A 129,039-nucleotide genomic window follows, 5' to 3' on the forward strand; every position below is an offset into this window, starting at 1 on the left:
GTTTATTCTCAGAAATTTGTACTCGATGCGGCTTTCGCCGTGGGTTCAAACCGCTCATACCTGATTATATTTCACGTATTAACCCGGGGAGCTCATCCTTTTTTACGCTTCACCTTTAAAATATCAAAAAAAAATTATAGAGGTTACACAATAACTAATTTTGTAATTAGCCTTTCTCGTTTAAACCAAGAAAAACAGCCTGTATTGGATTCTTCAGTACTCTTAACCCTTTTAAAACTCTCTGAACGTGTCGGTTTGAAAGAGCTTACGAATGTTTAGAATTCGTGGATATGTTACTGTTATTTTGACCACGACTGAACGATTCTAGAAATCAGCTCAAATATACATGTTAGTTGGCCTGAGGAACTCAGCAGGTCAGGCAGCATCTGTAGAAGAGAATGAAGAGTCAACGTCTCGGGCCGAGGTTCTTCATTAGGACTTTAAAAAAATTAACAGTAATTTTTGAATGAACCTCCCCTGCGAGTCGGTAACCGACCCACGCTGTGTGTTTGATCCTTGTCATCTTTATCTGTAAGGCTTCACTAACATTGGGGATAAACGCCGGGTGCTGTGTAAATCTTCAGTCATCTTTATAGGAAGCTGATTTACCGAATGTGGATTCAGATATAAATGCATTAAAAATCCGAAAGGGTAAGATAGGCCCGTTGTAGTAAATTCCTAATAATTTTGTTTTTTTTTGTCATGAACACCTTAAGCTTCCTTTCAATTTGGAAAATTTATAACGTATACATCTTCGCAAAACAAAGCCAGCCAGCTCAAATAAATCCCACGTCTGATTTTAAAAGAAACTGTGAATTTTAAAAAATTAACAATTGTGATTAGAATCATTGTCCGTTTCGTAGCTCCCAGTTTGTGAACTTCATAGTCATTTGATCTGTGTGTATCCATTTCTCGTAAGAGGGGCTAAAACATTCTCGGACCCCTTGGCAAACTGTTTTTGGATCGAATAAGCAGAGCTATGGGAAACACACACAGTGTGTTGGTAACAGTGTTTAGCAAGGGAGACCTTCACGATTTCTGATCACTTTTAGTACTGTAATATCAAATTGTGAATTAGTTCCAGCGAGTATGAGGAACAATCGTTGCGGATTTAGAATTATACCAAACTGGATACAACTTATGTGGTCGGTATTATTTATTGGTTATATATTTTTGTGTTTATACAGACTGCCATCTTTTGCACATTGATTGTTTGTCAGTCTTTGTGGGTAGTTTTTCATTGATTCTGTTGTATTTCTTTGATCTATTGTGAATGCCCGCAAGAAAATGAATCACAGGGTGACATTTGGTGACATAACACAACTTTGAAAATAAATTTACTTTGAACATTGAACAGATACATATTAGACACCGTAGAAGGAATTGAGAGACACGAGAAGTGTATCTTTTAATTGGTTACGGATTTAACACCCGGGTCTGCTGTAAAACACACCGCGTCTCCCAGGTTGCTACACACTTCATTAGTTCAGTTAATAGTTTTTCCCTTTTCGTTTTTGGTCACATCTTGGATAACAAATAGCTAACGTTTAAGATGTGACTGAGAACCTTTGAAAGATTGACCGGGTCACCCGAATGACCAGGGGCGATCGCCTGCTGAAATTCTCCAGCGGTCAACATCACCATCATGACTGTCCCTCCCTGGATACAGATATGCAGCTCCGTCTGTCTCAAGGCAAAATAGCCCAGGACACGCTAGGCTAGGTCCAGTAGAAGCCGCAGCTAACAAACGGTGTTTTGTTGTGGTTCCGATTCAATGTATCCTTTGCAGGTGATGCCAGAAAGAGATAAGGGGCCGCCAATCGTTCTACTTTGTCTAGACTTATACTAAACAAGTGAAACTCTACAGGCCGGGAAGTCACGAATACAGGCTCTGCCCCCCTTCTCTCTCTCTCCCTCTTACTCCCCCTCTCTCACACTCACTTTCTCTCTCTCCCTCTATCGCTCTCTCCCAACTCACTCTCTTTCCCTCGCTCCTCTCTCTCTCTCTCTCTCTCTCTCCCCCACCCCACACCCACCCCTCCCTTCCTCTCTCCAGCAACACACACAAAATGCTGGAAGAACTCCGCAGGCCAGGCAGCATCTATGGAAAAGAGGCCCGACGCAGACTGGGAGACCGCTTTGCTGAACACCTACGCTCTGTCCGCCAGAGAAAGCAGGATCTCCCAGTGGCCACACATTTTAATTCCACATCCCATTCCCATTCTGACATGTCCATCCACGGCCTCCTCTACTGTAAAGATGAAGCCACACTCAGGTTGGAGGAACAACACCTTATATTCCGTCTGGGTAGCCTCCAACCTGATGGTATGAACATCGACTTCTCTAACTTCCGCTAAGGCCCCACCTCCCCCTCGTACCCCATCTGTTACTTATTTTTATACACACATTCTTTCTCTCACTCTCCTTTTTCTCCCTCTGTCCCTCTGAATATACCCCTTGCCCATCCTCTGGGTCACCCCCCCCTTGTCTTTCTTCCCGGACCTCCTGTCCCATGATCCTCTTGTATCCCTTTTGCCTATCACCTGTCCAGCTCTCGGTTCTATCCCTCCCGCTCCTGTCTTCTCCTATCATTTTGGATCTCCCCCTCCCGCTCCCACTTTCAAATCCCTTACTAGCTCTTCTTTCAGTTAGTCCTGACGAAGGGTCTCGGCCTGAAACGTCGACTGCACCTCTTCCTACAGATGCTGCCTGGCCTGCTGCGTTCACCAGCAACTTTGATGTGTGTTGCTTTTATGGAAAAGAGTCGATGTTTCGGGCCGAGACGCTTCATCAGGACCGTCTCTCTCTCTCTCTCTCTCTCTCTCTCCCGCTTTCGCACATATTATCTCTCTCACTCACTCACTCACACACTCTTTCTTTCTCTCTCTCCCTCTCTCCGTCTCTCGCATTCATTCTCTTTCTCTGTCCACACACAACACACATATAAAGTACACGCCACAGACACCACACATGCACAATACAGCACATGTTGATACAGACAAAAGTAGACGATAAACACATATTGAAGCGAACACATAAATACAAACACACTTCACGACCGCGTGTTTATGCAGCGTACAGATTAAAACCCACACCGTTGAATACTGACGTCTAAGAACATTCTAGATGGGATCGGAAATAGGCTTCTCGGCTCTTCTACTCCTCTCCCAATTAGTCAGTCTACACTTTCTCCACATCGCTAGATTCTCTCTCTCTACTTCCACCCCAACCCAAGTTATCAACCGCAACCTTGAACAGAGTGAGTATCCACGGCCCTTCGGGAGAACATCCAGAAAAAAAGAGTTGGGCCATTTGAAGAAATACCCCTCATTCTGGACCGAATTTGTCGCCTGTAGATCCTAGCTGAGCGCGCAATCTCTCTCTCTCTCTCTCTCTCTCTCTCACACACACACACACACGGTACCGGAAATTCTACGGGAAGGTACATGTCAGTATTCTGAGACGGGGGTTGGTTTGCACATAGATACAAGGAGGAAATCGAAGCACTGAGGGACCCAAAGGATTCCCTGCTAACACTAACAATACCCCGATTCACCTATGTATAAAATGCAATTAATGTCTTTTTTTATCGTAATATCCACAGTTAGTATCCTTCATCCATCGGGCTCCTGAACCACTGTGCGTAACTTCACTCACCTCAACATTGAACTGAGTCCACACCCTACGGACTCGCTTTCACGAACTCCACAACTGAAGTTGTTGGTATTATTTATTTATTTATTATTGCTGGTTTTGTTTTTTGTATTTCCAGTGTCTTCTTTTGCATACTGGTTGATGATGTCTTTGTAGTTTTTTCATAGATTTGCTGTATTTCTGTATATCTACCAGATACACCTGTATATCTACCAAATTTACCAGAATGCTGCCTGGTTTAGAGAGTATGCATTATGATCAGAGATTAAGGGAGCTAGGGCTTTACTCTTTGGAGAGAAGGAGGATGAGAGGAGACATGATAGAGGTATACAAGATAATAAGAGGAATAGATCGAGTGGACAGCCAGCGCCTCTTCCCCAGGGCACCACTGCTCAATACAAGAGGACATGGCTTTAAGATAAGGGGTGGGAAGTTCAAGGGGTATTTTAGAGGAAGGTTTTTTACTCAGAGAGTGGTTGGTACGTGGAATGCACTGCCTGAGTCAGTGGTGGAGGCAGATACACTAGTGAAGTTTAAGAGACTACTAGACAGGTATATGGAGAAATTTAAGGTGGGGGCTTATATGGGAGGCAGGGTTTGAGGGTCGGCACAACATTGTGGGCCGAAGGGCCTGTACTGTGCTGTACTATTCTATGTTCTATGTTCTACTATGAATGTCTGCAAGAAAATGGATTTTAAGGTAATATATAGGGGCATATATGTACTTTGGTAATAAATTTATTTTGAATGTTGAACTTCGAAAGTCTTCAATGTACGCGTGTAATGTGAAGTTCCCTAGGACGCACTAAGGCTACGGGCTGGAGGCTGCGATTGAGTTGGGCACGGTTCATCCTGCCTTCTCCGGGGTCGGGCCAGTTTAGCGGCTTTGCTGCAGAAGGATCCGCAACATGCACGCTGCTACGTTTCCGTCATTCCCTCCCCGCTGGAAGAGCCACTGCCCCTCAGCTCCGGAGACCTGGTGCGATCGGATCCCGACCTCTGTGCCCATGTGGAGTTTTCACGTCTCCATCTGAACCTGCGGGTTTCCTCGCACGTCCCAAAGAACGCGGGTTACTGGCTGTAAATTGTCTTTAGTGCGCAGGTGAGCGGTAGAATCGGGCGAACAAAATGGGATCGGTGTAATTGGGTGATTGGCGGTTGGTGTGTACTCTAAGTGCCGGTTGACTGGTTTCCGTGGGATATGCCCCTATAACCCTCAAAAATTAATCACTATATAAACAATTTTGAGAACGATCCACACTTTCCAACGAAGCGCGAGCGCGGGCTATTTATTCCCACTGTCGCTGGTCAAGATTAATAGCCTGATATTCACCATTGTATCTGCTGTCACATGATAATTGAAAATCTAACATTATTCAAACCGGATAGAATTCATTCAGCTACTTATTGTCACTTGCTGCCCGAGTGTGTTGGATCTTTGAGGCGGCTACAACTTGAATCATTTCCCTTTTTACATTAGCTTGTGACGACACCGACAAAAAAAATGGAATTATTTTGGACAGTAAAAGATTACATTGAAGTTGATAAACGAGTCTTCATTGTTCAGCTAAATTAAGAATTCAGCAAACATTCAGATATCATTGGCTCGCTGCATTGGCTACTAATCTTACCCTAAGATCCACTCAGCGCCGCTGGGAACGGGTGGGAACGAAACTAGGGGCAATCAGGTTACATTGCAAATGTTACCGATACTCGAAGCACCAACCCGCCCGGTTTCAAAACAAATCTGTTCATTTTTAAACCTCTTGGTCACTAAAAAAAATCTGTCATCTCTCACTCTTGGCCTGAGCAATGGATTAAGCGAATAAAGTAGGTTCAATCTTAAAACAGCAGTTCGCAGCGTGACACCATATTGTAACTCCAGGGGAATTCATTGCAGAAAATAAAGCTTATTCTCTAAAAAGAATAGTTTAAATGCGGAGGCTGTGAAGGATCCTGGGACAAGTTGTGTTAGGACAAAGTTGCGACGGAGGCAACACTTGGACAGATCTCCGCACTCACTGTAGTTCCCTCTTCCAGCAGAGCGTGAAGGCTGTTTGAACACTTGCTTTTCAGTTCTTATCCTAATATAGGACAAACAGCATGCTGGCAAAATCTACCTGGCCGTATTCCATAATAATGGTGTGTGTGTGTGTGTGTGTGTGTGTGTGTGTCTGTCTGATTGCAACTTTTATAACCCAATTCATTGCAATAACTGTGACGGATCTTGGCAAAACCTCCACTCAAACACTGACCGGGGAGCAGGTGCCGGCCTCACTGCAGGCTCGAGTAGACGGGCTCCTCTCCTTTCGTTTGGGAGACATTAGCATTAAATTCTAAATTCCACTATCGAGGATGAATTAACCCGGTAACTCCATTTCTTAAAAAAAATTCTTTCCGATCGGGAATGAAAAACTATCCAACTTTATACTGAAAAGCAAAATGGAAACTTTAAATATTTTAGTGATAACCCCAAAGTCAAGGCATTTAAGGCTTAATTAGGTTTGGTGTCGCGAAGGTACTTTGATTATGTCCAGCGCAGTTACAGGTCGTTCCGGAAACTAATTAATATATTTAATTCTTATCAACAATTCTTTATGTAATTTATAACATTCGTTACAAGTAATAAAGAAAGCGATGTAACGCTATTGAATTAGAAGTTGCAGGGCATGGCGAGGCTGAAGTTACTGTTCATTAAGTTACCCCACACTCTGAAAGCGGAGCTTAATTAACTGAACCGGAAAACAATGTGGCAAAACTGCTATGATCAGTTTTGGATTTAGTTTGCAGTTTCTACATTAAAGACTTAATTGCCCACTTACTAACGAGCAATTCTGTTTGTCCACGATCCGTGCTGAAAGTGAAATCAAATCCGACATTATTTGTGATGGGAACGGAGCTAAAGGCCGCTCAGTGGGAAACATGTCTGTTTCCAATGAACGTGAGATCTGGATAAAGTGGATACCCGATCCCAGTCACTTTTGGAGCTGAAAGGGAATTCCAAATATCCCATTCCAGATCATTTCCACCCACGGTAACTTTCTGACCTAACTAAGAGGAACCTTCTTTGGGCAGGTATTTACCGGAATCTTTGCTGCATACTTATCCACAACCCGCGCTCACTCACTCACGCATACGCGAAAATATTACACCTATATATAGTAATTTTAACTCAAAGTCAGCACACATCTGTTCAATCCAATCTGTCAATAAATACATAGCCTGCAAGTGAACTGATATGATTGATATTCCCCACTAGAGTGTTAAGCAGCCTGTGTTATGGCTCCGCGTGTGTGGTACGCGGGTCCTTTTATAATCCCCATTCATTAATCTTAGTATATTAATTACCATGTACTGATACTGTCCGGTGGGCGCATAGGTCGCTCCTAGCCCGCAGTATCACATTGACCCGGGTGAGCTGTCACTCACAAACACTCCCATGTGATTTACAGCCCCACCTCCAATGGAACAGCAATACTTTTACCGGGAAATCACCGTCTCAGCCCCGTTTGCAAATCGTCTGTCATTTCCAGCCTTCCCTGAGGAAACACTTTGCATGTTAAGCTCTCCTGCGCAAAGCGCCTCAGAACTTAGCGCTCGCTATTAAATACGCCAATCACGTTATGCTGGCGTTTTGGGGGGCGTCTGTTTAATCGTCTGACTTCATTCGTTAATGAACGAAGGATTACATGGAAGTGAAGGCCAAATGGTCCGCGTTTAGCTCCTAATCCCCGAGCTGTGTTGCTGAGACGGCGAACTTGCTCGGAATCCTCAAAGTGAAAGAAAAGCAGAGGGCGATGCGGGAGGAAAGGGTTAGATTGATCTTGGAGTAAGTTAAAGGGCCAGCACCACCACCGCGGGCCGAAGGGCCTGCACTGCGCTGTACTCTTCTATGTTCGTTGTTCTGTCACAATTTCTATTAACTCATTTGCTACATCAGCCTGAACTTGTCTTTGGAAAAAACAAACTGCTGGTGGTATATAATTAAAATGCTGCTAATCAGATTTCTTAGAAGAACCCTTTTCCTTACTTATAGCAATACCTTACAATCTAGTAGACCCCCTATTCTCACGGGGATAGTTTCTCCTCGCCAAATTTCTTGCAAACAATATGATTTCTCTGTCGTTATTTTACACTAATTCTTTCAGCAATATTACAGGACCCCTTCTCATTTTACCGGGCGCCCTGGTCAGACGGTAACAATCGCTCCACGTCAGAATCAGAATCGGGTTTAATTGCACTGGCACATGTCCTGAAATTTGTTGTTTGGCGGCAGCGGTACATTGCAATACACAAAAAGAATTACAGCTTGACCTTGTAGTTTAACCAGGCAAGTTCCACAGCTTCGCCGCAGACACTCCGAAATAGCACCTTGCCCACTGCAGAGTCCGGGACTCCGCTGCGCTGTTAACAAGGGACGTCAATTCCACAGACCCGTACATTGCACAGTTGACACTTGACTTCTTTATTAACATCAAATATTTAATCCCAGTTTCAAATGCGGTTCTTACAATAAATAGCAATAACTTACTCCGTTCCATTAAGGGGTTGGGTCGGTTTATCCTCCGTTGGTTTCGGTACATACACTATATACTTTACAACTCGTGGACGGGGTGAGGGGAGAACTTCGGTAATTAAACGATTTTCCAGTCATGCTGATTTAACCGAGGTGTTGGTGGACGGGAGGAGGACTGCTTGTGTTTCTGTTTAGGGAGAGTGGAACCGGTGGGTGAGGAGGGAGGGGAAGGTGGGTTGGCGGGACGGACCCTCATTTCTGAGACAGTGATACAGCCCGTAGCCACAACACCGGATGAGATGCAACATGTTCAAGCCGGAATCAGGACGATTGTTGTCCAACAGTCTTGTGCATTAAAAAAAATCTTTTTCCCTTCTAGTCCGTTGGATCGTTTGAACACTGGCGTCCACCTCTTTCTCCGCCTCTCTGGTTTTCTGAAGCTCTAAAATATTTACAACTGGTTATTTCAACGAGGAGTTCCGTAGTGGAGTTTTTAAAAAATCCATGTGCATTTCGGGTTTTTTTTTGGCAGTCTCTGCGAGTCTCCTGGAGAGGTACGTGTATAAAACCGGCAGCGAGGAGAGCCGATTTGGTAGCTGGCAGCTACGCTCTGATCATGCGGGGCTTTGGGAGCATGCGGCGGCCGAATCTAGGGGATCCTCAGCTCCCAGCTCACGTCTCCACGGGGCTGGGGACCATGCTGTTCGGGGTGTCCGGCAACTGCGAGGACAGAGAGGTCACATCACTTCCAGAGGAGTTCGGCAACGAACCCGATTCCGAAAAGGTTACCTGCGGGGACAGCAAAGGCACATTCACACAGCGGTCTGCTGCCTGGTGTAACACGTGGCTTGTACATTATTAAACATGCAATTAAAATCCCGATTGTTCACAGGTACTTTAACAAAGGAAATAGGGAATATTTAAATGACTGTTAACTGACCATTTCCCTTTGTTTTATTAGAGTCATTATATAGTTAACGCGCTTCAAGTCGGATTGTAAAAACTACCACCGCATCTGGAGCTGAACTGCTTTCAGTCCGATAACAAACTCTGGTACCATAACTGCGCGCTTCCAAAATAAAGTTTCAAATCCAATTAAAAGCAACGAATACTCACAGATAGCTAGGAAATTGCTGGAATTAGATAACGGCGCACGAACTGAACTGCTGGAAGTACTTTTTGTTTTAAAGTTAATTTTAATTGCCCATATATAAAATATAAAGATAGCCGCAACTGGGAAAGGACAGAGAGATAACGGTACGGAATCCTGGCCTTGTTTTTCGTTAAGTTACCAAGTGAATGTCGCAAGGTATTTTAAGGTGACATATGTGCAGTGTTTATTTTAATAATAAATATACTTTGAACTTTGAAGCCTATGGCAGCTTTCACCTGAGGATTTCGCCTTTTTAAGGTGGAGGCTCTCACCTGCGTTTCCCACACCGGGATTCATTACCTCCCCAGTACCACCGATGGGTATTTACATTTTCTGTCTTCTGTCTCCCCCATTTGGTAAACTACTGTCTCAAGTATCCAGGAACAGATGAAAAACTTGCCTTGCATACGCAGTCATACAATCCATTAGAACGGTGCTCTGAGGTGGCTCAAGGTAAAACAGTAGAGTGCAGAATAAAATGTTAAGAGTCACTTAGAGTGCAGTGGGATGTCAGTGAAGGGGAGGGTCTGCGACAAAGACATCGGGTCATGCACTCCATCATAACTGGTAGGAGAAAGGTCAGTCTAAACTCACCCAACTCTAACTAACTTCTTCCATCATTTAATATGATTGAAACTGGATTATAACCGGTCCATATTCTACATGCTATTTACTACCCTTTCTATGAGTATCCCTAAATATCTAGATCTCCCAATGGAGCAAACTCGATGGGCTGAATGGCCTAATTCCGCTCCTATGTCTTATGGTCCCATGGAAACATTCAATAGTCTGACTAGTTCCTCGCACCTAAATGTCTAAAACAAATCCAGCCCCTCTCCACAAAACATTAGGCAGGTACGGTAGCCTAGTGGTTAGCATACTGGTTTATAGTACCAGCGACCCAGGTTCAACTCCCACCTCTATCTGTAAGGAGTTTGTACTTTCTCCCTGTGACCATGTGGGCTCCATCTTCCCCCCACAGTCTAAGGATGTATCGATTAGCAGGATAATTGGTCATTATATCTTGCTCTGTGATGAGGCTAGGGTTAAATCGAGAGATGTTGGGCGGTTAACCAAATGGGCCGGAAGGGCCTACTGTGTCTCAATAAATAAAAAAATAGATAAATAGAAACATCTGGAACCTAAGTATGAGAGATTCTGCAGATGCTGGAAATCTAGAGTAACACTCACAAAGTGCTAGAGGAACTCAGCCAGTCAGTGAAATAAACAGCCAATGTTTCTGGCCAAGACCTTTCAACAGGACTCAACCTAAATAACCAGAAGACACTCAAAAGTCTAACCATACCAAAGAAAATGTAACTCAACCTCGCACATTCCGAACAGGGATGGTGTTCTGCCTCTAGAGGCATTAGTCATTCTGGACAAATATCGCTTCCTCTTTATAAGCTTCATTTTACATCATTTCGTGTGCAGGTTAATTAATTTAGATTTCAACTTGAAGCATACACGATAGAAGGACATCCATCTCTATCCACTGTTCATTTGCCCTTGAAACAGCAGTATCTGTGAGTTGTAAGCTTTCTCAATATTGGTAAACAGTTAGTAAAGTACTTCGAAGGAAGTATTATGTTTATTGTTCATAGCTGTCAACCTATCATTGTGCCCCAGTTTCACTCTAGTCCACGGCATAGCTATAGCAGGTCGTATAAGTGTATTACCTTGATTGATGGCGATCGTGAGGATGATCGATAATATTAATGTACTCTGGCACACAACGATTCTGTATTGAATATAACCTGTGTTTGCTTAACTTTGTACAGTTTCACAAAGTTTTCTTATTAAAAACCCTGAAGAAAGCTCCCACTCGGGTGATTTTTGAGAAGGTGTTTAACTCGCTGCCTAACTTTGTACACAACACACTGTGAGAGCGGACGAGATAGAGGTCATGAATTCTATGTCCAGTCAGATGGAGAGATCAGTGAAGAAAAGTTTGGATTATTTGGGAAACAGATAAATGTGAGAGATTCAAGGTTCAAATTTACTTATTACATGTACATTGAAACACAGAGTGAAATGCGTCGTTGGTGTTAACAACCAACACAGTGGAGGGTGTGCTGGGGGCAGCCTGCATGTGTCACCACACACTCCAGTGCCAACGTGTGCAGCAACACTTGCGGGCTGTGATAGAAAAATAGGCACCTTATTTATTTTAATATAACAGCAATAATTAAAAATCCGATGGAATGAGATTCTGCCCTTCCAAATGTTAAATTTCAGGACCAAAGAGGTTGTTGGAGCACCTAATCGTGGCATTAGTTGGGCAGCTGAATGATAAAGCACTTAATTTCTTGTCTGATTAGCTCACCTCTATTGGGCAAGTGCCAGACCACCACACTGTCCCCAATATATATATATACACAGTGGCCACTTTATTGGGTACACCTTTACACCAGCTCATTAATGCAAATGGCATGTCAGCCAATCATGTGGCAGCAGCTCAATGCACAAATGCAAGCAAACATGGTAACGACGTTAAGTTATTGTTCAGACCAAACATCAGAATGGGGAACAAACATGATCTAAGTGACAATGACTGCAGAATAATTGTCGGTGCCAGATGGGGTAGTTTGAGTATCTCAGAAACTTCTGGGATTTTCACACACAACTATCTCTAGAGTTCTCAGAGAATGGTGCAAGAAACAACAAAAAAAAAACACCCAATGAAAGGCAGCTCTGTGGGTGAAAATGCCTTGTTCATGAGAGAGGTCAGAGGAGAATGGCCAGACTGGTTCAAGTTGACAAGAAGGCGAGAGAAAGTCAAATAGCCACGACATTGAACCTTTAAGTGGGTGGTCTACAGCAGAAGCCACACCAGGCTCCACTCCTGCACCAAACCGAGTGTATGTTTCAGACGTGACTGTCAGCAGATTGCTGTTATACAGTATGCCCCTGCTGTACAGAGGGCAACATTCTCACCACACTGCACGCAATGTATTTTCTGTAAAGTATGCACTTGACAAAATTTGTCATTTCTTTCACATTTTTTGTTTGTTTAGCATTTTTTTCGTTACGTAAATTCTGTATAAACAAATTTTTATTCCTTTTTCAATTTAGGTATTAGTTTGCAAATTCCATAGGAACAAATTTCTACTACCAATCTTTACTGTGTGCAGTTTTTCACTGATGCTATTGTATTTCTTAGTTCTACTGTGAATGTCCACAAGAAAATGAATTTTGGGGTAGTAGATGGTGACCGACTGTATATGTACTTCAATAATAAATTCACTTTGAACTTTGAAATTACCCAGCACCTGAAATTACATGGGTACTTCGCACTGATTTTAAGAAGCTGTTCATCCTTCAAAATGTGCACTTGTCTGCCCTGGTGTCTGCGCTGGAAATGGCACTCTGCTTTTCATTTAACGATTAAAGATGAGCTTTGTTTGTCGCACATACATCAAAACATACGTACAGTGAAATGTGTCGTTTTCTTCAAATGCAATCAGTGAGCATTGCACTGTGCAGCCAGCAAATGTTGCCATGGCTCCACACCAACAATACGTGCCCGCAAGTCACTAACCCGAACCTGTCCATCTTCGAAATATGGGAGGAAGCTGAAACACGGGGAAAAAAGCTACTGGGTCATGGGGGGGGGGGGACCATACAATCTCCCTACAGACAGTGGCAGGAATCAAACTCCACTCTTACAGCTGGCATTGCAGTGGCATTATGCCAACCACTTCACTACCATGCCGCCATTTAATGTGGGTTTCATTGTTTATATAATATCCAGCATCTTATCCAGGCTGACACTTCATTGTAGTGCCGCACTGGCATATTTTCAAATGGCATGTTAAGCTGAGGCCCACTTCATGAGCCCAAAGACCAGGTGTAGAGTACAGGGCTTCTCCCCATGTCTTAGCTAATGCCCACACAACCTAAAATCAGGCTGGCTTTCTTAAAGTAACAATGCCAGACTCAATTCCTAGACTTCAGGAGGGCCCAAGGATGTGAGGCAGACTGCATAAATGCAAGTCTATTAACTTCTACATGTTCAAAACTATATAGGATCACCTTTATTTAGCGTATACATTTACATCTTTTAGGAATTTGCTGTGGTGCATTGGTCAGGGGACAAGATGCAATAAAATCAGCAACATTCAGTAATTATAAACGATAAAGAGTTATATAAAAATAAAGTTAGAGGTTAAAGTACAGATATGGAATAAAATGAGCATAAATACTAGCAGGTATCTACAATGTAAACAACATAATAAAATATGGTTTAAAGTGTTTACAGTGCAGTGACAGGGTAATAGATAAGAGGGGATGGGACAGCTAAATCAAATGGTTGATCAGATGATCTGTTTGGGGGAAGAAACTTTTAAGATGGTGTGAAAGTTTCAATTTAATTGCCCTGAAGTGCTTTATAGAAGGGAGCAGGGTGGGCAGTGTGCACGATGATTTTCCCTGCCCGCTTCTTTGTCCTGGACACATACACATCATACAGTGAGGTAGACTACATTTGACAAAGTATTGTGCGGGGATAAAGGCCGAACATGCATGCTATATACACACATACACTGCACGTACTATGTATAGTGTATGCAGATATATATCGCAAGTTACACTATTATACATATATTTAGCAGTATATCCTAATATGGTGGCACGGTAGTGTAGCAGTTATCATAGTACTTTACAGCACCAGCAACCACAGATTGGGATTCATTTTCTGCCACTTTTTGTAAGGAGTTCGTACGTCCTCTCCATGATCGTGCGTTTCCCCCAGGTGCTCCGGTTTCCTCCCACATTTTCCAAAGACACACCGGTTAGGGTTAGTAAGTTGTGGGCACACAAAGCAGGTGCTTGGGAACATGGCAACACTTGTGGGCTGCCCCCAGTATATCACAAACATTGACACTAATGACTCATTTCACTGCACGTTTCGATGTACATGTGACAAATAAATCTTTACTTAGTTAATCTAAAGTGATCTTATTGAGACAAACAAAATTCCTACAGGGTTCAATGTGGTAGATGCAGGAACTTCTTGGTCAGGTTATCTAGGACCAAGGATAACAAGTGGGAAGCTAAACCTTATCTTTAATCTGTATACAAATATATCATGTATACAGAAACATACTGCAGTTTTATTGCACCTGGACATTTGCTGAATGTAAATGTAAAATAAGGTAGACTGATTGGTTGCCAGCCTTCAACCACTGGTTGAGATAGATATCCAGTTATTAAACGCTGGTCAGACTGTTTTATGTACTTTATACCTGGTGATGACTAAATTTGCTAATTCTTTGGCTTTAAAGAATTCAATGGCTTTCAGGTCTGGTGACCAAGTTAAATACAAGGGATCCAGGTACGATTTCCAAAAGGCCATCTCACCTGTGAAGTGGCAATCAGGAGCTAACTTGAATCACTGAAGGATACTCGACAGCTTTGGCAGAACTTCAATGCTATCACTCCTACTAAGTGGAACTAGGTGACATAGGTGACCACAAGCTTCGCTCCCAGATGAACTCCATTACTTTTATGCTCGCTTGAACCATCAAAACCTTCACAAACTCACAGCCCCTGATGACCCCGTGATTTCAGTCTCTGAGGCTGACGCCAGAGCATCCTTCAAGATGGTGAACCCACAGAAAACATTCGGCCCAGACAGAGCACCTGGCCGAATACCTAAAGACCTATGCCGATCAACTGTTTGGAGTGTTCACCAATGCCTTTAACCCCTCACTTCGCAGTCTGAGGTACGACACTTGCCTGAAACAGGCATAAATTATACTGGTGCCTGAGAAGAATATGTAACCTGCCTCCACTGTTGTCTACATCCACTGTGACGAACACCTTTGAGAGGCTGTTGATGGAAAGTATCAACTCCTACCTGAGAAGCGAATTGGATACATTCCAATTTGCCTACCATCACAACAGGTCAACAGCAGATGACATTTCATTGCCTCTTCACTCAATTCTGGAATTGGACAGTAAAGATGCCTATATCAGGATGCTCTTCATTGACTACAGCAATACCATCATCCCCTCAAAATTAATCAATAAGCTTCAAATCCTACGCCTCAATACCTCCTTCAGCAACTGGATTTGCGGTTTCCTCACTTGCAGACCCCAGTTAGTTCAGATTGGCAACAACATCTTTTCCACAATCTCCCTCAGTTCAAGGGCACCACAAAGCTGTGAGCTTAGGTCCCCTGCTTGACTCACTTTATAGTTATGACTGTGAAGCTAAGCACAGCTCCAATGCCATACTTAAGTTTGCCAAGGACACCACTGTTGTTGGCTGAATCAAAGGTGTTTATGAATCGGCAGAGAGGAGAGAGGAGCCACAACAACAATCTCTCACTCAACATCAGCAAGAGCGAAGAGCTGATTATTAACGTCAGGAGGAGGAAACCAGAGGTCCATGAGCTAATCCCCATCGGTGGACCAGAGATGGAGAGAGTCAGCAACGTTAAATTCCTCAGTGTTGTCACTTTATAGGATCTGTCCTTGGTCCAGCACGCAAGTGCCTTTACGAAGAAAACACAGCATGGCCTCGACTTTCTTAGAAGTTTGCAAAGATTTGACATGTAATCTAAAACTCTGACAAAATTATAGAGATGTGTGGTGGTGAGTATATTGACTGGTTGTATCACAGCCTGGTATGAAAGCACTAATGTTGTTGTATGGGAAATCCTACAGTCAGTAGTGAATACTGCCAGTCCATCGCAGGTAGAACCCTCGCCACCACTGAACACATCTACACGGAGCCATGTCACAGGAAAACAGCATTCATCATCAAAGACCCCCACCACCCAGGCCACACCCTCTTGATTCTGCCATGGTGTATGAGTGAGGGGAAGAATCTGGGGAGATTTGACAGGAACTATGGAGGACTCATTAATAGGTAAAGCTCTCCCCACCACTGAGCACATCTACAAGGAGTGCCGTCGCAGGAAAGCAGCATCCATCATCAAGGACCCCCAACATCCAGCTCATGCTCTCTTCTTGCTGCTGCCATCAGGAGGAAGGGACAGAAGCCTTGGGTCTCACACCACCAATTTCACGAACAGTTTTTACCCCTCAACCATCAGGCTCCTGAACCAAAGGGAATAACTTCACTCAGCTTCACTCGCCCCATCACCGAAATGTTCCCACTGAACTGGACTCACTTTCAAGAACTCTTCATCTCCTGTTCTCAATATTTATTGCTGATCTATTTATTTATTTATTATTTCCTTTTTTCCTTCCCTCAACTTATGCAGTTTGTTTTTGCACATTTGGTTGTTTGTCCACCCTGTAGGGTGTGGTCTTTCAATTATTCTATTGCGTTTCTTGTACTTACTGTGATTGCCCGTTAAGAAAATGAATCTCAGGGTTGTACATGGTGACATATATGTACTTCAATAATAGATCTACTTAGAACATTTTACTTTTAACGGAGTCTCCAAAGTGTCCATATCCTATTATAAGAACAGAAGTACAGGTGCTGAATTAGGTCATTTGGCCCAACTATGTTGCTGCACCATTTCCTTTATGTGGTTAATTTATAGTTCTATAGCCCTGCCTATACAGTAAAAACATTAACCATCTTGGTGGTTTACTCCAGTCTAAAATCATTGTCACCAATCTCTTCTGTCATCAGCTGAAATTTCGCCACTTTGTATAATCAATGTTGAAGGCATTCTGGTCCCTTTAGGTAACATCCTTGGGTGGAGAAAATGGGCAGCCAGGTGTTTTTTTTTAGATTATTTGTCACATGTACACTGAGACATCAAAACATACAATGAAACGTGTCGTTTGCGTCAATGTCCAGCACAGTCTAAGAATGTGCTGGGGGCAGTCCACAAGTGTTGCCACGCTTCCACCATCAACACAGCTCACTAACTCTAATCTGCTCATCTTTGGAACGTGGGAGGAAAGCAGAGCAGCTGGAGGAAACCTATGGTGTCACAGGGCGAACGTAGAAACTCCTTAGTGATAGCAGCAGGAATTGAACCTCAACAGCTGGTGCTACGTGCTACCATGACACCTGCCACATTTGAGACACCACCCTTGTGTCCTTGATGACAAGGCCATCTTTTATCCGGAGAAACATAACAACACTTGCTTTGCTTCACTAATGCTGAGATGATTGATATCTTTTGCTTTGGATCGATCTAGAATTGGAAGCTTTTCCTTCCATGAGATGCCAAGAGTATGCTGCAGACAAAGGTTACTAAACCTCCTTTCTTGGCATCTGTACGGAGTCCACGTTTCACTGCCATGAAGCAATATGCCGGCTTTTCTCTTTGGAAGGATGTGGAAGCTTCAGAGTGGGTACAAAGGAAATTTACCAGGATGTTGCCTGGATTTGAAAGCATATTTTATGAGGTTTTTTTCCGTCTTTGGAGCGAAGGAGGGTGAGAGGTAACTTGATAGAGGTGTACAAGATGATAAGAGGCATAGATCGTGTGGACAGCCAGAGACTTCTCCCAGGGTGGAAATGGCTAATGCAAGAGGCATAATTTTAAGGTGATTGGAGGAAAGTGTGGGGGTGGTGGTGGTGGTGGGGGGGGCGGGTTGTCAGAGGTTAGGTTTTTTTACACAGAGAATGATGGCAATGTGGAATGCACTGCCAGGGGTGGTGGTGAAGGCAGATACATTAGGGATATTTAAGAGACCCTTAGGTAGGCATATGAATGACAGAAGATGGAGGCCATGTTGGAGGGAAGGGTTAGATTGATTTTGGAATAGGTTAGAACATTGGACAACACTGTGGGCCAAATATACTGAACTTTATTGTACTGTTCTATGTTATTACAGATCAGCATCGAGCCCTAATGGGATTTGCTGTCCTTCCATGCCTCGTCTGCTAATCAGGAAGAACTCGAGGCTGCTTTTCCAATGCGGACATTGGGTTGTTTTCGTGACAAAGGTGCTTGTCTCCCAAGTTTACAAGATTTGGTGTCGGCTTTCAATGGAGTGTTCAGTCTGACTGTGGGAGAATACATTAACCATAGCTTCCTTGACCCAGAGGGCAAAAGGGAACACACTGCAGTGTTGGAAACTGCCATCCATAAGTCCCAGAGGTTGATCTGCTAGAAATATGCTTTCAATGGGATGGGCTGCACTTTCCTCTGGGATGTCAGTCCTGATCTTATATGAAGATCCACTCCGATTATAGATAGAAATACTCTCCACATACATAACACTAGAGACTCTGCAGATGCTGTGAAATCCAGCGTAATACAACAGAATGCTGGAGGAACTCAGCAGGTCAGGCAGCATCTATGAAGAGCAATAAAGAGTCAACATTTATTTCCAGTCTTGATAAACGGTTTCAGTCTGAAATGTTGATGCTGCCTGATCTGATGAGTTCCTCCAGCATTTTGTGTGGGCATTACTCTACACACATACTTATGATTCAGACATTTTACAGACATACAGAAAGCATGAATATAATTATGTGGATCAGAATTTCTCTATATAAATTGTCTAAAAATAACAATTATAAACTGTGCACATTATATATCTGTGATGTATTATGTATAGTTATTGACTACACACTATAGACAAATCTCACAGTTGCATTCTGCACACGTACTTTGACAACAGAGTGAACCTTTGAAGTTTTTGACAATGGATTGTTACATGTTGTATAGAAATACTGAGGAACACACACAAAGTGCTGAGGGAACACAGCAGGTCAGGCAGCACTTATGGAGAGGAATAAAGAGTCATTTTTTGGGGGGCTGAGACCCCTGATCGGCACATAGAAATCCTATACATGTTTGTGAAAGTTTCAAGATTTAAGACTCAAACTTATTTGTCACGTGTACATTGAAAGATACGGTGAAATGAAAAAAAAGTGTTCCTTTTAATTTAAATCCTGTACCTCCTGCCATTCATTTATCTAAACAATTTGCTCAGTGGGGTAACTGGAGCATCACTTGTAATTATTGACTGCTGGAATAGAAAGACCACAATGCATGGAATGTGACTAAGTACATTGACTGTTATTTCTAAAAGATATCTGAGCTGCTATCCAGGTGGGGAAGGAACTGTTCAGCCGTAGATGTTAACTGGTTAGAATGGAGTGTGTGGTTAGCATGCACTGATGCTCTGTGATGCTGGGTAGTTGGTATTTCATCCTGGCTTCTCCAAACCCCACCAAACTCTGATGTGCAAATGAGGCAGTGTTTGGATCTAGCAAGTACTAGGTATGAACCTTTGACCCTGGGTGCAAAAGGCTTGGTTCGTCTGTTGCTGATACCTCTGTTCTGCTTCATTAAGGCAGGACACACTGAGAAGTGTGTAATAATAGTACAGTAATGTAAGTATGCAATAAGTTACATGTACTGAATTTGAATTTATTTCAATCTTACATCCGTCCCACAACGTGAGGGAGTACGGTATGTATATATGCGACCATGACCTGATTACATCAGTTGGAGCCAATGTTGAAGATCAGGGCTGTAGACATGTGTCTGGCAATAACACGGAGGTGGGGAAATGAGAACTGGTCAAGAGGTTCATTTGTTGTTCAGCCCAAATATCAGAACGGGGAAGAAGTGATCCAAGTGACTTTGACCATGAAATGACTTTGGTGCCAAACGTGGTAATTTGAGTATCTCAGAAACTGCAGATCTCCTGGGATTTTCATGCACAACAGTCTCTGGAATTTACAGAGCATTGTGCGAAAAACAAGAACATCCAGTGAGCAGCAGTTCTGTGGGTGAAAATGACTTGTTAATGAGGGAGGTCAGAGGAGAAAGGCTAGATTGCTTCAAGCTGGCAGGAGGGCGACAGTAACTCAAACAACCACGTGTTACAACAATGGTGTGCAGATCATCTCTGAACACACAACACAACGATCCTTCAAGTGGATGGGCTATGACAGCAGAAGACCTCAAACATACAGAAGTACACTAGTGGTCACTTAATTAGGTACAAGAGGTCTCTAATATCTGTACATAACGTCCACAACATGATTAGATGAGTTGAAACCAATGTTGAAGATCAAGGCTGTACACTTGTGTCTGCTGCCAACTTGGTGGCGGTGAACCAAGAGTCGTAGTTCAGCAACTATCGATGTCCACCATACTTCCCCGTCTAACCTGCACTAGAATGTCATACCTTCACAAACATCACATACTGAGAGGGCAGAGTTGCACCCCAATAATGCCTCCATCAACTAGACTGAGCAACTAAGAGATTTATTCATACTCTCTGGAGTAAAACAGAACTGGAAGATGTCTATATAGAAATATTGCTCCCTGAAACGTCGACTGTACTCTCTTCCATGGGTGCTGCCTGGCCTGCTGAGTTCCTCCAGCATTGTGTGTGTGTGTGTGTGTGTGTGTGTGTGTTGCTTGGATTTCCAGCATCTGCAGATCTTCACTTGTCTGTGATCCTCAACAAGACTGGTGTGTTCATTTGCAAATGGCTGTCAAGTGGTTCCCATTTTACGGCGCTACAATTTACCCGGTTACAGTTGGCGGTGGTGATGCACTATAAAAGACCCACAAAGCTAACCCACAGAAAACAAGTTGCCCTGTCTTTTATTTGACAGTCATAGAAATAAGGGATTCTCAGAATCCTATATCTGACAGCACATCTAAAAATATTTGACTCAAGCTTTCCAAATGCAATGCCACAGACAAGGTCATAATTCATACCCTGCAGATATTGTATCACAATACCATGTTATGAATTCTTAACACATAATACATACATAGTGTTTCCAAGTATCCTGGTTATAGTTGGTTTGCTTTAAGGGTTAACCTATGAGCATTTGATGGTCTAGCCTGTAGTTTAGAAGAATGGGTGGGGGGGGTCTGATTCAAACCTACCAAATATTGAAAGACCTAGATAGAGAGAACTTAAAGTGGATGTTTTTGTAGTGAAGAGTCTAGCACCAGAAGCTACAGCCCCAGAGCAGAAGGATGTCCCTTTAGATCAGAGATGAGGAGGAATTTCATTAGCCAGAGGGTGTTGAATCTGTGGAATTAATTGCCACAGACGGCTGTGGAAGCCTAAGGTTACGGAAAGAACACAAGGGAATGGGTTTGAGAGTGATAATAAATCAGCCGTGATCGAATGGCAGAGCAGACTCGATGGGCCAAATGGCCTAATTCTGCCTAATCAGACCTAACAAGCGCCTCCCCCGCCCCTCGTCGCGACCCCAACGCACACTCACCAGTTGCTGGAAGGCGGGCTGATCGAGGTCACTCTGAAGTGCAAACTCACTCAGTGCTTTCCAGGGCGGCTGGTACGACTGCACCTCCACAGCGCTGCCGTGCATGGAGCCGTCGTGCCGGATGGGGCTGGCTGCTACCATCGGTGTCCCAGTCAAGCCCTGCAGGCTCTGTGGAGGACAAGGGCAAGTGTGACGTTCGTGTCACTCAGACCCTCCCAGTTCCAGCGGAAAACAGGAAGTCTCGAGAAAGAATCGCCACACGCAGGACAAACCTCTCTCGCTTAGATAATAAACGTCAAACTCGTCATCTTCCTCCTGAGTGGGTTATTTTCATTGCATATTTGTGAATTAAACCCCTTCAGCTGAATACACCTTATAAATCAGATGTTTTGAAAAACACAGGCTTTTAAACAGCCCTTTTCGCAAGACACGCGTTCTTTTTTTTATATCTTGTGAAATAAAACTGTATGATATAAACATCCAACGATTTAGTGTGATACACAGAATTCGTTGAACAGGTGTCGGGAATTCGATTTACCCCTACCGCTGTAAGATGTTGGAAAAGGAAGAGGGGTCACTGACAGTGTAGATAGAGTCAGACATATAGTAACCGACATACTGTATAAACCCAGAGAAACTTACAGGCGCACACTTAATATTGAGCGAAACTGGAAAATATATCTCACAGTCACGATAATTGTTGCCCAAATTGATAGGGAAACGAAGTCGATAAACGATGTTACATAGCCCAGCGTGTTTAAATGAGAATAACAAACGCGGCCTCTTCCCCCCTCTGTGTGGCGCCGGTCTAAATAAACTGTTTATTTTCAATAAAGCCACTTCTCCTGCACCAAACGCAGGCCGCTCCCTTTAATGGATTCTAAGCAAGACAGAGCGAGGAGAGAGGACGCCATTCTCCCGGGTTCCCTCAGAAAGCCCAGTCACAATTTTACAATACTGTACCGTGTCATTCGCGGAGCTTTTGAGCCCCTGAGGTACAGTATTTTCAGTTTTTGGCCTTAGCTCCGGGTAAAGCGGGTTCCTGCCTAAATAAGACGTTTTATAAATCGTTACTTCATTTACCCCCATGGGTAGAATTCTTCATTTAAATCCCGCCACGGCAACGCAGCATATTTACCGCAAAAATCTAACGAATTCAGTATTGTTTCAGAAGCTTCCCCGCCCCCCGTTCTAGTTTTAACTAGAACGACATATTGTTTATGCCTTTCCACTAACAACTAAAAGTGAGTAACATCTCCTAAATACCGCATACATTTCTCCGATGCTAACCGCACACACCGGTTTAAGGGCGTTAGATTACTATAAACAACCCGCCAACGGTAAAGAAATCTGCGAGATACTCACATAAGTTACATTTCTTTTTTTCAAACCATTCTGCAGTTCTCCCTCCCCTCCCCCCAAGGCACCATTGCTCTTGACATTATGTGACATCTGCGTCTACACTTAGTCCAAAGTAATGGACATATCATTGACTTTCTAGTTGGGCCCGGCGCGTCTCCCTCCAGATTTATCCTTCCAAGCAAAAAAATTATCTTTCAATAAACAAGTGACCTTCCGTTGTGGTAGTGGAACTCACTATCTTTATTAGATTATGAAATGTAAAATTTTATTTAAATATCCCAGTTAATCCAGCTTCCGTTTAGCATTTACCCTCCAATCATTTCAGATTTGTTACGTTTTCCTAGGGATATTTCCATTAATTTAAAATATTTCTATTAAAGTTTTCTAAAACGCTAGACACAGCGGTTCGATTGAATGTTTGTACCGGATTTAATTTAAAGGCATTCTTTTTTTTAATCACAAGTTTAACTTCCTGCTCCCGAAACTCTACCCTTAATTCAGGGTGCTAACCTCCTTGTAACCAAATAAATATGAATCCTAAAATGCGCAAGTTATTTTCGTAACTGTCTGAACACATAACCCTTCAATAAGTTTAATTTATCTAAATGTTTATGGATCAAAATTGTTTAATGTAAATTCCAGTACACAAGTGTAAAGGAGAACGAAATAATTGTAACTCCAGATCCGATGCAGCACAAAGAAACACACTAAGATAACGAACACAGTAACATAAAAACACAATAAATATACATAGGATAGTTTATATGCATAGATTGACTGTATGTCCATAAAGTGGCGCTAGGTACAGGAGTGTCTGTACATAAGGAGATTTAAGTACATTAAAATATAATTCGCTCGCTCAACAGTGGCGTCTGTTACTCACAGTTTTGTCACTGTGTTGCTGTTGTTGAATTTGTTTCATGAGAAGCGTTTTCTTTTTATCCTTGCAGCGTTTGTTTTGAAACCAGACCCGAATGACCCTGGGGCTCAGGCCAGTCATCTCCACCAGCTGCTCTTTCATCAGGGCGTCCGGCCTGGGGTTCGCGGCGTAGCAGGTCCGTAACGTGTGCAGTTGTTTCTCATTCAGCACCGTCCGTACCCGGGTCGTCTTCTCCTGCTGTTTGTGAACGTGGGACCTCAGGGGTGGCTGACGGACCGAAATGGGTTCTGCTGCAAAGCAACAGTGCAACCATGACACACACAGACAGTCGAATCAAACCCCAAATGCAAAACACCCGGTCTTTTTCCAGATAGAACCCACTCTTGTATGGTCAATATGAAGCTAAGTTGGACATCCTTCTCTACACAAGCGCGCACACACACACACGCACAATATTGTCCGATAATTTGCCTCACATATTTGTAGAAAACTCACAATTCTGTTAACAACACAACTAGCTTCAGAAATAATTCCCTCAAATACGGAGGCTCCTTCCACAATTTACTTCACACCAACACTCATTCGCACGCCGCTTTGCACACCAGGCCTTATTAATATAAATACAAAGGATAGCTATGTGTGCACATTCTCAACAATCAAGTACACTAAATATATTTGACCATATACAACAAATTTCACGACATGTCAGCGACAATAAACCTGATTCTGATTCTACCTAGATACTAAATTACTGAAAAGTATTCGTACAGTGGCAATTATCTTCCAACTGTGTAAACACAAGCTAACATTCTACAATTATGTGGAATCTTAGAGAATTCGGCATAATTTAAATCTTTGTATATTTAAGGAATCCAAACTTGTTTGTAAACCCACATGGGCACCAGCCTTTTCTAAACCCTGGCGGTTATTTGCAAAACGCTGGGATGGAGTATCCAGTGTGCGAATTTTAGTAAATTTCCCATCTGGATTTTAACTTTTTTTTTGCTTGAACTTGCAGGCAAACAATCGATGTTGCCTAAAATAATTTAATGAAGCCGGTGTATATTTTTGTTGAACGCACATTGTGTCTCGCAATTAGGAATATTTATTCCTGTTTTTGATTCTGCAATTACTAGTTTAATGCCAATTTCCCTATTGCTGCTATTGTAAGGATTCCTTACAATGTGGCTGTTTTAATCGCGTGAAAGATAAGTTACAAATATTAGACTGAAAGATTATTATCTCTGTTTCAACTGTTTAGGCTCTAATGCTAGATATCAAATATCTTAAATTATATAGAACGCCATCGTCCAATTAAGATTAACAGCGAGTACAAAACTGAGCAGATTAAATGACGATGTGTGGATTTATTTGTGGTAAGGCTTTGTCCACGGCTTTTCAAACACTTTCCCAGTGTTCTATATCCCTCTTTGCTAATTGAAAAATGTGCTTATTAGATTTATGCCGGAGGTCATGCAATCTGTCTGCGGCTGACTTTTCTTTTACCTGCCATCTGGAGGGACCTGTTAGTCGGCTCCGGGCTAAGGGGGTCTCCCCCGGCCGAGGCTCTCTCCACCACGTCGTGATCGGCCCGGCAGAACAACTCGTCGTCTCTGAGGGCGAACTCGTCGCCAGGGATAAGCTGGCGGCTGCACGCCACGCAGCGGAAACACTCGATGTGATAGACCCGGTTTCGGGCTCTCATCACCAAATCGTTCTTACTGAAAGTCAAACTGCACTTGGCACATTTGGTCCCAAACAACCTACGGGGGTGAGGGGGGTGGGGGTGAGGAGGAAAATACGACATTTTAAGTTGCGACGGAAAACATTTTAATTCCATTATTTCGATGTTGTAAGTAAATCATTTCACATTCTAACCGGTGGCTGTTAATTACAAGGATAATCTTCATTTTCCAATATGTATTGGACATAAACAAAATGTATTGACCTAGTCTGCGAAACTGCATTGGCTTAATTCGTTGGCATTAATATAGACTGCGTATGCTGCAGATTGGAAGGTTCTGCGGAATTCTGAGCACATCTTCCTATCTATTCCAACTGTTGCAATGTCATCCTGAGATTTTTTTCGTTTACGTTTATTTTTTTATGGACATGCTTTCTCCCATTTTCTTTTTTTTTTCAAAGTCGTCTTTGCCTCACCGAATGTAATCCCTCTTGCAGTAAGTCTTGCCGTCTTTCACGAAGCAAGTGCAACTTTCATCCAGGTACTGCCGGCACTCTGCGCACTTCAGGCACGCGGCGTGCCACTCGAGGTCCGGGGAAACGCGGAGGATGTACTGGTCGTGGATCTGACTTCCACAGCCCACGCACAGGGCTATTCCATGCTTCCCTGACAGTACAAAACATTGACTGAAAATTAACTTGGCAATAATTTTGCACTTATCTCAGTCTGGAGCCGCATCTAAATAATTAGAGACTAGAGATTATAACTGCACCAGAACGCGCTACCTTGCTTATATTTTGAGTGCAAAAATAAACCACTGAATATAAGCAGCCCAAATTGAAAATAATTATTGCTTTATTTGTTTCAAGCAATTTACTTACTTTTGCAATGATCCCCCATAGCACCAAGGAAAGGTGTGCTGAAAATAATATCCACCATGCAGAACGGGAATAAAAGACCGATTCCAACAACCATAAGTGTTAAAACTGCGGTGAAAGATCAGCAGCAAACTGTCGGGACGCCTGATAACAAATATTTGGGGTTAACTGCAGTCCCGCACGTTGTGATTCCCCTCCCCCTTCTCCCACGCCCCCTTCTCACTCCACGACGTACCGCCATGACGCCACGACGCAAGGAGCCACCGCAGAACGTGAGAGCCCTAGATATTGACATCACCAAGAGGGTCGGACCGAACGGTGCCCGCCGATTGGCTAGACATGCGTGTGTGTCAGAAAAAAGTATCATTTCGCCTCTAGCAAAATTGACTAGAGCTTGTAACCGTTTTGCAACCAGGCGGATCCCGCACACCACAAGCGCCATTCCATGAGAATTTTATAATCAGCGTTTACTAAAATATCGTGCAGGTATTCCGATGCTTGCAAAGAAGAGATCGTGTATTGTTATTATGTATATAAAAACTGTTATGTTAAAATCAGCAAAAATACTTGTATCTTAAAGACATTGTAAATCAAGGCTGTAAAACTAAGTGTTTATTTGCGGCTGTTTGCAGCGTTTCGTGTTAGGCGATTTGGGGGAATATCGAATCTCAGTGATTATAATTTCATTGTTTCCCTGAAGAAAAAAAGCGAATGCACGTGAGTCACTTCGAATGGAAAATTCATACTCAAATCCCTGAGAATACTGACTTTAATTTCAGGACAATGTTTAAACTTACTTTGTCATTTACGCATTAGCGCAGAATAATTATTTTGAAATAATTTAATATAATAGCGTGATTTGTGCGAGAAAGTGAGGAGTGCCTTCAATTATGTGCTTAACTGTAGACAAATATGCAAACTTGTCAAACTGGAAAATGTACAAAAAATGAGAGGCAAAGATCGAAGGATTTAAGGTTCAAAGATTTAATATAATTCACAAAAGAATTGGGGGAAGCATGCGGGAGATAAATAAGAGAGGCATATTATTATCTAGTATGCGTTATCTTCAAGGGTACTGGAACTGGAACATAGCAATGCCTTGGAATTGGGACACTATAAAAGGAGGGAATTTGGGAAACTTAAGCCGATTGCTTAACTTTTTCAACGTCCCATCGAAGGCACGGCGGGCCGAATTGTCCCTTGTTTTGTATCATTCTAATATTTAATAGTTTATTTTCCGATTTACAAAAATGCATTGTTGGTCAAAATAAATCAGGTCAAGGATTAGAGTTATTCGCGTTTTTGTAAGTGTTACTTATCATTGAATAGCCAGCAGTTAAGCACATTAAAATAAGAAATCTAATTTTAAGACTCACCTAATAAAACAAGATTTTTATTTTTTTAAAGAAGCGGTGCATTTGTGGGGGTAAAAATGGCGTCGAGCGACAGAGTTTGAAAAAAGGGTTCTTTCCATCCCCGCCCTGGAATCCCACGAAAAATTATTGCTGTAATAGTAGCTCATGTAAAGGCGGGGGAATCTAATAACATAAAAATCGTTTTTTTTAACTAATAGGGTGATGACTAAGCATTGAATCAAATCATATAATTCGTTGTTCTTTTCCCGGAATATCGAATAAGTTGGCGCATTTTATTAGCTCATAGGCCTCTATTATTGTCTTAATGCCTGAATATGCTGAACAAAAAAGAAATCTAAATTAATCTAAAACAAAGCTGTAAACTTTCGATTGTTGTATGTAACAAATCAGGAGACTCGCACTGCATATTTATAGTTCGAATACTTTGGTTGCAAGGAGAAACTCGTCAAAATAAACATATTGACGAGGAAATATAACATATTTTGTGTTCTGAAGATTAGCCATTAGTTTGCTTGCTATTCTTTAACTGTTACAATTCCAAATAATTGTTATTTTACTAAGTCAGAAGGAGAAATAATGTTCGATCTTAATTCGGACGATGTTCTATTAAATCTGTTGCTCTTGCGATGCCAATAAAATATTTACTGCTTTTGAAACGGCAGAAAGCTGTGCGCAGTGAGCGCGATTAACGATACTCGCAATTTGAATTCGTCTGCCAAAATAAAAGCGGTTTGGATTTTTAATGCAACAAATAATCTTAATGCCGCAGTTTCTGCATGGTGTTCTGTTTTATGGACGTGGAAATGGGAATTAACAAAAAACAACAGTTTAATTGTCGTTCGTAAGTTATAGAAAAGCAAGACTAAATCAAGTTTACATTAGTAGTTTGGTTATAATTAAAATACGACACAAATTAATATGTCCTCTACCTTGCTAAAGGACCCAAACATTCTAACCATTTAAAATACAACATAATTAGTTTATTTAAAAGGTTTATACCGGTGAAACGTTCTGGACGGTGCCCAAGAGAAGATCTTAAACCGAACTCGAGCGCCGCCTAGTGAACCAAAACAGCAAGCAATTCTCACTCCAAGAAACGATTTCATAATTGACAAATTTAAAGTATAGTACAGTATTTTCTAATTCTTTTAATTTCTCACTGCCTTTGTACCTTATAGAGAGCAACAAAAAATTACAGTTCGGACTTGCCCGTCACAATTTATTTCCTACTTAGTTTAAATGTATTTGACCAATTAGGCTAATTTGCCGGAGTTTTCCGAATGTGTGGAAAATGAGAGTGGAGGTGTGGGAGTTTGCCCCGTCGGTTGTAGGATCCTTTTGAATGCTGTCTTCAGGGATCACACGACTTTAAAGGGGAGACGTGGGCGTTGTTATGTAAGCTGATACACACATTCGATAGTATCATTTCCCAACTAGAAGTTCTGGAACAGCAACTAAATTTTAAATGGCCCTGTATAGACCAAGTCCCGCTTGAAAGTCTACAAAATATATCCTTGTGTTAAAAAGTTTGCTTGACTCTATGCGAAAAGAAACGATATTGGCTCTTTCTTCTACAGAGTTTTCACAATTGCTTCTGAATTTCACTTTATTCATCAGCGGTAAATTATAGGATGGAGATGCCCTGGTGGCTGTGAGCGACGATATGGTCAATAAACCATTGATATTCATGGCGACCAAAACACATCTTCAACTTCCGCCCTGAAATAAAATTGAATTTAATAAACGAACAAATAAAGAGGCTGACCGGTGGGAGAGTATCTGTCGGTGATAGTAAGTGAAGTTAACCCCGCATAAGGAGGAGTATTATCGGGAAAGGTGAGGATCTGGCAGCGTTTATGGAACTGAGGTCTACAACGATTAGGCCGTGCTTAGATGCTGTCTGAAGAGAGAAGCGGTGTAATGGACCTGCTCAAACATTTTCAGAAACTATAAGTAGACTTGACAAACAGCAGAAATTTCTTCAGAAATTAGCGTCAAATCTCAACAGTGACATACAAACGATGAGGGTTGAGATTCGAGACGCTGAAATTCATCCGTTAGTGGGAAAGTCTGCTGTTGCTCGGTGCCTTACTGTCACTAAAGCATCTTAGTTACTTCGAACTTGTCGCAGTTCAATAGAAGATGTAGAAAGGCATTTCGCCTGTGTAGAGAATTAATTAACACTGACGAACATACGCCCTTCGGGGTGAATATACACCCAAAGCAAAAATACTGCAGATATAAGAAGTCTGAAATAAATTCAGACGTCTCTGGAAATGCCCACCAGATTGGACAGTATGTGTGATTGAAACCGAGCCAACAGATCAAGTCCATTAACTTTTCACAATTCTGATAAAGTCCTCGAAGTAATGCGTTTCTCTGTAAAATACACAATATGAGGGCAAAGAGTCTTCCAGAATATCCTGCCAGAACCAATATTTGTTTTGTGGAACTATCCCCATCTATACAAGTACTTTTCACCCTCCTCCCGGATGCCCCGATATCTGGTAAATCAGCAGTATAACTCCGATTTGCCGATGGTGTGCGTACAGTAGCTGCAATATTTTTTCTTAATCGTTTTTGTTTGCCATCTCTAGACGTTCCTGAAATCAAAAAGAAACGCGTGATCGGAACTCTCCCTTGATTTAACCGAATATGGAACAGAATTAGTCACATAGATGATAGGTACACCAACAATTTGGCCTGTTTTCTCTGAGGCGTTGGAGGTCGAGGGAAGTTTGCAACTTTGTGACATTTCAAATACTAGAGGGCACGCATTTAAGGTGAGAGGGAGAGAGATGGGGCAAGAATTTTTACACAGAAAGTGAGAGGTGCCTGGAACGGGCTTTCAGGGGCGGAGATAGAAACAGATTCGAGAGTGGTGTTTCGGAGGCTTTTAGACACCTGAATATACAGAGAATGGAACAATGTGAATCACGTACATACAGAATAGATTTAGTTTAATTCGGCATTGCATTCGGCACAGACATCGGGGACTGCGGACACCGCTCCTTGCTGTACTGATCTATGTTCGAGCAGAGTTCGCTGGAATATGGTGCTTTCGATACCATCCTACGTACTCTACCATCTAACCTAAAGGCCAGTGACCCATCCGATGAGTCGGGGAAAATAGACACCTTCATTAAAAAAAAGTTTTTTTTCCTTGAAAGACCAGAATGGATCCAGAAAACTTAACTGCACCTGAGTGGTTGAACAGTTCGGTTTATTAACTATTCTTAATTAATCAATCTTTCATACTCAATAATTTTCTCCCTGGGTAGGAAAATGGACCAGTAATACAGAAAATCTTTATTAATTAAACATCGAATTTAAATACTTGTGGGAACCAGCTTTTGTCCGATCTAACCAACCTTACCCCAATAAAACAGTATTCCCCGTAGCAGTGTACCAATAGAAATAAACTGGGGGTGGGGGACGGGAAATGGTTGAAATAATACACTCAATATATTCTGAATTTGTTTAAAACATTGATCCCATCGCGTATGGAGCGTTGTTTACGGTGGCGACACAAGGTGCCGGAATCTGGAGCAACACACAATTTGCTGGAGGAACTGGCGCAGGGTTTCGACCCGTAAAGGCCGACTATTCCTTTCCCCGCTGCAGATGCTGTTCGACCCGCTAAGCTCCTCCAGCAGATTGTATGTGGTTGAACAACCGAGTTTTCCACTATAGAGACGGGAAAGCGCGAGAGAGCGCGTAGAGAAATTGGAACCGTCCTTGGCGATGATTACATGGAAATGCTGGAGACACTGATGTCGTCTGGGGACTGAAGGCTGGTGGCAGTTTGGCTCAAAATCCTCGCGGGATCCAGACAAAGAGGGTAAAGCGAAAGGGGCTCTTGGCGTTCGAGCGAAGAACCAATGAACACAGCCTTCCAGTATTTGGCAAAAGAACCACAGGTGTCATGAGAGTAAAAACAATAACGAATAGCATGACCTGAATTCAGTGTCCGAAAAGTCAGGAGCGGTTTTAATCGTGCATTTCAGAAGGAAGTCGGTAAGCACCTGAGCGAAATTGAAACAGGGTTTCGGGTCAGAAACAATGGGACTAACTTGGCTGCGAAAAGAGAGATCATATCCCAACCCATTTCAAAGCTCAAAGTTCAAAGTAAATTTATTATCAAAGTACATATATGACACCATATTTCACCCCGAGATTCGGTTTTTTGCGGGCATTCACAATTAATAAAAGGAAACACAACAGAATCAATGAAAAACCCCACACAACAAGACGGATAACTTATGTGTAAAACAGAAACTGCAAATACAAATTATAAAAGAACAAACAGAATAATAAATATGTAAGCAATAGATATCGAGAACAATGAAGTGTCATTGAAAATGAGGCCACGGGTTGTGGGAACAGTTCAGTGATGGCGTGTATAAAATGAGTGAAGTTATCCCCCCGGTTCAGGAGCCTGATGGTTAAGGATAATAGTTTCAGAACCCGGTGATGTGGGTCCTGAGGTTCCTCGTCCTCCTTCATGTTCCTGCGTATTCCCCGTCTGTAGTAAAACACTTCCACGATTCTATACAACGCCTTTATAGGACTGTTTACATTCTGCACAGATAAAAGTACTTTTTACTTGGCACTGCATTACAGGACACTTTACATTTTTCGTCTTATGATAAATGACGGTCCGAATACGCAAGTAAATACCTCGGGACTGTTTCTCTATTAGACCGGTTTATTTGGTGTGCATGAATATTAGATGCGGTTCGGGAGTATGATTAATTATTCAAGCGGTCTTCCGTCAGTTGATGGCTGGGGTTTCATTGCGCTGTGTCCATTCCATAATCCAGAAATGAGGGTGAACAACCTGCTTCCAGTTTACAAAATAATGCGGAGATTTATACAACAGACTAACAAGAGTGAGGCGTATCTTCATTATTATAAAATCAGCCTTTCGGTGAAAGTAAATTAGACGTTCGTGCTTGCGGATTCGCTCAAGTTTTTATGTGAATTTGTATCAGGTTCCATAGTTTCAGGTTTCACATTTGGAATTTATTTTGGAGCTGAGTTCAGCTGGGGTCCACAGAAGTTGGAAGAATTCTCCGTGCTGGGAATAAAGATGAGAAGCGCAGTCACTTCCAGGCTTTATTTTCTCCAGTGCTTGCACACCAACTCACACTGACATGTGTTTAGTGGCTCGCCTCACACACTCAAGCACACGTATGCACAAATGTATTTATTTAGACGTTTGTTACATACGTACACACACGTATACATCTCTCTCTCTCTCTCTCTCTCTCTCTCTCTCTCTCACACACACACACACACACACACACACACACACACACACACAGACGCAAACACGGTGCTCCGATTTCTACACACAAAATCGCGTAACTCTAATTCACAATGGCACGACCAATAAAATGCAGGCGAATTCAGGATGATTATTAGAGCCCGCGTGGACAGGCATGCAACGGGCATTAAACACCCCGAAATTTATTTGGGGGTAAAACCGATAGTTTAGGAGCTGAAATCGAGATGTATTTTTGTCACAAAGCCAACCCATTTCACATTTTACCGCGCCGCACCTGGTTTACAGTGAACTTCACACACGACACCTAAATTACTCTATTACATGCTAGTCTGGAAAACTATGTTTGTTGGGTAAGATTTGAAGGAGGAGATTCCATTAGGTTGCTTTTGATGTGAAACCGATAATTTCCAGTTAATATTTTAGCCGCATCAATGTCTCCTCGGAAACTATCTAACGCTCAACCAGCTGAAATCGGTAATCTGCCGAGCCTGCAGTAATTTCGAGGCGGTATGAAGCCCCGTCACATTAGTACATTGCCCGCAAGAGTAAAAGAGCTACCTAGAAACATCACTGACAAACAGAGGAAGGATTTGAACGTGGGGCAATTCTTATTTTTATTGATCGATTTTTATTCTGGCTCCCTCCGCGTATTCTCCCGCACTGATTTGTACACCAATTCTGCAGATTATTCCATCAAACGCACTCTTCTCTGAACCTGGTAACGATTTTTACTCTCTCTCTCTCTCTTTACCCAGGGGAACTCTTGTGTTTAAAGGTGCCTGTCTGTAATTTACGACACTATTTAAGCCTTATCGCCAATAGTCTAGAGACCTGTAATCGAAAGCGACTCTTAAAAGCAGGGAATATTCGTTCCTTGTGTCTGAAAGCGACCGACTTTAGAGTTCATTTTTTTTATTATCAGCGATTAAGCACAAGAAAGGAGCAAATGAACCGTTGCAGACACATCGTATTACCTATCTCATCGCCGCGTTCAAATTGCATTTGGAATTACTCCAATATTTTGGTTACGTTTATCCTAGTTGGTAAATATTAAGATGTTAACAGTGACTACACGTCAGCGGCGCCTGGCTGGGCGTGAAACATCTTGGAGTGTCCTGGGGTGCAGAAAAATGTTTAATAACATCATTAACAAAAGGGTTTCTGCAGGTGCTGGAAATCCAGAGCAACACATACCAAGTGCTGGATGATCTCCGCAGGTCAGGTTATGGAAGGGAATAAAGAGTCGTCATTTCGGGCCAAGACTAGTCCTTTTGAAGGGTCTCGGCCCGAAAAGTCTACTCCTTATTCCTCTCCATAGATACTGCCTGACCCACTGAGTTCCTGCAACATTTTGTGTGCGTTACCCTTTAATAAAATAAGTTTGCCTTGTTTATTTTAACCGGAGGGTAGAAGCTTGCTTTTTAACATAAAGGTTTTTTTGACCAGTGATAGATAGGCCAAATCAGAGGTGTAACCGTAAATTGCTGTGAATACTCAGTCAGTAGGGCAACATCTATGGCGAGAGAAGCGAAGTTTCATCTGGAGCCACAAGATGTTGGGATATAGATCACTGCTGGATGACATCAGCAGGTCAGGCAGCATCTGTGGAGGGAAACCTTAATCCGGAATACACTTGACCCGAAACGTCCATTTCCTTCCAAAGATGCTGCCTGAACCGCCGAGTCCCTTCAGCGGTTCCTCTTTTGCATCGGCAGGCCTGGGAAAGGTTAGAGAACATCATGCGTCAAAGAAGGGGGCAGTGCAAAAGTCAAGGTTCGTGTAAAGGGCAGGCGGGGGGGGCAGTGTCAATGAGGATTGTGGTGCGAGTCAAAAAGAGACGGGAAAAGGGCTAAGGGGGACAAAAAAAAACCTAATCAAACGCAGAAAATGCCCCAAAATGATAAATCACCAAGACTGTATTTGTGCAGCGAGAGACAGACTAGGCGTCAGGAATAGAGGTGAGATTGGAAGAGGTGCTGGACGCCGATGCAATATTTGAAATGATTAAACTCGGAGCAGATTGCGGATGTCCGCTTCTTTGGTTCTTAAGCGTCTCTTAACTAACTGAAACATGTTAGTATTTATTCTCCGAGGTCCATGTGATTCTCCGAGTCAGCAGCCCTTGAGGGGGTGCACAAGGAATAAGGTGCAAGAATGCTAGATTTTCTACTTGTCTTTGAATGAGAAACTGTTTCAAAGTTCAAAGTAAATTTATTATCAAAGCACGTCTCTGTCACCATATATGAGATTCATTTTCTTGCGGGCATTCTCAGTTGATACAAAGGAACACGACAGAGTCCATGAAAAACTGGCCGCACCGACGGACGAACAACCAACCTGCAAAAGAAGGCAAATTCTGCAACTGCTGTACACAAATAAACAATAATAATCATAAGTGATAATATAATATTGAGAACGAGTCGTAAAGTTCTTGAAAATGATTTCCCGACATCAGCCCGGCTTCTTATAATTCATTGCCTGTACTCGAGTCCAGGATATCCTGAAAGTGATATATGGAGGATGTAAGTCTTTATTCAATAGTAGCATGTGACAATGAGAGTGGATCATTGGGATGGCGACACACCGGGGAGCGAACTCCCCTATTTATTGTTTTGGCGCTCCGCTGTTTTACACTCAACACCACCCAGAAAATGCAGCGAAATCGCTACCAGCATCAGCCTAGTGGGCATGGGGCGGGTGCCATTCTAAGTTCAAAGTTGAAAATAAATTTATTATCAATGTATGTATACGTTGCCATATACTACCTTGAGAGCCATAAACCACGAGAGATTCTGCGGATGCTGGAAATCTAGAGTAACACACACAAAATGTTGGACGAACTCAGCAGGTCGGGCAGAATCTACGTTTCGCCGACTATTTGCTCTTATGCCTAGATGCTGCCTGACCTGCTGAGTTCCTCCAGTAGTTAATGTGTGATACTGTGCCTAGATTTATTTTCCTGCAGACATTTACAGGAAAATAAAGAAATACAATAGAATTTACGAAAAACTATATGTAAGCAAAGACTAACAAACACTAATGTGCAAAAGAATATAAATTGTGGGGGGGGGAAGGTGCATTCAGTAATCTGTTGTAATACAGGAAACGTGACAGTCAGTTGGGGCACAGCAAGCTCCCACAAACACCAATGGGACAGCGAGCAGACAACCTGCTTTAGCGACTTTGGTACATTGATCCTTCTGGCACCGGGAGAAATTATTCAAAAGAGCGACTCGGGTTCTTTCATATTGACCTGAGACAGACCGGGTCTCTGAAAGCCAGCGCCGCTAGCTGCTCAGCCCTTCCATTTTGCCGTGAAGTGTTGACCTGGACTTGTTATTTTTTTCCTCGTGTGTGTGTGAAGGGGGACGAATGGAGTCATAGAAACCGACAACAGGGAAACAGGCGCCATTGCCCAATTCGTCCACGTGACCAAAAATACCTACCCCGCTAGTCTCGCTTGCCTGCATGTGGCCCGTATCCCCCTCTACCTTCACTTTCCATGTACCTTGACCCCAATTTACTGACGGTGAGACGGCAGAATCTCCCATTGACAAGGTGCTCTGTATGATCATGGGAGCAGGTGAATAAGGGTCATAAGGATTAAGGACAACCCTCCCCCACCTAAATGCCACTCCGACCCTCCACCCTAATATTGGGGTTGAGAGGAATAATAAATTAGCCATGATGGAATGATGGAGCGGACTCGATGGGCCGAATGGCCTAATTCTGTTCCTATGTCTTAAGATCTTATGGTCTGCATTTTATTCCATTTTCTGTATACGTTGAAGCAAGTCACTTGACGAGTCGCCCCTTTGCTATCCCGGCAAAAGGTCTCTCTCTATGTAAAAGTTCCCCCCCACCCCCGCCATTTACGCCTGTACCAGAGCTCATGAGAAAATTCTCCGTCTCTCATACCGCAACATATTTGCGTTCCACACGTGATTCTTGAACTGTGTTGATTCTAAAGAAGACGAATTATGAAGATGTGGAAGTGGCGGACGCGGGCTCAATTTCAACATTTAAGAGAAGTCTGTATAAGTACATGGACGGGAGACATATGGTGGGTTATTGGTCAGGTGCAGGTCGGTGGAACATGGCAGAATAATAGTTCGGTACGAACTAGATGGGCTGAAGGACCTGCTTCTGTACTGTAGTGCTCGATGGCTCTATAAGACGCAAATCTAAAACCAAATTGGTTTATTAGTGTCACATGTGCAGTGAAGGCTTTGTTTTGCACGCCAGCCGTACAGATCATTTCATCACAGGAGTACATCGAGGGAAAAACAATACAGAATGCAGAGTGAAGTGTTAAAGCTGCAGAGAAAGTGCAGGGCAGGTAGAGAGTAAGGTACAGAGCAATGACAAGGTAGATTGTGAGGTTAAGAATCCATGTTTATAGTACATCGTGTTATAATAGCAGGGTAGGAGCTGTCCTCGAGCCTGGCGGTATGTGCTTTTCATAAAATCCGTGCAAAACCCCGATCAGTGGAAAGGCTGAAGATGAGATTGACCATTATTTGCATACTGTGTCTGAAGAACGGAGCAATGGTTCTGTGATGAATAAATGCAAGCATAAAGTGGGATGAGGTTGAAGTCTGGAGCAGTGCAGTTGGATGTTTCAGGGGACAATATTATTGTTTACGCTGAAAAACATCACTACCCACGGAAGAGAAAGGAGATGAATTTACACCACGTTACTCTACCCAGTGAATGACCTTTGAAATCTTACTCGGCCCATCCAGTCCACTTCACCATTCCATCATGGCTGACTTATTATCCCTCTCAACCCCATTCTCCTGTCTGCTCCCCGTAACCTTTGTCGCCTTTACTAATCGAAAACTTATCAATCTCCACTTCAAATATACCCAATAACTTGATCTCCACAGCCGTTTGTGGCGATGAATTCCACAGATTCGCCACCCTCAGGCTAAACAAATTCTTCCTCATCTCTGTTCTAAACCAATGTCCTTGTACTCTGAGGCTGCGCTCTCTGTCCTCAGCCACTCCCCGCACCCCCACTCGCAATATAGGAAGCAACCTCTCTATCCACTATCTAGCTCTTTCAATATTCAGTAGGTCTCAATGAGATCCCCCTACTTCATTCTTCCAAGTTACAGCGAGTACAGGCCCAGGGCACCGCATACGTTAACCCTTTCATTCCCAGGATCATTTTTGTGCACCCCCTCTGGACCCTCTCCAATGCCAGCACATGCTTTCTTAGATAAGGGGCCCCAAAATGCTCTCCATACCCCCGAGTGCAGTCTGAACAATGCCTTATAAAGCCTCAGGACTTCACAGGAGGCAAGCTCCCATAAACAGTAGTCTCGTACTAAGCAGATACTCTACCCTAGTGACATTGGTAGGGAGACACTTAAGACACTGAGGACTCCCCAGTTCAATTTTGGTGCTTAGACACGGAATATTTTACATTCACTGGAGAGAGCAGTCACCTTGGGTCTCTGTTTAACATCTCACGGGGGAAATCACACTTCCTCCGACAGTGCAGTGCAGGATCCCCACTGTGTAGCACTGGAGCGTCAGTCGAGACTCTGAACCTGTTACAGACACACGAATGTTATTTACATTGACCCAGCCCGCACTGCCACAAGTTCTTCACCTAACCAGCCTTACCTTTAATTTTAATCTTAACCTTAATTTTAGCCCCTTGGTTCTCAAAACAGCTGTGATGTTTATATCCTCTTTCTAACTACCACCTTTTCTGCAGTATTCCATAATGAACAGTAGTCTAATCGTGTAACCTTTGCTAATAATTTTCCTTGTGATGGTCTTTATTGCACTTTCCCTCGGGTTCGGCTCTAATTACTTAACCATTTTCATTATTAAAAGAAGGCGAAGGAGACTTGACAAGGTAGCAAGACTTTTAAGATATTTCAACTTTTCATCGGTCGATTTCAAGCTAAACCATATAACCATATAACAATTACAACACGGAAACAGGCCTTCTCGGCTGTTCTAGTCCGTGCCGAACTCTTAATCTCACCAAGTCCCACCGACCTGCACTAAAAAAACGAGTCCCTAATCGTCATCAAGAAACTCACCTTGAAACTGACAAAAAATTTCAGGACACCGTATATATACAAAACGTTACTAGAACTGCTTGCTATTAAAAGTGCCTGAAAAAGATATTTCATATGGGAACAATTGTTCCCAGAAAGCATTTTTCAGATGTCTTTGCGTTTTATTGTAACTCCAAATGATTCCGGGAATCCCGAGCCAAGCGAGAGAAAGAGAGAGAGAAAAATATATTCCAGCCCCTTAAGTCATGCCTTGTGGTATACCATCAGTAATATATAAAAAAGATAGTCTTTGACATTGATATCTATACTTTTTTAAAGCGTATGTGTTAATGATGGTTATAACAGACGCCTGTTGTACTGTAATACTATGGTTAGTCTGTAACTTAACTCCACCTCCACCCATATATCGATTATGGATCCGGTTATCAAAACTAAGCAATTAAATATATAGGATCTTAATCAGAGGTCTTCAAATAACTTTTTTGACGTTATGCGCGCAAAGGAAATAAACGCAGCCCCTACAGCTCATGGGAAATATTGAGCTAAATCCTAATCCTAACGTGGTGATTCACACATTCTTGGGACAAATAGGACTTCTGAACTATAGTGTTATTTAAGATTCAAGATTCAAGATTGTTTGATGTCATTTCCAGTGCACAAATGTAAAGGAGAATGAAACAACTGTTACTCCGGATCTGATGCAGTGCCAAAAATGAAAAAAACACAATACGTTAAAGACCACAACAATAAAAAAAACACAATAAATTTAAATACATAAGTTAGTCTATATACACAGATTGATTGTGTGTCCATAAAATGACGCCAGGCACAGGGGTGTCTGTACAGCAGGTGACTCTGACAGGAAATGATAAAGTAGCGGTAGTGAGGGGTGTGGCGGGGTGGACGTGTTGATCAGCCTTACTGCTTGGGGAAAGTAACTGTTTTTGAGTCTGTTGTTCCTGGTGTGGATGTTAAGAAGCCTCCTCTCTGATGGGAGAGAGCAGTGTGGGTGTTTCCAAAGTAATACAATGCCAGTGCAATATTTTGTATAAAATGCCATAGAGCAATCAAAAGGCTATACAGTGTAATCCATAACTGAAGATTCTTCAGACTATGGTATTATTGTGTTCTCTGTCGAAATACTGGTTGGCAGGACTAATAGTATTGCAGATTCCTTGGGATTAGTGCATTCTGCTATGGATATCCATGATCTGCAGTCAGTAGCCACTTTATTAGGTACAATTGTACAACTGCTTGTTAATGCAAATATCTAATCAGAAATTATGTGGCAGCAACTCAATGCATAAAAAATGCAGACATGATCAAGGAGTTCAGTTGTTGTTCAGGCCAAACACCAAAGTGGGGAAGAAATATGATCTAAGTGACTTTGACCGTGGAATGATTGTTGATGCCAGGCAGGGTGGTTTGAGTATCTCAGGAACTGCTGATCTCCTGGGATCCATTCCAGTGAGTAGCAGTTCTCTGGATGAAAGCACTTTGATAGAGCTCTTAAAGATAGCGGAGTGAAGGGATATGGGGAGAAGACAGGAAAAGGGTGCTGATTATGGATGATCAGCCATGATCACAGTGAATGGTGGTGCTGGCTCGAAGGGCTGAATGGCCTACTCCTGCACCTATTGTCTATTGTCTATTGTCTAGTGAGAAAGTTCAGGGGATATTGGCCAGACTGGTTCAAACTGACAGGAGGGTGACAGTAACTCAAATAAACAGGTGTTACAACAGTGGTGCATAGAAGAGCATCTCTGAATACACATTTCAGCAGAAGACCGTAAGCATATACTCAGTGGCCACTTTATTAGGTACAAGAATTACCTCATGAAGTGGCTGCAGAGTGTAGGTACTTGTGTGCATGCATGCAGAACTGTCAAGGTCAGGATCATGAGATTTATGCTCAGAAAGAAAGAGATGCTAAGGGCATTTAAACATATGGAGCTGGGTTTGTTCAAATGTGTCAACATCAGGGAAATGTTAGGGGTGACATTTACGAGCGGCCATAGGGACACAATTTGCAAATCATTGAAACATATGGAGCTTTGTTTGTTTTTATGGGTGCAAGACATCAAACGAAATCACATTTGTGAGACCAAAATGATTGATTGCTTCTGCTGACATTTGGTGAGCTTGATTTTACTTTTGAGAGTGAGATGGACAAGGACAGGCCAAGTTTTGGAACCAAGATGAGTGAGGCTTTGTTTTTTGTTTTATAATAAGTATTTTATTCGAAAGCTCCAGGTGAAGGGCCACAGTGCAGAACAGAGCAAAAGCTGAACATAGCTGGCGCAGATGGGATAAATCAAGAAACTTCAACTAGAATTGGCACAAGAAAGAACTTTCAACGTCCTTTGGACTTTGAACTATGTATAATATATGTCTTATTGCTTTCTATGATTGCATCCTCCTCATCTTCATATATATAAGGACCTGTACATTTTGCCCCAATTATATATAAAATAACTGGAGGAAAAGACAGGTGTGCAGGTGTGTCAGCCTCCAAGAGGACCACAACCTTGTTGTTGGGTTTGGAGGTTTGTGTGCCTCAATGATCCAGAGAGCTACGTTGGCTGGAGTTAACATAGCCTTGTGCTTTGGCTCTTGATATGGTCACCCAGGCCAAACAGGTCAAAGGGAAGAGGCCAGACTAAGATTAGCCCACCAGTCCTCCAGGTTTGGGGGTAGAGCTCAGGGCTAATAACCCTGACTGGTAAAACCAAGTGGTTACAGAAACAGCAATGAAGAATCCTTCTACATCTGGGTCTCCTCCTGGGACATGCATGGCTGACAGTAGTGAAAACTGAAAGGAAGCTACTGACATGATGAAGGAAGCCCTGAACACTGCCAGAGACGGAGGACTTTCATTGCTGTCATAGGTGTAATGGGCAGTAAGTAAGGAAGCAGGTTTGTCATAGTTTAGATAAAATATCATATATTTCATAATTAGATTAGATTATGAGGACACGCAGTCCTCTTTTATTGTCATTTAGTAATGCATGCATTAAGAAATGATACAATATTCCTCCAGTATATAACAGAAACACAGGACAGACCAAGACTGAAAAACTTACAAAAACCACATAATTATAACATATAGTTACAACAGTGCAACAATACCATAACTTGATGAAGAACAGGCCATGGCACAGTAAAAAAGTTCAGAGTCTCTGGAAAGTCCCACATCTCACGCAGACGGGAGAAGGAAGAAAACTCTCCCTGCCATGCCCGACCACAGTCTGACTCTGAGTCGTCCGAAAACTTCGAGCCTCCGACCAGCTGTCCAACACCGAGTACCGAGTACCATCTCTACCAAACACTTTGACCTCAACCTCGGTCGCCAGCTGCAGGCAAAGCCGGGGATTTTGGGGCCTTCTCTCTGGAGATTCTTGATAGCACAGTAGCAGCGGCAGTAAACCGGGCATTTCAGAAATTTCTCCAGATGTTCCTCTGCTTCTCATGTCTGTCTCCATCAAATCAGAATTGTGCACGGCGTCCTACTTACAAATACGATATCATTTCACCGGAGAGCTGCGCGCGCCGTGTCACGCTGCCATCTTCTCCTCCCGCCTACCGCCTAATGAGGGAAGGAATTCAGGTGCTTTGAACAGGGTATTTTTGAATGACTGCTAGAGATTCTGCAGATGTTGGAAATTCAGAGTAACACATACAAAATGCTCGAGCAACTCATCAAGTCAGGCAGCATCTATGGAGTTGACTTTTTGGTCTGAGACCCTGAAATTTGTTCTGCAAGTATTGTCCTGACTTAAATCTCTCCTCTATCAGCTGCTAAGGCCTTAACACCCTGCCTTCCTAAATCTCTTTTCCTTCCTTTTCAACAACCTCTGCTTGAATAAAACCACAGGAGATTTTGCAGATGCTGGAAATCCAGACTAACTTAGACAAAATAGTGGAAGAACTCAGCAGATCAACAAGCATCTAGGGAGAAGAATAAACTGTTGACTTTTGGGCTGAGACCTGAGTTCCTGATGAAGAGTCTCAGCCTATTTATTCTCCACAGATTCTGTCTGACTTGCTGAGTTCCTCCAGTATTTTATTGTTGAATAATTTGCCCAAAGTTTCTGAAAATGTAAATTAAAAGTATCTTCCCTCTGCTCCTTATGATCTGAGGTGCACATCTAATTGGGGATTGAAGCAAGTCAAGTTGCTGTCTGTTATATTGAACTGATTGGAATTAGGCCATTTAGCCCATTGAGTCTGCTCTGCCATTCTATTGGGACTGATTTATTATCCCTCTAAACCCCATTCTCCTGCTTTCTCCCTGTAACCTTCGAAATCCTTACCAATCAAGAACCTATCAACCTCTGCTTTAAGTATACCTAATGACTTGGCCTCCACAGCCAACTGTGGCAATGAATTCCACAGATTCACCTCCCCCATTCTACGATCCATCTTGCACGCTGACGCATAAGTTGAGTTCCCACGTTCTATCTCTGGCAAAGGCAGAGGGAGAAAATAAACAGTTTTGAGCAACTCATTCACAATTTGAGAATTTAATTTCTTACATTTGACAATGAATAATCCAAAAGAATCAAAGGCTACATTAAAAATAACCAATTATAATCATGTCCAACCTTCTATCCCTCTTCACTTAAGGCGAATGTGACAAGTGTATGCTTTTGAGGGTATCTTACACATTTTGTTTTAAAGATTTAAAAAATTGTATTTTATTTAGAGATCCAGCACGGTAACAGGCTCTTCAAGGCTGATATGCCCACTCTGCCCAATTACACACATGAGACCCAATCCACGAATCTGTACACCTTTAGGATGTAGGAGGAAACTGGAGCACTCCTGGAGGAAACCCACGTGATCATGGGGCAAAAGCACAAACTCCTTTCAGAGGGTGCCTGGAATTGAACCCCGGGGGATGGCACTAACAACTATGCTGCCGTGCTGCCCTATCCCTTAGTCAAAGTTGAAAACAGTTCTTTGGGAAAGTAAAGGTGGAAAAGTTTGGGCTGTGGGGTTACAACATTTGATATGTAGGTTATAATCAGAGCATGGAAAAGAGAAAACGATGGCTCTGGAACTTCAATTATTATCCAATACTCCTGGATCTATTGGCAAGCCACTTATGTAGAAAAATTTGTTACGAACAATCATGGTCATGAGACCATGACAACCTATGTCATATGACACAGCACATAATCATGGTGACTTCTGAATCCTCAATCTTCTCTAGCCTTCTAATTCATATGTATCATTGATACACACTTTATAATTTACATGTATTTTTAAATAAATTGCCTCCAAATTTTTTGGATGATAAATCTGAGTCTTGTTCCTGTGTTAGTCCAGATCGTGCTGTTATGATAATCATTAATATACCCAGGCTACTTTACAAAATCAAGCCCATGTGTAAAAGCAGAAATAGTTTGCAAATAAATTATATAAATTAAAACTTCCAGTATCATAAGAGGTTAAAATAATTAACACTTTCCAGTGTATTATGCACCCTGCAGGGTAGGTATGCATGACAGATAGGAATGACACATGCAGGTCAGACACTTGTTAAGAATGCAGGGTGAATCTTTAGGGCAGGCATCCATTTATATAGCAACTTTCATATTCCTTTCAGGATTTCACAAAGCACTTCAGTAGTACTATTCAACATAGGAATTGCACTGGTATATTTGCACAAACCTAATGAGTGAGCATCAGGATTATTCTCCGAGCTAGTTCCATCATCTTTTTTTACATTCACCCCACAACAGAAGTGGGCTCAGAGTAAAGCTTCTTCTGAAACCTGCACCTTTGACAGTGCAGTATTTCCGCAGTTCTGTAACAGTACTTTCACCCTGGATTTCTTTATGTTCAGATCCCTGGAATGAGATATCAACACACAATTTTCTAAGGCAAACGTGTGAGCTCCTCAATCATGACTGACAAAGAAAACATATGTCGTGTAGGGGAGGAGTGCAAGAAATGATTGTGAACTTGTTCACAAAAGTTTATGAGAGTACAGGGCTTGCTCTCGTCAACCTGCCCCAAATGTATGTGTCTGTCTTTCAACAATAGAGGTTCATGACATGGAGAGGATTTTTCCATGAGCGGGAGAGTCTAGGACCAGAGGGCACAGCCTCAGAATACAAGGATGTCCCTTAAGAATAGAGACGAGGAGTAATGAGAAGGTGGTGAATATGTCGATTCATTGCTGTGGAGGCCAAGTCATTGGGTATATTGAAAGTGGAGGTTGATGGTAAGGTCGTCAAAGGTTACAGGGAGAAGACAGGGGAATGGGGTTGACAGGGATAATAAATCAGCCATGATGGAATGGCAGAGTAGATGCGATGGGCTGAATGGCCTAATGGTCTTATGAAAAGACTCCGAAAAGTGTGAACTACCTCCATTACCTTGGGGGCCACCTCTCAATGAAGGCAGACGTTGTAATGAAATTTATCATTTCAGTCAGTGTGAGCACAGTCTTTGACTGAATGAGGAAAACTGTTTGAAGAGTAAGGCCTCAAACCTGCCAGAGTATTCACAGTTTATTGGGCAGCAGTAATCCCTGCTTTCTGAATATTTCTGAGTCGTGGACTATCTTACAAAACGCACCTCAAAATACTGGAGAGGTACCACCAATGCCATCTCTGCAGGATGAATCATTGTCCTCACTTGGGCCGACACTCACAGCACGAAGGCCGTAATCACACTATGTCAGCTCTGGTGGGCAGACTACGTCCCTCACATACCTGCCACGAGATCCCAAGTTCAGAATCAGAATCCAAATCTGAATCTGAATTCAAATCAGAATCAGAATCAGCTTTATTATAACCGTCTTATGTGACATGAAATTTGCTTTATTTTTTGTGACAGCAGTTCAGTGCAAAGACATACATTTACTACAAAAATTACAAAATTAATAATAGTGCAGAAATGAAGGAATAATGAGGCAGTTTTCACAAGTTCATGAACCATTCAGAAACCTGTTGGGAGAGGAGAAGAAGGTGTTCTTGAATTGATGAGTGAGTGTCCTCAGGATCCTGTAGCTCCTCCCTGATGGTAATAATGAGAGGAGGACATGTCTGGGGTGGTGAGGGTCCTTAATGATGGATGTCGCCTTTGTGAGGCACCATCTCTTGAATTTGCCCTCGATGGTGGGGAGGACTGTGCTTGTAATTGAGCTCTCTGAGCCTACAACCCTTGGCAGCCTCTTGCAATCCTGTGATCTGGAGATAGACACTATACTCAACTCCACCTGAGAAAGAGATTACTATGTGAACTGAGGAAATCATTCAAGGATATTCTCCAATGATTCTTTAACATTCTCATGATCTCTTGTGAATTTGTGTCCTATGATTGGTTAAAATGGAGAAATGGCATTTGAGATAGCATTTGGAACTTTGAACACGACTGTCAGGTGTCTATAGAGGCCCAGTGTGAATAGTGGAGTGAATATTTCTAAAACTGCCCTCTGCTATCTCATCAAGCACTTCCTGTCCCACCAGCGCACTGCCTATCAGTCCCACGTGGGCCTCAGCAACCACCAGAGGATCCATAGGTTTAGAATGGAAATAATCATTTTGACCTTGAGAGACAGTTCCAGAATTAAAAATGAAATGGGGTGCAGGCCAGGTGTAATTGAAACAGAAGTTCATGGAGTGTTGAACAGGAAGATGTGTATGTAGTTGAGAGCAAGAGAGGTACATATTCAAAGGAGCTCAAGATTGGTGGTCACAGAGTGTTATGCATAACAGGTGTGTACATAAAGGACAGCAAACAGATGTTCATAGGATATTCTGCAGGTAAGAGAGAGCAAGAGAGGTGTGCATGTAATGCTTTACAAGAGAGGCCTGTCTGCAATGGAGACCAAGTGAAATGTATATACCAGGGAGCGTAGGAGTCTTTTTTCATAGGGTGCTGCAAGGTCAGTTGGTCATTGTAAGTTGACAGTGACAGAATCTGGAGGAGTTGGTGGAAATGTGTGTAGGAGGTGATTTAAAAAAAACTAGTTCCAATGGGTGTCGATGGTCAGCACGGACTCGACGGGCCAAACGGCCAGGATTACAGCTGTTGCTGACTCGGAACCCGGAAGGAGGAGAGGGCGGGACTCGGTTGCGCCAATCGGAGCGGTCTCGCCTAGCCGGGCAAGGTCTCGCGTGATCTGGGTCAGGGCCGCTGCCGCCGCGAGGGAAGATGCTCCGAGTATTTGCGCCGCGTCGAGGCCTAGCGTGGGCGGGGGTGAGTGCGGCTCCGGGGTCGGCTGGTCACCGCGGGCCCTGCCTCCCGGGGTCCGCTGCAGTGTAGAACACCGAGGTTCCGGTGCGCCGTCGGGCTCCGTTTAATGCGAATCCAAGCGCTGTAAACTCTCTGGCTGGGCTGGAGGTCATGGTGTTAACGATGGGGTAACCCTCGATTCTGGGAGGCTGGCAGCTGGATTTCACCCCTAGGGCCCGCCGTGGTTGCAGCAGCAAAATGAGACCTGCATTGATATAGGGCTTTTTAGACACCCCACAGACCTCTGCAGCTAATTAAATATTTCAGAATCTAGTAGAAGGAAATATAATCACCTGACAGCTGCAGAACTCTTGCAGAGGTCAGTTCTAACTACTCCTGCTGGAGTCTGCACTGAAATACATGGCAAAACTTGAATTTCTGTTGAGACAAAGCAGCATCAAGTGCTGAAAATGGAGGGAGGGGGAGGTGTAAGGGTGCAGAGGTGAGAGAGAATTAGGCTTATTATCACTGACATGTGAAATTTGTATTTTGGCAGCAGTACAGTGCAAGACATAATTACTATAGGTTTACATTAAAATATAAATAGTGCAGGAATGGCATAGTGAAGTAGTGTTCCTGGACCATTCAGAAGTCTGATGACAGAGGGAAGAAGCTGTTCCTAAGCACAAAACATATGATTACATGATCCAGCACATACAGTCAGAAAGTAATATTGGCACAAGTGCTTGGATGGCATGGCCTGAAGATTGACAGGCTGACATAAAGTGCAAGGTGCATGCTTGTCTAAGACTGTATAATGTTCCTGACACTGTTAAAACAAACAGTTGTATAAATATGTAAAACAGCAGCAATAAAAACTGAAAAGCAACTAGCACAGGCTGTGAGTTGGGCGGGGCTTCTGTTTCTCATGACATTTCAGGAAATCATCAGCTGGTCATGTAGCAATAGTGTGAGGAACAGGATATTTTTGACTGATAATCATCCAGCCATTTGCTTTCTTAGAACACTAGTGGAGGCAGGAAGTGCAAAGGGTAATTTTCACACAGCAAGATATTAAGAAAACAATTTTGTTCTAGTGATTTAGTATTTGAAAAAAATATCCCAAATTTGCTTTGCACCAAAATGCTCAGAGTTAGTAAAAGGTGTGTGAATTTCTTATACGACCACATTGCAGGTACTTCTCTTCCCAGTTGGGTTGGAGAGATTGAATTATACTGGAGATGGCTAACATTTTTTGTTTTGCTGGTGAACTAGACCATTATATTAGGAATGCTTTTATCCTTTGTTCGGTGCAAGTTGTTTGGGCGTAAGGTTCCATGCTGAATTTTGGCACCCTATTTGACAGATAATCTTGCATTTTAATTTCTCTGTTTAAAAGTCATGGAGTTAGAGCTGGTATACCTAACCCAAGCTATTGACAGCTGAATTGTTGGACATATCCCTCCAAACATTTGGACAAATAGGTTGTGGGAATTAAGGGATGGGGAAAGGATGCTGCAGTGCCATGATTTCGTTAAGTGTTAGACATTAAAAAGTAGTGCGATCACTCGAGTTGAGTATGAATTTCTCTATGATGTTGTCTGTAGATGTGTCCTCAAGTGGCTGCAGAGGCTGATCCAAGATCCATATGTTCTGGTGTGGGCGAGAGTAGGTGGTGGCTGTAGTTAGTGGTTGGGTCTTTTGGTTGTTCAGTCTTTCCTTTCACAGCTGCCACTTGTTCTCTGCGGCACAGTGGAGGTAGATATTAAGAACATAAGACACGAGCTGAATTTGGCCGTTTGGCCATTGAGTCTCCTCTGTCATTCCATCGTGGCTGATTTATTATTCCCCTCGACTCCATTCTCCTGCCTTCTCACCGTAACCTGTGACACCCTAACGAATCAAAAACCTATCAACCTTCACTTAAAATATACCCAATGACTTGGCATCCACAGCCCACTGTGGCAGTGAATTCCACAGGTTCACCACTCTCTGGCTGAAGAAATTCCTCCTCATCTCTAAAGTGAGTCCTTATGAAACTGTGTCCTCTGGTCTTAGGCTTCCCCACCATAGGAAGCATCCTCTCCACGTCCACTATATCAGAGCCTTTCATGACTGCATGATATACATCATGATATTGATACCAAACCAAATTTGCCTGGATCTTTGGATGTTACTCAAAAGTGGTAAACACTGAAATTCTGATGTACATACTGCATGGAATTTGTATTAAGATAATGATCCCATTTTTTAAAAAGTAATTTTACTCTTTCCTGGCTATTCTGCTCATTCTAAATTAAGATCAAATCAAAATGGAAAAGTTGCCATATTGTCAAGGTCAAAAGGACTGAAAAAACCAAGGTTTAAGACAAGGTTGGATAGATTTTTGCATAGTTGGGGAATTAAGGGTTATGGGGAAAAGGCAGGTAGGTGGAGATGAGTCCATGGCCAGATCAGCCATGATCTTATTGAATGGTGGAGCAGGCTCGATGGGCCGGATGGCCGACTCCTGCTCCTATTTTTAATGTTCTTATGTAGAAGAGAAACAAATGGTGCCATTGTAAACACATGAGATTTGGCAGATGCTGGAAATCCAGTGTAACACAAAATGCTGGGGGCATCTATGGAGAGGAGTAAAGAGTAGATGTTTTGGGCTGAATTTCTTCAGCATTTTGTGTGCTGTGCAATTGTAAACCAGTTGAACTGAATAAAATTAGTGGCATGTAAGAAAATTTTCCACTTTTATACTTTTTCATTTTTATGGGCATTGTTGAAACTATGAGGTAACCCTCATCCCTCCCCCCTCCCCCTCCACCTCTCCCCCTCTCCTCCTCTCCTCTCCCCCTCTCCTCCTCTCCTCTCCCCCTCCCCTTCCCCCTCCCCCTTCCCCCTCCCCCTTCCCCCTCCCCCTTCCCCCTCCCCCTCTCCCCCTCCCCCCTCCTCCCCCTCCCCCCTCCTCCCCCTCCCCCTCCTCCCCCTCCCCCTCTCCCCTCCCCCCCTCCCCCTCTCCCCCTCCCCCCTCCCCCTCCCCCCTCCCCCTCCTCCCCCCTCCCCCTCCCCCTCTCCCCCTCCCCCTCCCCTCCTCCCCCTCTCCCCCTCCCCCCTCCTCCCCCTCCCCTCTCCCCCCTCCTCCCCCTCCCCTCTCCCCCTCCCCCTCTCCCCCCTCTCCCCCCTCTCCCCCCTCTACCCCTCCCCCTCCCACTCCCCTCCCCCTCCACCTCTACCCCTCCCCTCCCCTTCCCCCCCCTCCTCCTCTCCCCTCCCCTTCCCCCCTCCCTCCTCCTCTCCCCTCCCCTTCTCCCCTCCCATCCTCCTCCCCCTCCCCCCTCCTCCTCCCCCTCCCCCTCCCCCTCCCCCTCCCCTCCCCCTCCCCCTCCCCTCCCCCTCCCCCTCCCCCTCCCCCTCCCCCTCCCCCTCCCCCTCCCCTCCCCCTCCCCTCCCCCCTCCTCCCCTCCCCCTCCCCTCCCCCTCCCCCTCCCCTCCCCCCTCCCCTCCCCCTCCCCCTCCCCCTCCCCTCCCCCTCCCCCTCCCCCTCCCCTCCCCCTCCCCCTCCCCCCTCCCCTCCCCTCCCCCTCCCCTCCCCTCCCCCTCCCCTCCCCCTCCCCTCCCCCTCCCCCTCCCCCCCCTCCCCTCCCCCTCCCCTCCCCCCTCCTCCCCTCCCCCTCCCCTCCCCCTCCCCTCCCCTCCCCCTCCCCTCCTCCCCTCCCCTCCTCCCCTCCTCTCCTCCCCTCCTCCCCTCCCCTCCCCTCCTCCCCTCCCCTCCTCCCCTCCCCTCCTCCCCTCCTCCCCTCCTCCCCTCCCCTCCTCCCCTCCCCCCTCCCCTCCTCCCCTCCCCTCCCCTCCCCCTCCCCCCTCCCCTCCCCCCTCCCCCCTCCCCTCCCCCCTCCCCTCCCCCCTCCCCCCTCCCCTCCTCCCCTCCCCTCCCCCCTCCCCTCCCCTCCTCCCCTCCCCCCTCCCCTCCCCTCCTCCCCTCCCCTCCCCTCCTCCCCTCCCCCTCCCCTCCTCCCCTCCCCTCCTCCCCTCCCCTCCTCCCCTCCTCCCCTCCCCCCTCCCCTCCCCTCCCCCCCCCTCCCCCCTCCCCTCCCCCCTCCCCTCCTCCCCTCCCCTCCCCCCTCCCCTCCCCTCTCCCCTCCCCTCCCCCTCCTCCCCTCCCCCCCTCCCCTCCTCCCCTCCCCCCTCCCCTCCTCCCCTCCTCCCCTCCTCCCCTCCCCTCCCCCTCCTCCCCTCCCCCCCTCCCCTCCCCCTCCTCCCCTCCCCCTCCTCCCCTCCCCTCCCCCTCCCCCTCCTCCCCTCCCCTCCCCCTCCCCCTCCCCATCCCCATCCCTCCTCCCCACTCCCTCTCTCCCTCCTGCCCTTTGGCCTGAAATGTCGACTATCTAATCATTTCCATAGATGCTGCCTCTCTGCTGACTTCCTCCATTATTTCGTGAGTGTTGCTTTGGATTGCCACCATCTGCGGCCTTCCTCATGTTTTCAAATGTGATGTTGCAGGGTGGACTTGAGTCCCCATCACCAAGTGCAAAACTATTTAAAAAATGCATTGATTGCTGAAACTACTTCATACAGATAGGGAATTCTGCTTCTGGTTACACTTTCTCCCACCTAATTGGAGTAATTAACTGCAGGCCCCTTTATGACTACAGTAGTAATTCTGCAATTATTAATCATTTATTCTGAATGTCCTTGTCCATAAACATTGCTGGGAATTGATGTTGACAATGACATAAAATATTGTCTCAACAACATCTGAAACTTAAGGTTGACAATGAGAACTAATGTTTACTCAAGTACTGGCCTTGAATATATTTGTATTTTGCATGGGATTTCACACTGAAGTCTTTTGAAATAGATGGGAAAAGATTCCCTGGCTTCACTTTAAAATGAACGGAAGAAGGTTTCCCACTATGCTGAACAATATTTTTGGATTACAATAAATGTTTTTGCATTTTTGTATCGAAAATGCACTAAAATCTTAAAGCCTCATCAATGTGAAACTACAGTTTGGGCCATGAACTTCATTGTATGGTGTTCAACTCCATTTGCAGTTCCCAGAGAGTTATACAGTAAATGAATGAGTCCTTCAGCCTGCATCATCAAACATTCATGGTAGTTAGTCCCTTCCTTATTCTTCCCACACTCCCATCAGCTCTCCCCAGGTTCTACTTCTCCATAAATACTAGAGGAACTTACAGTGCCCAGTTACCCATATCTCTGCGATCCAGGGAAGCACCAGAAAGAAAGCAATGGCCACTGTGAGCATTTGTGAATTGTACACAGACACCAGAGATCAGGATTGAGTCTGGGTTGCTGGAACTGTGAGATATTACCTCTACTTGGTACATCACTGACTTGCCCAGATAATACGGCCATAGAGTTATAAGATATTCGAGCAGAATTAGGCCATTTGGACCATTGATTTTTTTTTCCACCTTTGAATTTATTTTCTCTCTCAACCCTATTCTTCTGGCTTCTTTGTCAGTGAGATGTGTTGTTTTGCATCAATGACCAACACGGTCCAAGATGTGCTGGGGAAAGGCCGCTAGTGTGAGCATGCTTCTGGCACCAACATAGCATGCCCACAACTTACCCTAACTCGTACATCTTATAGAATGCGTGCAGGATTATGGAAACTGTACCTATGAAAAAGGGCCAGCATGGTTCTGTAATGGTGAGTGTAACACTACTACGGTGCCAGCTGTAAGATTGGGATTCAATTCCTGCTACTTTCTGTACCTTCTCCCTGTGACTATTGTGTGCAGTTTTGGTCTCCAAATTTGAGGAAGGACATTCTTGCTATTGAGGGAGTGCAGCATAGGTTCACAAGGTTAATTCCCGGGATGGCAGAACTGTCATATGTTGAAAGATTGGAGCGACTGGGCTTGTATACTCTGTTCTGATTGAAACATATGAGATTATTAAGGGATGGGACACGCTGGAGGCAGGAAGCATGTTCCCGCTGATGGGTGAGTCGAGAACCAGAGGCCACAGTTTAAGAATTAGGGGTAGGCCATTTAGAATGGAGTTGAGGAAAAACTTTTTCACCTAGAGAGTGGTGGATATGTGGAATGCTCTGCCCCAGAAGGCAGTGGAGGCCAAGTCTCTGGATGTTTTCAAGAAAGAGATGGATAGAGCTCTTAAAGATAGCAGAATCAAAGGTTGTGGGGATAAGGCAGGAACTGGATACTGATTGTGGATGATCAACCATGATCACGGTGAATGGCGGTGCTGGCTCGAAGGGCCAAATGGCCTACTCCTGCACCTATTGTCTATCGTCTATTATTGACTATGCAGGTTTCCTCTGGGTGCTCTGGTTTCTTCCCACATTCCAAAGACGTACGAGTTAGGGTTGGTAAGATTTGCTGTGTTAGTGCAGGAAACATGGAACACTACTGGACTGCCCCCCAGCACATCTCGGACTGTGTTAGTTTGTTGACACAAAGTAATTCATTTCACTGCATTGTGGTGTACATGTGACAAATACATTTAATCCTTATCTTTTACATGGGTGATAATTGTTGGCTTTGCCAGCAACATGTACATTATATGAAAGAAAGAAAAATGTTCCCCACTGCCACGTGTTTAACTTTTTGTAGAATTTTTTTATTTACTAGAAACAGAACTGACAATAGTTGTAATAAATTATTTTCTTTCTTTGCAGGTCCGCCATCTGCAGCGATTTCAGAGCACCCTTGTACTAGCAGAGCACAATAATGAGAAGCTGACCCCAATTACCCTCAATGCCATTACAGCTGCTAAGCAGCTGGGTGGAGATGTAACCTGCTTGGTTGCTGGAACAGACTGTAGCAAGGTAAGAAGTGTTTGCCATAGCTTATAATGTCTAAAGATATTTCTGGTTCAAAACCATTGTGATGTTGTACATTCATGTCTGTAGTGCTTTATTGACTTCTACACAAATAGGACTTGTGTTACACAGATAATAAAACATTTGGTACCAGAATGAAAATTGGTGCTGAATCAAATGTCTCAGGGAAAAGTGCATGTTGAAAGGCATGGTTGTAAAAAGGTCATTTGAAAAAATTGAGCGAATTTTGTCACTTCAGTGCTGCTGTTGATATAATCCAGAGGTTTCTTTGTGTGTTTCGCTTGCCTTTCCTGCATTATTTCTCTGAGATTGTGTTCAAAGCTAATATTTGTTTAACTCTTACAGGTGGTTCAAGAGGTCAGCAAAGTGCAGGGGGTAAAGAAGATTTTAGTGGCACAGAATGATGTATTCAAAGGTTTGCTACCAGGTGGGGAAGTTCGAAATACTTAACTGTGTCACAGGCGGAAAGCATTTGGTGCATCAGGTCCATGCTACCTCTTGGCAAAGCAATTTTATAATTTCATTCCCCTTCTTGTGGATTTCCCTGTAACCAGGCAACATACTCTCCTTCAAGTGCCAATCATATCCCTGTTCAAAGTAGATTTAATATCGATATATATGTCACCATTACTACCCTGTAATTCATTTTCTTGCAGTTCACAATAGAAAAAAGAAATACAATAGGATCAATGAAAAATTGCACTCAAAGAATGACAAACAACCAATGTACAAAAGAAGGCAAACTGTTTAGATGCAAAGAAAAAGTAAATAAATAATACTGAGAACATGAGATGTAGAATCATTGGAAGTGTAAAGAATGTAGGAACTATATCAGTATATTTGCACAAGCTTACTTAGTGATACTGTGTGAATGTTGTGTTAGTATTTAAAGGGCATCAGAATTACTCTCCGAGCTAGTTCCATCATCTTTTGCATTCACCCTGCAACAAAAGTGATCTCAGAGTAAAGCTTCTCTGAAGACCTGCAGCTTCGACAGTGCGATATTTCCAGTTTTGTAACAGAATTTTCACCCTAGATTTCTTTTTGAAGATGAACAAACAATCAATGTGCAAAAGAAGACAAACTGTAAATACAGGAAAAAAAGTATAATAAGTAAGTAAATACTGAGAACATGAGCTGCAGAGTCTTGGAAAGTGAGTCCACAGGTTGTGGGATTTGTTCAGTGTTGAGGTGAATTACATTATCCACACTGGTTCAGGAGCCAGATGGTTGAAAGTTAATAACTGTTCCTAAACCTGGTGCTGTGGGATCTAAGGTTCCTGTACCTCCTTCCTGTTGGCAGCAGCGGAAAGAGAGCATTGCCTGGATAGTGGCTGTCCTTGATGATGGATGCTGCTGTGGGAGCGCTCCTTGTAAATGTGCTGAGTGGTGGAGAGAGCTTTCGCTGTGGTGGACTGAGCTGTGTTCACCACATTTTGTAGGCATTTCTGTTCTTGGGCATAGGCCTTTCCATACCAGGCCGTGTTGTAACTAGTCGGGATACTCTCCACTGTGCGTTTATAGAAGTTTGTCAGTTTTAGATAAAATGCCGAATCTGCATAAATGTCTAAGAAAGTAGAGGCATTGCTGCGGAGAGTAAATGGTTCTTTTGCCACTTACTGTAGAGGTAATTTATGTTTAAGAACTATTTGTGTGAACACAAAGGCTAGTGGTCAAGTACTATAAAATGGAATGAATGGAGATGGGTATTTGATAGCTGGTATGAACTCATTCTCAAGTTCCTGTTTCTGTGCTGTATTACTGTATGATACTACAGTAGCCAATTAACCCACTGGTACATATTTGGATCATTGGAGGACATGGACCTTCAATTAATGGGGTTATTACAGTGATGTGAAATTGTTTAGTGTCAACAGTACAGTGCAAGGACAAAAATAAATAAATTGTCCCAAAAAAAGAGAAAATACGAGTTAATACTTATGGACAATTCATAGGGAAGAAGCCGTTTTTGAATCATGAAGTGCGGGTCTTCATGCTCTTGCACATCCTTTCTAATGTAGTAACAAGAAGAAGGCAGGTCCAGATGGTGAAGATTATCTCTCCTTCTTGAAGCATCGCCTCTTGAAGATGCCCTTGATGGTGGGAAGGGTTGTGACTGTGATACAGCTGGCTTTGTTTACAACCCTCTTGCTTTCCTGAACATTGGAAGTTCCATACTAGTCTGTGATGAAACTGGTTAGGATACTCTCCACTGGACATCTATAAAAATTGTAAGTGTCTTTGGTGATATACCAAATCTCCTCAAACCCTTAATGAAGTGGAGCTGTTCCTTCACGATTGGATCAGTGTGTTGGGCTGGGATGGATCCTCTGGATGTTGATGCTTGGGAACTTGAAGCTGCCTCCCCTTTCCATTGCTGACCCCTTAGTGAGGACAGGTGTGTGGTCTCCCAACTGCCCCTTCCTGAAGTCCGCAACCAGAACAACTAGAATGACGTGTGATATACTAATTGCTGGAATTAGAATGGTGTCTTCTGCAGAAGGCAGACTTCATCTCAGTGGTGCCTGTGAAAAATTGATTGTATTTTAGTGCTTAAGTACTAACATGCGGCTTGTAGATTTCAGTCGAGTTGTTCATGATGATTTTGAGGCAGAATTTCACTCTTGAACTCCTTTATAAATGGCCTTTAGATACTGTTGCTGTGAGGACACTTGTCATGCTTCTAGTTTCTTATGATGTTGACTATTTGTACTCTGTATCACTAACATGTGGTTTTTGTAGCTTCAAACACTGCTTTAAAAATTTATTATTGGATGTTAAGTGACATAATTAAAAACAAACTAGTGATAACACATGCTCTACATTTGAATGATAAATCTCTCCACTGTGTCACTAGAAGGTGTATGGGAAAGGAACCAAATAAGACAAGGACACTTCAGATATGCAAGCATCTAATTCTTTGTGAACATTTCACGCTTCGCTTGGGCAATTTATGTCAATTGGGGTTCATTGTTATTTTTACGAATGTAGATTTTTTTTTCAATCTGTTTAAGTGTATCTTTAATGTTCTGCTTTCTGTATCATTCACAGAGGAACTGACACCCCTGGTTCTGGCTACACAAAAACAATTTAAATTCACACACATATGTGCAGGGGCCTCTGCCTTTGGAAAGGTGAGTTTAAAACACCAGCACTAAAATGTTACATGGAACACACACAGCACAGAAGTGGGTGACTTCAAGTGAACCAAGCTATACTCAGTGGCCACTTTATTAGGTACACCTGCACGTCAGCTCATTAATGCAAATCATAAATCAGCCAATTATGTGGCAGTAGGTCAATGCATAAAAGCATGCAGACATGGTCAAAAGGTTGTTCAGATCAAAAATGTGATCTAAGTGGCTGACTGTGGAATAATTGTTGGTGACAGGGTGGTTTGAGTATCTCAGAAACTGCTGATCTACTAGGATTTTCACACACAAAGAGTCTCTAGAGTTTACAGAGAATGGCACAAAAAACAAAAAAAATCCAGTGAGTGGCAGTTCTGTGGGTGAAAATGTCTTGTTAATGAGAGAGGGCAGAGGAGAATGGCCAGACTGGTTTAAGCTGACAGGAAGGCGACAGTAACTAAATAATCATGTGTTACAACCATGATTTGCAGGGGAGCATTTCTGAATCCTCAGCATGTTGAATCTTGAAGTGGATGGGCTACAGCAGTAGAAGACACAAACATACAGTCAGTGTCCACTTGAATTGAATTGACTTTATTTCTTACACCCTTCTCATACGAGGAGTAAAATCTTTACGTTACGTCTCCGTCTAAATGTGCAATCATAGTAATTTATAACAGTTTATAATAAACACAATAGACATTGTAACATAGAAATACGCTCAGATCAGCGTGAGTTCATCAGTCTGATGGCCTGGTGGAAGAAGCAGTCCTGGAGCCTGTTGATCCTGGCTTTTATGCTGTGGTACCGTTTCCCGGATGTAGGAGCTGGAATAGTTTGTGTTTGGGGTGACTCGGGTCCCCAATGATCCTTCGGGCCCTTTTCTCACACCTATCTTTGTAAATGTCCTGAATCATGGGAAGTTCACAACTACAGATGCGCTGGGCTGTCCACACCACTCTCTGCAGAATTCTGCGATTAAGGGAGGTACAGTTCCCAAACCAGGCAGTGATGCACCCGGTCAGGATGATCTCAATTGAGCCCCTGTGGAAAGTTCTTAGGATTTGGGGGCCCATACCAAACTTTCTCAACCGTCTGAGGTGAAAGAGGCACTGTTGTGCCTTTTGCACCACACAGCTGGTGTGTACAGACCACGTGAGGTCCTCGGTGATATGGATGCTGAGGAACTTAAAGCTGTTTACCCTGTCAACCCCAGATCCATTGATATCAATAGGGGTTAGCCTGTTTCCATTCCTCCTGTAATCCACAACCAGCTCCTTTGTTTCTGCGACATTGAGGGAGAGGTTGTTTTCTTGACACCACTGTGTCAGAGAGATGAATTCTTCCCTGTAGGCCACCTCGTTATTGTTTGAGATTAGGCTAATCAATGTAGTGTCGGCAAATTTAATTAGCAGATTAGAGCTGTGGGTGGCGATAGAGTCATGGGTGTACAGGGAGTAAAGGAGGGGACTTGGTACCTGAAGGGCTCTTGTGTTGACAGTCAGAGGGGTGGAGGCGAAGGAGTCCACCCTTACCACCTGCCGGCGATCTGATAGGAAGTCGAGGATCCAGCTGCACAAGGCAGGGTCAAAGCCGAGGTCTCTGAGCTTCCTGTTGAGCTTGGATGGAATTATGATATTGAATGCTGCATTGTAGTCCAAGGATAGCATTCTCACATAAGATACAGGAGGTATCTGATAAAGTGGCCACTGAGTGTTATCATCTTCTAACTGAATTTGCATTCTTCATCCTTCCTGTCTTGTCTATCTGGATTAAGCTAAAAACTCATTAATACTGTTTGCCTCAGTTTACATACAATAAGTTTCAAATTCTAATTATTCTCTGGATGCAATGTTATTGGTACTTTTTAAAATCTTTTATTCTGAAATTTAGGTCATATCGGCTTGTTAGTGAAGCACAATAGCATGCAAGGTTTTATTTTTATATAGTGTTTTGCATAAGAACTTAATTTTAATTGTGCCCAGGATGTTTGTAGTAAAAAAAAACCTTTCAAAAAAAGTCTACTGTTACAAATTCATTGTATGAATTCAACATACATCAGTTGATGCTGGTTTAGCTTGTCTCAAGATCCCACTCATTTGTCCACTTGCTTCTAAAACCAATTTAACTAATCCTTAGAGACACAGGGAAACTGCAGATGCTGGAAATCGGAAGCAGTGCACACATAGATGCTGCCTGATTTGCTGAGTTCCTCCAGCACTTTATGTGCATTAAGTAATCCTTACTTATATAATGTGTCATTTAATGGCTCTTGAGCAGTTTCCCCATTATTGGTAAATAAAAATAAAAAGCTGGTGATATTCAGAAGGGAAGGAAGCATTTGTGGAGATTGCAACTGAATTAACGGTCACTTGTCTTTCCGACAGATATCCAGCAATTTTTAATTTGATTGCAGTTTAATTCTTCCAGGTAGGCATCAACTTGAATGTTAGCCCTGTCTCTTTCTCCACAAATACTGCTTGACCTTCTGAGTGCCTTGATCATTTTCAGTTTTTACTTTAGATTTCCAACATTACTCTCCCCAGTAAGGGTGTTGAATTAATTTGATCCATAGTGCTTTGGTTAACACATTGGATTTTGGTTAATTGAGCCATCAGTTAATTGGGGCAGGAGATTGTTGTCGAACAGTTTTTAATTAGTGTCAGATGCATGGACGTTTGGCTGCTAGACATTACAAAGTGCTTAGAGTGAGCAGTTTTTAAATAGTGTCCATTGTGTGTGCTTCTGTTCAATCTAAAGCAGTGATTTTTGTCAGTTGCAGTTGGCAAGAAATAAGCAGTGAGACAATTCAGAACTATTTCCTATATGTGATTTCAATTATTCAGGCTTAGAGATGCCAGAAATGGCTGGGAGTGAAAATGAAACAATTTCACTATTTCAACAAGTTAGGAACTACGAAGAATTTGAAGATGTCGACAATCATCTTGAATATTACAATGAAAATGAAGATGTGGAGAATGCAATTGATAGCATTCTATGAACACATTCTATAATATATTTTGATTTAAGTGCTTCCTTTGATTAGGAACTATTAATGCAAGTAATATGTTGATTTACTCCCTGAAAATATTTTCTGTGTAGTCTAATTAAAGCTTGGTTATGTTCAAATAACTTTGGATGCCCTGTGTTATGTATCTTTTGTGGATTTAAATTGGACACCAGGTTTGAATTCAGTTAATCCGATTTATATGGGCATGGAGTGACAGATGCTGATTCAGCAGTGACTTCTGCAAGAGATTTTGATCTAATGCCTGGATGGAAAAGATAGGTCAAAGGGAAAGGAGCCGAGGAATGCAATTAACTTTGGATTTCTATTGAACAGCTAGCACGGGGATAATTGTTCAAAGAACAGTGATCCAGGGTGTATCACTGTAATTCTGAAAATATTTGGAAATTATAATCTGCAGGGAAGTGTCCACTTGCTCTTTGACGAGAAGTTTAATGTTGTAAGTGGTTGATAATGCTCTCTAGTCCTTTAACAGAGACTCAAATTGCTATAACACTTCCTGCAGCTTCCCTTGCAATCCTTCATATTGTTTTGGAGCTGTCAGGTCAATGGCTTAATGGCATCTCAATTGAATTACGGTGCATTACACAGTGCATTATATGTCATAAGTTCTGTTTTATTTAATTAGTTCTGCTCTTTTTGCTGGGCTACATTCTACTTTATTTCTGTGTTTCCCAGCAAGATTGCAATTATCTGACTTTTTCTACTAATTGTTGCTTTGTGATTATAACATCTCTAGTATAACACATGGTAGGTAGTGGGGATCAGAATGTTTTCCTTTAAGAATATACAAAGACAGGAAAAAAAACAGCAAAGTGCCATTTTGGTGAATATAGTAGCTATAAATAACGATATCATGTACACTCAAACCAAACATCAGAGTGGGGAAGAAATGTAATCTAAGTGATTTTGACTGTGAGGTGATTGTTGGTGCCAGAGGGGGTGACTTGAGTATCTCAGAACCCTTGGGATTTTCATGCACAACAGTCTCTATTACAGAGAATGGTGCAGAAACCAAAAAAAAAACATTGTGAGCAGCAGTTCTGTGGGTGAAAACACCTTGCTAATGAGAGAGGATAGAGATGAATGGCCAGACTGACAACAAGGAGACAGTAACTGAATTAACCACGTGTTACAACAATGGTGTGTGGAAGAGCATCTCTTAATGTGCAGCATGTTGAACCTTGAAGTGCACGGGCTACAGCAGCAGAAGATCACAAACATACACTCAGTGGCCATTTTATTAGGTACAAGAGGTACCTAATAAAGTGTCTACTGAATTTATCTGTGGGCTTTCAGAATATCTAAGACAGCTGTGGAAGGAATCATTTAATATAAACAGAAGCGATCCCGGAGATGTTGGAAATCCAGAGCAACACACACGGAATGCTGGAGGAACTCAGTAGGTCAGGCGGTATCTATGGAAATGAATAAACGGTCAATATTTTTTGCCAAGATCCTTCATCACATTTGAAAATGAAGTTGAAGATGCTTGAATAAGGTGGGGATTGGGAAGGAGGACAAGCTAAAAGGTGATAGGTGAAGCCAGGTGGGTGGGAGAGGGGATATGAAGTGAGAAGCTGGGAGGTAGAAAAGGCAAAGGGCTGGGGAAGAAGGAATCTGATAGGAAAGGAGAGTGGATCTTGGGAATCTTGCCAGGTGTCTACTGAGCATCAAGAAGCAACAAAGCAGTTTAAGTAGAGAGAAGAGAGAAAAAAGTTCTGTAATTTGAGCTAATTGTGTGCCATGTCTGTGTGCAGCAGGATCCCATTATTACGTACAGTGAATCCCCAGCTAATTTAATACAACAATCATTAATGGTCTCCCTGTGACGGAGTAGTTACAGAATGTAAAACTGAAGCTGATGATGGCTTGCAATTCTCTGTCTATTTGAAACTTGTATTAATATCTGGCTCAACACAGGAAATGCTGGAGGAACTCGGCAAGTCAGGCAGCAGCTACGAAGGGGGATAAACAATTGACATTTCAGGCTGTTTATCATCCAGTTTCCTGGGAAATTTTGATGTGAATGAATCTAATTTAAAAAATTAAAAAAAAAACAACGTAAAAATAAGAATTGGTTTGACATATTAAAGTATACAATGTTTGTACAGAAGGATTTATTTATGGCTTTCCATTTGTTTGCAGAATCTTGTACCTAGAATAGCTGCTAAGCTTGATGTTGCTGCCATCTCTGATATCATTGAAATTAAATCTTCCGACACATTTGTCAGAACCATCTATGCAGGTAAGAATAAGAAGGAACCAGGCAGTAGCTTGATGGTATAAGAAAATTATTGACCTAAGAGTTAATTTGCCTTTTCACTGAAGGTACAACATTGTTTCTTGAAGTACTCCTAGAGCCATTTATATTCTTTTCTATAATTCACTAGAATCTGGCTTGGAATCAAAGAAGGATTCACTTAAGATTTTATTGTTACATTTCTTCCATCTGCTACACTAAATCTTTTATTGATTGAAGCAATCCATTTTATGGAACATACGGGCTGTTATCAGTAGTTTCTTGCATTGTTAAAAAGCAGGCAGATGTGTTAGAAATCTCATTTGCTGCAACAACCTGTCCCGGCAGTATTCACTGGCACAGTCAAGACACTGAAGTGTTGGAGGCATTTGACCACCAGATTAGGAAATAGAATTTTAGAAGATGGAACTGAAGGCAAGGTTGAAGGGGTGGTTTTTTGAGGAGACACTTGAGCACGAGGAGGGATAAATTAAGGGCAGATTCAGGATGTGTGGCTGCAAACCTTGAGGAGGGCTCTGGCGATGAAATGACCTAGTAGAGGGAATCCGCCGTGCTCGGGTCTCTGGCACTGGGTCTGGCTCTGTGGCTCAGAAGGGAAAGGGGGGGGAGGCGAAGAAGAGATGAGCTATTGGGATAGGGGATTCATTGATGAGAATGAGATTCCCAGATGATATGTTACTTTCTGGGTGCCAGGGCCAGGGACATCATGGATTGAGTCCACAGCATTATTAAGTGGGAGGGTGAGCAGTCAGAGATTGTGGTCCACATTGGTACTACTGACGTCGGTAGAAGGGTGATGAAGCCTTGTAAAGTGAGTTTATGGAGTTAGGTGTTAATTTAAAGAACAAGTCCTCCAGGGTTGTGATCTTAGGATTGCCACCCATGCCACGTGCTAGTGAGGCCAGAAATAGGAAGGTCATACAGTTTAACATGTGGCTAAGGAGATGGTGTAGGAGGGAGGGCTTCAGATTTTTGGATCATGGTTTCTTTTCCAGGGAAGGTAGGACCTGTACAGAAGTGATGCTTTGTACCCAAACTGGAGGGGCCTAGGGGGACTAATATCCTAGCAAAAAGGTTTGCTAGTGTTGCACGGAGGCGGGGGGGGGGGTTAAAATAGAGTTGCAGGGGGAGTACCAGAACAGGTAGTGGAATGGTTGTGGAGAAAGTTATCGTTAAGCGTATTGTACATACAAGGTCAGGAACTGAAAAGTTGAACATGATGGGACTGATGTTCTGAGCTGCATGTATTTCAATGCAAGAAGTGTTGTAGGAAAGGTAGATGAACTTAGGTTATCGATAGCGTGTGGAATTATGACATTGTGGCCATTAATAAGACTTGGTTGTAGGAGGGGCAGGACTGGCAGCTCAATGTTCTGGGGTTATGTTTTTTTAGAAACATAGAAACATAGAAAATAGGTGCAGGAGTAGGCCATTCGGCCCTTCGAGCCTGCACCGCCATTTATTATGATCATGGCTGATCATCCAACTCAGAACCCCGCCCCAGCCTTCCCTCCATACCCCCTGACCCCCGTAGCCACAAGGTCCATATCTAACTCCCTCTTAAGTATAGCCAATGAACTGGCCTCAACAGTTTCCTGTGGCAGAGAATTCCACAGATTCAGATGTGATAAGAGCAGGAGGGATTAAAGGGGGAAGGGTGGAATTAGTCAGGGAAAATGTCATGGCAGAATTTAGACAGGACAGACTGGAGAGCTTGTCCAGTGAGGCTTCATGGGTAGAACTGAGGAATAAGAAAGGTATGACCACGTTAATGGCATTATAGACCACCCAGCAGTCCGGGGGGTTTAGAGGACAAATTTGTAGAGAGTTCGCAGACTTTTGCAAGAAATATACGGTTGTGATAGTAGGTGATTTTAACTTTCCACATGTTGAATGGGACTCTCGTACTGTACAAGGGCTGGATGGGAAAGAGTTTGTCAAATGTGATCAGGAAAGTTTCCTTAATCAGTACATAGAAGTCCCAACTAGAGAGAGTGTGATGCTAAGTTTCTTATTGGAGAATGAGGCAAGGCAGGTGACAGAAGCTTGTGTAGGGGAACACTATGCACCTAGTGATCAAGATACCAGTAGTTTTAAGATAATTATGGAAAAGGAAAGGTCTGGTTCTCGGGTTGCGATTCCAAGTTGGAGAAAGGTCAATTTTGATGGTGTCGGAAAGGATCTGGCAAGCGTGGATTGAGTTAGGTTTTTTTTCTGACAAAAGTGTACTTGGTAAGTGTGAGGCCTTGAAAAGCGAAATTTTGAAAGTACAGAGTCTATATGTTCCTGTCACAATAAAAGGCAAGGATAACAGGTTTAGGGAACCTTGGTTTTTGAGAGATATTGAGGCCCCGGATAAGAAATAGAAAGAGGTGCATAGCAGGTGTAGGCTGGTAGGACAAATGAGGTAATTGACGAGTATAAGAGAACACTTGAGAAAGAAATCAGGAGAGCTAAAAGAAAGCATGACAGTGCTCTAGCAGACAAGGTGAATGTGAATCCTAAGGGCTTCTACAGATATATTAAGAGCAAAAGGATAGCAAAGGACAAAATTGGTCCTTTGGAAGGTTAGAATGATAATCTATGCATGGAGCCAAAAGAGGTGGGGAGACCTTAAATGGATTCTTTGCATCTGTATTTATTTGGGAGACGGACACTGCTTCTATAGAAGTGAGGCATGGCAGCAGTGAAGTCATGGGCCATTTGCAGATTACAGAGGAGATGGTGTTCACTGTCTTGAGGCAAAATCCTCAGAAGGTGTTCCCTCAGATTCTGTGAAGGCTAGTACAGAAATTGCAGGGGCCCTTGCAGAGATATTTAAAACACCCTTAGCCATGGGTAAGGTGCTGGAGCATTGGAAGATAGCTAACGTTCTGTTGTTTAAGAAAGGTGCTAAGAATAAGCCAGGAAGTTATAGGCTACTGAGCTGGGAAGGTTGTTGGAACGTATTTTAAGCAACTGGATATATAAGTATTTGGATAGACAGGGACTTATTTGGGATAGTCACATAGCTTTGTGCATGGTAGATCATGTCTAACCAATCTTATGAAGTTTTTTGAGGAAGTTACCAGGAAAGTTGATGAAGACAAGATAGTGGATGTTGTCTGCATGATCTTCTGTCAGGCCTTTGACAAGGCCCTGCAAGGTTCAGCTGCTTGGTGTTCAAGGTAGGGTAGTAAATTGGATTCGGCATTGGCTTTGCGGGAGAAGCCAGAGAGACAGTTGCCTCTCTGACTGAGGCCTGTGACTAGTAGTGCGCCGCAGGGATTGGTGCTGTATACATTGTTGTTTGTCGTCTGTATCAACGATCTAGATGGTAATGTGGCAAACTGGATCAGCAAATTTGTGGATGGCACCAAGATTAGGGTGTAGTGGACAACAAGGAAGACTATCAAAGCTTGCAGTGTGATCTGGACCGGCTGGAAAAATGGTAGATGGAATTTAATGCAGATAATTGTGAGGTGTTGCACGCTGGGGGGACCAAACAGGGTAGGTCTTACATGGTGAGTGGTAGGGCACTGAGGAGTGTGGTATAACAGAAGGATCTGGGAGTACAGGTTCATAGTTTCTTGAAAGAAAGCTTTTGGCATGTTGGCCTTCATAAAATAATGGACTGAGGACAGGAGTTGGAATGTTATGTTGAAATTGTATAAGAAGCTGCTGAGGCCTAATTTGGAGTATTGTGTGCAGTTTTGGTCACCTACCTACAGGAAGGATGTAAATAAGATTGAACGGATCCTGAGAAAGTTTACAGGGATGTTGCTGGACTTGAAGACTTGATATACAGGGAATGGTTGAAGAAGATAGGACTTTATTCCCTGAAACATGGAAGACTGGGGGGAGATTTGATAGAGGTATACAAAATTATGAGGGCTATTGATAGAGCAAATGCAAGCAGGCTCTTTCTACTGAGGTTGGGTAGGGTTAAGGGAGAAAGGTGAAATGTTTAATGGGAACATGAGGGGAAACTTCATTCAGAATGCTGAGAGTGTGGAACGAGCTGCCTCTGGAAGTGGTGGATGCGGGGTCGATTTTAACACTTGTGAAGTTGGGAGGGATATGGAGGGCTATGGTCCGGGTGCAGGTCGATGGGACTGGTTAGATTAATAGTTCAACATGAACTAGATAGGCCAAAGGGCCTGTTTCTGTGCTGTACTGTTCTATGACTTTATAACTCTATGGTCTGAAAGTGGCACAAGGAGTGGATTTTGAAGAGGCGGTGGCTGAGAGCTGGGATGTAACCTTAGAAGCAGAGCAAATAGCGTAGCACCTAGCGTAATGCTTTACAGCACCAGTGATCAGGGTTCAATTCCTGCTGCTGACTGTAAGGAGATTGTATTTTCTCCCTGTGACAGTGTCAATTTCCTCTCACATTCCAAAGATGTTCAGAGTAGGGTTAGTACGTTCTGGACATGCTATTTTGGCACTCAAAGCATGGTAACACTTGCGGGCTGCCCCCAGCACATCCTCAGACTGTGTTGGTCGTAAACCCAAATGATGCATTTCACTGTGTATTTCGATGCACTTGTCAGTGACTAGTGTTGGCGACCACTCTTTGAATCCAGCAGATACCTTGTGCAGCATTATTGTTTTACTTCCTGTGTCAGACCTTGTGGCTTAACTAAGTTTGAATTTATGCATTGGTCAGTGTTTTGGATGTCAGCTGGATTATTTTTGTGAAGAAGCAGTCTACTCCCATATAATCCCAAGCATGTGTTTGACACTAATAATGCCCCACCTCCCCTGTGTACCCCATCCCTTATTTATTTATTATTATTTTTTTTCTTTTCCCTTTTTTTTCCTCTTTTTTTCTCCCTCTGTCCCTCTCACTATAACTCCTTGCCCATCCTCTGGGTTCACCCCGCCTTTCTTTCCACTAGGCCTCCCATCCCATGATCCTCTCCCTTCTCCAGCCTCTTATCCCTTTTGCCAATCAACTTTCCAGCTCTTGGCTCCATCCCTCCCCCTCCTGTCTTCTATCATTTTGGATCTCCCCCTCCCCCTCCCACTTTCAAATCTCTTTCTATCTCTTCTTTCAGTTAGTCCTGATGAAGGGTCTCGGCCCGAAACGCCGACTGTACCTCTTCCTATAGATGCTGCCTGGCCTGCTGCGTTCCACCAGCGTTTTTTATGTGTGTTGCTAGAATTTTCAGCATCTGCAGATTTCCTCGTGTTTACAAAATTAGCCAAAGGTGTTTTTGCAGATCCAGATCTCCAAAGTTCACCTTAAAGTCTAACCATTTTCTTTTCTTAATCATTGGACCTTTATAGGAAATGCTGTGTGCACAGTGAAGTCTAGCGATGAGGTGAAAGTGTTCTCTGTGCGAGGTACAGCTTTTGAAGCTGCTTCTACAAATGGAGGAGAAGCACATTCGGAGGAAGGTAAATGATCTTACGGCTAATAAATATTGCAACGGTCTTCCGGCTGCAAACTCATGTTTAGGTTTGACTGAGCTGGTTTCCTGATGAGTGTTACTCTGCAGAGTCATAAAACTTTGCAGAACTAAACAGGCCATTTGGCCCATTGTGTCCATGATAGTTACTTTCCAGTTTTGGTCCCTGTAAGTTACAATTCCTCAGATGCTGATCCAATTATTTTAAAAAATGTAATGAGAATTTCTGCCTTCCCTACTTTTGAACAGCAAGTCCCATACCCTCAGTGTTCAGCCAAAAGAAACTGCTTTCTTTCCCTCTAATTCTATTGATCAACTAAAATGCATGTTGCCCTGGTATTGAGCACTTTGCTGAATAACATGGGGTTTTCCTCTTCAGCCTGTATAGGTCGCTCTTACTGCTAACACTGCTATCATCTTGTTTACACAGTAAATATTTGTTCACTGGTGCTGAATTCAATGTGCAGAGAAAATGTTACTTATTTATTTAGAGGTACAGAGGGGGGAAGGCTCTTTCGGTCCAGTGAGCCACACGGCCCAGCATCCCACCTTTTTAACTCTACCTAATCACAGGGCAATTTATAATGAACAATTAAATGTACTAACCAGTATGATTATCGAACGTGGGAGGCAACTGGAAGAAACCCATGCATTTGTGGAAAAGACTAGAACTCCTTACAGTCAGTGTCGGAATTGAACTCCCGACTCTGATGCCCTGAGCTATAATAGCTTCGTGTTAACCGCTATGCTGATAGGGTTCTTTGATGCAGGCAAACTGGGCAGCCAATGACTTTAAGTTTCATCAACTAGAATTATATTGATCAGGTAACTCCAGTTTTTTGGGTGTACTGACTGATAATGGATATTTTTGCAGAATATTGGGGAAAACTCCAACCCTCTGCTTTGAATAGTTCGGCTCACTTTGAATAGGCAGGCAAGTCTGTGGTCCTCCTGACCCTCATGCCATTGCTGGCATTGGAGAGGGTCTGGAGGAGGTTCATAAGAATGACCCCCAGGAATGAAAGGGTTAATGTATAAGGAGGTTTGATGGTCTGGGCCTGGAGTTTAGAAGCATGAGGGGGGAATCTCATTGAAACCTATTGAATATTGAAAGGCCTAGATAGAGTCGATGTGGAAAGAATGTTTTCTGTAGTGGCAGAGTCTAGGACCAGAAAGCACAGCTTCAGAATAGAAGGGTGTCCATTTGGAATGGAAATGAGGAGGAAATTATTTAACCAGAAGGTGCTGAATCCATGGAATTCATTGCCACAGTCATCCAAGACATTGGGGTACATTTAAAGCGGAGGTTGATAGGTTCTTGATTAGGAAGGGAGTTAAAGGTTACGGGAAGAAGGCAGGAGAATGAGGTTGAGAGGGATAGTAGGTCTTCCATGATGGAATGGTGGAGCAGACGCGATGAGCTGTTTGGTCTTATTCTGCTTCGATGTCTAATGGTCTTATCCTGTGGGAGAGCTTGATTGGTTCCTGAAGTGATGATGAGTTAATGAAGTAAAAAAAAATGAGGGACTACAAGCAGAATCAAATTAGTGGGTTAATAGCTGCCAAGCTAAAGAACTGCTTTAGTGGATCTTAGATTACTAGCAATAACAATTCTGACCAGATTCTACTTATTGGTAACAAAATAGAAAGTAAAAGTTACATTCCCTGGGTGACTTGTAGAGCTTAACAATTCTTATGTTGATAGAAGTGGGAGTTTCTATACAGAATTATTTAATAAAGAAATAGCTACAGTCTTGTGCTGCTGTTATGAGTAGTAAGCATAGCTGGTGTCTTTTAAGATGGCGTAATTAGCAGTCTACGGTCAAGGCAGCATGGAAGACAAAGTTGGATTATCACTTAAATGCTGTACAGCCATCTCCATTATCCAAATATTATATGTGATTTTATGTGGAGAAACCAATGCATCATTGCAAAGAAACACTTTACTTAGATCAGACTTTATTGGCAGCAGCTGAATAATGAGAAAGCAATGAGAGTGAATTTTGTGCACTCGAGTCTATCTTGAAGGTGGTCTGTGGACTGACAGCAGAGTGTATTAGTGTGGGAGTTCTGTATTATTAGATAGTTGGGTCCTTCAGAGAAGACAATGGATGGTGTGTTTTAAAAAAAACAGTGCCCATGTACGAAGTGGAGTTAAATTTTCATTTGACTTTTCTCCTGTCCCAAACCAACATGAAAAAAATACATTACCTTGGCACTTATTTAATTTTGTGAAATCTTGCTGTGTGCACTACAGGTACTAGTTCAGCAATAATGATTGTATTTCTTTGTTTTTAATAGTCTAAACCAGTGATTCTCAACCGGTTTTTGGCCACTTAGGAGCTCTTCTCAGGTTCCAGGGCCCCCCTTTCAAACAGGGATACAACGCGAACAGATAGACAGGAAATCATTTATTATTGAACACCATGAAAACTTGAACATTCCGACATACTGGACAAAACTTATTTTGTATAATGCAACAAGACCCTTCTCTAATTTCTGTGATGCTTGATTAAGCATTTGTTTCAGCGTTGGCCTTCTCTCGAAATTATCTCGAAGGTTTTTGAAGAAAGATCTAAGTGTTTATCCTTCTTCTCTGGATGCGAGGTATCCAAATGTGTTTTCAATTTGCTTGGCCTCACGCTTTCGTTTGATAATGTAGTCATGCAGTTCATGGGCAAAGATGGGTTTTGCGGAGATGCAATGAAACCGTACGATAAGTATTCCACTGAATACTGCCGACACTTTTTTCGCCAAGGAACTCATGGGTAGAATTATTTCTGAAAATAATAAGCACGCGAAATACAGATACATTACTGACAAAAAAATGCTGTCACCTGGAGCCAGGGATTTTTTTTTGGTGGCTTCATATGCAGTAATAAACACTTTTCACAACCTACCTTAACATATAACATATCCAAACACATATACTTTAAAGTTACTAGGCTGAAGAAAGGCCTAGCAAGACACGCTGATCTTCGGAAAATGAAGTATGGCGATAATGGTTGCGAGAACCCTTGATTGAATACGTTGGCCCGGTGCAGTCTGATTCGCGACTGACTTTGAAGTGAGGTTGTGTGGGAGGAGCTTAAGCAATGAATTTACCAGGTGCGCCGAATTCAAACGGTGTGTTGGAAAGATATTATAAATAGGAGGGAAACTATTGACTCCAATGAAAGTTGCAGCTTGGGTATTTCATTGGTTCAGTTACCAGGGCCCCCATAAACCCTTGGGGCTTCCCTTCTCACAGTTTTCAGTCGGTGGCCCCCTTCAAATGTGCCATGGCCCCCATTGAGAATGGCTGGTCTAAAGTGTGGGTATAATATTTGGTTCATAGTTACCGTTCCCATGCTGTGACCAGCCATTGTCCTAACAATAGTTGCTTTTGCTAAAGATATTTTTCTACTGAGCATAGAGCCATACATTCCTTGTCTCCCTTATAAGCCACCCTGTTTCTCTCTCCACAGATGCTGCCTGATCTACTGAGTGTTCCCAGATTTCTGGCATCTGCAGTTTTATTTTTTGGCTTTCTTTCTAAAGGTAATCATTGTCCTCTTGTTTTTTTTTTAGTTCAAGCCCCACCTGCAGCTGGATTGTCTAAATGGGTGGGACAAAGTCTGTCTAAAAGTGATCGTCCAGAACTAACTAGTGCCAAAATTGTTATATCTGGGGGTAAGTTGTTGATGAAATGTCTGTTATTTAATTCTTAATATGCAGTGCCTGAGGTGCAAGATGGGTTAGACTGAATTTTCAAACTTTGAATGAAATCCAGTGTTACACATGTTACGGGGGCAAATAATGAATTTACATCACAAAAACGTTTAAACTATAAATATCAATGAAACCATTGTCTCAGGTGCTGGTCTTTTAAAAAAAGTTCCCACTTTCCTGCCCCTCTATTGCTTCATTCTGGTTTTCCCAGTGCTAGGATGAATTAGCTTTGGAATGGCAAAACTTGGATTACAGAAAATAGACTGTTATTAGGGAACTAGTCTGGCTCAGTAAAGTAAATGTAAATGAAAAAAAAGTCAACTGTTTACATCACAGTACAAGCCCTTCAGCCTATGTATGATGTGCTGATCTTTTAACCTATTCTAATCCTTCCCTCCCACATAGTCCTTCATTTATTTATCATCCATGTGCCTATCTAAGACTTTGTTAAATGCTGTTAATGTAACTACCTCCATCACCTGTGGCAAGGTGTTTCATGTCCATATTCCTCTCACACTCAAGCTCCTCCCTTCACCCATCTTCAATCCCATAGCTTGTTCCCCTTTAGCCCTTCCTTACCCTTCTTTGTTCCCCTCTTCCACCCCACTATTCTAGCTTTTCTCTTCTTTCCTCTCATTTGTACTTCCTACTCTCTCTTCATTTCCCTTTTCCTTCTGCCCCAGGGTCACCTTTTTCCCATCCTCCCTTACTTTCCACCTGATTTTTCTCCTCCTGTTCTTCATATCTCCAATATTTTCTGTATTTTTTGTATGTTAAATTAATTAACAAGTTGGATTGGATGGTTTTAAAATATCATTGTTTTTAATGCATTTAATGCCATCAGAACTTTATCAAGATACATTGGAGTTCCATTATGGAATGGTGTACAATGGCTTAAAACAGGCAAGGGGGTAAATTTCTTTCCCGGAAGGGTCTTAGTGAAATTTTGTTTTTTTCCCCAAACAGTATTTCCAGGTGAGGTGACTCTTCACTTGCAAGTCTGTCGAGGTCATTAATTGTATTCAGTACCCCTGGTGTGGCCTCCTCTACATCAGTGAGACCCGGCATAGATTGGGGACAGCTTTGTTGAGTGCTTTTGCTCTGTCCTTTGCAAAATACAGGATCTCCTGGTAGTTGCACATTTCAATTCAATTTCCCATTTCCATCCCAACATGTTCTCCTCACCTCTCCACTACCTCTCTCTGGTGCTCTTTCTTCCTTTTTTTTGGGATACAGTATGGTACCACCCTCTTGGCTCAACAAGTCTGCACTCCCCAATTGTACCCGTGTGACCAATTAACCTACGAACCTGTACGTCTTTGGAATGTGAGGGGAAACTGGAGCACCCAACGAAACTATGTGGTCACGGGGTCATTGGGTACAAATTCCTTATGACAGTGGCAGGAATTGAATCTGAGTCGCGGGTGCTGTAATTGCATTGTATTAATTACTACGCAATTGTGCCGCCCCTTACTTCAATGGTCCACTGTCCTCTCTTATTAGATTCCTTCTTCAGCCGTTTACTTCTTCCACCTATCCCCTCCCAGCTTCTTACTCCATTCTTTCTCTCTTCCCCGCCCAATCTACATTCCCCCTCATCTGGTCTCACCTATCACCTGCCAACTTGTACTCCTCCTCATCTTCTCATCTTATTCTACCTTCTACCTTCAGTCCTGATGAAGGGTTTCAATCTGAAACGTCAACTGTTTATTCCTCTCTATGGATGCTGCCTGAAATGCCAAGTTCCTCCAGTGTGTGTGCTACCTAAGGTTTCCGGCATTTGCAGAATCTTTTGTATTATTCTTCTTGCTCAGGTCTTGGCTCACACACTACCAGATTATTTTAATTCATGTTGCTGATGATAAAGGAATGGTAGCACCACTGGTAATGAATCTCAAGATTGAGTTTATAGTCTTAGGCACAAGTAAATGTGTGCACAGGTACTTTGAAAAACTTACCTGTACAGTTCATGTACAATCCAAATTGTGAAATTTAATCAAATTGCTCACTGCATAAACCAAAATAAATGTGACGAATAGTTGTAAAATCCCAGATAATAACATTTTTCAGAGGAAAAGAAAGGTCTACATGTCTTTCAGGGCTTCTTGTACATGTAGTTAATTGCACAGATTTTTTATCTGATCTCATAAACAGTTTACCTTTATTGTAAATGCACTTTCATTGGTTTGTTTTAATGCTTATTAGGCCGTGGATTGAAAAGTGGAGACAACTTCAAGTTATTGTATGACTTGGCTGATAAGTTACATGCTGCTGGTGAGTGCTTCCTTTGGGGGCCTTTCAATCTTGTAGATGAATGTACAGTCAGTGGCCACGTTATTAGGTACATCTGTACACCTCACTAATACAAATATCTCATCAGCCATTCATGTGACAGCAACTCAATGCATAAAAGCATGTAGACATGGTTAAGAAGTTCATTTGTTGTTCAGACCAAACATCAGAATGGGGAAGAAATATGATCTTAGTGACCTTGACCTTGGAATGATGGGGTGGATGGGGTAGTTGGAGTATCTCAGAAACTGCTGATGTCCTGGGATTTTCATGCACAACAATGTCTATAGAGTTTACAGAGAATAGTGAGAAAATCAAAAAACATCTAGTGAGTGTCAATTCTGGGGTAGAAATACTTTGTTAATGAGAGAAGTTTGAAGAGAATGGCCAGACTGGTTCAAGCTGGCTGGAAAGCGATAGTAACTCAGATAACCATGTGTAACAATAATAATGGAACACATAAAGTGTCAAGCCTTGAAATGCATGGGCTAGAGCAGCAGAAGATCACACTGGGTTCCCCTTCTGTACCTAATAAATTGGCCATTGAGTGTAATTTGACTTTGGTTTTACTGTTTCTGTAGTTTATTGTCTGAAATTGTTATTTACTCACTCCTAACATTTATTGGGCAGGAATCCCTCAATTATCCTGGTGAAAACTTGCAGGTCAGATAATTTTCTAAATATTTTAAAGGTGTGTTGTATAATTGGACTCCTTCTACTGCCATATCAACATGGCAACTTGTGTAGCCTGCAGCAGTTCCCTCTGACAACATGCAGTCTAAAGCTTTTGATGATGTTCAAAGGTTCATTTATTATCAAAGTATGCAACTCTGAAATTCTTCTTCTCCGGGTAGCCATGAAATCAAGAAAGAAAAGAAATGCAGCACGATCATCAACCCCAAAAGCCTTCCCTCCCTGCACAAAAAAAAACAAACGAACAGAACGGGCACGTCAATCCCCAAATCCCTCCTCCCTCACAAAAAAACAAACAAAATGGAACAGGTGCATCGACTCTCAAATCATCCGCTCCGCACAAAAAAATGGAGAAAGAGCGGGTGAAAAACACAGAATGTAAAAAACTATAAAACTGACAAAAGTCTGTAGTCCAAGTCCACCTACAAAGAGCAGAAAACCTGGGCAACATTCTCTGGGCACGGCAGCAGGTTCTCCCCTCTCTGGTAGCAGAGCAATCAAAAGACAGGCAGCCGGCGCTCACCCTGCGCACTCGCCTCGATGCTTCAGTCTCCCTCGTCACTTTAATCAGCTCACATTGGAAGCTTTAATTGGCGGAATGGAGTCAAACATCGGCTTGCACCTTGTCCTGCAGCCTGCCCGCCTGGAGGTTTGCGCATGCTGCCTCTGTCTCCTGGAATGCTCTTGGACACCGCAGAGTGCTGAAGCACTCAAACGATCTCCAAACTTCAGCATTTGCCTCAATGTTTCAATCTCACTCATCGCTTTAATTGGCGAACAATGGAAGTTTTAATTGGTGAAACGGAGTCAAACATTGGTTCGTGTTCTGTAGCCGTCTGGAGGCCTGCCTGCCCTGAGGTTCCCGTGCGCTGCTTCCACCTCCTGAAATCCTCTCGGAGACTGCAGAGTGCTGGAGCACCCAAATGAACTCCAAACAGCGAATCACAGGCTACAATGGTTCTAGAATCACATCCAGGATGAAAAACAAATATAAAAGATATAAAAGAAGTGAAATACATAGTTTCATGATCTATCCGAATGTTGACCAAAGGAGTGTTGTACACAGGTGCCATCTTGACCGGAAAGTCAAATGTGCCAGTTCCTGTTCCATGAAAATGGCGTGGCATTACCAACGTTTTCATTTATAAATTTGTAAGGTATTTACAGTGTGAATTGCCTGTGTGAACTTAATGCATTTATGTACTCCCAGTTAGTAGAAATTCTGTAGTGCTATCTAGTGAGAGAACATGATTATGTCAAATTTGTAACCAATTTCCATTGCGAAGTTAGACGTGGGTATTTATAAGGTGAATACATGAAGTTTGAAGGTACAGTTTGGCAACTGAGATTGGATTTGTCAGCACATCCTGGAGTAATTATCCATTGGAAAATAACACTTCATTGTGACCTTGTGTGCAACTTAGTAAGAGATTACCTAGAACTTTAGAAGTTAGCACTTGTGATGTTGGTTTTCACTGCTGGTTTAAGCTAAAGGAATTCTGTAAAATACCTTCTGCTTCAAGTCATATGTATTTCAAATTAAAATGTTTCAGAGAGTAGCCATCTCATATCATAAGCCACCATTTTGAAAATTAATTTTGAATGTTGGAGTTCTTTGAATTAATTTCTAGTTATTGAATGAACTTTGTGTGATTTCAGTGTTAAAACTTTAAGGCTGGACTTGAAACTACAGTGGGACTTCGGGCTTAAGTTATTCAGATTTTATTTTGGATTGTTTGCTCTTATAGATTTCTAAAAACAGTCTTAAGGAAAATGCTGGAGAATCTGAGCAGGTTATGCAGCACTTATGGAGAGGAATAAACAGTCAACATTTCGGGCTGAGACCTTTCATCAAGTTACAGGATGAAATATAGACTGTTTATTCCTCTTCATAGATGTTACCTGGCCTGCTGAGTTCCTCAAGCATTTTGTATATGTTGCTGTGGATTTCCAGCATCTGCAGAATATCTCATGTTTAGGAAAATGCACTTAAATTTAATTTGTTTTATAAAAGCAATTGAATTGGTTGTGACAGTAGTATTTGTATGTTCACTGTCATCCATTGCCCCTGTACTTTTCATAATGTGAACTTTTTTCTTATCTTCTAAGTTACCTTCGGTTCATCTCTCACTAGAGTAGAGATTAGGAATAGTAAAGGGAAAAAAATCTCTGGTGGGAGTTGCCTATCGGCCACCGAATAATAACATTACAGTGGCACAGGCAATAAAGAGAGAAATATCTGAGGCATGTAAGAATGGAACAGCAGTTATCATGGGGGACTTTAACTTGCACATAGATTGGGTGAATCAAGTTGGTCAAGGCAGGACTTCATAGAATATATCTGCGGTGGCTTTCTTGAACAGCATTTTACTGAACCTACAAGGGAACATGTTATCTTGGATCTGGTCCTGTGCAATAAGACAGGTAAAGTTAGTGATCTTGTAGCTAGGGATCCTCTTGGAAAGAGTGATCACAGTATGATTGAGTTTCTCATGCAAATGAAGGGTGCAATAGTTCGATCTAAAACTAGTGTATTATCCCTAAACAGTGGAGGCTTTGAATGACTATTTTGTGTTGGTCTTCATGGTAAAGGACACGTCTAACGTGCCAAAGAGATGTAATGGATGTGATGGGAGGTGAGGACCTCGATACAATAGCTATCACTAAAGGGGTAATGCTGAACAAATGTGTGGGCCTGAAGATAGATAAGTCCCGTGGTCCTGATGGAATGCATCCCAGAGTACTGAAAGAAATGGCAGAAGTTATAGTAGAAGCTTTGGTGGTAAATTACCAAAATTCTCTGGACTCTGGGCAGTCCTGGCAGATTGGAAGACGGTGAATGTCACGCCTCTGTTCAAAAAAGGATGTAGGCAAAAGGCAGGTAACTATAGGCCAGTTAGTTTAACATCTGTAATGGGAAAATGCTTGAAGCTATCAATAAAGAAGAAATAGCGAGGTATCGAGAAAGAAATGGATCCATCAGGCAGACACAGCATGGATTCAGCAAAGACAGGTCCTGTTTGACAAACTTACTGGAGGACATAATGAGTGCAGTGGATAGAGGGGAACAGATGGATGTTATTTACTTGGATTTCCAGAAGGCGTTGGATAAGACTTACCATAAGATAAAGATGCATAGAGCTGGGGGTGATGTATTAACATGGATAGAGGATTGGTTAACTAATAGGAAGCAGACAGTTGTGATGCATGGCTGTTACTCTGGTTGACAATCAGTGGTGAGCGGTGTGCCACAGGGGTCAGTGCTGGGCCCACAACTGTTCACGATATACATTAACGACCTGGAAGAGGGGACCAAGTGTAGTGTATCTAAGTTTGTTGATGATACTAAATTAAGTGAAAAAACAAACTGCAGAAGATACCGAGAGTCTGCAGAGAGATATAGATAGGTTAAGTGAGTGGGCAAGGGTCTGGCAGCTGTAGTACAGTGTTGGTAAATGCGAGGTCATCCGTTTTGGAAGGAAAAATGAAAGAACAGATACTATTATTTAAATGGTAAAACATTTGTAGCATGCTGCTGTGCAGATAGACTTGAGAGTGCTTGTGCATGAATCGCATAAGGTTGGTTTGCAGGTGCAGTAGGCCAGGGGTCCCCAGCCTTTTTTGCACTGCGGACTGGTTTAATATTGACAATATTCTTGTGGACTGGTCAACCGAGGGTGGGGTGTTCAAGTAGGGTTAAACTCACCTCAACATGTCTTTTACAGTTAGGGTTGCCAACTTTCTCACTCCCAAATATGGGACAAAAGTAGCAGTCAAATCCCGGGAAACTTCACCCCAGGAAAGACTACTATGACCATGAAGCCTTGCGCGAGCACCTGTGTGCGCATGTGTGACGTGTGGGTAGACGTGCGCATGTGCGTACGTGCCGATTTTTTCCCCACACATCGGTCTTGCCTTCATCTTCCCAACTATACATACATTATTTCTACTTTATATGGGCTGTGTGTTTATCATATCATTCATGCTTTCATTATATGTTAGTGTTATTTTTGGTTTTATGTGTTATTTGATATGATTTGGTAGGTTATTTTCTGGGTCTGGGAATGCTGAAAAATTTTTCCCATATAAATTAATGGTAATTGCTTCTTTGCTTTACACCATTTTGGCACGAAAGGTTTCATAGGAACGCTGTGCCTTAGTGGGGGAAATATGGGGCAAGGGCGGTCCCGTATGGGACAAACCAATTTTTCCCAATATACGGGATGTCCCGGCAAATACGGGACAGTTGGCAGCTCTATGTTCAAGTTCAACAGTGTGTGACAGGGAATGGGGAAAGGTGCGGCTGACTCGTATCGTTTCCTCGCGGCCCGGTAGCACATGCTCTGCGGCCCGGTGGTTGAGGACCACTGCAGCAGGCTATCAAGAAGGCAAATGGAATGTTGGCCTTCATTGCTAGAGGGATTGAATTTAAGAGCAGGGAGGTTATGCTGCAACTGTACAGGGTACTGGTGAGGCTGCATTTGGAGTACTGTGTGCAGTTCTGGCCTCCATACTTGATGAAGGATACACTAGCTTTGGAGGTGGTGCAGGGGAGGTTCACCAGGTTGATTCCAGAGATGAGAGGGTTAGTCTATGAGGAGGGATTGAGTTGCCTGGGACTGTACTCGCTGGGATTCAGAAGAGTGAGAACTTATAGACATATAAAATTATGAAAGGGATAGATAAGTTAGAGGCAGGAAAGTTATTAACGCTGGTAGGTGAGACTAGAGCTAGGGGACATAGCCTGGAGATTTGGGGGAGTAGACTTAGGACGAAGATGAGAAGGAACTGCCTTTCCCAGAGAGTAGTGAATCTGTAGAATGCTCTGCCCAATGAAGCAGTGGAGGCTGCCTCAGTAAATATATTTAAGACAAGGTTGAATGGATTTTTGCATATTCAGGGAATTAAGGGTTATGGGGAAAAGGCAGGTAGGTGGAGATGAGTCCGTGGCCAGATCAGCCATGCTGTTACTGAATGGCGGAGCAGGCTTGATGGGCCAGATGGCTTGCCTACTTCTGCTCCTGTTTCTTATGTTCAATTCTATATTAATGAACAAATGTAATTAGCTGCTAATATATGCACAATTTATGCATTTGAAAGTAACATTTTGAAAGCAAAGTGTATGGTTAACATCTATGTATTAATAAACCCTAATTTTTTTGTTGAAGTTGTTGGGAGTGTGCTCTTATTATTATCAGTGAAATGCACAAATTAAGAAGTAGAGAATCTTTGAGACAATGTAGAATTTTGCAATTTTTATATCAGTTTTATTATTTCCTGTGAGGTCTGTAAGGATGCAACTGTTGATACTTGTTTTCTGTATGTTGCAGTTGGTGCTTCTCGAGCTGCGGTGGACGCAGGATTTGTGCCCAATGATTTGCAAGTCGGACAGACTGGGAAGATTGTGGCACCTGTAAGTATAGTTCTTGATTTGATGTTGTTTTGTCTACTTAACAGTTTTACCTGGTAGGCTATAATATCTGGGAGATTGGTAACTTGGTGCAATACCATTAAAACTGAGTTTTCAGTGTGATTCAGAATTCTCAGAAACATTTACAAACACCAGGATTTTCCTTTGTTTAATGACTACGGATTAAGCTGAAGGTTTTGAATATGTATGCTTGGTTGCTTAAAGCATTTACACAGGGCAAGGCAGACACATCTGGCACACGAGCAGTTGATGACACTTTGATAGAAAGAATGCTACAAGCTCTGAGAACTTTATAGGATTCAATAATTTCATAGAGTGTGAGCTGTCAGGTTTCCGCTTAACTGCAGAACTGGTGAATTAGTTTCATTTAGTTAATGGGATTGGTGGCACAACTTGAAAGGAGTGACAAAGTTGAGTAACCTTAACCAATGACAGGAGTACATGGTGATCCTTGGCTTCAGTTTGGGCATAGCTCTCCAAGAATCTAAATGGGATTAGTTCCTTAAATGGGATTATTTACTTCAGACCTTTATTGTCATTGCTTGTTCATACAATCGTGCAAGTTTTCACAGGATGTGCTCTACATTCTTACTAACATCATTTGTTCATTCAGAAAATGCTTTCCATTATGTCGATTTATCATTAAATTACAACTAATGGCAGAATATATTCCATAGAAACACGGAAAGCCTACAGAACAATGCAGGCCCTTGGACCCACAATGCTGTGCCGAACATGTACTTACTTAGAAATTACTAAGGGTTACCCATAGTCCTCTACCTTTCTAAGCTCCATATACCTTTCCAGGAGTCTCTTAAAAGACCCTATCATATCCACCTTCACCGCTGTTGCCAGCAGCCCATTCCATGCACTCACCGCTCTCTGCGTAAAAAACTTACCCCTGACATCTTCTCTGTACCTACTTCCAAGCACCTTAACACTGTGCCCTCTCATGTTAGTCATTTCGGCCCTGGGAAAAAGCCTCTGACTATGCACACGATCAATGCCTCTCATCATCTTATACACCTCTATCAGGTCACCTCTCATCCTCTGCCGCTCCAAGGAGAAAAGGCTGAAAGCCTCTTTGTGATTTCCTGCTGCATTTTGGTTAATACGGGTCTCTCCATCGCCTTGTTTGACCTGGAGTTTACCCCTGTGTTCTGCTTAGCCGCAGTCTGCACATTATAGCCTTGGTCTGACCCCTCACTTTGATGTTTACAGAAGCAAAGGGGATTTGCCCTCTAAGTTAACAAGGGCACCTATGCACTCTGCTTTTAGTCTTGTTGAGTTGGATAATAAGTCGGTCATGATGGAAAGACAGAGCAGATTTGGCGGGGCAAAATGGCCTACCTGTGCCTTATGGACTAAAAGGTATTTCCTTCATATTCAAATACAGGGATTCAGTTTAGTTTATTCCCTAAACATCTAAAAATCATGGATTTTATTTTAAACTCTAATTTCCTCATCATGTTAAAGGTCATCTGTATTTCTAATTAGTATAATAATGTTTAAAGGAATAAACTAGATTGAATCCCCGTATTTGAATATGAAGGAAATGTCTTTTGGCATGTAAAGCTAATTGGTTGTGTGGATTCTGCCATTAATTGCTAATTTAATGATAAATCTACGTAATAGCATTTATTGCAGCAGCAAATCGTGCTTTAATGCACATGGGTATTTTGATTTGGGATTTTAAATCCCTAAAAATATATTTTTACTGCAATAAACATGACTGGGATGCACTAGTTCCATTAATTTGCAAACAAGGGGCACAGGCTTCACAGTGTGTAGCAAAGGCTTAAAAAGTCAAGTGCTCGCTTTAAAACCCTCTTTTATTGTGTTTGTCTGGTTGCTAATCCTATCAAAATATAAATGTGAGGTAGCAACATTTGATGAAAGATATTTTTCCAGACTTGAGCTTATTCCTGCTTGCTAACATATACTGCATGTGAATTAATTACAACGTAATTTATTTCCCGAAAAGGCTCTGCATGAACTATTTGAGCCCCAATTTTCTAACTCATAACTTTCCTCCAATTTCAAATGTCTGCCAGAATTCATTAATTATTACTGCAACTCTTCCTTTTTTTGATGAGTTGTTGTAAATGTGCTGTTAAAATTGTGCTTCTGTCAAAATAAGAGAACTTCGATGGATAGAGAGCTGGAGTTCTTAGTCACTTTGGGGATATAGTTAACGTGCCACTGACCTATTAGCTTTACTTTTGAAATTAAATTTGAGTATTATAACTAAAAAAAGAATCACAGCTGAGTAGGTGCACTGTGATTGATAATCAGAATATTGTTTAAGTTAATGTATTTTGCTTGCTAACTTTCTAGAACTTCAGAATTATTAACTCAAAAATGTTTCCTATGAGAGATAACTAATAGTGAAAGTAAGTTCCAGGTTGGAACTAATATTGTTGGATTTCCATGGTATGCCATTTGTGGAGCTCAGTGCTATTTACGATAATGGACTAACTTGAATGGTATTTTATAATTTTTCTTAGGTGCAGATCACTATTATTTGAAAGAAACATTCGGTGTAGATTTCTGTTCAGCAAATGGTATATGCAGTCTAAAGGGTTAATGGATTAACATTCTGATGGAACTTTTTTTTTTAGAATCTTTCATTTAAGCTTCAATTAAAGGATATTGGGCATTACAGAGTTTCACTAAGAAGCATTGCACGTTTCCTGCGGCTCAGCCAGCGCTCTCAATGGTTAGTGAAACCCATAAGTGCACAGACATAATGTGTCCTGAGAATACACACAGGCTCTAAGCACTGAAGTGCCCCACAAAGCAGCCATAAGTGCAGTAATGTTCTCTGAATGGAATTTTGACCATAAGACATAGCAGCAGGATTAGGCCATTTGGCCCGTCAAGTCTGCTCTATTGTTTGATCATAGCTGATTTATTATCCCTCTTAATCCTATTCTCTTAACTCCTCCTTGTCAGTTTTGACACCATTACTAATCAAGAGCCTATCAACCATTGCTTAAATATACACAGTGACTTGCCCTCCACAGCCATCTGGAGCAGTGGATTCCACAAATGGCTGAAGAAATTCTTCCTCATCTCTGTTCTAAAGAGATACCTTTCTATTCTAAGGCTGTGCCCTCTGAATTTATTTATGTGTATTGCTTGAATATGATTCTGCTGGACTCTCCCTATCCCCCACCCCATTACATGTCATGCTCTCTTCTCATTGCTTCCATCAGGAAGGAAGTGTAGGAGCCTCAGGACTCACCCCCCCCCCCGCCAGGTCCAGGGACAGTTATTACCCCTCTCATCGTCAGGCTCTTGAACCAAAGGGGATAACTACACTTGCCCCTTCATTGAATTGTTGCCACAATCTATGGACTCACTTTCAAGGACTCCTCATCTCATGTTCTCAATATTTATTGCTTATTTATTATTATTATTTCCTTTTTGTATTTGCATAATTGTCTTTTGCCCTCTGATTGAACACCCAAGTTGGTGTATTCTTTCCTTTCTTCTATTATTCTATATGCATTTATTGAGTATGCCCACAAGAAAATGAATCTCCAGGTGGTTGTATATGGTGGTATTTATCTACTTCAATAATAAATTGACTTTGAATTTTGAACTTAAACCTGAAGCAAGTAGTAGAACGTCTGATGACTGAGTTAATCCATAGAATGGGCTGAAACTTTGTTTTAGTACCAGGAGTATTAACATGCACAGTACTAGTGAAGGGTCTCGGCCTGAAATGTTGACTCTTTATTCCTTTCCATTGATGCTGTGCCTGGCCTGCTGAGTTCCTCTAACATTTTGTGTGTTACTCTGGATTTCCAGCATCTGCAGAATCTCTAGTGTTTATATTTTAATACCAGTCTGCACAGTGAAAATTAAATAGAGAACTGAGTTTGTGTTTTAATACAGAACAATTGATTTTGTTGTATTGTAGTTTCCAACCTTTGATATATTTACAACTGACAGCATTTCATGAACTCAGTCTAGTTGTGAATCTGATTGTGGTGAGGCAAGCTGGCAGTATGTAGCTGCTTATTCATGAGGTTCCTCTCCATGTTAGATTATTGAAAGATTGGAACAGACCAAGGCCATATAAGCAAGGCCCTCTGTTAATGTTTTTAAAAAAATTTGTGAAATTTAGAATTTTCGGCATGGGCCATTAGGACTAGCTGGTCCATATTGGTGATTTTATGATCTGCTGAACCTCATCACTCACCTAAACTAGTTGACCCATCCTTAGTCATAGAAAGCACTACAACACAGAAGAAGGCCCTTCAGCTCTTCCAGCCTGTGCCAAGCTGTTATTCTGCCTAGTCCCATCAGGACCATAGCCATCATGTAACTTATCCAAATTTCCTCTTAAATCTTGTGATCGACAACACATGTGTTTAAGTCCACAAGAAAACGCTTTTAGAACTAGCACAAATACAGTACAATAGGAAAAACATCTCTATAGCAGTAAGTAGTAGCAGTACATTAACATCCTCAAAGTGAACTGATCTGCGGGATGCTGACAGACATTTAACTTTTTCCTTATAACCTATACACCCAGTGGCCACTTTATTAGGTATAGGAGTGGAACCCAGTGTGGCCTTTGCTGCTGTAGCCCATCCACTTCAAGGTCCGATGTGCTGTGCTGTATTGTAACGCATGGTGATTTGAGTCACTGTGGTCTTCCTGTCAGCTTGAACTGGTCTGAGCATTCTCCTCTGACTTCTTTCATTGACAGAGGGTTCTCCCCATAGAATTGCTGCTCACTGGATATATTTTGTTTTTCTCACCATTCTCTGTAAACTCTGGAGACTGTTTTGTGTGAAAATCCAAGGAGATTAGCAGTTTCTTAGATACTCAAACCACCCCATCTGGCACCAACAATCATTCCATGGTCAAACGGTCTTGGATTACATTTCATCCCTATCTGATGTTTGCTCTGAATAATGACTGAAACTGGTGACCAGGTTTGTATGCTTTTATGCATTCAGTTGCTGCCACATGATTGTCTGAGTAGGTATTTGCATCAACGAGCAGGTGTACAGATGTTATACCTCAGTGGGTGAGACTAAAACTAGAGGTTCCTTCTGTTCCTTTTCCCTTCATCATCTTATCTAACCTGCGGTTTAACATGAGTGGGATCACATCTAGCATGGTATTGACTCCAGGTATGATACTGTTATCCCAGAGGCAGAAACTGTTGTACTCTTACATGTCGGATTGGATCTTACAAGTAAAACTGCAGTTCTGATATTAAATGGGGGGGGGGGAGGGTTGGCTAGATAATTCATGGGGAGGTGAATGCTTTTTTTTTGTGTGTTTTTCAAGTATATTCCAGTCAGTACCCAAGGAAGTAAAGCACTTGTGAAGCAGTTTGGCACTTTACCAGCAGATGCACAACAAGGTTAAGGATGTGTAGATGGTGCATTTTAATTATTAAAATCAGATGATAAATGTTTGCCTCTGCTCAATTTTACTTGCTTATCAGAAATGCCACATTTAAATTTCTAATTAGCTTTGTGTGCTAAGTGGCTAGTATATAAGATAATTCTTGCAAAAAAATCATGTGGTTCTAATGAAGAATGTTCATTGCAATAAATGAAAACTGGTAAAATGTGTGTCCTGGTGCAAATTTGGTCACATAGATATTTGCTCTATCAAGTGTTTTGATTGACTCTCAGAGAAAAGCATAGACACAGAACTGGCCCTTTGGCCTAATGGAAGATTCCCATATAAGCTAGTCCCATTTTCCCATGCTTGGCCTATACCAGGGGTTCCCAATCTTTATAATGCCATGGACCCTTACCGTTAACCAAGGGATCCATAGATCCCAGGTTGGGAACCCCTGTTCTAAACCTTTCAGATCCTTGTATCTGTTCAAATGCCTTCTAAACGCTGTTAGTGTACCCGCCTTAATTGCTTCTGCTAGAGGCTCATTCCTTTTAAATAAAAAAACAACCCACTGGGTGGAAAAAGCTGCTCCTCAAGTTCCTACTAAATCTCTGCCCTCTTCAACCTACACTCAGTATGTACACCTGCTCGTTAATGCAAATAACTAATCAGCCAATTAATTACATGTTGCAAAAACTCAATGCATAATTGCATGATCAAAAGGTTCAGTTGTTCAAACCAAATACCAGAATGGGGAAGAAATGTGATCTAAGTGATTTTAACCTTGTTGGTGCCAATTGGAGTGGTTGAGTATCTCAGAAACTGCTGACCTCATGCATAACAGTCTCTAGAGTTTACAGAGAATGGTGCAAAAAACGAAACAAAAAAAAATCCATTGAGCAGTAGTTCTGTGGGCAAAAATACCTTGTTAGTGGGAGGTCAGAGGAGAATAGCCAGACTGGTTCAAGCTGACAGGAAGGTGACAGTAACTCAAATAACCGAATGTTACAACAGTGGTGTGTAGTAGAGCATCTCAATGCACATGTCGGACCTTGAAATGGATGGGGTACAGAGGCACAAGACCAGACCAAGTTGCATTCCTGTACCTAATAAAGTGGCCAGTGAGTACAAGTCCTCCAGTTCTTGATTGCGCATCTCTGGCAGAATGCAAAGAGATAAATTGAACAAAAGTAGTTTGCCCCAACATGGAAAGATTTCCTCTCCTTTCGCTTTTAATCTTCAAATTTTAATTTTCTTTGAAACCTTCCCAGAGTTGTCAACCTAAAAGACTCTTGTTTCTGGGAAATTGGGTGCTGCTTTGTCTAAAATTGAATTTTAATCAGTTCTCAAACATGTTGTCGTAAATTGTTAGTTGTAGCTGCACACATTTAGACATAAGGACTTTAACCTTGCAGTGAATACAATACTTGTATAAAATCTGTTTGCTCCTTTTACTGCCATAAATCAAATCCTGTATCTCTATAAAGTTATATCAACAGGTGCTTTAGATTCCTCTATTTATAGAATGCATAAATGCTTAGAAGAAATAGTATAAAGTATATTAAGAATAAGATAAGTGGTATATTAACCGTTTAACCATTTAAGTTTAGACAGAAATAAAGATCATGGTAATGTCTGGCTGAAAGAATAACTAACATAATAGTAAATATTCTCATGAAAATGACATGCTGTGTTTGCAAGTCTTTTTCTTGTCTTGAGAATTTGCATCCAGGGATGTAGTTTTGTAGCTCAAATCTATTATCATTTTTGGGTACACGATGGCTGAAATCAAGCTTCTGGAAAATCTCCTTACAGATGAAGGAGCTGACTTGGGATGTTTAATATTTTTAGTGATAGTAAGCACTAACTATCTTTGGCAGTTCTTTCTCCAAGATAATTTTGAATTTCTGGACAGCAGGTCATTGACTTGTACTGTTTAACCTGAATTAAATGCTGTCTGCTTGACATGAAAGTTTGTAGCACTGTTATGTCTTTGCCACAGCTTAGGCCACAAAACATAAAAGCAGAATCAGGCCATTTGGCCCATCCAGTCTATTCCACTGTTCAATCAGGGCTGATTTATTTTCCCTTTCAACCCCTTTCTCCTACCTTTGACACCCTTATTAATCAAGAACTATCAACCTCCACTTTAGATGTACCCAATGAAGTGGCTTCCACAGCCAGCTGTGGCAATGAATTCCACAGATTCACCACCCTCTGGCAAAAGAAATTCCTTCTCATCTCTGATCTATTTGGAGGCTGAGGCTGTGCCATCTGGTTGTAGATTTTCCCATTATTAGAAACATTCTCTCCACATCCACTCTATCTAGGCCTTTCAGTAGTCAGTAGGTTTCAAAGAGCTCCCCCATCATTCTTTAAAACATCAGTGAGTGCAAGCCCAAAGCCTTTAAATGCTCCTCATTCATTAACATTTCATCCTGGGATAATTCTCATAAACCTATGTACCCTCCCCAATGTCAGCACACTCCTTAGATACGAAACCTAAAATTGCTCACAATATTACAATGTGGTCTGACCAATGTCTTATAAAACCCCAGCATTACATCATTGGTTTTTTCTTGTAATTTATTTTTTATTGAAGTACATCATCAAACAAACATTTCCATAAGATGTATTTCAGATACTGTACGTATATATCATATATTCATATTTGCCACAAATCTCCAGGTAATATTTATCTGAGGTATACACTTACAGAAAAGAGAGTAGAGAAAGAACAAGCAAAAGGAGAAAACTATACACCATTTCTTTTATATTCTAGTTCTCTTGAAATGAATGCTAACATTGAATTTACCTTCCTTAGCACCAACTCACCTGTGAGTTAATCTTTAGGGAATCCTGCATGAGGACTTCCAAGTCCCTTTGCACCTCTGAATTCGCTCCCTGTTTAAAAGATGTCTACACCTTTAGTTCTTCTGCTGAAGTGCATTATTATACCCTTCCCTAAACTGTTCTATCTGTCTCTTCTTTGCCCATTCTCCTAATCTGTACGTTCTTCTGCGGACTTCCTGCTTCCTCCGCTACCTGCCACGTCCACCTGTCTTTGCATCATCCATAAACTTGGCCACAAAACCATCAATTTCGTCATCCAGATCATTAACATATAACATGAAAAGAAATGATCCCAACCCTGACCCCTGCACACACCACTAGTCACCGGCAGCCAACGAGAAAAGGCCCTCCTTATTCCCAGTCTTTGCCTCATGGGATCCATTAGAAGTTCAGGACGCATGACACGACACTGGTACTCCTGTGGAGTATAGAGTGGCCCCCGTTGCTTTTCGAAGCACAATTGGGAAAATACTGTTCACTGAGTGATGGTTTGAATTAGCAGATGGCATAAGGTAGCCTGAAAATTAAGCAAGCGTGTGGCAGAGTGCATCTGTTTGTATATTGTCATGTACCTCCAAAGTGTGAATGTGTCTGATTAAGTTAACATCTCACTCCAGCCTGAGTAACTAGTAGTGGGTTGTTGCTAATACCTGAAGCACTGTTCATTGGAGGCAGTGTTAGTCGTACAATTTTTTTTTTTGTAGGTCTTTCTTAACAGGATGCAGATAATGTGGCTTCACGTAGTAATATGAATACTGAAAAATTAGCTTTGGAGATTTGGATCAACCCTGGCAATGTGCTTTAACAAAGAACAGTACAGCGCAGTACAGGCCCTTTGGCCCATGATGTTGTGCCGACCCTTTAACCTACTCCAAGACCAATCTAATCCTTCCCTCCTACATAGACCTCCATTTTTCTTTCATCCATTGCCTATCTAGGAGTCTCTTAAGTGTCCCTAACGTATCTGCCTCTCCCATCACCCCTGGCAGATGTTCCATGCATTCACCACTCTCTGTGTTTAAAAAAAACACACTTCCCACTGACATCTCCCCTTTATTTTCCTCCCAACACCTTAAAAGTTATGCCCCCTCATATTAGCCATTTCTGCCCCGCGATGAGATCTTTGGCTGTCCACTTGATCTATCCTACTTATCATGTTGTACACCTCTTATCCTCCTCTTCTCCAAAGAGAAAAGCCCCAGAGAAAGCTTTGCTTTCCATGATGTGTTTTTATAAAGAAGCAGAATTATTTAGCTGTGCTCAGGAGTTGCTACGGCAAAAACTTTTGAGAGTCTGTTTGTGTGCAGCGGGAACTCGCAAGGGCTAGCTTCTCGCTTCCTCTTGCTTTATCCAGAAATAAATTCCCAGCAGGTTTATGGACTTTTTGATATTGCAGTATATGGTCTGGCTTTTAACTGTACTAGAGCTCTGTTCACAAATTGATGCTGCGCTCCTGAGGGGTTTGTACAGAAACATTAAATCGTACTGAAATATTCATGTGCAAGTGCATTTAGCTGAGAGCAATTGATGCACTGCTCCCTGGAGCCCAGAAAGAAGCAGCGTGGGGTCTCTCACTCCAGCAGACACCCCAAACACTCATCGTGTGGGTAATTACGTGGTCTCCCTGATGGAAGGTGGAGAAAATCTGAGGACTGGGATGAAGCAAGTATTGAGCAGATAGAGCACATGCTCCATATTCTCTGCTTAATTTCCTTTCTAATAACATGTGCAAATAACAGAAAGCTTATTAGTCCCGTTACAACTGAAGGTTAAATGCAGTGTTCTTTTTCACATTCTTTGCCTTTCACTTTTCTGAATCCAAAGAAGTATGCCCTGTGCTCTTCTGTGGTATTGACACATGGAGAACTTCATGTGGAAATAACTTGGTAAATGGTTTTTAGTGGGGGCAAAACTCTAAAGCATTTGATGTAAATAGACCCTTGAAATTCGAATTAGTGTTTCTCTTGTTAAAATGACCAGTGTAACTTCACGAGGAAGGGACCAAGCTGGCGAGTGTGCATTACATATCAGGTGTCATCATGTGTGCCTTCGACACCCCACTTCATCTATGAAAGCATATGTTTGATGTATCACCTTTCATGTAAACAGTAGCTTAGATAGATTGACTGCAGTGCGTCCGTTTAAAAAATTATCAGCTTATCTGTGCTATATTGTCTTCCTCTTACAAGAAAGAACTGGCGACCAAGCCGAGTATTTTCTTCAATCATTCTTTCAAAGAGTTTGGAGCATAAACATACTGTGAAATTTGCCTGTGAACATGCTTATAATAAAGCCTTCCGCTCTCAAACTAACTGTATGTATAGCATGAAGTCCATAAAATGTCTCATCTAGGTAACTGTAGGTCAATCAAAAGTGAACAAGTTAGTGATATGTTTTAATAGAATTAAATTAAGGCAATGATTCTGGAACTGTCAGAATTATCCCTTTCAACACTCACAAAATATTCTGGAGGAACTGCCTTTACCTCTTTTTAACATAGAGTTTGTAGTTATAATGTCAGTGTGGGAGAACACTTTCAACAGAATGGGTTTTGTGACCATTTTTGCCAAGCTATACAAATAACAAGAAATGAGTTACGTTCTTCCCATCTCTGAATATGCAATGATATATGCTTTGGGAAGTGAGAACCTTCTCCGTTATTTCCTTACTCTTCCTCTTTTTTTCTTCTCACTTTTTAAAATTCTTCCTCTTTTCCTCCTTTTTCCTCTTTTTCACTCTTCCTTTATTTTCTCACATTTCATTCTCCCTCTCCCTCTTTCCTTGTTCTCTTTTGTGCTCTTACACTCACTCCATACATCTTTCACTGAGTTTTCGAATGCATTCAAAACCAAAACAGTTTTTGCTTTTCAAGATTCCAGAACATTCTAAACAGGTTTCTGTGCAGCCTTTGTTTCACTTGCCTTTTGTACGCCAGCTTGGTAGTCTGTTGCAAATGAAGAATGTTTCACAATGTAGGCTGGTAACTTTGATAAATGTACAGTCCTGTGCTGAAATAGTGTCTTTCCATAGTTCATAATCTGTTTTTCCTGCCTGGCAAGCTGACCTTTTTTTCTCCATTGAATCGAATGTGCAAAGTATTGAACTGAAGTTGTAGTAACCACAACCTTCCCACTACCCCCTAACCCTCCTCGCAACTCTGTACATTTGTAAAGTTGCTAGAAGGCCCCCTAAGGCACCCCTGTGCTATCATATAATTAAATCGCAGCAGTCTAAAGTAATGATTAACAAAATTTATTTGATCTTCCTGTAACAATATATTACGTATCTGCTTTGCAGTATAATCTGCTCCTAAGTTTAAATTGTCCTGTTCATGTGGGATTTAAGGCATTTGTGATTAGATAGTTGCAAATTAAAACAAATGTGGATAGTTAACCTTTGTGTCTGTCTTTTAAAGAGGCCTTGGCTGTGTTTAATAAATCTGAGTCCCTATGTAGGATCAAGCTGATTAAACTGTAAATGGATATTTATTGAAATGTCCTAATGACATAAGTCTATGAGATGGCGGTAACATGAAGATCTTATTATTCCCCCTTCTAAATTACTTTCATTTCATCTGCTATGGCTCCTAAAAAAGTACTCACTCTACATTCCTGTTTGCACTGTCTGCCAAGTCACTGAGATGCCTCTCTCCTAAGAATGAACCAAGGCAATAGGCTATTTGACTATGAGCTTTCATTGTGGGAGCATCACAGTTCAATTTAGCCCTGCTTTTAAGTTGTATTCCTCTCTTCTTCCCATTAGAACCATAGTCAAATGGTTATGACCCTATCTGTTTCACTTTCTGACCTTCATCATTATTTTCCAAATACATCTGGATGTATTCCTTAAGGTTGTCATAGGAGTGGGGGTGGGGGGTTATAGTGGGAATAAATTTGCTCTACCTGTTAAATGCTCCCAGTGGTGTGCATCTCAAATAGCTTCTGACAACCAAGTCCAACTCCTGGCCTTCCATATGTGGCCTAGCTTCTAAGCCCAGCAAAACTGTTTCTACTAACAGGAGAGGTAGCAAGGGCAGGTTAGTGGCACCTTAAAACCAGTCACTTTGGGCAGATGGAGCTTGTTATCTGTGGTTGGCAGCTCATCTAGGAGAAGTAAAACTCTGATCTGAAACCGCCACTGCCTTCCCCTCATGGGGAAGGCTTTGGAAGTAAACCTCAAAGAAAACTCTAGAGCTGGCACTCCTACATTGTGTTCAATGCTGACGGGCAACTCCTGCGATGCCACTGGTGCTAAACTACATGGGTCTCTGCTGTTCCTTTGAAATTATTAGCTGTTGTGGAGACGGGGAGCCTGTTGCATGGACAACAGCTTGCTCTCCAAATTATACTGCCCTGGCCTGTGTACTTGGCTTGTGTATACAATGTGGACAGCTAGGATGCAACATCCATGGTCAACTCTGACCAATGGAGGGCCTCTGGATGGTGTGGAGATCATTTGACTTCCTACCTGGCAGAAAGCAGGAACTGAAGATGGAGCCCACTGGTGTGTATACTGTTGCAGGCAGATACACTCTAGCCACTTTATTAGGTTCATTTGTACACCTGCTTATTAATGGAAATATCTAATCAGCTGATCATGTGGAAGCAACTCTACATATCTGGTCAAGAGGTTCATTTGATGTTCAGACCAAATATCAGAATGGGGAAGGAATGTGATCTAAGTGACTTTAACCATGGAGTGATTGTTGGTGTCAGACTGGGTGGTTTGAGTATCTCAGAAATTGGTGATCTCTTGGGATTTTCACACAGCAGTCTCTTGGAGTTTACAGAAACTAAAAGGCATCCAGTGAGCGGCAATTCTGTGAGTGAAAACAACCATTTCCTTGTGTTTGTGTCGTTAATGAGAGAGGTCTGAGGAGTAAGGCCTTATTAGTTCAAGCTGACAGGAAGGCAACAGTGACTTAAATAACCATTCGTTACAACATTTGTGTGCAGAAGAACATCTCTGAAAGCACAACATGTTGAACCCTGAAGTGAATGGGCCACAGCAGCAGACCACGGACCTATACACAGTGGCCACTTTATTAGGTACAGGAGCTACCTAATAAAATGGCCACTGAGTGTAAGTTCAAAGCAAATTTATTATCAAAGTACATATATCACCACATACTACCTTGAAATTCATTTTTTTGACAGGCATTTACTTGGAAAATTACAAAAGAAACAATAGAATTTATGAAAAACTATAATTAACAAAGATTGACAAGCAACCAATGTGCAAAAGAAGACAGTTTATGAAACCAGTAAAACAGTAAATAAATAATACTGAGAACATGAATTTGTAGAGTCCTTGAAAGTGAGTTCGTAGGTTGTGGAATCTGCTCAGTGTTGAGGTGAGTGAAGTTATCCTGTACTACTATATATCCTGTATAGGTGCTATACAAATCAAAAATAAGCTGTATAGCAGGGTCCCAAATGCTTCCTGGGGCACAACTACGTAGGCTTATGTTTCTTGCTTTTGGTATTTCCAGAGTATGAGTGTCATTGGAGAATTTGGCCTTGTCCACTCCCCCCCCCCCCTTGCATGGGCATCTCTTTCTTCCTTTCCCACCCCTGCCAAGGATGTGATGCTGAGGCTTTATAAGGCACTCGCGAGGCCTCACCTTAAGTATTGTCAACAGTTTTGGGCCCCTCATCTTAGAAAGGATGTGCTGGCATTGGAGAGGGTCCAGAGGAGGTTCACAAGAATGATTCCAGGAATGAAAGGGTTATCATATGAGGAATGTTTGATAGCTCTGGGTCTGTACTCGCTGGAATTCAGAAGGATGAGGGGGGTATCTCATTGAAACCTTTTGAATGTTGAAAGTCTTAGACAGAGTAGATACGGAAAGGATGTTTCCCATGGTGGGAGAGTCTAGGACAAGAGGGCACAACCTCAGGATAGAGGGGCACCCTTTCAAAACAGAGATGCAGAGAAATTTCTTTAGACAAAGGGTGATGAATTTGTGGAATGTGTTGCCACATGCAGCTGTGGAGGCCAGGTCTTTGGGTGTATTTAAGGCAGAGATTGATAGATTTTTGATTGGACATGGCATCAAAGGTTACGGGGAGAAGGCCGGGAACTGGGGTTGAGGAGGAGATAAAATAAAGGATCAGCCATGATTGAATGGTGGAGCAGACACGATGGGCCAGATGGCCTAATTCTGCTCCTATGTCTGATGGTCTAACCCCAGTCCATTGCTAATCTGGGATGCTGAGATCAAATTAATCTCTCTCTGCACCATATAAAATTCACAAACTCCACTGAAATCAGGAATAAAGTTATGTACAGAGCCTAGTCCGTCAGGGAACCAGCCTCCCCTCCATTAATATCATCTATATTTCCTGCTGTTTCGGCAAAGCTGCCAACATAATTAAGGACCACTCCCAAACCCATCATTCTGTCTTCTCAGCCCCTCCTGTGGGGCAAAAGATACAAAAGCCTGAGAACTCTTAATCACCTGGATATATTACAGAAAGATAGAAGGACAGCTTCTATCCTGCTGTAATCTTGAATGGTCTTGGCCTGCGGATCTCTTAATCTACCTCATCTTAGCCCTTGTCTACCTGCACTGCACACTCTCTGGACTTGTAACACTATATTCTGTATTTTGTTTTCCTTTTTATTACCTCAATGTTGTTATGTAAGGAATAATATGTCGACGGCAGGTAAACAAAAGCTTTTCACTATATATCTGTACGTGACAATTATAAACTAGTACCAATTCATGGTAGGACCAACCGTGTTGCTGCCTCACAGCACCAGTGATATGGGCTCAGTCATGACCTCGGCTGCCGCCTGTGTGGCATATTTGCCTGTGACAGTGTGGATATCCTCCCATATCCCAAAGGTAGGTTAATTGGTTAACCTCTAGTGTGTAGGTGCGTAGGAATGGAGGTGGTGGACATGTGAGTGAATATGTGGTGGATGAATGCGATTGTGCTGGGACCCGGTTTGGATTCAGTGGACAGAATGATGGTCCATGTTACACAAAAATATAAAATGTGTGATATAATTCAGCAGCTCTAGAAGAAAAAATATTGACACTGATGAAAATTGATGAGTTTTGGTTTTCTTTCTCTCTGTATATGCTGCCTGACCTGCTGAGTATTTTCATGATCCCAGATAGACAAGTATGGGGCTTGAGCCGCAGCATTTCTGAATAAAATGAGTTCTCTACAGTGGACATGCTCACAAAAGCTTTTGAAAGGATACAGAACATCAATATGTAATAGAGTGGTCAGGGTGGGTGTCTAGGGACAGATGAATAGAGAATACCAAACCATCAAGCAGAGAGTCTGAGACAAAATGAATACTTGTACAAGCCCAAAGAATTGTGTACTATGAGATTTTATGTTGTTTCGTGATGGTTAACTGCATTCCCAATAGTTGATGGTCAGATAATACAATGCTCTTTCCAATTGAACAGATCTGCTTGTCAACTACAAAGCATTTTACTTTTAATTTAAAAGCACAAAAGCACTTAGCATGGTCCTGTTGTTTTGTTTATTGTTTTGGAATTTTTTTAAGTTGAAAAAGACTGTTTTACAAATTATAATGAAATTTTCAGCCTTCTGCATTTAATGATTAATGGAAATTTTAATTTCATTTTTGTTTCTTGTCATCTCCAGCTGGATGCCTACATCATTACAATCCACTCATTAACATATGTCATGCTTCATTTTAAATCCACTAAAAATAGGGTGGAATAAGTTGAACACTAGAGCAGTGCTGTGTAGACTAAATGTTTCTTCTAAAGGTGTTTGGTAGTGTGGACTAGATGATCCTGGTTTATACAGACACGAGTCAAGGCGGGATGGGGAAAATCTATTTTTCTCAAGTAATTGTTTTGAATGCACTGTTTGAAAGTGGTGGAAGCAGATTCAGTATAACTTTAAAAAGGAAATTGGAGTTTGTTTCTTTGCTTTTTTAAAGGAAATAAAAGTCTGGTGGTGTGTGTACCACACACAAAATGCTGGAGGAACTCAGCAAGTCAGACAGTATCTATGGAGAGGAATAAACAGCCCAATGTTGATTGTTTACTCTATAGATTGTTGCCCAACTTGCTGAGCACCCCCAGCAGTTTGTGGGTGTGTTGCTCAGGATTTCCAGCATCTGCAGAACCTGTTGTGTTTGTAATAGTGCTAGGTGTACATCTAATGACAAAAATTTGTTCAAGTTCAATTGCTTACCGGTAGCAAGTACTTCAAACCAATGCACTCCAGATGTATACTTTTATATTTTAGAAATGGATTTGAGGTTTATCAGATCTGCTAAGCCAAGAAACCCTATTTTTCCTATACTCACATACAATTGCATCTTGCAGATTTCTAGAAATTGTTTGTCGTTTAGGTTTATGATGTTTGGACCAGATTTCTATATTCATTAGTAATTTTTCATTGATAGTCATTTGAAAACAATTTTTAATGTTCAAAGTCCAAGGGGTCAGGCATTATGTGATGTCCAAAACCTTTTATATCATATCTATTATTCTGTTAACTAAGGCAGTGCAAGTTCAAACTTTGCAACTTTTTAAAATCAGTATTTGTTTTTGTTGCTGAAAATGGACCAACTAGGAACCGTATTTTATAAATTATTTTTAGTATTTGTGTCTATTCAAGCTTTCTGAGATGAACATTTAACTATTGATGATGAAATTACTGACATAATATAAAACATTTTTGATCAGATCAACATGATAGGAAATCACTTAACAACTTGCAGTTAGAATGAATATCTATTAACAGTAAAACATCCTGAAACACTTCACAGGGATACTAAAGAACTAAATTTGACACTGGGCAACATAAGGAGACATTAGGTTAAGTGACCAAAGGATTGGTTCGAAACATAGGGCTTAAGGAGTAACTCAAAGCAGGATCATGCCTCAGTAAAGAGTTGTGTATCTATAGATTTCATTGCCACAAATGGCTGTGAAGGCCAAGACAATTGGGTATGATGAAATCAGAGGTTAATAGGTTTTTGATTAGCAAAAGGTGTCAAAAGGTTATGGGGAGAACAGGAGAATGGGGTTGAGAAGGAATAATAAATCATTGAATGATGGAGCAGACTTGATGGACTGAATGGCCTTAATCTCTCCTATGGAAAAGGAACTAAAGATCTGGACTACTATAGACAGAACCATAAATGCTGGAGTTGAAGTAAATCAGGCCAGACGTACAGGTGGATATTGATCTAGGATGGTTTTAATCAATTCTATGATGTAGAATTGACAGTATAAATTATTGTATAGAGTAAGAGCTGACAGTTTATATTTTGTAATATTTTCTTTTAAAATTTATAGGAGCTCTATATCGCTGTTGGGATTTCAGGAGCAATTCAGCACCTAGCAGGAATGAAGGATAGCAAGGTAAGTTTTCCTTCTCTTTTATTGTGTATCTTTATTTACATTAAGTACTAACAGAATTCTAGTAGAAATGAGCTGCTGAGTGTAATGGTGTAAAGAAAGTCCATCATTCCATCTCTGAATAATTCAGTGCTCTTTGCACTGTGGCGCCGGAGATATTCTCACAGGCATTTCCCTGGCACTGATCAAAGCGCAACAACATTTTTCATGAAAAATAGTAGGTATAGAAACAATACAGTTGAGGTTGCATTTATTTCCATGTTAGAATGATTCTTATTCAGTTTGAAGTGAAATTATTTTATATTTGGGTGTAAACAAATTGTATATTTTTTTCCCACTTGCCTAAAAATTCCAACAAATTCTGCATAAACTTGTAGCCTTGTTTATCTATCAGTCTTGCCCAGGAAATTTTTATAATATAGCTTTTTTCTTAACCTTACTTTGCATGTGGGTTTATAAGCTTTTATAGTCGTTTTCTTTCTGTGGTGTTGTAATTTGATGATTATATTTCATCCAACTTGACATACAGAAGTTCTCTTGCTTCCCTATTTAGATTGTGGTTGGTCCGTATGTAAATTCAATTATGTCAGCTTGCCTTCTGTATCTTTTGACCCCCTTAACTAACAAATAGTTCATAGGGATCAATCCTGAAAGTTTCTTTGAACTGAGCAATATAGCCAGTAGGTAGTGTGAGTTCTGGAGTATGTGCCTGTGTAATATCTAAACTTCTCTGTAGTATTAGAATATTGAGAGTTATCAAAAAGCTATTTAAAACAAAACAACTTTTGAAAATAGTTTAAATATTTTATTCAGCTTAATAGCATGTTCTATAATTAACATGTTTACTGTTTTTCTGCAGCTTCTTATTTTGCGTGAATATATTTGCTTAGAAGTTATTGTATTATTAATGCACAGGCTTCTTACTGTGGGATGGTTTTGTGAATCCTACATCTGAGGGTCTAACTTTTTAAGTGCTACTTCCAGTATTTTTTATATATCTCAGACGGATCTTTAAGCAGAATAAATTTAGTCATGTGCACTCAAACATAACAAGAACAATAAACCCCATACATAGAATCTTCTGCAGTGAAAGCTGCTTTTTACGTCCGTGAATCCATTAATGTCCTTTATGTGGAAGTGTACTAAAAAAAGCATTAACCCACTATGAAGAAGTTATAGCTTTTTAAAAAAAATCAAATTTGAACATTTTACTGAAAACCAAAATTTTGAATTTCTTGAAATTACCTTGTTAATCAGTTCTTTTATGAAGATAGTAAAATACCATTGTGCCAATTGAATTAAATCCAATAGGTATAGTACCCTTATTAGCAGAGGGGAGCATTACAGTATGAGTAGTAAGTAGCAACTTGAATCAAGCCCAATATGAACTGATGCAATTTATTTGGTTTGAGTCAGGCAGGGTGCATAATTGGATAAAACACTTGCACTTAGCTTGGGTCAATCTGGCCTGACCTTGGAATTACTAAACTAGTACATGAATTGCATAGGAACATTGAAAATAGGCCATTCAGCTCTTCAACTGTCATCGATCTCCTATCTCAATACCTTATTCACACTCCCCACTTTCCTTGAAGCCTTTAGGATTCAGAAATTTATTTATCTTTATTTTAAAATGTATCGTGACTTGGCTGTTGTGGCCATCTGTAATTGTAAATTCCAAAAATGGAATTACACATAGAAAAATGATAATTCCTTCGACATTTTTTTTATTCAGATTGTTTGGGTATCAGTCATTTTCTAATTTTATATCAAAACTGAGCATTTATATTAAAGCACGCTAAAACTGTAGGCACCACAGTAGTGCATTTATGGAGGAGAATAAATAGTCCGCGTTTCAGGCCGAGATCCTTCATCAGGACTGGATGACTGTGTCAGCTTGTTTTCAGGTTTTGTTGTTCTCTTCCTCCTGATGACCTCCCCAACACACATATTCTTCACTTCTTTTGCACGTTATTTTTAACAGGGGCCATAAGCTATCCTGGAACTTTCCATTCTAAAAACTGCAATATAAAACCTTCCAACTTGCAAGTGTCAATATCCTCCACATTTGGAGACTGAGAAAGTATTTTTGAAAGGGAAAACTGCTTCTGCCTCTGAGCATGATCGTAATTTTTATTCCTTCACCCTTTCCCTCCTTTTGAGCATTTTATTCACTTAATGAAATTGAAGTACAAAATAAAATGTGCATCCATTATGTGTTAAATCTTAAGAGTCTAAGTGGATTTCCTGGCAAGCTTCCCCCTTTAGGAATTCCTGCAACTATCAGCTCTATTGACTTAACATATTTTAATTACATTCATTGACAAGTTGAGGTGCTTTCGTGTCACCAGTGCTGTTGGGACATGGTAATCAGTTTTAGGATGTCATGGTGTTCAGGACCAGTGGGAAGAAATGTAAAATTTGTGAAAATATAAATGCATTGTGGTTTTAAGCTAATTATATCTGGACATACTTTGGTTCACTTGCTTCCCAGCCACTGTCTGATTCTAGTCACACATGACCACATATGATTTTAATTCTGTGTCTAGTTTTGCAGGGTTACTGTAGTAGATTTCAGCTGTACTGTATTTAGCCACATTGACTGCCTCTATGAAGGCGGTTTTACAAGCACAATCATTAGTCACATTCCACTCTTCTGCACTTCAGAATCAGAATCAGGTTTATTATCACCGGCATGTGATGTGAAATTTGTTAACTTAGCAGCAGCAGTTCAATGCAATACATAATCTAGCAGAGAGAGAGAGAGAAGAAAATAATAAATAAAGTAGAATATAGACAATATAGATAGAATATAGATAATAAATAGACAAGTAAATCAAATTACGTATATTGAATAGGTTTTAAAAAATGTGCAAAAACAGAAATACTGTATATTAAAAAACATGAGGCAGTGCCCAAAGCTGCAGTGCCCATTTAGGAATGGGATGGCAGAGGGGAAGAAGCTGTTCCTGAACCGCTGAGTGTGTGCCTTCAGGCTTTTGTATCTCCTACCAACATGGTAACAGTGAGAAAAGGGCATGCCCTAGGTGCTGGAGATCCTTAATAATGGACGCTGCCTTTCTGAGACACCGCTTCCTAAAGATGTCCTGGATACTTTGTAGGCTAGTGCCCAAGATGGAGCTGACTAGATTTACAACCTTCTGCAGCTACTTTCAGTCCTGTGCAGTAGCACCTCCATACCAGAAAGTGATGCAGCCTGTCAGAATGCTCTCCATGGTACAACTATAGAAGTTTTTGAGTGTATTTGTTGACATGCCAAATCTCTTCAAACTCCTAATAAAGTATAGCTGCTGTCTTCCCTTCTTTATAATTACATTGATATGTTGGGACCAGGTTAGATCCTCAGAGATCTTGACACTTAGGAACTTGAAGCTGCTCACTCTCTTCACTTCCAAACCCTTTATGAAGATTGGTATGTGTTCCTTTATCTTACCCTCCTGAAGTCCACAATCAGCTCTTTCATCTTATTGACATTAGTGCCAGGTTGTTGCTGCAGCACCACTCCACCAGTTGGCATATCTCACTCCTGTACGCCCTCCGGTCACTACCTGAGATTCTACCAACAATGGTTGTATTGTCAGCAAATTTATAGATGGTATTTGAGCTATGCCTAGCCACACAGTCATGTGTATATAGAGAGTAGAGCAGTGGGCTAAGCACACATCCCTGAGGTGCGCCAGTGTTGATCGTCAGCAAGGAGGATATATTATCATCAATCTGCAGAGACTGTGGTTTTTGGTTAGGAAGTCGAGGATCCAATTGCAGAGGGAGGTACAGAGTCCCTGTAATCTGCACTCTGTGGTCACATAATGAGGTACAACTGTACACCTTGTTAATGCAACTATCTAATCAGCCAATCGTGTAGCAGCAACTTATTGCATAAAGGCATGCAGAAATGGCCATGCGGTTTAGTTGTTGTTTGACCAAACATCAGAATGGGGAAGAAATGTGTTCTAAGTGACTTGGACATTGGAATGATTGTTGGTGCCAAATGGGGTGGTTTGAGTATCTCAGAAACTGCTGACCTCCTGAGGTTACATGCAAAACAGTCTTTAGAATTCACATAGAATGGTGTGAGAAACAGAAAACATCCAGTGAGCGCAGTTTTGTGGGTGAAAATGCCTTGCTAATGAGAGGTCAAAGGAGAATGGCCAGACTGGTTCAAGATGACAGGAAGGCAACAGTAACTCAAGTAACCACAAGTTACAACAGTGGCGTGCAGAAGAGCATAACATGTCGAACCTTGAAGGGATGGGCTACAGCAGCAGAAAACCATGTACATGCACTCAGTGGCCACTTTATTAGGTACAGGAGGTACCTAATAAAGAGTCCACTGAGTGTATAATGTTTCTTCTATTTAACATGCTGAAATTTAAGCAATACTCTCTTTGTTGATTGACTTTTTTTTTGTTTGATAAGTTATGCTTTGAAATGATTTAAAGGTCGTGTGATCTTTTGAGAAACGTAAATTGTAGGGAAGTGAATTTCTAATGTACTTACCAACAGACCTGATACTTGTATTGAAATTTAGAAATGTAAAATATGTTACTTGCAGAACATTGACTTGATTTATCAAGCTAAGACATAGTTGAATAGAGAGAGAGAGAAGGGAGGAAAGAGGTGGGACCTTTGTGATTACCAGATGTGGGGGTGACGAAGTGACTAGGGATCATGGTTCAGTGGTGCCAGCTGCAAGTGTACATTGACTGCCTGAGCAGAAATGCGTCCATCTGTAGCTAAGTGGACAAGAGCCCAGCCATAGTGAGTACCTTGCTCCTAGGAGATGCAGTATACCGTGCTCATAAAAAGTATTCACCCCACCCCTCCACCACCCGGAAGTTTTCATGTTTTATTGTTTTACAACATTGCTGCTGCTACTGTGTGATCCAGAATCTCCGGAGGAGAAGGCCCTGTGTCCTTGGCTTTGTTTGTTGCTCGGCGGCCGGAGCGGGATTGAAGTGCTCGGCAGAGATGGTGCTCGGTGCTCGGTGTTGGAGGGCTGAGGTTGGGTGCTTCCAATGCATTGGCATTTGTCGGCATTTGGAGGTTTATGGCAGGGAGAGTTTCTCTCTTTTGCCGCCTGCTATTGGGAGTCGATTGGAACTTTGAGACTTTTTTTTTACCGTGCCCATGGTTTGCTCTTTATCAAATTATGGTATTGCTTTGCACTGCTGTAACTATATGTTATAATTATGTGGTCTTGTCAGTGTTAGTCTTTGGTTTGTCCTTTTTTTTTGTGATATGACTCTGGAGGAACATTGTATCATTTCTTAATGCATGCATTTGTAAATGACAATAAACGAGGACTGAGTGTCCTCATAATCTAATCTAATAATCACAGTGGATTTAATTTGGCTTTTTTTGACACTGATCAACAGAAAAAGACTTTCGTGTCGAAGTGAAAACAGATCTCTACAAAGTGATCTCAATTAATTTCAAATACGTAACACAAAGTAATTGATTGCATAAGTATTCACCCCCTTTAATATGACACACCAAATCATCACTGGTGCAGCGAATTGGTTTTAGAAGTCACATAGTTAAATGGAGGTCACCGTGTGCAGTCAAAGTGTTTCAATTGATTGTAGTAAAAATACTGCATCTGGAAGGTCCAACTGCTGGTGAGTCAGTATTCTGGCAAAAACGACACCATGAAGGCAAAAGAACACTCCAAACAACTCCGCGAAAAGGTTATTGAAAAGCACTAGTCAGGAGATGGATATAAGAAAATTTCCAAGTCACTGAATATTCCTTGGAGTACAGGTAAGTCAATTATCAAGAAATGGAAAGAATATGGCACAGCTGTAAATCTGCTTAGAGCAGGCTATCCACAAAAACTGAGTGACCGTGCAAGAAGGCGACTAGTAAGGGAGGCCACCAGGAGACCTATGACAACTCTGGTGGAGTTACAAGCTTCAGTGGCTGCGATGGGAGAGACTGCACATACAACAACTGTTGTCTGGATGCTTCACCAGTTGCAGCTTTGTGGGAGAGTGGCAAAGAGAAAGCCACTTGAAAAAATCTCACATGAAATCTCGGCTAGAGTTTGCCAGAAGGCATTTGGGAGACTCAGAAGTCATGTGTAAAAAGATTCTATGATCTGATGAAACCAAAATTGAGGACTTTGGCCATCAGGCTAAATGCTATGTTTGACATAAGCCAAACACTGCACATCATCAAAAACACACCATCCCTACCATGAAGCATGGTGGTGGCTGCATCATGCTGTGGGAATGCTTCACTGCAGCAGGCCCTGGAAGGCTTGTGAGGATTGAAAGTAAAATGAATGCAGCAAAATACAGGGAAATTGTGGAGGAAAACTGATGCAACTTGAGAAAGGATTTGTTTTTCAGCAAGCCAATGACCCCGAGCATAAAGCCATAGCTACACAGGAAATGCTTAAAAATAACAAAGTTAATGCCCTGGAGTGGCCAAATCAGAGTCCAGACCTCAATCCAATTGAGAATTTGTGGCTGAACTTGAAAGGGGCTATTCATTCACAATCCCTATGCAATCTGACAGAGCTTGAGCAGTTTCATAAAGAAGAATTGCTGTGTCCAGATGTGCAAAGTTGGTAGAGACCTATTCACACAGACTCAAGACTGTAATTGCTGCCTAAAGTGCATCTACTAAATATAGTACTTACTTGAAGAGGGTGAGTAATTATGCAATCAGTTATTTTGTGTTTAATAATTGTAATAAATTTATACCAATTTGTAGAATTTTGTTTTCACTTTGATATGAAAGAGTCTTTTCTGTTGATCAAAAAAGCCGAATTAAATCCACTGTGATTCTATGTTGTAAAACAATAAAACATGAAAACTTCCGAAGGTGGGGGGTGAATACTTTTAATAGGCAGTGTAAATGCATCTGGTTGCCTTTCATCAGACCAGAACTGTTCTGGTCGTCTCATTGTAGAAAGGATGTGGAATGTTTAGAGAGGGTGCAGGGGATATTTACCAGGTTGCTGCCTGGATTAGAGCGCATGCCTTATGAGGATTGGTTGTGCAAGCTAGGGCTTTTCTCTTTGGAGAGAAAGAAATCTGAGAGTTGTCTTGATTGAGGTGTACAAAATAATAAGAAGCATAGATTGAGACTTTTTTCCCAGGGCAGAAGTGGCTGATACATGGGGCATAACTTTAACATGTTGGGAGTAAGGTATAGGGAGGATTCAGAGGTAAGTTTTTTTACACAGAGAGTGGTAGGAGCATTGTACCTGCTACCAGGGGTGGTGGTAGAGGGAAATACATTAGGGACATTTAAGACACTCTTAGATAGGCACATGGATAAAAGAAAAATGGAAGGCTGTGAGGGAGGGAAGGGTTAGATTGGTCTTGAAGTAGGTTAAAAGGTTGGCACAGTATTGTGGGCTAAAGGGCTTGTTGTGCTGTACTGTTCTAATTAACCCTTGGCAATGCCAATTGAATTTTGTATTTCTATGGTGACTTTATTAGAAGGCTTTTTGTTTCTGAGGTATTCCCGAGAGTTCAGTGCCGATGTTTAAATCTTCTCCAGTAACAGAAAGTTTCTTTGCTGATAGGAATTGTATATTTGAATGAACCTACTTTGTGGTCACTGAGTGTTCTGCTTTCCTTCCAGACCATTGTAGCCATTAACAAGGATCCAGAGGCTCCCATCTTCCAGGTGGCAGACTATGGGCTGGTGGCAGATCTCTTCAAGGTGAGTAATCTGTTGGTAGAAATGAAAGATGCCAGCCAAAGTATTGAGTGTATAGAGGTTGAAGTTTTATTTCTGTGAGAAAATAGAGAAAATTATTTGTTATTTAGTGTAATTAATGGCCTTCTTTCCCTTGGGCGAGCTGAGAATAGTGAACTGATGAATATAATAAGACCATAAGACATAGGAGCAGATTTAGGCCATTTGGCCTATCGGGTCTGCTCTGCCATTCCATCATTGCTGATGTATTAACCCTTTCAACCCCATTCTCCTGCCTTCTCCCCGTAACCTTTGACACCCTGTTTAATCAAGAACCTATCAACCTCTGCCTTAAATATACCCAATGACCTGGTCCGCAGAGCTGTCTGTGGCAAAGAATTCCACATATTCTCCATCCTCTGGCTAAAGACATCTTTCTTCATCTCTGTTCTATATGGATGCCCCTCTATACTGAGACTGTGCCCTCTGGTCCTAGACACCCCCACTATAGGAAACATCCTCTCCAGCTGAGAACTGTTGAGAAACAAGGGGTGGGGAGTTCTGACAGGGAAGTGATTGAGGTATGTCAGTCAAGTTCACAGGTTGAATAATCTTTCTGTTTCATAGAGTTGCATGGTGCATTTCACTGTATGTTTCAATGTGGATGTGACAGACAAAGCTAATCTAATCTAATCCTTAAAAAAAAGAACAGTAGTCCCCTATTTCAAAGTCAAAAATTGATGTTATTATAATGTATATAAGCACATGTATGCACAAGTGCAATGAAAAACTTATTTGCAGCAGCATCACAGGCACATTGCATCAGATAAGCAGCATTCACAAGGAAGGCAAACTATACACAATGTTCACAAGAAAAAAGCACAATAATGTCCATTTTTGTGCAAAGTGATCAAAATGGACATAATGTTGCTATATCAAGGTAGTGCTTAGGGTTTTGCTGGTTGTTTCAAGAACCGAATGGTTGAAGAGATGTAGCTGTTCTTGAACCTGATAGTTTGGGACTTCAGGCTCTGTACCTCCTGCCCTTTGGTAAGGAGGTGCGGAGGCTGGAGGGTTGTAAAGAGTTTGATCCCAATGCATATTGGGAGAAGTGATGGACAGTGTTATAAAAACATGCAGAACAGACGACACTGGTATAGAGAGAAGCAGAGTTAATGTTTTAGGTAGAGACACAAGAAACTGCAGGTACTGGAATCCAGAACAACAGACAAAAAGCTGGAAGAGCTTAGCAGGTCAGGTAGCATCTATGGAGGGAAATGTGCAGTCAATATTTCCGGTTGAAACCTTTCATCTGGACTTAATAATTCAGGTTATTTTCTCATATCAGAGCTGAAGATAGAGGGAATCATTGCAAGTAGAATTGGTGAGAGGGAGGGTGAGCAATGGACCAAAAGAAAGGTCTGTGGTAGAGTGATAGAAAGTAAATCAGATGATAAAACTGATCTTGGTAGAAGGCAAAACTGGTGAGTATAGCGGAAGCAAAAAAGTAAGGGGGTATTAATAAGCCGCTACTGTCTGATTAAGAATAGTTGCCTTCATTGTGACTTTGCCTCTTTTGCGTCACATCTTCCTGTGTTTCAGCTAACGGCCAAATGACCCTTTTATTCCCCTTGGATTCACATGAAACCAATCTGCTGTAATGTGCCTTCTAACTTTTCTAAAGAGACTACATGAGTTCATAACCAGGTTGCAAATATGGGCAAAATTTATTTTACTCATCTAATATTTAAAAAAATATATGCAAAACAAGCACTTGCTAAATTTAAACCAGTGCAATTAGTCAATCCTTTAATGAGATCTTTGAACTTTAGTGACATTTATAGTTCTCTTGAAATGGCTTTACATACACGATTGTGGTGCTGATTGCAGTGCTTTTTAATGTGCTAATCAGGGACACAGTCTCCACATTTCCCAGTGCACTTTACAGGTTCCCACTTGATTTTATTTTAAACTTGTCTCTGATTGAGATTCAGGAGAAGCTTATTTATTTTATTAAGTGATACATCCCTTCCAGCCCTTCAAGCCTGAGCAACCCCCAACAACCCCGATTAACCCTAACCTAATCACGAGACAATTTACAATGACCAGTTAACCTACCCGGTACGTCTTTGGACTGTGGGAGGAAGCAGAGCATCCGGGGAAAACCCATGCATTCCACGGGAAGGACATAAAGAGATTCTTTATAGAATGACGCCAGAATTGAACTGTGAACTCCGGAACCACCCCTTCCACTACTTTATCGTGGCACTCATGGAAAGTCGCTTTAAGATAAAAAGAATGGTAGAGAAGCCTTAGATTGCATATATACACTCAGTAGCCACTTTATTAGGTACACCTGCATGTTAATGTTAATGTAAATATCCAGTCAGCCAATCGTGGCAGCAACTCAATGCATAAAAGCATGCAGACATTGTTAAGATGTTCAGTTTTTGTTCAGACCAAACATAAGAATAGGGACCAAATGTAATCTAAGTCACTTTGACCATGAAATGATTGTTAATGCCAGGTGGGGTGGTTTGAGTATCTCAGAAACTGCTGATCTCTTGGGATTTTCATGCACAATAGTTCCTAGAGTTTACAGAGAATGGCGTAGTAAGCAAAAAAAAAGTTCCATTGAGCAGCAGTTCTGAGGGCAAAAACTCCTTGTTAATGAGAAAGGTCAGAGGAGGATGGCCAGACTTGTTTAAGTTGATAGGAAGGTGACAGTAACTCAAATAACCACACGTGGTATGCAGAGGAGTACCTCTGAATGCGCAGCATGTCGAACCTTGAAATGGATGGGCTATAGCAGCAGAATACAGGTTTCACTCCTGTACCTAATAAAGTGGCCATGGAGTGCAAATGTGTGTATTTTAATACTTTTAATATTTCAGCAATTAACTTGTTTAAAATGTATTTAGAAAGTTTAATCTTCCAGAGTGTTATTTAGTGATAATACAAATTGCTGTAATAATTATTGTGGGATATTTTGAGGTTTTTACTGTTAATTAATGAGAAGATAAAAATGATCTATTTTGCTTGGTGTCGAGTAATGAAATTTTACAGCATCAGCTATGACAGAGATAATTATTTTTTCCTTACTACATTTTGCATAACAGCTTAATGTATAAGGTTGCCTAATATTAAATCAGGAAATAAGAGGCTTAGGAAAATTGATGCCACTCAGACTAACTGGATCACAGAGGGAGAGACAAAATACTTTGTGGTTTAGCTGGTTAAGAGAATGAGTGGTTCACTGATACTGATTGGAAATGTCTTGTGTTCAGTTCCTCTTTTGCTATGAATTTGCTTTTATTGGCAAGAAGGCAGTAATGGTGCCTTAGTATCTTTGGGCTAAGGAGATATCAGCCAAGGTTGCACTCCTGTGTACCTGCTGTCTGATTATGAGTGTCATCATTGGCTTGTTGTGCTTGTTGTGACACATCTGGTGTAGTGGGTAGTACTTGTTGCCCTCATTTTCAGCATCCACCGCTGGCTAGCAGACTTGCGAGAAGGTGTAAGGCTCTGCCTGCCAGTACATAGCCTCTCTAACAGCAAGCCTCATATAGTGCCTCCTCGCTGGTGACACAGGGAAACTGGTCTCCTTTCAGACTCAGGCTGAGCTACAGAGGACGGGGAGGTCTGGCCCCTGCACATGTAGTATGCAGGCCCACCAGTGTGTGGACACACCCTGGTGCTCGTGAATCAGATCCCTCAGCTATGGGTAAGTAACCCCACTGCCTTGTGGGCAGCCTCAGGAAAGACGAAGGGTATGGGAGTAAACCCAGACAGAAAATCCGGAGTGGAGCCCCTAAGGCAGCTGGACGTCATTGAACATCCTTTTGGCAGCTCCTGCAGCCAAGCTGGTGCCAAACATATTGCTTCATTAGCTTTCCTTTGGACTACACTGGTGAGCCTGAGAGGGGGATCTTGACAACTGGGCTTTTCGGGATCTCCATTACTTTCACCCAGCTTATGATGATCATCATCACCCTTTGTCCTTTAAGACAGATGGATGCCAACCAATCAACCATTTATGAAATACCTTCGTTATTGTTCTCCCAGTTTTAACCCAAGAGCATATGAGGATGTGGTTTGGTAGCAAGTCCTATTCATGCATTTGCTGACTGAGCTGTTCCAAAAGGCTGGACGCTTTTACTTCTATGAAGTTGCAAATCTATCACCCCCATCCTTTTGACTGCCTTGTTGACTGGCTTCTACCTTTCACCTTTTAGCTTATCTAATTCTCTGCTTTTGTTTCCTAATTAGTCCTGTCCACCTTTCACAGGAACAGCCATCCACCAGACTGAATGAATGCAGCTCCAATAACACTCAGGAACCTTGAAAGTATTTCAGGCAAGGCACTCCATTCACCACACTATATGAACCTCCTTAAACTTCCATACTCTCTTTCCTCCAGAGAGTCATAGAAAGTACAACAGAACAGAAACAGGCCCCTCTGCCCATCTAGTTCATGCCTAGTCCCATTGCCCTGTGCCCAAAACATAGCCCTCCCATACCCCACGCATCCACTTACCTACCCAAATTTTTCTTAAATGTTGAAATAGAACCTGCATCCACCATTTCCGCTGGCGGATGATTCCACATTCTCACCACCCTCTGAGTAAAGATGTTCCTCCTCATGTTCCCCTTTAACAAATTTCACCGTTCATCCTTAACCCATGACCTCTAGTTTTAGTCTCACCCAGCCTCAGTGGAAAAAGCACTTACTCTATCTATACCCCTCATAATTTTGTATACCTCTATTAATTCTTCCCCCATTCTCATGTGCTCAGGGAATAAAGTCCTCACCTATTCAACCTTTGTTAAGCTGTCCCTTCGGATTGAGGATGAGTTGCTTCCATTCCAGTTCAGAGCTAACTGACGAGGTCCACATGGGACACACATCAAAGTTGCTGGTGAACGCAGCAGGCCAGGCATCATCTGTAGGAAGAGGTGCAGTCGACGTTTCAGGCCGAGACCCTTCGTCATCCCTCTCCTCAGAGGCTTTTTCCCAGGGCTGAAATGGCTAACATGAGAGGGCACAGTTTTAAGGTGCTTGGAAGTAGGTACAGAGGAGATGTCAGGGGTAAGTTTTTTATGCAGAGTGGTGAGTGCGTGAAATGGGCTGCCGGCGACAGTGGTGGAGGCGGATACAATAGGGTCTTTTAAGAGGCTCCTGGATAGGTACATGGACCTCAGAAAAATAGAGGGCCCTGGGTAACTCTAGGTAATTTCTAAAGTAAGTACATGTTCAGCACAGCATTGTGGGCCGAATGGCCTGTATTGTGCTGTAGGTTTTCTATGTTCCTTATCTTTGTAATGGAGTTCTCCCTGTGACCTTCTGGGTTTCCTCAGGGTGCTCAAGTTTCCTCCCACATTCCAAAGATTTACGGTTAGGGTTAGTGTGTTGTGGGCATGCTATGTTGGTGCCAGGGAGAACACTGTTACAAACATTAAAAACAGCAAAGTGCTAGAAATATTGTGCAGGTCAGAAAGTGTTCATGGAAATAGATTTAGGCTGAACTATATAATAGCCTACCTTGTCTATCTGAAGCATCAAGGTAATGTGTACAGCTGCCCTTGGGGATATTGCTCCTGTTTAATGCTCTTGATGTGTACAAGACTTAGTGTGCGTATGGGAGATGCCACAGGGCAGTACAATCCCAGAAGGCAAGAGGGAAGAATCCATGCCAAAGATTAATAGTTTTATCTAAGTAATGCCTGCTGGCTGGGCAGTAAACATGTGGTTTTTAATAATCCAGAGACAAAGTGATGGGAGGTAGAAACAACATGTAGACAATTTCCCTAATAAATTTTGTAGGACGGCATTATTTCCAGTTAATGGAAATGCACATCTCTTGAATAATTGAGGGACTGTATCCATCACTGGCGAGTTCAGCTGGGATTCTCTCGCTCTGTGATGACCACAGGACCTTTCATCAGATATAGTAACTGATATTCAGCAAGAGTGACTGGGTTTAGTTTTCATCACTTTTTCTGTACATTTGAACAAACATTTATACTCTGTGGCTACTTTATTACGTACAGGAGGTACCTAATGAAATGGCCACTGAGCGTAGTTCCGTATGCTTGTGGTCTTCCGCTGCTGTAGCCTTTCCATTTCAAGGTCTGACATTTTGTGATTTTAGAGATGCTCTTCTGCACACCACTTTTTCACTGTGTGGTTATTTGAGTTACTGTCACCTTCCTGTCAGCTTAAATCATTCTGATCATTCACCTCTGACCTCTTATTGACAAGGCATTTTCACCCTCCAATCTGCCGCTCACTGGATGTCACTTGTTTTTTGCACTATCCTCTGTAAACTCTGTTGTATGTGAAAATCCCAGGAGTTTCTGGATACTCAAACCACCTCATATAGCACCAACCATCATTCCGTCGCCTAAGTCACTTAGATCACATTTCTTCCCCATTCTGATGTTTGGTTTGAACAACAACAGGACCTCTTGACTATGTCAACATGTCTTATGCACTTAGTCACTGCCACATGATTGGCTGATTAGTTGTTTGCATTAATGCACAAGTGTACCTGATAAAGTGGTCACTGAGTGTCCGTGCATAGCCGACTCCCATCTTCAACCAAATACCTGTGATGAGCAATCAGTAGTCGAGAATAGTGATAATGTGATGGGAGCTAGTCAAGAGTTCTTGGCAGAAGGGGGGCTTTGTTTACTGTGATTGATGTAGCTGGAGTATTTTTTTATCAATTGGCTTTTCTTTATTCATGAATTATTTACTAACCTTCTGAAGCACAACAGGCAGCAGCATTGTTTTAGTAAATTCCTTGTAATAACTGATGGTTGATTGTAACTGTGTGAATTCAGCTGCTAGCCTCGACTTTAACACCCGCTCCTTCGTAGACTTGAAACACCCTAATTCTCTAATCATCTCTAGTCCTACAATGCTCTGAGATGGCTGTGCTTTTCCAATTCTGACCTCTTATCAATACCTATGAGTAGCCACTTCCATAATTTTGTCCAATGCTTTCTGCTGCTTGTGCTCTGAGATCTTAAATTCCCATCTTGCTGCTCCCTGCCCCTGTGTGTGTGTGTGTGTGTGTGTGTGTGTGTGTGTGTGTGTGTTTCTTTCCATTAAGTCATTTCATTAAAAACTAGCATTGCTAAAACTTTCTATCATCTGCTTTAATTTCTCCTTGAGCAGCTTGGTAAGAAATGTTGTTTAATGTGATTCAGTGTAAAAACAAGTTTTTATTACTGGTTGGCAATTTGGAGTCAATTCTGAAAGTAAAGACAGAGGCACAAAAGACTGCAGGTGCTGGGATCTGGAGCAACAAACCAGAGGCTGGAAGAACTCAGCAGGTTGAGCAGCATCTGTGGAGGGAAATGGTTCTGAGCTGAAATGCTGCCTGACCCACTAAGTTCCTCCAGCATCTTGTTTGTTGCATTCTGATAGTAGATTTATCATCTTGAAATGCAAATTTTGGACACAAATTAAATTATATTTATACCAACTTTTTAATTATGGACAAGATGGCACCGGTAAGTGCGACTCTGTGTGCGTCTCCAGTGGGAACTATCAAATATTCCTAAGACCAGTGATCCAGAACTATACAAAAGGTCCAGGTACCAACTGTGGAAGGCTATTTTAAGAGTAAGAAAGCAATTCTGATTGAAGTTAGAGATGGAATCAGATGCATGTCAGCTCTGGCAAGGTTTTTAGGCCGTCACTTCCTACAAAGCAAAACCTAACATCATGAATGGCTGTGATGCTTCACTCCCAGATGAGCTCAACGCCTTTTATGTTCACTTCTAAAGGGTGAATAAAACTACACTTGTGCGAATCTCTGTAGCATCTGATGACCCAGTGATCTCTGCCTCAGAGACCAACATCAGAATGTCTTTCAACAGGGTGAACCCTCGCAAGGCATTAGGCTCTGATGTTGTACCTGGTAAGGCGCTAAAACCTGTGCCAGCCAACTGGCGAGAGTGTTCAAGGACATCCTCAATCTCTCACTGCTGCAGTCGGAGCAGTGAGAGATTGAACTGTCATACCAGTGGTCAACAAGAGCAGGGTGAGCTGCCTCAATGACTGTCGCCCAGTTGCCCACAAAACTACAGTGATGAGGTGTTTTGCGAGATTGTTCATGGCCAGAGTCAACTCCTGTCTAAGCAACGATCTGGGCCTGCTGAAATCTGCCTATCGCCACAATAGGTCTATAGTGGATGCAGTCTCATTGGCTCTCTACTCAGCCTTAGATCTATAGTCTATGTAGGTAATACACTACATAGGTTTATAGTCTATGTAGGTTATACACAATAGGCCTGTAGTGGATGCAATCTCATTGGCTCTCTACTTAGCCTCAGATCACCCAGGCAATAGCAATACCTTTGTTAGGCTGCTGTTTATTGACTACAGCTCAGCATTCAACATAATCATACCCTCTGTTCTACTCAACAAGCTCCAAAACTTGGGACTCTGTACCTCCCTTTGCAACGGGATCCTTGACTTCCTCCCCGGGATACTACAGTCAGTGAGAATCAGAAATAACAAATCCTTCTTGTAGGCACTCAGCACTAGTGTACCTCAAGGATGTGTGCCTAGCTCACTGCTCTACTCTTTCTACACTCACAACCATGTGGCTAGGCACAGTTCAAACGGAGTCCATAAATGTGCCAATGACACAACTATTGTTGGCAGAATTTCAAATGGTGACAAGGAGATGTGCAGGAGCGAAATAAATGACCTGGTTGAGCGCTGTTGAAACAGCAAGCTTGCACTTAACATCAGTAAGACCAAAGAATTGATTGTGGACTTCAGGAAGGGGAAGTCAAGGGAACGTACACCCATCCTCATTGAGGGTTGGCAGTGGAAAGGGTGAGCAGTTTCAAGTTCCTGGGTGTCAATATCTCTGAAGATCTATCCTGGGTCAACATATCGATGCGATTACAAAGAAGGCACAGCAGCAGCTGTATTTCATTAGGAGTTTGAGGAGACTTAGCCTGTCACCAGATACTCTAGCAAATTTCTACAGATGGACCGTAGAGGGCATTCTAACTGGTTGCATCACCATCTGGTATGAAGGGGCAGAAAGTTGTAAACTCACCAGCTCCATTGTGGGCACTAGCCTCTCCAACATCAAGGCATCAAGGGCACCTTCAAAATTCGATGCCTCAAGAAAGTGGCATCCATAATGAAGGACCCTTCCCCCCGTCACACAGGGCATTACCTCTTCTCATTGCTACCATCAAGTACAGGAGCCTGATGAGATACACTCAATGTCTCAGGAACAGTTTCCTCCCCTGTGCCATCAAATTTTTGAATGGATAATGAGCCTTTGAACACTATGTCACTATTTTTTTCTTTCTTTTTGCATTACTTATTTAATTTTTTTTGTAAGTACTCACTGTAATTCATAGTTTTTTTGTATTATGTATTACATTGTAGTGCTGTCACTAAATAACAAATTTCCTGATGTGCCAGTGATATTAAACCTGATGCTGATTCTGATTATGGCCTTGTCCCTTCCTCCGTTCTCACCTCCTTCTCCATTCCTTGTGACCTTGGTCCATGACTGAGAACAGTAAGGCCATATGACCAAGGGAACGTTATAACTGAACCCAGTACAGCTCTTCCTTGCTGTTCACGTGAACATCTACCATCAGGGCTTGCTTCAGTACTACGTGGGATGGTAGCGTAGTGGTTAACGTAACGCTTTGCAGTGCCAACAATCGGAGTTCAATTCCTGCTACTGGCTGTAAGAGAAAAGAAATTCCTACAGTGATTAAGCAGGAATCTCTTGGTCAGGATATCTCGGACCAAGGATAACAAATGGGAAGATAGGCAGTGAATTTTTGGAATTTTCTCCCCTTGAGGCCTGTGGAAGTTCAGTTACTACATATATCTATATATATATAGAGAGAGAGAGAGAATGGATTTTGAAGTAGCATGACAAGGTTTTATTGGAGACACGAGACTGCAGATGCTGGAATTTGGAGCAATCGACAATCTGCTAGATGAACTTGATTGAGAAGAATCTGTGGGAGAAAATGAATGGTCGACATTTTAGTTTGAAACCCTACATCAGTCCTGTTTCCCTCCCTAAGCCCGGATAAAGTGAATTATTTGCATCCACGTCATCTCTTTAAAAGTGTCACGATGAGCCAAAGTATTTTCAGACTAATTCCTTGTTTTCAAAATTACAGCAGCTGTAAAAATCCTTGCAGCCAATGTGCATGCAGCAGATTCTCGTGAGGGGCGGTGGGGGTGGGGGTTTGAAGGGAAAAGCTACAAAAGCATTTCTAAGGACCTCTCCCTCTCTCTGAGGCTTGAGGATAAAATCGGAATCGCAGCGCACCTTAATATTGCTGTGGGAGCACCTGTGTAGTCGTTCAAGAGGTGGCTCATTGTCACCTGAAGGGCAGTTAAGGAGTGACAATGAAGGCCACATTTAAGATTTAAAATGTTATTAGCTTCACAGACAACCCTCCACATTGATTAAATAACTCCTATCTTTAGTAATCAATTTGTAGAATTTCTGTTCCCCAGGGTAAACAAACTTGGCAGGTTTCTATTATGATTAAACAGACTCTATGGAGTTCATTGCCTGTTGGGTGTAATGGAGCACAGGCTAACCTGATCAGTGAGCAATTACTGAATCAATTAATCCTGTATAAATAAATGGCCCACATACTTGATTTGAATCCTTGCCTTTGTAAATGTGAGCCAGATCTATTGAGAGGAAATCAATCCATTCACTGCAGGAATATTCTTTCTACTACAATTCAGCTTAAGAGAAAATCAATTTTATGTTCAAGTCAGTAATTGTTAATACTCAGAATTAAAATCACGTTTATTATCACTGACATATATCATGAAATTTGTTTTGCAGTTGCAGTACAGTGCAATACATAAAATATAAATTGCAATAAGAAATTTATACTGTACTTAAAAAAATTAAGTTGTGCAAAAATAGTGTGATAATGTGGTGGGTGGTGTTCATGGGTTCAATATTCATTCAGACATTTGATGGAGAAGAAGCTGTTCGTAAAATGTTGAGTATGTTCAGGCTCCTGTACCTCTTTGATGGTAGCAGTGTTCTGGGGTTTGAGGGTCCGTGATGATGGATGCTTCCTTTCTGAGGTTTCGTCTTTTGAAGATGTCCTGGGTGATGGGGAGGCTAATGGCCATGATGGAGCTGGCTGAGTTTTCACCCCTCTGCGGCTTTTTCTAAGGAGTGGAATTTTTTTCCTCTGTACACTGGCAAGTCAAGGAGAACTGACCTGTGAAGAGTAGCAGCTATTTTACAATCTTAATATTCTTTAAATTTTCTTCATGAGCTGGTGTACCCTCTGTGAGGTGTGTGAAGTAACAATACTCTGGCATTGGTAATCCCAGTTCTTACTGGATTGGGAATGTTCATGGTGATTTGACATGGGAGCCTTATAGCCAAAAGAAAGAGTGGCTGTTGCCCCACTGGTCTCAGTTTCTTGCTGGTTCTCATTTTCTTAGTCATATATTGAGTTCAATTACAGTGATGTACAGTTGCAAGAAAATGTTTGTGAACCCTTTGCAATTACCTGATTTTCTGCATTAATTATTCATAAAATATGGTCTGATCTTCATTTAAGTCACAATAATAGACAAACACAATCTGCCTAAACTAATAACATATAAACAATTGTACTCATCATGTCTTTATTGAACACATTGTTTAAATATTCAGTCCAGGCTGGAAAAAGTATGTCAGCCCTTATATTTAATAACTTGTAGAACTTTCTTTAGCAGCAATAACCTCCACCAAACATTTCTTGTAGCTGCTGATCAGACTTGCACAATGGCAAGAAGGAATTTTAGACCACTCCTCCATACAAAACTGTTTCAGTTCATCAATATTTCTGGGATACTTTGTATGAACAGTTCTCTTCAGGTCATGCCACAGCATCTCAATTGGTTTAAAGTCTGGACTTTGACTTGGACAACCCAAAACTCAAATTTTCTTCTTTTTAACTCATTGTGTTGTTGATTTACTCTTACGTTTTAGATCATTGTTTCGTTGTGTCATCAAACTTCCATTAAGCTTCAAGTGACAGACTGCTATCCTGACATTCTCTTGTAAAATGTCTTGATTCAATTTTGAATTCATTGTTCCCTGAGCTATTGCAAGCCGTCTAAACCCTGAGGCAGCAAAGCAGTCCCAAACCACGATGCTCCTTCCACCATGCTTCACTGTTAGGATAAGGTTTTGGTGTTGGTGTGCAGTGTCCTTTTTTTTCTCCAAACATAACGGTGTGCATTTCTGCCAGAATGTTCAACTTTTGTCTCATCTATCCACAAAACTTTGTCCCAAAAGCATTGTGGCACATCCAGGTGGTCTTTTGCAAGCTTGAGAAATGCAGCAATTTGTTTTTGGGGAGCAGTTGTTTCCTCCATGAACACCATTCTTGTTCAATGTTTTTCTTATAGTGGACACATGAACAGAGACTTTAGCATGTTCTAGAGATTTTTGCAGGTCTTTTGCTGTTACCCTTGGGTTCTTTTTTCCCTCCTTCAGCATTGCATGTTGTGCTCTTGTTGTGATCTTTGTAGGACGGCTACTCCTAGGGAGAGTAGCAACAGGACTGAATTTCCTCCATTTGTAGACAAATTGTCTTACTGTGGGCTGATGAACACCCAGGTCTTTAGAAATGCTTTTGTTGCCTTTTCCAGCTTCACGCATCTCAACAATTTTCTTCGAAGATCATCTGAAAGTTGTTTTGATCGAGGCATGGTGCACATAAACAGATCTTTCTTGAAACGAACAGGCTCTGTCAGTAACCTGACTTGGTGTGTCTTTTTTCTTATAGGGCAGGGCACCTCTGCAAACCCATAACTCCAATCTCATATCTTTGATTGGAACACCTGATTCTAAATAGCTTTTTGTACCCCAGAGGTTCACATACTGTTTTTAGTCTAGACTGTGATTGTTTAAATGGTGTATTGACCAGAAGTACAATTGCATGTGTGCAACTAGTTTAGGCAGATTGCATTTGTCTGTTATTGTGACTTAGATGAAAATCAGACCACATTTTATGAGTAATTAATGCAGAAAACCAGGTAACTGCAAAGGGTTCACAAACTTTTTCTTGCAACTGTCCATACAGCCTATTCTGCTTGCTGTTGGTGGTTTTACAGCATCAATTCTAGTTAACATACTTTTTATTCCCTTTAAATGCATCTATACATTTTATCTCCACAACTCAGTGGTAGAGTGTTTCATATTACAATCACCCAATAGAGTAAGAAGTTTCTCGAGTTTTGTTTTTGATTTATTAACAACCATCTAATATTTATATACCCAAGTTATTAGCTCTCTCAAAATAAACCAAGTTTGTAAATGGTTAACACACCTTTCCTTTTTAATTCTAACGTTCTGAGAATTACTCCCCCCAGTACTTTGTATCCTGTCTACTTAACTTGCAGTGATTTGTTTAATTCCACTCCTAGATCTTTTTGCTTGTTAATCCCATTCACGCTTTCCCAAAGAGTATGAGACTTCTGTCTTTCTTGTTACCAAATGTACCACCTTGGAATTAGTAGATGTTTCTTTAAAACTTTTGATTTCTTCCTTGGATGCTTTATGTCACAAGAGAGTCACCTTGTGCAGTGGTAATCCTCTCCCTTTGAATGAAGAACGGTGTTGCTCCTGTGAAGCTAAAGCTCTTCCGGGCAGGTTTTATTGTACAAATTTCAAAACTGTGGAAACTTTGATGCATCTAGGGACAACTAAACATTACCCAAAAAGTGAAATACAAGAGTGTTTTTGTTGTTGCTTCATGTACTTTATTCCCAAGTCTTTATAGTTTGGACAACTAGATTTTACACACTTTGGAAAACTTGCTCTGGTCACTACAGCCTTACACGTTTGGATAGGAAATTCCTATTAGAAACACAAGGGATTCTGCAGATGCTGGAAATCTGCAGAAAGACAGAAAATGCTAGAGGGGAATAAACAGTTGACGTTCGAACCAAGGCTCATCATCAGGACCAGAAAGGAAGAAGACAAAAGCTAGAGTAAGAAGGTGGGGTGAGGGGGAGGTTGTGGTGGAGGAATACAAGCTGACAGGTGGTAGGTGAGACCAGGTGGGGAATGGGGTGAAGTAAGAAGCTGAGAGGGGACTGGTGGAAGACAGGATGAAGAAGAAGGACGAGGAATAGGTGAAGACAATGAACCATGGAAGAAAGGGAAAGAAGAGGTGAACCAGAGGCAGGTGATGGGCAGGATTGAAAGGGTAACCAGAATGATGAATGGTTAAGGCAAATTTACCAGGAAGTTGCAGAAATCAATTTTTATGCCATCAGGTTGGAGGTTACCCAGATGGAGTATGAGGTGTTGCTCCTGTAACTGAGTTTGGGCTCATCATGGCAGCAGAGAAGGCCATTAAGAGACATGTCAGAATGGGAATGGGAAGTCAAATTGAGATGGGTAACCACCAGGAAATCCTGTCGTTTGTGGTGGACAGAGCGAAGGTGCCCAACAAAGCAAAAGTACAAAAACAGAATGCTTGAATGCTGAGTGCAGGTCGGTGGGACTAGGATAGGGTAAGAGTTTGGCACGGACTAGAAGGGTCGAGATGGCCTGTTTCCATGCTGTAATTGTTATATGGTTATATGGTTATTGAAATGCTGTTTAGTACAGATGGCATCTGTGAAGAGCTCTGATGAAAAGTCATTGACCTGAAATGTTAACTCTGTGATTCTCTAATACTCAGATGCTGCCTGAGTATTTCCAGCATTTTCCGTGTTTACTTTAGATTTCCAGCATCCACAGTATTTTGCTTTTGGAAGACTTGGTCAGGGTAGGTGGAAACCATGTGCCATCTTCAGAAAGGCTAGAAATTTGCACTGAATATCTGCAATATTTGATTGGAAGGATTGCATTCATCATTTCTTGGGTGTGGGTAAAAGCATGGTACTTTAACTGTTAACTCAAAGTTGCTAAAACTGGTTTGGGATAGTAAGTTATGCTATGTTGGCACCAGAAGCTAATTTCTTTAATCTGGTTGGAGCCAAGAGATGTAAAAGAGTGGAAGTCTTGATGAATTGCCTTGGCCTGAAATGTCAACTGTTTATTAACCTCCATAGATGCTGCCTGATCTGCTGAGTTCCTCCAGCATTTTCTGTGTAATGTTTGAATTTCCAGCACCTTCAGAATCTCTTTAAGAGTCAAAGGAACTGGCTTTCCTTTTGCCACCAGGCAGTAGTTACAAAAATTCATAAGTTACAAGAGTCTGGATATAATGAGTACTGGAGGGGACTTGTTGGCACTTTCTGGTTGTAATTTTGATATGCCCTATTCTATTGTCAATTCAAAGTATGTCAAATTAAAGGTGAAAGCACCATTGTCTCACCTTTGTTAATCTGTTATTATTTCCTTTTTTAAATAAAAACAAATGTCTTGAATGCATTGCAAAGGATTTGTGTAATAAACGACAGACTTAATCTGAGTGTACCTGTTTTCCTTCACAGGCTGTCCCAGAGATGACTGCTCTTCTGGATAAGTAATTCTAAGGCTTTACAGTTAGGTCAAATGGATACCAGATCGTGAATTGGACCTGTACAACGTGCATATGATGTGCTGACAATGCATCTATCAATACTGAACATTACTTTGATGCACATGGTGTCCATCTCTATCAATGCAATCAACTGATTCCACTTGATTTACTTTATAACCCATTAGATTAAGGTTACAGAATTGGAATACTACCTGTTTTTGCACCATTCCAAGAAATCGGTGCCCACATCCTCTAACCCTGGATCCTGTCAAACATACTTTGGTGATAATTCTTGAGTATGCCTGAAACTGTTATCTTCCTTTTAGAGTAAACTCAGCATCTTCCTAACAAACTGTGGCAACAATTTAAGAATACCAGGAAATTTTCGGGTTGCTTTCAAGGACATTTAGAGCAAGAGCATTAATTTTCATTTGAGAACACAAGCATTTAAGGGTATATCTTGGGTCTGGTATTCTTATCTCATTGATAACACTAAGGGGAAAGGCTCTGATTATTGAAGGCTATTTCACTGCCCTGGCCACAAGAGCAAGTTGTCCCATCACAATTCAGAAGTCCTATAGAGAGTACCATAAATAGTATTGCACTGCAGGAAAACACAGCAGCTCAGCTTAACCTCCATGTCACACCAGTTATTGGGTTACTGTGGAAGGTTACTGTAAATGGAAGGAAAACAATTGCAGAAAAGTGCAGAATAGCCAAGAGCCAAGACGGCTCTGTTGGGAAAAGTTTGAGATTTGGTAATGCAACGGCACAGTTGAGCTGCAGGGTTTCTGGAAGGAACTGCAGAAGGAACGAGAAGGAAACCAAGTAATTGTTTGATTGTTAAATAATTTAAGAAAAAATTATCCTTTGCAATTTTTATGGTAACCAGCCAAATACTATTTGGAAATAAACTGTATGGCTACTCTTGTGTATCTGTGTTCTCAGATAATCAGTACCACCAACACACAAATAAAGCGACTTGTTATTTACCAAGTATCACCAGACTCTACAAGCTTAAATAGTCATACTCAGAGTCATAGAACACGACAGCACAGAAACGGGCCCTATGGTGCATCTATCTGTGCCAAATTATTAATCTGCCTAGTCCTAGTGACCTGCATTTGAACCATAGCCCTGGATACTCCTCCCATTCATGTAACTATCCAGGTTTATCTCAAATATTGAAATCAAATTCACATCCACTATTTCTGCTAGCAACTCATTCCACACTCTCACCAACCTCTGAGTGAAGAAGTTCTCCTTATGTTCCCCTTAAACATTTCACCTTTCACAGTTAACCCATGACCTCTACTTGTAGTCTCACCCAACCTTTGTGGACAAAGCCTGCTTGCATTTACCCTATCTATAACCCCTCACAATCAAACCTCAATCAATCAAATCTCCCCTCAGTCTTCTACGTTCTAGGGAATAAGATCTTTACCTATTCAACCTGTCCCTGTAATTCAGGTCCTCGAGTCCTGGCAATGTCCTTGTAAATTGGAGAAAAATGGAAGGAGTAATGGTAGCTGGTGATCAGCAGATGGGGTCCAAATATAGGAGACTTCATGTGGAATTTTGCCCTGTTCCATCAAGAGTTTTTATATGCAGCTCAATTAAATTGTTTCTTTGTTGAACCCATTAAAAAAAGGTTTAACACACAGCTATTCCTTGATTTTATGAAAGGGATGCATTTCTGGAAAATGGTTTGTTAGCGAACTGGCATAAATCACGAAGGCTGAGCTCATTGCAAACTCTTATTCCCAAGCAGGAAGAATAGTGTACTATTTGTTACAATGGGAGCAAAACACACACAAAATGGAGCAACCCATCAGGTCAGGCAGCATCTAAACAGTCAATATTTCAGGCCAAGTGAGCAGAAGTAGTACAAAGAGGAGGGGTAGGAGCAGGAACTGTCAGGTGATAGGTGAATTAGAGAGGGGGCAGGGTGGAAGAGAAATTGGTAAGTGAAGCTGGGAGATGATGGGTCTGAGAGGCAAAGAGCTAAAAAAAAAAACGGAATCTGGTGCAAGACAGTAGGTCACAGAATAAAGGGGAGTTGGGAAATCAGACAGAAAGGTGATGGGCAGATCATGAGGGAAGAGGGATAAAGGGGCCACAGGGATGAGGGAAAAAAGGGGGATGGTCAGGAAAGAGCTTTACTGGGAATTAAAGAAATAGATGTTTTTGCCATCAGGTTGGAGGCTACCCAGATGGAATATGAGATATTGCTCCTCCAATTTGTGTCAGTGTAGAAATAGAAAGTGAAATTAAAATAGATGGCCGTGAGGAAAGACTGGCTGGTGCGACAGTCAGAGTGGAGATGCTTGACTCTGTCAAGTCTCATCGAAGTAGAGAAGGCTACATCAGGAGCACCAAACACAATAAATAACACCGAAGGATTAATGTCCTTCATATGGAAGTGCCATCTCGGGCCCTGAATAGTGGTGAGGGAGGGTTCTAGTGGCAGGTGTAACACTTAGCATGACATGTGCCAAGCGGACAACCCTACTATTGGTGGAATCAAAGATGGCAATAAATCGGTATCTAGGAGGGAGATTGGAAATCTGGTTGAGTGATGCCTCAACAATAGCCTCTCACTCAATGTCAATAAAACTATAGAGCTGATTATCGACTGCAGGAGGAAAAAGCTGGAGGTTCATGAGCCAGTCCTCATAGGGGAACAGAGGTGATGAGGATTAGTAGTTCTAAATTTCTTGGTGTTATAATGATCTGTCCTGGGACCATCAAGAAACTGCTGTCATTAAGAATGTATGACAACACTTCTTAGAAGTTTGTATAGATTCAGCATGTTACCAAAAACTTGGACAAACTTCTATAGATGCCCAGTAGAGAATGTCCCAGCTGGTTTCATCATGGTCTGGTATGGAAACACGAATGCCCAGGCATGGAAAAGACTACAGAAAGTGGTGGATATAGCCCAGTCTATTAGAGCAAAGCCCTCCCCACCAAGAAAACTGCATCCATCATCATAGACCTCCACCGTCTAGGACACGCCCTCTTCTCACTACTACCATTGGAGAGGAGATACAGAATCCTTAGATCACACACAATCAGGTACAGGAACAACCATCAGGCTCTTGAATAACTTAACTCAACTCTAAACTGATTCTGCGACCTACAGACTCGCTTTCATGGACTGTTTACAACTTATGTCCTCAATATTATTTTGAATTGCTATTTGCTTTCTTTTGCTCATTGATTGTCTGTTTTCATAAAATCCTATTGCATTTCATTTGTCATGTAAATATCTGCAAGAAAATGACCCCATGGTAGTATATTGCAGCAAACAGTATATAAACTGTGAACTTCTGCTATCTCCAACAGGATCTCACCAGCAGGCACTTCTTCCCCTCCCCTCCTCTCTTCACTTTCCGCAGCCTCTCCACAACTTCTTTGTCTGATTGTTCCTCCCCATTGCTACCCTTCTGGGCACTTATCCCTGCAATGTGACTTCCAGCTTCTCGCATCATTCCTTTTTTCCCCACGGCCACCCGCTTCCCCCATCCTTTTGTTCTTGCTTCAGCCCCATTCCTTTCTAGTCCCGATGATGGGTCTCTGGCCTGAAATGTCGACTGTCTATTCTCCTCCTCAGGTATTGCCTGACCTGCTGAGCTCCTCCAGCATTTTGTGTGTGTTGCACAAGATTTCCAGCATCCGCAGAATCTCTTGTGCTTATGATTTGTAAAGGGTATCAGTGAAATGACCTCTAGTTTTTCTTCAGAAACGAGCTACTACAGATACTGGAAAATATGAATTAAAAACTGGAAATACTCAGCAAGTCGGTAGCATCAGTGGAAAAAGAAACAGTCAACTTTCAGCTCAATAGCCTACCATCACATTGTAGTTATAAGTTGTGGACAAGCAAAGATTCCTTAGCCGTTAAGAACCAAAGATTATCAAATAGAATGGGGTAGAGATTAAACTGGGGGATTAGAGTCTGGTCCTCCTATTCCATTGGGAACCATCCTTCAAAAGGCCTCTTCAGTCAGTACTCGATTCCTACTGCTGACTCAGCATGTGGCTTCTGCAAAGGGCAAGTGTGAATGATGGTAACATACTCCATAAAATTAATGCATCGGACAACAGGAACTTGAGATCTTGACTGACATTCTCAATCTAAATAGAAATACACTTTAAGTGAAATCGTTGCCATAAGGGGACGGTAATGTAGCGTAGGAGTTAATGCTTTATAGCACCAGTGACCCAAAATCAATTCATGCTGCTTTCTGTAAGCAGCTTGCATGAACTCCCTGTGATTAGGCTGGTTTCCCCTGGGTGCTCCAGTTTCCTTCCATATTCCAAAGACATGCTGGTTAGCAGGTTAATTGGCCACATCGGTGTACCTGGGTGGCAAGGGCTCATCGGGCCGGAAGTTACCATGTTGTATCTCTAATTAAAATAATTGATAACCTATCCATTAGAAAGTCCACATGTAGATGGACATGCTGGAGGCAGGAATCATGTTCCCGATGTTGGGGGAGTCCAGAACCAGAGGTCACAGTTTAAGAATAAGGGATAGACAATTTAGAATGGAGTTGAGGAAAAACTTTTTCGCACAGAGGGTTGTGGTTCTGTGGAATGCTCTGCCTCAGAAGGCAGTGGAGGCCAATTCTCTGGATTCTTTCAAAAACGAGTTAGATAGAGCTCTTAAAGATAGCGGAGTGAAGGGATATGGGGAGAAGGCAGGAAAAGGGTACTGATTGTGGATGATCAGCCATGATCACAGTGAATGGTGGTGCTGGCTCGAAGGGCTGAATGGCCTACTCCTGCACCTATTGTCTATCATCAATGGTCTAGATTCTCAATCCAAAAAGTCGATTTGCATCTCCCTCCATAGATGCTGCCTGACCCTCTGAGTTCCTCCAGCATTCTAGATTCCAGAATCTGCAGTCTCCTCTGGAAATGTTTGTTAGGGAATAATCTGTCCCTTGACAATTTGTGATTTTGTGAAGAGCGGTGGCAAATTGCATTTCATTTTATCACACCTGAAGTGCAGTTATTTCATTGTCTGTTACGCATTCAGGGAAGCTCCGGGATTGTGAAAAAATGCCACATAAATGCAAGTCTCTTAGTTCCTTAAACATCTGTGGTGGAAAGTTACTCGATGTTTACCTCCACTAAGCCCTGAAAGTTCAGCAATAGCAAATGAAGGCATTCTTTAATAAGACAAAAGACATAGTACTGTGAAGAAGTATTAGGCACATATACAGTATATAGCTAGAGTGCCTAAAACCTTTGCACAGTACTGTATTTGTCAACGGGGAGCAGAGAGCGAGTTTCTAAATCTGGAGGGAGCACAGGATGTTGGGAAAGGCGAGATGGAGCACCGTGGAAGGGAGGTGAGACACGTGGCAGAGAAGGAGTGCCAGGGGTCGGAGGTGGTGCAGGTGCAGTCACACCCAGCCCTGAGACACCAGGCAAGGTCATTTGATTCCAAACCATCGGTTTATTCATCATTACAGAATGTCTGGTGCTTCCTGCTCCCCCTTTTCTCAACCACGATTCCCCTCTCTCTGCCCCCTTCCCTCTCTCAGTCCCCAATAGAGACCCATATCTGGGTCAGGTTTATTGTCAACCACCTATGTCATAAAACTTGTTTTTTTTTGGCAGCAGTAAAGTGCAATACATAAAATTACTACATTAGTGTGCAGAAGTCTTAGGCTTATATATATATATGTGCCTAGCCCAGGACATTTGCATAGTACTGTAGGAGCAGAATTAGGCTATTTTGCCAGTTGAATCTACTCCACCAAGCAATCATAGCTGATTTATTATCCCGCTCAAGCCCATTCTCCTGCCTTCTCCCCGTAACCTCTGACACCCTTACTAAGCAAGACCATAAGGCCATTCAGCCCATTGAGTCCACTCCACCATTTCATCGTGGCCAATCCTGGATCCCATTCAACTCCATACATCTGCCCTCTCACCATATCCCTTGATGCCCCAACCAATCAGGAATCTCAACTTCTGCTTTGAATATACCCACCGACTTCACCTCCACCGCAGACTGTGGCAGAGCATTCCACAGATTCACCACTCTTTAGCTGAAGAAATTACTCCTTACTTCTGTTCTAAAAGGTTTCCCCTCAATTTTGGGGCTGTGCCCTCCATTTCTGGATACCCCCACCATCCTCTCCACATCCACCTTATCTAGTCCTTCCAACATTCGGTAGGTTTCAATGAGATTCCCCCTGCATTCTTCTAAATTCCAGTGACTACAGGCCCAAAGCTATCAAAAGTTCCTCATATGTTAACCCCTTCATTCCCAGAATAATCTTTGTGAACCTTCTCTCGACTCTCTCCAATGACAATAGATCCTGTCTGAGATATAGTGCCCAAAACTGTTGACAGTACTCCAAGTGTGGCCTGACTATTGTCTTATAAAGCTTCAGCATTATCTCCTTAATCAAGAACCTGCCAACCTCTTCTTTAAATACAGTATATCAAATGACTTGGCCATCTGTGGTTACGAATTCTACAGATTTACCGCCCTCTGGCTAAAGAAATCTCCTTATCTCTGTTCCAAAGGCACATCCTTGTGCCCTCTAGTCCTAGAACCCACTATAGGAAACATCCTCCCCACACCTATCTAAGCCTTTCAATATTCAATGGGTTTCAGTGAGATCGCCCCTTACTCCAAACTCCAGTGATTACAGTCTCAGAGTCATCTGATGCTCCTTTCATTCCTGGGATCATTCTTGTGAACTTCCTCTGGAACCTCTCCAGTGCCTGCACATTCTTCCGAAGATATGTGGCCCAAAACTGCCCGTAATACTCCAAGTATATGAATATTCCATGTGTCTTCTGTGGCGTTGCACACACAGCTTCCACTTGCAGTAACTTGGTACCATTCATCAGCAACAGATCTGCCCAAGGTCTTGTGTGAGAGCATTGTCAAACAAAAGCTGTATATTGGAGCAGAGCAATGTGGAGGCCAGGTTGTTGGATGTATTTAAGGCAGAACTTGATAGGTTCTTGATTGGACACGGCATCAAAAGTTACGGGGAGAAGGCCAGGGAGTGGGGCTGAGGAGGGCAAAAAATGATCAGCCATGATTGAATGGCAGAGCAGACTTGACAGGCCAAATGGCTGATGGCATGAACATTGACTTCTCAAACTTCCGCTAATGCCCCACCTCCCCCTCGTACCCCATCCGTTATTTATTTATATACACACAGATTCATTTTCTCTCTCTCCTTTTTCTCCCTCTGTCCCTCTCACTATACCCCTTGCCCATCCTCTGGACTTCCCCCTCCCCCTTTTCTTTCTCCCTAGGCCTGTCCCATGATCCTCTCATATCCCTTTTGCCAATTAAATGTCCAGCTCTTGGCTCCACCCCTCCCCCTCCTGTCATTTCGGATCTTCCCCCTCCCACTTTCAAATCTCTTACTAGCTCTTCTTTCAGTTAGTCCTGACGAAGGGTCTCGGCCCGAAACGTTGACTGTACCTCTTCTTAGTGATACTGTCTGGCCTTCTGCGTTCACCAGCAACTTTTATGTGTGTTGCTTGTAATTTTGCTTCTTAATTGGTCTCATGGTCTGAAGAGCTAAGTTTCGGGCTGAGACCCATCATTAGGACTCTTGACCTGACCTACTGACTTCCTACAACATTCTGAGTGTGGTACTCTGGATTTCTAGCATCTGTAGAACCTCTTGTGTTTATACTAGAGCAGAGGTTTTTTAAAAGGAAATAGAAGAGATTTAGTAAGTCAGGACTTTAAGGCCTCTGTGGCTAATGGAAGAGAGATTAATGTCTGAGGAACAGGCACACACAAAATGCTGAGGAAGGACCTGAGCATGTCAGGCAGCATTTATGGAGGAAATTGAACAGTCAATATTTCAGGCCAGGGGCAGGGGGTGGGGGGAGAAAGCTAGAATAAAGGAATACGGGAAGGAGCAGAAGCTGGTGAGTGATAGCTGAATTCTGGTGAGAGGTAAGACAGGAGGGTGGGGAAGGGGGACTCTAAAAGAAATGATGTGAGAAGCTGGGAGGTGATCAATGGGATCTGATCGGAGAAGACAGTAGACCTTGCAATATTCATCAGCTCTGGAAAGTAAAGGGACAGAAACCAAAGCGAAAGAGTAGGGGTGGACTGAGAGAGATAGAGGATTGAAAACAAACGTGCGAGAAATGTTAAAATCTAGAGATTGAATCGATCATAGTAAATTAGGATGTAACTTTGAAGTCTCAAAGAAATGAAATATCTGAGTAAAAACCTTTCTAACATTTAAAAAAAAATTCCTCTATGGGAATTTGTTTTTTCCCTTGGAGAAAGAAGGGTTTATT

At 42.0% G+C, this 129,039-nt stretch overlaps 2 protein-coding genes across 3 annotated transcripts; one reads left to right on the forward strand and one right to left on the reverse strand.

The window, feature by feature from the left end:
• Positions 1-8,088: 8,088 nt before the first annotated feature.
• On the reverse strand, positions 8,089-26,411 carry isl2a (ISL LIM homeobox 2a). 2 transcript variants are annotated; one of them, XM_063070147.1, is made up of 6 exons: positions 26,282-26,411; positions 25,877-26,066; positions 25,223-25,479; positions 23,720-24,003; positions 21,475-21,642; positions 8,089-8,959 (listed from the first exon to the last, which is right to left on the reverse strand). In XM_063070147.1, the coding sequence occupies exons 1-6, from the start codon at positions 26,373-26,375 to the stop codon at positions 8,843-8,845; spliced, it is 1,110 nt and encodes a 369-aa protein (XP_062926217.1). In that variant the 5' UTR covers positions 26,376-26,411; the 3' UTR covers positions 8,089-8,842. The 2 variants fall into 2 exon arrangements, with proteins under 2 accessions (XP_062926217.1, XP_062926216.1); XM_063070146.1 differs by having other exon boundaries at positions 23,720-24,006.
• Positions 26,412-47,063: 20,652 nt separating this feature from the next.
• etfa (electron transfer flavoprotein subunit alpha) lies at positions 47,064-121,662 on the forward strand. Its single transcript, XM_063070456.1, has 12 exons — positions 47,064-47,199; positions 53,834-53,983; positions 54,344-54,425; positions 57,050-57,132; positions 62,306-62,405; positions 67,692-67,802; positions 71,384-71,485; positions 73,730-73,798; positions 79,840-79,922; positions 97,474-97,539; positions 105,157-105,237; positions 120,701-121,662. The coding sequence occupies exons 1-12, from the start codon at positions 47,155-47,157 to the stop codon at positions 120,734-120,736; spliced, it is 1,008 nt and encodes a 335-aa protein (XP_062926526.1). The 5' UTR covers positions 47,064-47,154; the 3' UTR covers positions 120,737-121,662.
• The last annotated feature ends 7,377 nt before the right edge of the window (positions 121,663-129,039 follow it).

The sequence above is a fragment of the Mobula hypostoma genome, chromosome 18 (genome assembly GCF_963921235.1).
Source record: "Mobula hypostoma chromosome 18, sMobHyp1.1, whole genome shotgun sequence".
NCBI lineage: Eukaryota > Metazoa > Chordata > Chondrichthyes > Myliobatiformes > Myliobatidae > Mobula > Mobula hypostoma.

What these genes read in the sequence shown, in the direction of transcription:
- isl2a (XM_063070146.1), bottom strand. Translation starts at nt 26,375, where the DNA reads ATGGTTGTTGGAATCGGTCTTTTATTCCCGTTCTGCATGGTGGATATT. An exon ending in TATGGGGGATCATTGCAAAA is followed by an intron (nt 26,067 to 26,281) that starts GTAAGTAAATTG and finishes TTGTACTGTCAG; the next exon opens with GGAAGCATGGAATAGCCCTG. An exon ending in AGCAACACAGTGACAAAACT is followed by an intron (nt 21,643 to 23,719) that starts GTGAGTAACAGA and finishes TGTCCTCCACAG; the next exon opens with AGCCTGCAGGGCTTGACTGG.
- etfa (XM_063070456.1), top strand. Translation starts at nt 47,155, where the DNA reads ATGCTCCGAGTATTTGCGCCGCGTCGAGGCCTAGCGTGGGCGGGG. An exon ending in ATTCAAAGGTTTGCTACCAG is followed by an intron (nt 54,426 to 57,049) that starts GTGGGGAAGTTC and finishes TATCATTCACAG; the next exon opens with AGGAACTGACACCCCTGGTT. An exon ending in AGAAGCACATTCGGAGGAAG is followed by an intron (nt 67,803 to 71,383) that starts GTAAATGATCTT and finishes TTTTTTTTTTAG; the next exon opens with TTCAAGCCCCACCTGCAGCT.